Source organism: Polypterus senegalus, chromosome 15, assembly GCF_016835505.1.
Source record: "Polypterus senegalus isolate Bchr_013 chromosome 15, ASM1683550v1, whole genome shotgun sequence".
Classification (NCBI taxonomy): domain Eukaryota; kingdom Metazoa; phylum Chordata; class Cladistia; order Polypteriformes; family Polypteridae; genus Polypterus; species Polypterus senegalus.
Window position 1 is genome coordinate 74,898,856 of NC_053168.1, and position 144,179 is coordinate 75,043,034.

General features: G+C 39.9%; 5 protein-coding genes across 6 annotated transcripts in view; 1 reads left to right on the top strand and 4 right to left on the bottom strand.

Annotated features, from left to right (window-relative positions):
* Positions 1–10,256, bottom strand: part of LOC120516029 (protein lifeguard 1-like) — a 32,870-nt gene extending 22,614 nt beyond the window's left edge. Inside the window, exons 1-2 of the mRNA XM_039737455.1 lie at positions 10,179–10,256; positions 331–614 (exon numbers count right to left, since the gene is read on the bottom strand). Of these exons, the coding sequence (XP_039593389.1) occupies positions 331–604 (274 nt within the window). The 5' untranslated portion in view covers positions 605–614; positions 10,179–10,256. The remainder of the gene's footprint in view (positions 1–330; positions 615–10,178) is intronic.
* Positions 10,257–25,079: 14,823 nt separating this feature from the next.
* pex1 (peroxisomal biogenesis factor 1) lies at positions 25,080–83,442 on the bottom strand. Of its 2 annotated transcripts, XM_039736864.1 has the most exons (24): positions 83,295–83,442; positions 78,960–79,106; positions 78,042–78,125; positions 75,507–75,621; positions 69,324–70,048; positions 68,983–69,102; positions 64,691–64,808; positions 62,954–63,060; positions 61,077–61,162; positions 54,115–54,247; positions 53,197–53,293; positions 52,101–52,271; positions 50,543–50,697; positions 48,085–48,271; positions 42,394–42,560; positions 40,752–40,886; positions 40,583–40,647; positions 40,283–40,425; positions 39,613–39,716; positions 36,014–36,190; positions 35,172–35,402; positions 29,391–29,588; positions 28,751–28,881; positions 25,080–26,864 (listed from the first exon to the last, which is right to left on the bottom strand). In XM_039736864.1, exons 1-24 carry the CDS (start codon positions 83,400–83,402, stop codon positions 26,780–26,782), a joined length of 3,789 nt encoding a protein of 1,262 aa, XP_039592798.1. In that variant the 5' UTR covers positions 83,403–83,442; the 3' UTR covers positions 25,080–26,779. The 2 variants fall into 2 exon arrangements, with proteins under 2 accessions (XP_039592798.1, XP_039592799.1); XM_039736865.1 differs by lacking the exons at positions 78,960–79,106; positions 83,295–83,442 and having other exon boundaries at positions 75,507–75,635; positions 78,042–78,126.
* A 497-nt stretch (positions 83,443–83,939) lies between these two features.
* Positions 83,940–91,653, top strand: rbm48 (RNA binding motif protein 48). The gene is made up of 5 exons (XM_039736873.1): positions 83,940–84,068; positions 84,852–85,042; positions 87,462–87,607; positions 88,191–88,759; positions 89,023–91,653. Exons 1-5 carry the CDS (start codon positions 83,958–83,960, stop codon positions 89,101–89,103), a joined length of 1,098 nt encoding a protein of 365 aa, XP_039592807.1. The 5' UTR covers positions 83,940–83,957; the 3' UTR covers positions 89,104–91,653.
* LOC120515661 (EF-hand calcium-binding domain-containing protein 1-like) lies at positions 89,378–116,513 on the bottom strand. The gene is made up of 6 exons (XM_039736874.1): positions 116,410–116,513; positions 114,193–114,348; positions 101,015–101,119; positions 93,114–93,265; positions 90,158–90,262; positions 89,378–89,466 (listed from the first exon to the last, which is right to left on the bottom strand). Exons 1-6 carry the CDS (start codon positions 116,483–116,485, stop codon positions 89,416–89,418), a joined length of 645 nt encoding a protein of 214 aa, XP_039592808.1. The 5' UTR covers positions 116,486–116,513; the 3' UTR covers positions 89,378–89,415.
* Positions 116,514–124,453: 7,940 nt separating this feature from the next.
* LOC120516072 (progranulin-like) lies at positions 124,454–133,910 on the bottom strand. The gene is made up of 6 exons (XM_039737526.1): positions 133,890–133,910; positions 133,645–133,677; positions 132,089–132,223; positions 130,752–130,913; positions 125,785–125,934; positions 124,454–124,540 (listed from the first exon to the last, which is right to left on the bottom strand). The coding sequence occupies exons 3-6, from the start codon at positions 132,221–132,223 to the stop codon at positions 124,532–124,534; spliced, it is 456 nt and encodes a 151-aa protein (XP_039593460.1). The 5' UTR covers positions 133,645–133,677; positions 133,890–133,910; the 3' UTR covers positions 124,454–124,531.
* Positions 133,911–144,179: the final 10,269 nt, after the last annotated feature.

Here is a 144,179-nt window from a genome sequence, read left to right on the forward strand (position 1 = left end):
CGGTGCACCCTGCCCAGGATTGGTTCCTGCCTTGTGCCCTGTGTTGGCTGGGATTGGCTCCAGCAGACCCCCGTGACCCTGTGTTCGGATTCAGCGGGTTGGAAAATGGATGGATGGATGTTTTGATGGGAATATTAATGCACTTCAGGTTGCTATAAAAATAAGAGTTTTGTAGGGAAAATACAAGTGATTCAAAATGTAAGCCACCAATGGAGAAATTATTCCGAGGTAAGCAGGACCCTCCTCTAGTTTTAAATAATACATTGTGAGCTCTCGGAGAACAGACAGATACAGAATGTCAAGGACATGTGGAACGAGTTCACAACTCACCTTTTCTTACAACTTTTTCTGTAAAGTCGGCCGCCATTGCAGCTGCAGAGCCGTCCACGTAGGCCGGGGGCAGGTTGCTCTGGGGGGCCTCCGCTATGATGACCGTAGGAAGCTCTGCATTCTCATTGGAAAACGAGTAGGCCGTTGCCATGTTGCCTGGATACGGAGGTGGATTCTCTTGAGGACATGTTTTGGTTGCTGGCTGCATTAAGACAGGTTCTGAAGGTTTGCTATTTGGAGTTGGGTTTACCTGATTGGTTTGTGCTTTTTCCATGCCAAGTGATCTTAAAAAAATACAAAATAGATCAAATAAATTATATTGCAGATTGCTATATTTTTTATTTTAGTGTGGAAAGTAAAAGTTTTCAAATTTTGATCCTTGATTTATGAAACTGACACAACTGCTACTTTGTAACTCTGAACAGGTGAAGTGATGTTCATGGAAGTCAATGAGGTGACCTGATGGTATGTTTATAAAGCCAGACAGCCCTGATAGCATGCAATGGTACAATAGCAACGTGCAGAGTAAGACATGGAAAGAGCAATGATTAAAACATCAGTTCAGTAACTCCCGTCCCTCTGGTAATTTTGGACAGACTCATTGTTGCGGACAGTTCTTAGGGGGCCATGACCACCCAATCAAACTTCTAGGCTCATTTGGTTCATTTATTTAAATAGCACGTTTAAAACAACTAAAAGTTGACCAAAGAAGTTTACATAGAATTACGCTAATAATAAGTAAGAAAAGCCAGATAATTATTGGTAGAGAAACTTTCTTTTATTGTTTTGGAGGTGCGTTTCATAACCCAGATAACGGAGTTTAAGACAGGGCACCGTTTCTTACAGAATGAAGACTCCAAGTAAAATGCAGAAAACTCCAGCACCTCTGAGTTGTTTTTGGTTATTATGCTGGTCGTTACTGTTGTAGGGTACAAAATTTGTACATTTTGGTGTATATTTCCATTATATTTTGTTCAAAACAAGACAACAGATGAACTACATTCAAGACAAATCGAAGCGTATCTTCTTCCTAGTTATATCTCTCTTTTAAAACAGCTGTTCCAAGAAAGAAAGGAAGACATGCTGGTGGCTCAATTATTTTATAACCTGAGAAAGGATGGACATCGAATTATTTTACAGCCTGGGAAAGGGAGACCTGCCGATGCCTCAGAGAACATCAAAAAAGTTTTATTGTTTGGGAAAACTGACAGTGAATTCATTCATCAAATTGACAGCCAGCCAATCAGAATATCTAACAATCACATCTTATAAAATACCCCTGGTAGAATTTTAGAATAAATATGCCTCATCTGAAGAGCGACATAGGCGGGAGGAAGAAGAAGGGATGAAGACGTCAGGATAAGGGAATAGAGTGACATCAGAGAAGGGCATTGACAACATGCAGCCTTTCCATCTGATCGTCAGAAAAAAGCATCTCATGAACATCTACGAGTGCTAGATCACAAGCCGCCTGCGACATTCATCCTTGTCATCTTTACTTATTCGGAAGCTTTTTCTAAAGACTATATATATCCAGACTTTACTATCAGTCCTATTTTCTATTATTCTTTGTTCTACTGGTATTATTATTCCTGTAATAAATACCATGCAGCTTTTAACTTTCTATGCTTTGTCTTAATGTCTAGAGTGATTGAAGTAATAAGTTAGATTTCTTTGAGCACCTGATGCAGCTGGAGGTTTGTCATTACCGCTGTGCTGCGAGATTTATTAAGGGCTGAGGGTGAGAGCTCCACCCAAAAGTAGGGAACAGTACGTAAAGTAAGACATTCTTGGCTGATAAATGGCTTATTGTTAAGAGTGCTGAGCCTTTGTATGTTTAAATGTATTCTTGTAGACCAAAAGTAATATTTAGGTCTGAGATATCTTTAAAACATTGTATGTTTTTCATGCTGAAAATAAGTAAGTCTCTGGAAGTGCTGAGAGAGTGACAGGCTGTGTTATTTCTAAGGCATTTGTGTGGTTTAAAGTGCTAGAGGTTAACCAGCTGTGTGTGTGTGTCATTCATAGAGCACTGTTGAGATTCTGTGTGTATGCGTATAGCTATGTATGCGTGTGTTATTCTTAAGGTGCAACAGTAGATCAACCCAGAAATGAATCTGATGAGTACACTTACCTCTAGGTAAAGGGTAAGTAGAGGGGAATATCACGATAATCCAGTTACAGTATAATATTATATGGAATTGATTAATTTTGTTACTATGTCATATTTTGTTAATATAGATTTCTCTTATCATCACAGTCTTGATCCCAACCCTGATGGATAAACAAGGTTTTACTGTATATATAAAACCACGTTATACTGTACATACATAAACACATGTACAGCAACAGCCAAACATAAATAACTAATTAATACCTGCACAAGAATAAACTAAATTAACACGGTATAAAACATACAAATAGAAAGATTTAAACACTCAAACTCAAAGTTAAAAATCAACTTTTTTAGTCAAAAGTTAAAAAACTTCGTATCATGGGAGCCAACCTTATTGCGAGGGGCAAACCGTTCCACAGATTAGGATAAGCCACCACAAAGGCACGATCGCCCCTCAGCTTCGGCTGTGCACGTGGGACAATAAGCAATAACTGATCTGAAGACCTCAGCTGCCTGGCTGACGAAAATGGAGCAAGAAGATCAGCTAAGTACGGTGGAGCTGACTTACTGTATGTAAGGCTTTAAACAAAAACACAAAAATCGTAAAATTCACCCTGACACTAACAGGGAGCCAATGAGGAGAGGTCAACACCGGAGCGATGTGATCCCTGCTGGTCAAAACTCTAGCAGCTGCATTCTGCACCATTTGCAGGCAAGACGTCATGCCACGTATAACACTAATAATCCAGACGAGACATGACAAAACATGAATGACCTTTTGTAGATCATTAAATGACAAAAACAGCTTGACTTTATTAATCACCCTTTTTACCGCAGCATCGATCTGTTTGTCAAATTTAAAATCTGACTCCAAAATCACGCTGAGATTTTTGGCACATGGCTTTAAGTACCAGACCAGTGCTAGCAATGTTTCCGGGTAACAGTGAGTTCACCAAATAGAATGACTTGAGTTTTTGAGTCATTTAATTGCAAGAGGTTAAGTGCCATCCAGTGTTTTATATTGTCTAAGCAGTTAAAAAGCTTTGTCACCAATTCTATTTCACCCAGTTGCAATAGGAAATACATTTTGGTATCCTCAATGTAACAATGGTATGGGATGTTATACTTGTTTCGTACGAAGCAGAATGGTAACATATATAAAGAGAAGAGGACTGGACCTAACACAGACCCCTGGGGTACCCAACAGATTACGAAAGCGGTAGGAGACATCGAGCTACCAACATGTACAGGAAACAGCCTTCCATTGAGGTAATCTGCTAACTACTTAAGAGTAGAACCCCAAATACCAGCCCAATGTTCAAGCCTGTTAATCAGAATGTCATGATCAACCGTGTCGAACGCAGCTCTGCGCACCTCTCTCAATCAGTTGCCGATGGCAGATCATTCACCAGTCCTAGCTTGACTTTTAATAAGAGGAAGCACTGTTTTGCATAATAAAAATTATACGCACTCATTAAACTAGAAACAATAAGCAAGTTGTTTTAATTGACAGGTACCCTTCTAGTGAATTAGATTACATTTCATTCCCAGATTGAGCTACCACCAGCACTATCTAACAAATGTCACCTTAGACTAGTGTTGGATGGGTACAGAAATTGTGACTTTGTCATCAACAATCAGCCGTTGAGCCTCAGTACCGATTCCAAAATGGTTCTGCAGCAAACACTGGATAACTCCAAAACCCCTGTCATACTCTGGTCTCCCTAACGCTCACCTCCTAACCACCGTGTTGAAGTAGTAAGTGGGGTGGCCACCCTGTGAACTGCCGTTTGCATCAAAGCAGTAACAAGGGCGGGGGGATACACAGTGAAGTCCTAGTTGCGTCAAAGCTTAAAGGTGGGAGGACCCCATGAAGTCACAAGTGCATTGACACGTGTACTTACTTTTCACAAAAACAACTTACAAATTCTGCAAAAGTCGATGTTGAGGAAAGAAAGAGAGGGACAGGGGACTGAGAGGAAAGCCGACATTTACTTCTAGTACCACAAAAATCTCGAAATACTGGTACCATACCATTTTTAACATTTGTAGTTTTTCTGGACTTTTCCAGTGGTGGTACACCAGGCTACCCTACATTCGACTGGAGCTTGTGCTTACATCCAAAGTCGTTAATGTAGTAACGATCAACATAGTTGATAATTAAAGTAGACAGCATCATTTTTCAGCAATTACAGTATAGAAATTAGAAAATGGCTGAAAACTCCTGTTCCTTTCATTGCAGAGTTGACTGGAAATGACTGTGGCCCTCATTCGGATACTGTGTGCTGCTAAGAATGGAACATAACTGACAGAAAAATGGCTTACCAAGGACCAGGAGACAAAAGAGGCAAAAATCATAGTTGAGCCAAAATGAAGGTCAAAAAATACCACATCATCAAACAGAAACTGAAGGTAACGGGTCCAAACATTAATTCAAATTCAAACGTTGTGAACAACACGCTATAAGGTCTTCTGCCCTGAATAAATCTGTTAAACTCTAACGCAACAAATGTGTCTTTGTGTTTTAAGTATCCTGAATCTTGGATAACCTGGAAGTGCACAAAGATGACTTTCGTACTGCTGACCCAGTAACATCACAAATTGTGACTCCAGGTTGTCTTGTAGTGGTGGCCATTATAGCAACGGTAAGAAGAAACCTTCCAAAAAATGACAGTGCTTTACGGAAAACAAAATGACAGCACGGAGAAACATAAAGCTCGCTCAAAGTGAAACTGAAAGTAAAAACTAATTTGAACTAACCAAACTACAAAATCTTTAACAATAATTAAAAAAAAAAAACAATCAGTGAAAAAAATGAACAAACTTAGCAAGATCAGAACTTATTAAGGTTGAAAACCTCACGATGATGGTGATGGAAAGTGGTAGGATGTTACTGAAGGAAGTTCAATGCTTAAATTTGAAAAACCCAGCATCATTATAGAGGGTATGTTGCTGTTTGTATCTGTCTCTGTGGCGTTAATGGCGCTTATGCTGTACATTTACATGTGTTGTCTGCCTTGGCGATGCTCTGTTCTGGTGTTTTGCGAGTCGCTAACACAGTGTGTTGTGTTTGATTGATGTGATATTTGATTGATACGGTCGTGTGTCATGTTTACAGCCATCGTTGTAGTGTTCAAAGATTTCATGCACTTGCCACTGGTTGCATTTTTGCTTTGGTGGCCTGGACTTAGCGTTAGTCTTTGGTTAACTCAAGTCTGATGTCAGACAATGCGGCCGATTCTATTGATGGCAGTCCATTCACTAGAGTGACGCTAACCTCTTGTTACAAACCATCTCTTCAATCGAGTGCTTACCTGATTAGTGCATCCCCACTGCTGCAGCTCTTTTAAACCCTTTGAGGCCTGAATATTTTTTCACACACAAAGCAATGGTTTGAAACATAAATCAACATAAAATGTCTGTTGTTGCATACTGTGGCTGCTGTCAGTGCCTCTGGCTGCAGTACCTGCATTGGGGGCTTGATGGCCAACAGGAATGCGCAACAGGCCAGTGTCTTCGTGTATAAAGGTGGGCGGCCGTCGCAGTGCAACACAATCTGGTTTGTACGTCTTGTCATCGTAAGTGGCCGTCCTCCCAGGTGAATGTTGCTGTAGGCGCATCAGCTACATGAACGTGTTCAGCACTACAATCGGCTGATGCAGGTACCTCACTTTCATTTTCAATCTCCTGATCAGATTTGGAGTCTGACGAGTCGCAGTCCGATTTAGTGAGAGTACACAAAATGTCGTCCACAGAGTATTTTGCTTTGTGCATTCACTTTGGTCTCTCGTCAGAAGTCGATGCCACTTGAGGTTGTTTGGTCTTCACTACTCATGGATGCGCAGGGAATCAACGAAGCAAAGAGGCTTAAACTAAAGCATAACAGTGAGTTTTGTCGCAGTTTACAATTGTTTACTGTCCTCTATCCCTGTATTTTGACAAAAGTCAACATCTGCCCTGAAATAATTTAATTCTTTTGACATCAATGCTTTATTAAATAGTCCTTGTAACCAAGATCAGGATTCATTTGATTTTTAAAGTGTGTAGTATTAGGGTGTTGTACCGTGTTAGCCATTATGAATGTGGTGAGAGGTCAAGCAAAATGGCACCTTTTATTGGCTAACTAAAGAGATTACAATATGCAGGCTTTCGAGGCAACTCAGGCCCCTTCTTCAGACAAGATGTGATCAATTATATGAATATAACTACATGTAATCACATCTTGCCTGAAGAAGGGGCCTGAGTTGCCTCGAAAGCCTGCATATTGTAATCTCTTTAGTTAGCCAATAAAAGGTGCCATTTTGCTTGACTTCTCACTACATCCAAGGAATTCACTACATAATCTGAAACCTTTTAACATGATTGGTTACACCCCGTGGAAATTCACATTCACAAGTGCCCGCCAATGGAAATCCAATTTACAGCTTAGGATTTGGTTTGGATGACTAGTCTAATTATGGAGTGTCGTACACATCTATACTAATAAAAGGCAAAGCCCTCACTGACTGACTGACTCACTGACTGACTGACTCACTGACTGACTCACTGACTCATCACTAATTCTCCAACTTCCCGTGTAGGTAGAAGGCTGAAATTTGGAAGGCTCATTCCTTACAGCTTACTTACAAAAGTTAGGCAGGTTTCATTTTGAAATTCTACACGTAACGGTCATAACTGAATCCTACTTACGTACATATATACGGCCATAGCCTGCAGCTCGGTTCCCGTGTGAAGTGGAGTTGCGTCCCCTATCACCACGCCTCCTACATAATTGAGTGCCTGCCCATATAAGGCCGTCCGTCAGCAGCAATCCAATAGACACGCTGCCACTAAATATTCGCAGGGCTCCTGTGGACTGGGGAAAAAGGAAGAGACATTTTCAACACATGGACTCTCACCCAGGAGGAATCCAAGGTACTGAAAACTTATCATGACCGTTTTGAGGCGTTTGTCATGCCTAAGACGAATACGATATTCGAAAGATACAAGTTTAATGAGAAGATGCAGGGTACAAACGACTCTTTTGATCACTTTGTAACGGAGTTAAAATTGCTGGTGAAGGACTGTGCTTATGCAAACGAAGATGAGGTGGTCAGGGATAGAATAGTGTTTGGCACAAACTCAGCGAAAGTGCGAGAGAAACGTTTAAGTGCCGTGTCTGAGCTAACATTAAATAAAGCCGTGGACATCGCAAGATCGCATGAGATAGCAAACCTTCGATGCATGTACTCCGAGCGGCTCATGTGAACTGACTGTGAACGCAGTATGCAGGGAAAAAGCAAAAGCTTCAAAGAGCGCTGAACAAAAAACGCATTACACAATTGAGAAGGCAGCAAAAGAATATGAAGCGTGTGATACATACAAGCATATTCATAAGTGCAGCTACTGCGGAAACAAAGCACATGGTGGAATAAGTCAATGTCCAGCTAAAGGAAGACAGTGTAAAAAATGTGGTAAATGGAAGCACTTCGCTAAAGTTTGCAGGACTGGGAAAGGTAAACCCGTGCATGCAGTGTGTGATGTCTCAGGTAAAGAGTAAGACGAGCTGTTTATTGATGCAGTAAGAAAGGAACAACCCTCTGAATCTGAACAAGCCTTTGTAGACATATCAACAGGAAAGCAAGGTGTAAAGTTTAAGTTAAAATTACATTCATAGACACTCTGCCACTAAATATTAGAAGGCAAATCCACAACTTAATACCGGGAATGCCTGTTAAACATTTTAGATTCACGACTAGCGATTTGGGTGGTGAACACTTCGATGAATGAAACCTGTTATCTTTATAACGGTTGACAAACACGGAATATAACTTGAACACAACATGTCCTCCAAATACAAATGAAAGAAATAATGATAATCAAATCCTTGATGACAGCAACACTCATAACACTCACAAAACAATTACATTGACAATCATGTTACGTTATTTTTAAAATGTTTCCTTTTCTTTTTCATAACTTCTTTAACACACTACTTCTCCGCTGCGAAGCGCGGGTATTTTGCTAGTTTACAATAATAGTTAAAATACAACACAAAACAATATTCAATATAAACAAAATGTTAGGCAGGCTAGTTAATTCAGAAATGATCTGCTGGGCCACAGCGTGGACCTGCTCTCCTGATTTTTTCCGTTCCAGCCAACCCTCCTGTATTGTCTGCCGGCAAAAGGAAATATGGCTAACCACTAGGAGAGGCGTTAACGAGACTGGAAGATGACCGTATACTTAGGAAACTGCAGCAAGGGTCGATGGCAAAAATCAGAGAAAACGGTGCCCAAACTGAAGCGCTAAGCTGTGAACAATGTCAAAAGAAATTGAAATACAGAAGACATACTATAATCAAAATTTAGATGCAAAAAATGTTAACACAGTCAGAATTTCTATGGGTCAATGGGCACATTAAGTTCACCACTGACAGCTCACGTATTGAATTTGTTCACAGAGCAAATCCTTAATCTCGGATGCTAAACTGAATGTGGTGCAGGGTTATAAAGCGAAGCATTGGTCATGAATTGGTATTATTTTGGGCCGCCAGTGTTTATTTCGGTCATTAGGTCCTCTTCCCGTGCTGCTAGGGGTGCGATAAAATGATGGCCACGAGTGCAAATCCTTATTTGATCTGCGGTTACCAATTCTCTGAAGTAGTCAGAGTTTATCTTTGTAGTCTTTACTTGTGTGTACTTTTAGCTTTGACCCTCTTGATCTCTCGACCACAATTATTGTCTCTCATATTGAGCTTCAGTTTCGTTTTGCTTTATATATTTTTTTTTTTTTGACACATCTCCCAGTTGTTGCTCGAAAGTTTATCTGCCAGCCCGCTGACACAACAGCATTGGTGCCATGTGCCAGTCAAATCCATAGTAATGGTGCAACGTGTGCAACTGACAGCACAGCCACAAAATATCACACTTTATGAAATGGTGACGCAGCATATAAAAAAAATAATAAATAACCCGATTGGTATTCCATGAGATTTAAAACCTCCAAGAAACTACAGTAGGGCAGGAGAAAAAGTGATTTAACATAACACAGACATAGCGTGACATGTACGTATACTTAAAATTATGTTTGTTCATATATGGGAAATTTTTTAAGATGTGTAGGAATTAAAAGAGGCTTATTTTGGATTGAAGCCCACCCAGACACATTCTTTCTATTACTACTAAATTATAAATGTGTAAGCTAAAGGTAAATTCTCTTGGACGTTCCCCTTTGAGCACAGACTTCATATGACAAACACCAACCATTGACTTCATTGTTTGCTCTGCAGACAGACATCATTGTGTCTGTGTGATGAATGCCAGAGGCATGTCACATGTTTATTAATAAAACACCACACGTATAAATGGAAACCATTCAAACACAAACTGTTACAAGAAACTGAAGAACCTGTGATGAAAGGAACCTGCCACACCGTCCCTTTCTATTTGGTGTATCACAAAGGCCACTTGCAGGCCAAAGTCTACATTTTGACCAGCAGCGGTTTCCATGATGACAACATTCTGATCTCCATGAACAATTCAACAGACGATAACAAAAGCAAACAGCAAGTAACCTTCAAAAAGCTGCTGCCTTCCATGGGGATAAAACACTGGGGTGTGTACGACCAACCGCAGTCTCCCTTTGAAAGTGACAAATGTTCTATAATTTGCAGATCGTGACCCACAAGTCACCTCAAACAACTGTGACAATTATGACGCCAGGTCGAAACAGGAAATAGAAATCTGCTTACCTTGTTATGTGTTAGTAGCTGAAAGAGAGGAGTGGGAATCGATCGAGGAAGGTTTTCGACTGTAATATCTGAAGCGTGTGAGAAGGCAACGCACTATTTCAATTTAGCCACTCCTGCGCCTTGCCCCTTGTGACGTTGTTTCATTGGTGCTTTCACCAAAAGAGTGTCACACAACCTTATCTGGTTAGCTCTTTGTGAATTATGATAAGAAATCAAACCGGAAACCATTATGCAATATAAGAGAAAATGTATATTCAGTTTTAGCATAAAAAAAAAAGCTGAAAAGCGCGGCCAAGAGGTAGCCAGCCAGTACCGTAAGGCTGGGACCAGCTTGGAGAAAGACGGCCATAAGAGAGTGAGAGAGAGAGAGAGATTAGGCAAAGAAGAAGACTGGCCTAATGGGCAGAGTGTGCCAAGTAGATGCCCTCCACAGGTCAAGCAAGGGAGATATCCAGTAGCTGATGGCCTGCTACCACTGGGCAGAGGTCGCCCTTTTACTACTATGGTGTAATGATCAGGGAAGTATACTTGCTGGCAGCTTATAAGAATATTTCAGGCTGATAAGTCTCATCAGGAATTTTCTACATGAAGATCCTGTAGCCCAGGCTATTATGTAACTGGGTCAGTAGCCTCTTTAGCTTTTTGTTTACCCCAAGAAAAACGCATCAAATACACTGAATTTTTTTCATCAGGACAGTAGAAGTGTGCCCTTTTTTCTCTTTTCTTATATTGTTTTCTGCTGCTTGCACACGGGAGTGTAGAATGTCAGTGTCTCACCCATACGATCAACATGCCCGTTGTGTTATTGTCAGCTACCATAGCACAAGGCCTAGTGACTTCCACATTGTCCCTGACATGAACATTGATGGTTTCCCCATCGTGAACAGTGCTTAGAGGGCTAATAGCTGGCTTGTCCTGGCACTTGATCACAATTATTTTGTCACACAACCACTGTCACAGCATAGTGACGCGTCACACGACCAAATTCACCAGGTATATCACAGTAGTTCTGTGGTACAGTGCCATATCACGTGCCACTTTCACTTTTCAAGTTGAGCAAAGGTTCAGTTTCAATTCAATCCAAAATTGCCTTTACGGCTTTTCATTTGTCTTTGTGTTTTAGGTTCAGGCTCCGCCCCACTCATAAATACTAATGAGTTACCTTAGAGTGGCAGAAAACATAGAAATATTAAAGTTTTTATTTATTTGTTTTCAAGTAGGTTGTTATTTCACCCACTAGACTGCGGCAGAATACTTTCCTGAGAGTTATTCAGACTTAACACTATAAAACGCATCACCCCGAGCCTGACTTGGGTTTAACCTTAATTGCATAGAATTCCAAGCCCGAGTGACGCTTGGAGTTAACACCAAGAAGGTTAACAGAATTTGAAGGCTTCAAGAGTGCATAGACGTTTGTGGCTACCATAGATCACTATGGTTTGGTGGGCTAGTGCTTAGAAGAGCCACCCCTAAACCTGAAAATGATTCGGGGAGATGGGAAGTAAATTATAAAGTGGGGTTTTAAGGATCAAGTCTTGAACAGCAGGAGCAGGTGGTGTAAAAGGGGGGCATTAGTAAGATTGTTTGAAGGAAGACAATTGGGGAAGCCACACTACTTGAAAGACAGGACATAATTTTGTGTCCTCTCTTTGCCTTTGCTAATCCCTTTCCTAACCTGGGGTTTAATAAAGCCACCACTGTTACATATTAGGGGCTTAAATGACCCTAAGAAGGCACTCATGTAATAAATCAAATTGTGAACATGCTCTGTTCAAACAGTTTGAAACTGGGACACAAATGTCTCAGGATCCTTACTATCTAAAACTGTTTCCTAAATGCACTGCTGGCCCTCGAGTGAGGACTCTCCATTCCTGGTGTAAGAGAATGAAGCATGAAAAATGTCAGAGAATGATCAAACATAAATTAACCCTAACCATAAATGAAATGAGGTAGGCAATTTGGAGTGGCTGGAATGGGTGATCAAAAATTGTATTCTACAGTACTGATCTTGTACATGGGAAAAAATTGGCTCCTTAAATATGTGAATTACAAGTTCTAACACTTGTGATCAACAGCGTGTGTGTCTTGTTTCAGAAAGAATTCAACACACACGTCAAAGACCACAACATCAAGTACCTTGCTATGACTGGATTTCTAACCCCAGAGAACACAACGCATTTGGAGATTCATTCTTGTCTGCATTGTGTACCTCAATCAGTCCTGTCATACGCCAAAGTCAAGAGATGGGCTGAAAAGTTTTGTCATGTCAGGGCATCTCTTGTAGATGAGCCAACATCTGGTTGGCCTTCGACATTCACAACAGAAGAATATGTTGCCACACAGAGTGACTCATCATGGAGAGTCAAAGGTTGATGGTGTGTAAGATAACAGGCACTATAGTTACTAGTCAGGTGAGCCCATTCTTCATGAACAATTCAACATGAGCAAGGACTGTGAACAATGGGCGCTCAGAATGTTGACCCCTGAAACGAGGCATCACCACATCCAATGCTGCAATGAGAGTATGGAACTGATGGAATTAGATAGAGAAATTTAGGAGGCACTTTATAACAAGATGAAACCTGCATCCATCACACTGATCCTACTTCATCTAGGAATGCCGGAAAAAAACAATCTGTGAACAAGTAACTCAAAAACACTTGATTGTACAGAGGTACAGGATGCCATGGCTTAATTTAAGGATCACATTAAATACTTTGCCCGTTTATTACTGAAGTTTTTTTTGCCTCAATTGTTTTCTTGGGGCAGCTCCACAAAAAAACAATAAAAGCAGGTGGAAGAACAGAAAAGAAGGAAAATGAAGAAGTGTTTTGGGGTGTGCAAATGGAATGACCTTTTAAACTTTGAAGGAAAAACGTATATCTGTTTGAAAAACGACGAGACTGAAATCTCAGCTGAACTTGCCATTCCTGGTAAGCGTGCATGCTGTCACTGGGCTAACTACAGAAGTTCACATTGTCTGTCGGCTAAAACGAGGTGGTCAGGCCATAATTGTGCAGTACATGAAATCATGAAAAAAAGTTGTGAGGGAACCATATCAGTAATCGCCAGTGATTTTAGTCACATAGCTCGACACCCAAAGAGGAAATAAGATTCAGCAAGTGCAGTTTTTAATTTTGCTAAGCTCTCTAATTATAAATCGAGTCATGCAGCATGATTCTGGCTTAGGAGTATAACTTAAATGCCTGATTAAAAATTACAAATAAGTTTAAAAGTACAAATTTCTTTAGCAAGTGGTTCAATGACAAGGCAAGTATGAGTGGGGACAGAGGACATTGCTGCAGAAAGCCCTTGTGAACTGGTAAAGGGAGAATACAGTAGAGGTAGTTAAAATGTACTAAAGTGTATTGGGGTGAACAATACGGCTTTTTACAGTGTGTTAAATAACACTCATACATTTTAATTTGTGTGAGGTGTTAAAATAGGATTAACAGAATACAAATATGGGGAAGAAGCAAAAGAATTCAACAAGGCTGGGATGAGTGAGTGCTTTCCAGAAAAGAAGCAGTTTGAAGACTTATGGCATGTACTGTATGTAAAGAGAGTGGTGCATAGGCTGATGGGATATATGTACATACCGAAAAGCATCATCAAGCATCTGCTTATACAGTGCTATGGTTAACAGATTGTTTGAGATTTACACTTAAGATAAAACAGTCTGGATAGGCTTGTAGAAGATACCAGGTAAGGAATGGAGAGCCTTCAATTAGCATATCATCAATGTATTAGCTACGTAGTAATGACCAGAAAAATAACACGACCATTGATATGGTGGTTAATTGGCATTAGCATGATGAGCTATCACTTTGTTTCTGTAAATCTTACCCAACTGACCATGAAGCTGTTGTATAAATGAGAGTTTTAGAGCATCTGAGATTCGTGCTCGTCTTTGGCTTCTCCTGGCTCTTCTCCCTATGAGTGCTGCTACCTTCGAAGGCTCAACTGTTCTTCTTCACCCACCTGCAACACTCTCTGGCCACACTTCTGGCCTTGTGAACTACCTGATGGGAAGTTTGCTGTATGACATTGATTTATATTGCTCAGGTTGTATGTTTTCATCCATTTTAACTATAAATAAACAGGTTTAAACAAAACGTAATACACAGCTTTTGATATTTTGTTGTTATCTCATTGATCCTACCTTGTGTTTACTGACACTAGCAGTCGTGAGGGGTTATGGGTGTTCCTGTCTAACCCAGGGTCTGCAGGGAAAAATGGGAAACATCATAACCGAGTCCTCTTAGTGGTGGAAAACTGGGAGCAGACAATGAGCTGAGGTCACAGAAATGTGCAGCCTACTGTTGCTGAGTTTCCCAGGGTAAGAATCATTGGGTTTGTATGAAAAACAAGGTTAATAAGCTAAGGCATAGTTTAGGGCATTGCTTCTTGTTCACCAATAAAAAGAACCTAATAGGCTAGTGTAGCACCTTTAGTAACAATGCAACATGTGCAAAGTGATGATGTGTGCAGAGGCTGGAGCGAAACCTGTAGCAGAAGCTCCATGTCAAGAACGTGGACAAGGACGTACACAGCTATTGACCCCATTCACATTCAAAGAGGAGGTAAAATCTTATTTATTCATTTTTAAGAGGTCCACTGCACTAGTCGCCGGCCTTGCCATGAAAGGGTAAATCTCCTCTCTGTCTTTTCTTGGGTGAAGACTTAAAAGAATACTTTATGACAAAGTAAACGTCATTGACTATGACATGCTGAAAAATCAAATACCAACCGTGGTGCAACACCGGTGATGAGATGATGCCACAACTGGAAATCTGATCCTACACATCTGCAGGTATTCAACCTATGGGGATCAATGGTGAGGTAGCCTCAAACTGTTGGAAATCTTGAGCAGGGAGGTCATTGAATTAATAATGTCTATTCCAAGCTGCTTGGCAGACTGATAGGACAACACTGTCAGGGTGACTGAACAGCAGAGAGAAACTATGGAACAGAACAAGGAGAGGACAGCATGGTGAAAAAAAAAAGAAACGTCCCGTCCCCACCGCACTGTTTCAAGTACAGTGGAACCTCGGATCACGACTGTAATTCGTTCCAAAACTCTGGTTGCAACCCAATTTGGTCGTGACCTGAAGTAATTTCCCCCATAGGACTGTATGTAAATACAATTAATCCGTTCCGGACCGTACAAGCTGTATGTAAATATATATTTTTAAGCACAAAAAAAAGAGTTCACGCTATAGCCTTACGAACCGCTCTCTGTAAACACTTTTTTTAATGAGTTTTAAGCACAGGGAAAAAAAATGAACATTTAAAAAATCTGTAATTTATACAAAAGCTAACCATAAACAACCAAGAAAACTAACCTTGCATGAGTCGAGTTCTGGCATGAAGGAAGTGAGGAGGAACTGAGTGGAGAGGAGATTACAGTTTTGAGGTAAAGTATGTGATGATGCGGATTCGCTGCATGCTCCCATCTCGCTTCCGAGAACCCTTACACCCATCACCGTCGGTAATGTTACCGATGAGCACGACAGTTATGCACTACAATGGAGCAATCGGATGGTGCAAAAAGTGCCAAGGGTGCTTATAAATTCAAGAAAACAACAATCAAATACAAATTAAATAAAGTGCAGTGCTTTCAGAGTCCTTCAATAAATAAATGATCCCATAAAAACAGAAGTGAAGTGGAGGTTAAAATCCAATAGAAAAAAGTCTTCATTAAATACCACAAGGTTAAAACAATGCTCGAAGTAGTCTCTTTAACAACAAGCCTGGTGCATTCTTTACCTGCCTTCTCTCTCTCTCTCGCGCTCTCTCTTTCACTTGCTCGTTGCACAGGGAGAGACTGAACACGTGGGAAACTGGCTTGTTTGTCACCCGAGCGTGTGGTCGTGAACAGATGCAAAAGTTTGGCGAACTTTTTAGTCGTAACCCGATTTGTACGTGGTCTGAGACGTTCATGACCCGAGGTTCCACTGTACTATGAGCCAGGACACGAAGTATCCAACTGACCACATCCTGATAAGCCAACAGAATGTGCCTGGCCAAAGGAAAGCGCTGTCAGCTCAGTTTTGTCTACACATCTCTCTAACCGTTTTCTGGAGTGGGTAAAAAATGACTAACACAAGATGGTGACTTTGATGGATACCAGCTGTAATATTATAATTAATGGTATTTATGTATGTTTCCCTAGTACAATTTATATATAAAAAAAAATTCTTACCTGTAGTCACAGCAATAAACACTGCCATCTTGTAGCGGTGCCACATAGTTAGTGTTTAAATGTCAGTTCTGTGTGTGTCTCGTTTCATTGTCCCATTGACTGCGTGTATGTGTATCAGTTAATGTTGTCCCCGTAAAGGAGGACGGATGATGGGAGGAGTTCACAACCACTAATCTGGAAAGCACCTGTGTATCAATTAATCAATTACTGCCGTCACGGACTATTTAAGGAGAAAAGGAGACGAAAGGGGAACTAGCACGAGAGAGAGAGAAAGAGGAGAACCAATACCGCATTCACGAAACAACCTGCCTGCTGAATCATTTTCATTGCGCTTTGATCCAGTTTGTTTTTCATTCATCCGGACTGCCTTTCAACCTGCTTGCCGCTGAAGACCCGGGGTCGAATCATCATTCGCCACGCCGAGGAATCACGGTGAGGTTGTTCCAAACGCCGGGAAATACAAACACTACAATTGCCGCTAATCGGTATCCGTATTCAGGACATTTATTCACGTTCGGACTCAAGTTCACGATCATTCCGTTTGCTAGTCATTTGTCGTTTGTGTGGTGTGTGTTATATGTTACGTGGACAAGGGAGGGGATTTGTATATATATTTTCAGTTTTGCTTTGGGATTGTTGGGGTGGAGGAATATTTGGGTGTACATTTGTCTTGTGGCGTGTCTTGTCTCATTTAATACATTTATTCCTGTTTAATTTTAAATTCTGCCTACTGTGTCTTTGCATTCCAAACCGTCGATTGTGGGGAAAGTTTATCTGTGTAAGAGTACGGCTTGACAGGAAAGGTTCTCAGTTAATTATCCAGGCCACAGGTCTTGGAGGTGTAGCTGCCGGCTGGGAACAAGGGGTCGGCCGTTACATAAGTGGTGCCCTCTCTGAGGAATCTTTATTTAAATTCGATCACTGTCTGCCTTTAAACTTTCCCAAATTAACATGTCTTTAGGGCGTGCCGAGCAGGACGACACCATTGCTTCGCCTCGGTGTGATGATGGAGTAGCCGGGCGCACATCACGGTCAGAGCGTGTTCAGCGGTGCGAGAGGTGGTGGATTCTTTGCAGTCGCTGTACCTTGAAGATCACCATGGACCTGAAGAGGAAGGCCTAGAAAATGTCTCGCCTCTGTGGGAGGATCTGGCGCAACAAATGACCCGGCTGGAGGAGAAGATCCGCGAGGTTGCGAAATGCGCTGGCGTGAAGCAGCCTTGCGGGCTTGCATCAGCAGCTCCCAGGAGGAAATAAAAGAATACATCAACGAGCAAGTTCAACTCCTGGGACGGGAAATTGTGTTGTGCCTCCAGAGGCGGGATCGACGCTGGCAAGATTCTCTTCAGGGGGAAGTCCAAAGGTGTCTCCAGAAGATAAGACCGTCGCCCCGTCATTCAACGCCGTACGTATCTCGGGAGGGGAGCGCATGCCTCAATCGGCCATTTGTTCCTGGGGTGCACCTGTCTTTTCCCAAGTTAGGGGCTCCCTATAATGTCGATGATGTCCTGAACTTTGTGGAGGACGGGGAGGCGTACCTGGCCGTTAACCCTCTAACCCCGGAAGAGCTAATTGGGGTGATAGGGACATCCCTCTCGGGACGGTGCGGAGCTGGTGGCTGGCGGCCAAGAAAAATATTTTCGACTGGGGATCCTTTCGTCGATCTTTCCTCGCGGCTTTTCTTCCGAAAGACTACGAGACCGAACTGGAGGACAAGCTGCGGTCCATGGTGCAACTACCTTCACAAACCATCCGGGACTTCGCCTTTGAATACCGGGCTTTGTGTTTGAAGTGGCGGCCGGCTATGGCTGAAGAAGAGGTGGTCCGCCGCATCCTTAATGCCTGTAACCCGCGGTTAGCTGGGAGTCTCAGGGGGGTGGTGGGATCGGTGGAGGACTTGGTGAGGGTAGGCTCCCAAGTGGAACGGGACTGGGGAAACTCAAAGATGTACTGGCACAAAGTTCAGGCCAGTACACGAGAAACCCAGCCCCTAAAACCACAACGAGCCAAACCTTGCGGTCGGAAGCCGATCTCGCCATTATGCAAGCGAGCACGTCCCTTCTGATCGTCCCAGTGAGGCTGCGGGGGTGGCAGATGGATGCGGTGGTGGATACCGGGAGCCATCATACTCTAATCCGCTCAAGCATGTGGGAGAAGATTAGCCGACCGACAGACAAATTAACATCTGCCCCGTCCGTCCGATTTGTATTGGCGGATGGGAGTGAACACAAGGCCCTGGGCAGAGTCCCCTTGAGGTACAGTGTACTCGCCACCACCTGGGATATGGATACATATGTCCTGGAGGACCAGCACCTGTCAGTTCCGTTACTCCTTGGGCTGGATTCTTAGCCACCATGAGGATGACCATCCATCTCAGTCCCAGGGGGTATACGGTACCGGGGGAAGGGATATGCGAATTCATTTACAAATTCAAAGAAGATCTGGGCTCTGAATTTATCGGGTTTTACGCGGCAGAGAGGAGCGACGCAAGCACCTCGGCGGCAGCCCCAGTGGAGGGACAACCTGAAGAGGTGAGGCCGGTGCTGAAGAAGTGGGCGAGGTGTGGGCGGAGAAGTTAGGAGTTGCCCGTGGGGTGACCCACATGGTCCACACCTTGGACGAAGTCCCTATAAGGCACCGAGCTTACGGTTTCTCCACTGAAGAGGCGTCATTAAAGAACACCTCGATCGGATGCTCGCCAGGGAATAATAGAACCATCTTCCTCCTCCTGCGTCCCCTGTGGTCCTCGTGAAGAAGCGGATAATTCCTATCGTTTCTGTGTGGACTACAGGGGGGTTAACGAGAAGACGAGCCTGGACGCATATCCCATGCCCCTGGTTCATGAAATCCTGGAGTCACTGCATGGAGCTGCAGTGTTTAGCACATTAGATCTCCGCAGTGGCTATTGGCAGGTGCCGATGGGCGAGGGAGTAAGAAGAAGACGGCAGTCATCACCCCTGAAGGCCTGTTCCAGTTCAATGTCATGCCTTTTGGGCTTAAAAATGCTGGGGCCACTTTCCAGCGGCTCATGGAGCAGGTTCTGAGGGGGTTGATAGGCAAGATCTGCTTCGTGTACATCGACAATGTCATTGTTTACTCCCCTTCTATAAATCAACATCTCCGGGATTTAGACACCATCTTCCAGCGATTACATCAAGCGCACCTTACGCTGAACACGAAGAAGTGTACCTTCATTCAACCCCACATACGCTTCCTCGGGCACATTCTTTCATCGGAGGGGCGCTGTAGACCCCGAAGACCTTGGCCATCCGGGAGTACCCCGCCCACAGATTTGAAGTCGTTGCAGCGTTTTCTTGGGTTAGTGGGGTGGTACCATAAGTTTATTCCCAGGATGGCAGATATAGCGGCTCCCTTGAACCAACTTAGAAAAAAAGATGTCCCGTGGGAGTGGACCACAGAATGCCAGGGCGCGGTCGGCGACTAAAGAGCCACCTACAAGAGCCACCCGTTCTGGCCCAACCAGATCCACAGCTCACCTTCCAGGTACAAACTGATGCCAGCAACCTGGGGCTCGGCGCCGTGCTCACTCAAAGAATTAACCAGGCTGAACATGTCATCGCGTCGCCTCACGAGTTTTGCGGCGCTGAGCTGAACTACTCGACAGCTGAGAAGGAGTGCTTGGCTGTCGTGTGGGCTGTGGAGAAATGGAGACATTATCTGGAGGGGGTTGAATTCGAAGTGTACACCACCATCACGCTCTGACCTGGGTGTTCAATCACCCGAAGACCTCCTCCCGTCTGACCAGGTGGGTCCTCCGCCTCCAGAATTTTACATTCAGGGTGACCTATCGGAAGGGCTGTGGTAACATCGTGCCGGATGCACTGTCTAGGGTATCGGAGCCGTCGGGGATGGTGTGTTTGGCAGAGGCGGAAAAGATGATCCTCCCTCTGCCAAGGAGCCTTGAAGACCTGGCCCAAGCACAAGCTACCAGTCCATTCTGCCAGAACATCAGGGAAGGGCTGGAGCAACAGCGACTGACCGGGTACACTTTGTGGACCTCCAGGGGTCTTGTACAGGACTATTCCATCCACCCTTGGGGTCTGCAACATCAACTTGTGGTCCCGGAAGAGCTCGTCCCGACTTTCTGAAGCACTACCATGACAGTCCTTTAGGTGGTCACCTTGGAAGGACAAGAACCTTATTAAAGATTCTGGGGGTTGCGTGGTGGCCGTCTGTCCGGAAAGATGTGTGCCACCACGTGAAGACGTGTGCCACCTGCCAACAACTGAAAAACCCACCTGGTAAACCGGCGGGATTACTACAATCGACAATAGCAGATGGACCAGGGGAGACTTTGGGAGTCGACCTAATGGGGCCATTTCCTATCACCAGCTCAAGGAAGACCGTCCTGATGGTAGTAGTAGACTATTTTTGAAGTGGGTGGAGCTGTTTGCGTTAGCCGATGCAAGGGCTAACAAAATATGCTCCATCCTGAAGAACGAAATCTTCACCCGCTGGGGGGTGCCAAGAAACATCATCTCGGATCGGGTCCGCAGTTCACAAGCTCCATATTGGATGAACTTTATGCAGCCTGAGGAGTGAAGAAAAACCTCACCACCGCTTACCATCCCCAGGCAAACATGACGGAGCGAGTGAACCGGACCCTGAAGAACATGATCGCCTCCTATGTGGGTGAACGCCATCAGGACTGGGATAAATGGCTCCCGAGCTCCGGTTTGCCCTGAACACCGCGGTGCATGAAGCCACAGGTGAGCGCCTGCTTTGGTTGCGCTGGGCAGACAGCTTAAGGGCCCACTCGACCGACTCCTTCCCAGCACCCCTAGTCCAGAAACCACCAGTTACAATAATTTGGTTAAGGTAGAGGGTTTACGGCGGAGAATCCAAGGGAGGTTGGTGAGTTCGACATCCAGACACGCCAAGCTATATAATGCCCGGCGGAGGGAAGCGCACTTCCAGCCGGGTGATTTGGTCTGGATTAGAGCTCACCATCTCTCAGATGCCAGCAGAAAATTCTCTGCCAAGCTGGCGCCTAAATGGTTAGGTCCAGCTAAAATTATTCATCAAACAGGTCCAGTCAATTTCCAGATCCAAAGGGGTATCGGCGCTGCCTCCAAGTTAGACATCATCCATGTGGCCAACCTCAAGCCGTACTTCGGCCCTCCCTTGTCCAAGGTTGGGGAATGTAGCGGTGCCACATAGTTAGTGTTTAAATGTCAGTTCTGTGTGTGTCTCGTTTCATTGTCCCAGAATGTGAACAGATGCAAAAGTTTGGCAAACTTTTTAGTCGTAACCCGATTTGTACGTGGTCTGAGACATTCATGACCCGAGGTTCCACTGTACTATGAGCCAGGACACGAAGTATCCAACTGACCACATCCTGATAAGCCAACAGAATGTGCCTGGCCAAAGGAAAGCGCTGTCAGCTCAGTTTTGTCTACACATCTCTCTAACCGTTTTCTGGAGTGGGTAAAAAATGACTAACACAAGATGGTGACTTTGATGGATACCAGCTGTAATATTATAATTAATGGTATTTATGTATGTTTCCCTAGTACAATTTATATATAAAAAAAAATTCTTACCTGTAGTCACAGCAATAAACACTGCCATCTTGTAGCGGTGCCACATAGTTAGTGTTTAAATGTCAGTTCTGTGTGTGTCTCGTTTCATTGTCCCATTGACTGCGTGTATGTGTATCAGTTAATGTTGTCCCGTAAAGGAGGACGGATGATGGGAGGAGTTCACAACCACTAATCTGGAAAGCACCTGTGTATCAATTAATCAATTACTGCCGTCACAGACTATTTAAGGAGAAAAGGAGACGAAAGGGGAACTAGCACGAGAGAGAGAGAAAGAGGAGAACCAATACCGCATTCACGAATACAACCTGCCTGCTGAATCATTTCATTGCGCTTTGATCCAATTTGTTTTTCATTCATCCGGACTGCCTTTCAACCTGCTTGCCGCTGAAGACCCCGGGGTCGAATCATCATTCGCCACACGCCGAGGAATCACGGTAAGGTTGTTCCAAACGCCGGGAAATACAAACACTACAATTGCCGCTAATCAGTATCCGTATTCAGGACATTTATTCACGTTCGGACTCAAGTTCACGATCATTCCGTTTGCTAGTCATTTGTCGTTTGTGTGGTGTGTGTTATATGTTACGTGGACAAGGAAGGGGATTTGTATATATATATTTTCAGTTTTGCTTTGGGATTGTTGGGGTGGAGGAATATTTGGGTGTGCATTTGTCTTGTGGCGTGTCTTGTCTCATCCAATACATTTATTCCTGTTTAATTTTACATTCTGCCTACTGTGTCTTTGCATTCCAAACCGTCGATTGTGGGGAAAGTTTATCTGTGTAGGAGTACGGCTTGACAGGAAAGGTTTCTCAGTAAATTATCCAGGCCACAGGTCTTGGAGGTGTAGCTGCCGGCTGGAAACAAGGGGTCGGCCGTTACAATCTGATGGTCAAGTGCGTTCTGACTTGCTGGAAAGTATCATATTGCATGATGGCAGCAGAACTTAAAAACCCACCGTGTGGTGTAACTATGTGCTTGGTCTGACACCAACAGTGGGGTAGGTACAAAGCACTCACAGTCCATGTACAATATGCTACAATATACTGTACGAGTCAGGGTGGCCTGCCAATGTGACAAGGCTGCCACAGCCATTGAAGAACACATGCCAGAGCCTGAAGGCCTTTGGTTAAGAAATGCAGGGAGGAGTGGATGGAAATCCAGACCAATGCACTGGAATACACTGCACAATTACTTGACTGGTTTGCAACACTTCACCCTCTAGTGTGTGAACACTTGGTAAAAGCCAAGCACAATCAGGCCTGGCTTTATGATCGCAGAACTACACTACACAAATCCTAGCTGAGGAATCGAGCCATGGTGCTCATCTCCACCTCCAATTATTAGCTGGATGTTCCTGTTACATGAATGTACTACAGCTTGTGAAACCAGAAAGAGTTACCTTACTGTAATTGCTAGTTTCTCTTTATTTCCTACCTTTGGCAAACTGAATTTGGGGAACAGTATCCTTACCAACAATGCCAGGTAATACAGCAGGTATTGGATATTGTGGATGCTAATTCCAGAAGGACCCGATTCCAGCTTAACAGTCAACCTTCCTTATCCGTATCCCTGAGGTAAAAGGAGCCAGCTGAGTTGGAAATCAATAAAATGTTAAGGCTAAGGGCCACTGAGGAAAGCAGTAGTCCGTAGTTAACTCATATCCAATTCCAAAGGATCATGGGATTGCTGCCGTGATTTCCATGGACTTAATAAAGTCTCATTTCAGTGAACTTATCAAGAGGCACGATAACATCCATTTTCTAAGTACTATTGACATGTGAAAATTGTGCTGGTACATTCCTTTGAAGAAGAAAACTACTTACAGTACATCCAAGTATCACCAGCAATACTGGAAATTTCCCTTTGGGCTCCACAAACCTTCCAACGTTGGGTAGTCAGAAGACTCAAGCTAATAACACCTCCACTGCTGCTTATCTTGACGGTGTTGATGTTTATTCCAGGACCTGAGAAGACCACCTGCACTACCTGCTGGCTTGGGCTCTCAAGGAAGCAAGCCCGAATGTTACTTAACCCACAGTGGCTACATATTTGAGTTGTATAGTGGGATAAGGTCTACAGTAGCTTAGCCATTGAGTACTCAGAAAAAGCTTTTTGCTCATCACCCTTCCATTGAGCTGTTCCTGGTGCAAAGTGCACTGGACTGTGGAACGACGTACAGTGACACCATAAGCAGCCAGATGTTCTTGTATCTCTCTCGTTTGTCTGTGACCATTCTAACTTGCCTTCGGCTGTGCCTTTCAGATTTTTTTTCTTAGCCTAGCACATCTTTTCTTCATAAGGGCTGTTCCTTGTGGCCTTCCATTTCCCACCTACATTTCTGACTATGGAGACAGAGAGTCCAAACCCTTGGGATAATTTCTTGTACTCCGTTCCTAATTCATAACAACAAATTGTCTTAGTTTGTAGGTCAGTAGACAGTTCTTTAGAGGTTCCCATGTTGCCACTCTCTAAGAGAGAACCAAGGACAAGCACAACTAGTGATTACTTCTGTTAAATAACCTTTTTTTATGACTGGTTGCAGTTTAAGGTCTAATGAGCTCATCAAAGCAATTTTGTGGTGCAATGATTAAAAGTCTTCAAATTAATGCAATTAAAAGGGTGCCCACATTTTTGCACACCCCATTTTTGAAATTTTATTTCATACAACTCAATAATGCTACACTGAGAATTCTCTAATAAAACAATGGCATATTGCGGTGATCTTCTCTTATGAAGACAGAGCAAATTATCATGCAGCCTCAGAGGGGTGCCCAGACTTTTACATAGCACTGTATCTGCCACTTGCTTTTCACTTTTGACATTTTGCTGCACCTTTTACAAAGTTTATTTTCTTCACGATTCTTTTACTTTTTGGTCCAAGCATTTTCTTACCTGCTTTTAGAGTTAGGGGTCATGAGGAGCAGACGCCTATCCTTGAAGTACTGAGTGCATGATGGGAAGCAACCCTGGGAGGATGCCAGTCTCTTTCAGGACACACACACTCACTCACACACACACACACACACACACAATCATTCCCAGCAGGTCAATTTTCAGCCATCAAAATTTTAATCTAAAAAAAGCAAAAGTCTCAGATGCAGGTATAAGTCAGGAATTCACTTTAAAAATAGTATTTTAATTACTTTTATTATTGAATAAATTAAGGGCAGATTTCTTTATAGTAAGCATACTCATATTAACAGTATGAAAAATGTAAATACTACATTAATTACAAAGCAAAATATTTGGCTTTAACTGTAGATTTTCAACTTCACATTATACAGTAAACAAATATTCTGTAAACAATTATATTGGATACGAAACAAATAACATATTCAGCAAAAGGAAAATACTGGATGACTAGCTTGTTTTCTCACAATATTAGGATGGTACACACACAAGAGTCAATACCAGAGTGGCATAATTGGTGGTTCCTCGTCTAAGGTTTTCATTAAAAGAGATAATCACAACATTTTCCATAGTGACTCCTAATAAGAATTCAACTACAAACTGTCCTCTTTATCATCCCCAATAAAGAAATATCTGTGTATGCATGATAAGAGATCTAAATGTAACACAGCTAAATGAAGAAAACAGCAGCTTCACCAGTAGCATAAATAACCCCAAGACGGTGTTCTCCTACCTGCTCTCTCCTCCTACCTCTCCAGCTGCTGGACACCAAGCTTGGCGGAGATCTTTCTAACCAGCCACCGAAACTCTTCCTGAACACTAGCTTGCTGCGGCTCATTCTGTTCTCGAGTTACAGTGCATAAGGTAGAGACCAATAGATGGGGAAAGTCAATGCCTCAGCGCCACACACTTGCCTTCATTACACACATAAAGCAAACAAGACTAATGACAAGAGAAACTGGGTAACATTTCACCATCCAGTGGGGTGATTCATTACGTGGCAAATGAAGGAGTCTGTTTTAACAAGGTATCAATTAGCAACATGCTAGTGTAAACAATGACGAATAAAATGAAAAAAAATCTAATTTAATTTTCTGTCAACATCCCATAAAGGCTTTGGGGCACAGTTATTAGATTTTGTTAACGTTATCTAATTTGTAAAACAAATGATTGAGAAGTGATTATAGTCATCCATAAAGTCATTGAAAGGCTCAGATAACGAATGACTCCAAAGGAATGAGCAGGTACGGGTTACAGCCAGGCTGACATTTCGAGATGCTGCTGTCTCAAACTTGATTATGAAGCCTGGAAATAACGTTTACCGGTGTCTTACTTATGATCGTCCATAACACATCTGCTTGGCAGGTGGTCTGAAAAAGGTAATGGGCGAAGGGCTTGGAAAATATAACCTTAGTCAATTATTTTATATAAAACAATTGCTATATAACTTACAAATGTAAATCAATATGATTTTTAGCCTAATAAAATTATATTTTTCATAATAACAAATTATATACAAGTAATTAGATATACGCTGCTATTTAGCATTATTTGTTATTAGATTTTATGAAGAATGCAATCCGTAGTTTATTTAAGTATATCTTATAATGTTACCAATATAAATACAGTATGTCAATATTTGATTTATTTTCACTTATTCAGTCAGTTATTTTGCCTGTGCATCTTTACATCATATTATTTTGATTTAAAGCCTTCACAAATGAAAAAAGTAAACGCATTACTTAGTGTTTTGAATGCGAAGTAGACATACGTTGACCTACAGCACTGAACATACTAATCTTGTTGGATAAAGAGAACACAAACCATTGTTATTATTGTTTCTGTAATAATACGGAAACAGAGTGTTCTGAAATAGAGCTTCTCCGAGTCTCCTGCTTTTACAGTCAGCAAAGAGCAGGCCTACGCTAAAGTAACCCGCTGACTGGGCTTTAAAAATGATCCACTCTTAGACTTGCCATCCCTCGAACATCCAAAGTTCCCATACCTGAAATATTAAAAAAGAGATGGTGAGAACTAATTCAGTGATTTGATGCAAAATAAGAACTCTTCTGGTACAACAATGTTGAATATTCAATACATGCGTAGAACAATATAAAAATAAATAGTGGTACCTCGGTATACGTCCGCTTTGGAATAAGTCCAACTTGGTATACATCCTGTTTGGACATGAAAAATTGTGCTTGGTATACGACTCGCTAGAATACAGCGCGCTACCCTTGTTTACCTCTCCCGAGACAAAGCTACACACGAGCGTCAGTATGCCAGTTGCTAGCATTCAGTGAACAACCCGCGCTATCACTCTGTGTGAATTTTCACACGATTTTGTGTTTTTTCGAGTTAATTTGAATTGATTGTTGAAAAGTATGAAGGTGGCATGCGTATCCGGGACATGGCTGCTGCAGAGAATGACAGTATCTACGATTGTGAAAAACAAAGACGTTATTAAAAAGTAAAGTGAGGTTCAATTTTCATTGATTTCATCTAATTGATTTTGTATTTATGTATTTTAGTATTAAGCAGTGTTTAAATTATTTTATACAACCCCATCAATGTATAATATGCCAATAACAATAGGATTTTTTTCATGGGAACGGATTAATCATTTTCCCTTTACTTCTTATTGGAAAAATTTGTTTGGTATACGTCCAGTTTGGTATAAGTCAAAGGATCTGGAACGGATTAAGGACGTATACCGAGGTACCACTGTAGTATGTGTTGTTACTGAGGCAGATTCTTTAAAGACCAAAGTTACAGAAAAGTAAAAGCCAAGAGAGAAAAGCTAAAAGATTTTCCATTTTATTTACAGATTTAAAAAAGAAGCCATAGTGTTTTGCTGTATTTCTTTTGTATCTGTAATACTAACCCATTTGTAATTTTTGACTATACACATAAATCTATTATAATAAGTTACGCTTTATAAAAAGTTACAGTACACTAAAGAACTGCTTAACAATGAGACACCACACATCCTGGTCTTGGCAGCAAACCTCACACAAGTGATTTGCCTGTGCAGTGATCATTCTGTCTCCTTACTTAGTAATAAACTCCGTATATAAAGTAATCAGGAGCCCAAAACATAACTGCCGATTTTCACATTCACAGAATTCCCCAAATCACAAGGGTTAAGTGTATTTTTCTTTTGCTCCACATCAGTCGTACGGACTTTAAAGACAAAGCACACTGACTTGGCCACTTGAGTATGTATGCACATTTAACAGCAAATCATGCACATGTACTACCTGCATATGGAATTTATTTACTTAATATTCTTCATATTAATAATTTATAAATCTCTAGTATGCAACTGATTTCCAAGATAAAAAGTGGAAACACAAACTACAAAAACTGACTTTCCAACTGATAAACAGAGACTGGAGATTTTTTTAGTATATGAAAATTACACTTAAAAAAAAAAAAAAGCACACAAGTCAGTAACTGTACAGTTTTACATAAGGAATGTGTGTTTATAGCAAATGTTACTTTATGCAATGTCCCAAACTGATATTATGGAGAAAAAATATGTTTACACAAGTAACTGCATTTAAATTAGGCAGAGTGGTCGCTCTGAGGCTAGGGGTCTGCGCTGGCAATCGGAAGTTTGCCGGTTCAAATCCCGTAAATGCCAAAAAGGGACTCTGGTCTGTTGGGTCCTTGAGCGCTTTGATTAGTGAGAAAAGCGCTATATAAATGCAAAGAATTATTATTATTATTATTATAAATGGAAAATGGAGTTAAATTAACTCAACTTTGATTCTTTTCCTGCGAAGCTGGTTCCTTTGTTTCATTAATAAAATTGTACCATCAAGAAATTTGTGAATGAAGATCACACACACAAAAATATGTTTTGCCTGCGGTGAACACGTTACTTACAGATCTGTATATTTGTTCCACGCCTGTTGGGATATCGAGCATTTTGTATTTGTCAATGCAGCCAGAAGGTGAGACTGACAGATTAAGATGGCAGGTTTGCTCTGTGCGGACTGCATGTGAGAAATGTCCTCCTGAGAATACGAATACAAACACCATAAGGTTAAACTTCAATGACAAGAAAGGTGATAACTGAGAGAGAAAGCTAATTATTGACGTACACAAGCTGAAGGGCGTGCTTAGTTAGGAAGACCACTAAAGCAATTTACAAAGTGCGCAGTTACCGTACATTTGGCCTGGCACCGTATTTTCCACTAGTTAGGACTGATAATACGCATCATGCAGTGCACTGGTACTTTACATCTGGTAAGAGTGCCGTCAGTCAAACAAAATGGAGGATGATCCTTAAAAGTGCAGCAAAAGAATTTGTACAGTGTATAAAACCAAATATTATCCAATAGTTGTATCTAATATTAAAAAATAAAGACTTAAAGTAGTTTAAAAGTACAAATGACTGTTAACAGCACATGGTAGTTTTAAAGCCCATAGAAATAAAACTGACTGGCTTAGCTAATGTGTAAAGGCCTTCTTCCGGTAAATAAGAAAATGACTATACATTTGTAAAAGAAGACAAATATCCTACCGTATTTCTGATCCTGCAGTTGGTTTTAATATTGTTAACCTCCAAACTCAAATGCTCCATTTGCTCAGCACTGAGTTCCTGGAAACCGTCCTGAAGGGACGTCATCAAAACCGGAGCGTGGAAGGATGTCAGGTCTCTCATTGAGGCTCCAGTGAAATCATGCGTCAATGAGTTTGGTCCTGACAAGCATTGAGAGTTCTGTGGAAGACAAAAAAAACCCAAAAACAATATATAATATAGAAAAACTACTCCTGAAGAACATTTAAGAAATATCTTGCTATTTTAATTAAGATGCCATGTCATACACGGTTGAGGAACCCATTGTAATTTTTTTGTAAATGGCATCCCCGTCCTAATTTTTCTTCTTATTAAGGCTTTTTTTGTTACTCCATTCAATCTCTACATATAGGCTACAATTTTACTTTATCATACACGAAGGATATGGGAAAGTATCGTAATCGTCCAAAAATTCAACCTTGAGGTTTTGATGAATCTCGACATTTTAGAGCTCCCCGAGTCTGAAAACACCATTTTTGGAATTATGTCCGTGTGTGTGTAAAGACGATAACGTCTGTATGCTTTCAGTTAGGTCAACCAAATTTTGCATACAAGTATTAGGGAAAGTCTAGGGGAGACCGCTCCCATTTTTTTTAACTGATTATTGAAAACCTAAAGTATAATTCTGTTAAATTATTAATATTCCTTGGTTTGCTGTTAATATTTTGAGGTTTTACTATTCATATTGATGTCTTGGTAGATTCTGTCTGGTCTTTAATTTACAGTTATTGTTTATCTCATATAGATTTTAAACAAATATAACTTCAAAAATCCACCCAGTTTGTCAAAATATTACTCATTTTTTGTCCATTTAAACAAAACAGCCCATCCCCTTCCCTTTGAGGGGTGTTAGCACTCTGGATCACTGCTGCACCTTGAGAAACAGGCTTACTGTTAAGATTTTTTTAACGATTTAATGTCCATAAGGCTTCCGGTCCAAATGGAATTTCTGGGCATGTTTTAAAAACCTGTAGCAACCAATTAGCTTTAATATTTCACTGACAGAATCTGGGGTCCCTGACTGCTTTAAAGGACAACAATCATTCCTGTGCCTAAGAAAACGAAAATGGACTCTCTGCATGACTACACGCCAGAGGCACTCAGTCCAGCCCTGATGAAGTGCTCTGACCGACTACTGCGCACCTCCAGTTTTATAACCAGTCTCAAAAATATCCCTTACACCCCCCATACATACCATCCTGTCATCAGAGTTGGGTCAAGTAGCCAAAAATTGTACTCAAGTAAGAGTAGCGTTACTTCAAAATAATATTACTCAAGTAGAAGTAAAAAGTAGTTCACCAAAAAGTTACTCAAGTAAGAGTAAAAAAAGCACTTGGTGAAAAGACTATTCAAGTACTGAGTGACTGTTTGAACAGAATAAATGATTTATTTTTTAGAAATGTTGTAATAAGACAGACAAAAATATAAAATAATGTGCAAATTCTGCTCTTTCCAAATAATAAAAGAAAAAAACGAGTAAAAATAAATAACATCTTTACAAAATAATGATGCACAAATAACACAAAGTTCTCAGTTTTTCGCAACAAGCTTTTGAAGCTGATACCTACAGTAGGTAACATGTATGTTTGAACAGTGCAAACTACTTACAGTGACGAGATATCCTGTACACTGACAGTATAATACTGCATGTGCACTTTGTGGTGTAGCAGGTCCGTGGCTTGAAAAAAAAAAAAAGGCCCGTGTCAAATCCATAAAGCCGTGTCACTCTCCGTGGGCGCAATTGCACGACTGCGGGGAGTTAATGAGGTAGTTGGAGCGAGTCGCACCTGCACGTGTGGGTCAGATCATTCTCTATTGATTGATAGGCTTCCTGCGGTGTGTGATTAAGGCCCACAGAGACGGGAGTGTATATATACGGGTCAGCACAAAAAAGAAGGGGGAATCAAAGAAAAGGAGAAAAGACATGAAAGGCAGGCTTGGGAACGACGATCTGGTTATTGCAGTGAAGCTGTGACCGTTTAGCAGTGAACAGGAGCCTCGCATGACTACAAAGTCTCTCACAGGCTGCAAGACACAGGAAGTTTGTGTGTGGTCATGTGACTGCATGGCTACATCTGATTGGTGAAACAGTCATGCAGTACATACACTGGCAACTCCTCTCTTGCAAAAATATAGTTTAATGTATAAATAGAAGAAAGTAACGAGTAGAGTGTTGCCCAATGTAGCGGAGTAAGAGTAGCGTTTCTTCTTCACAAATGTACTCAAGTGAAAGTAAAAAGTATGATGCAGTAAAACTACTCTTAGAAGTACAATTTTTTAAAAAAAGTTACTCAAGTAAATGTAACAGAGTAAATGTAACTCGTTACTACCCACCTCCGCCTGTCATATCTGGATAATTAAGGTCTTATTCCAGAATCAGCAGCATAAAGAAGAAGGACGTCTCACACCTGGACAAACTTGTTAGGAAGGCAGGCTCTATTGTAGGCACAGAGCTGGACAGGTTGACATCTGTGGCAGAGTGACGGGCGCTGATCAGGCTCCTGTCAATCATGGAGAATCCACTGCATCCACTGAACAGGACCATCTCCAGGCAGAGGAGCAGCTTGAGTGACAGACTTTTGTCACTGTCCTGTTCCACTGACAGACTAAAGAGATCGTTCCTCCCTCACACTATGCGACTCTTCAATTCCAACCGGGGGAGTAAATGCTAACATTTTTCAAAGTTATTGTCTGCTTTTACATGCATTTTTATTGCTCTTTAATTTAATATTTTTTTTTTTTGCATCAGTATACTGCTGCTGGATTATCTGAATTTCCTCTTGGGATTAATAAAGTTTCTATCTATCTGTTTATGTGTATATATATATGAGAGGAGACCCAAAAATTCCCAGGATAAGTCAACAGGACGGGAGTAGGTTGTAGTTATTGACTAGGACGCTAGATATCACATGCCTATGTCTTGTTATTCAGTTCGCAGAGTGGCATTGACTTGACTGAGTGTGCATTTCTGACACTTATTCTACAATTGTGTGTGTAACTTCTGCAATGCTTTTCTCCAAGCCAAAAAAAGCATATTGGGTCACACCAAACATCAAATTAACAATAATCACATATGCTGACATTGACAGAGTTGTTAATAAAGGGTTTCCCCATGAAAAGACTGTTAATCAGCAATATTACATCTGTGGGAAAGCAGCAGTGGTGTGCACAAAACTACATTTTGCTCCAAGAGAGCACACAGGCACACATCAGTGCACCATGACAGCACCGCATTGTCAGTCAAAGAGCTTTTGACCAAAAGCAATGTGGTTGTTACTTTGTAACCCCCCTGAATTCACCACATCTCGTGTCCTGTGCCTTCTTTATCCTCTCAAAATTAAAACTGAGACTGAAGGGAAGACAATTTGCTACTGTGGAAGAAGTCCAGAAAAAATAAAACACAAGAGGCCTGAGGCACAGTAACAAACAGATTAATACAGAAAATGTTTCAGGACATGAAGAAGCGTTGGGAGAAGTGTGTTACAGGGCACCTCAAAGGGAGTATTTTGACAGTGACTAAAATGCAATTGCTATAAGATGTATAATAAAGTAGTTTTAACAATTCCAGGAATATTTGGGATCCCTCCTCATATATTATACATACATAACTGAAAGCATACGGTATTTTGGGTATTTTGTGCATGGGTGCTTTTGCTGATGTCATATTATTGCCACAGTTCTGAGGAGACACACACGTAAGAAGTTCATTGTATAGCATGAAAGCACAACATATGTACACACGATGACAACCTTAAACCTAAAGAGCAGCCATGATGAGGATCAAAGCTGGGCCCGTTGTTCTCACCACTAGTGCCAAGTGTGAACCACTGTGCTAAAAATATTCACAGTCAACAGTGAAATCAACACCATACAAGTATAATAGCCATTTTATGCCAATAAGGTCTTTTTTAATAGGGCAACAATGACAGTTCATTTACTTTCTTATCAAACACTGTAGCAGGTCAAACCTGTTTTTCAATTTATGAAGTGTCCCCGTGGAAAGTACTTATCTACACTGTGTGCACAATTATTAGGCAAGTGAGTATTTTGACCATATCATCATTTTTATGCGTATATTCCAACTCCAAGCTGTATAAACTTGAATGCTTATTGGATTTAAGCACGTCAGGTGATGTGTATTTGTGTAATGAGGGAGGGTGTGGCCTAAGGAGATCAACTCCCTATATCAAGGTGTGCAGAATTATTAGGCAGCTAGTTTTCCTCAGGCAAAATGGGCCAAAAAAGAGATTTAACTGACTCTGAAAAGTCAAAAATTGTAAAAAGTCTTTCAGAGGGATGCAGCACTTTTGGAATTGCTAAGATATTGGTGTGTGATCACAGAACCATCAAACATTTTGTTGCAAATAGTCAACAGGGTCGCAAGAAACGTGTTGAGAACAAAAGACGCAAATTAGCTGCCAAAGATTTGAGAAGAATCAAACGTGAAGCTACCAGGAACCCATTATCCTCCAGTACTTTCATATTCCAGAGCTGCAACCTACCTGGAGTGCCCAGAAGTACAAGGTGTTCAGTGCTCAAAGACATGGCCAAGGTAAGGAGGGCTGAAACCCAACCACCACTGAACAAGAAACATAAGTTGAAACGTCAAAACTGGGCCAAGAAATATCTGAAGACAGATTTTTTCAAAGGTTTTATGGACCGATGAGATGAGAGTGACTCTTGATGGACCAGATGGATGGACCTGTGGATCAGTAATGGCACAGAGCTCCACCCAACGTGGAGGTGGGGTACTGGTATGAGCTGGTATTTTTAAAGATGAGCTAGTTGGACCTTTTGCATTGAAGATGAACTCAAAATCAACTCCCAAACCTACTGCCAGTTTTTCAAGACACTTTCTTCAAACAGTGATACAGGAAAAAGACCATGATTTTTATGCAGGCCAATGCTCCATCACTTGCATCGAAGTTCTCCACTGCGTGGCCAGCCAGTAAAGGCCTTAAAGATGAAGGAATAATGACATGGCCCCCCTTCCTCATCTGACCTAAACCCTATCGAGAACTTGTGGGCACTTCTTAAACACTAGATTTACTGGGGAGAAAACAATACACCTCTCTGAAGAGTGTCTGGGAGGCTGTAGTCACTGCTCCACAAAAAGCTGATCGTCAACAGATCAAGAAACTGACAGACTCCATGAATGGAAAGGCTTATGACTGTTATTGGAAAGAAGGGTGGCTATATTGGTCATTGATTGATTGATTTATTTTTTTTGAAATGTCAGAGATGTTTATTTGTAAATTTTGAGGTGTTTGTTTATTATTCTCACTATAACAGATGAAAATAAACAAGTGAGATGGGAAAATTTTCATTTTTCCTTTAGTTGCATAATAAATCTGCACACTAATAGTTGCCTAATAATTGTGCGCACATATGTATTCCCCTGATGATGTTCACACTCACATTTCTGTTGTGAAACATTCAGGTTTCAGGTTTATTAACATTTTGGATTGACTGATAGCACTGTGTTTGTTCCATATTAAAATTAATCCTCAAAAATACAACTTGCCTAATAATTGTGCACACAGTGTACTGTAAAATTATTGATGTTTCTTATGTACTCTGTGTTCCATATTCACTAAATACAGACTTTGATAAATTATATATTTAAACATCACTGACTGATAAAAATAGCATCTTTGAATTATGCTGCATATCTTACAGCCCATCAGGATTTGGAGAAAATACAACATTTTTACATTTACTGACCAGTTCTGAGGGGGTCTTATTTCCCAGCTCTGACTCATAAGAACTGCCAAAATAAAGACGCCAGATATTCTGCTGAGGGTCTTCAGAAAGTAACTCTGTAGAGTCGGGGCACATGATGGGGTTCTCCAGGGTTCCTTCTACCTCCCCAGAAGAATCATCCGAGCCACTGCTGTGGTTCAAGAAGATCATTGAAGACAGGCTGACATCACTGTCAGAACCGGAACCCATGTCCTGTAGTGATGATAGAATACAGTACAATATTACGCCAAAAATTGTTTAAAATCTTTGCCTTACTTTTGTCTCTATCAGACAATTGCATTTTTTTTTAATTATTAAGTGAAACATGATATAAACTTCATATATCATAACGGGTTTACATAACTTCAAATGAGAAAGAATGAAAACAAGCAAGGCTTTAAGCTCTATTCCTTTGTCTATATTTTCAAAGCATTCAAAACTGAACTTTCAGAAAGTGTATGTGGATATATAGTGATATGGATGACAAAAAAGTAAGTTTTGCTGCATGTACATAAGAATCTTACGTTCTGAAGAGATAAGTATTTGAATCAATATTTTATGCATTAAAATGAAGGAAGTTAAAAGGCAGCTATGGCACAATAAAGGCCTTTTTGATAATGTGCTTCAAAGCGCCTCTGAGCCTCACTCAACAGACATGGACATGCATCATTTTAAAAGTTATTCAAGAAGTTCAGTGTTTCAGGAGCACAACCTGCATAACATTCTAGTACATGTAAGCCCTGCAAACTCTAATACCTATTCAAAAAGAAAACAACTTGTAAAATTATTATTGAAACTAAATGATTATGAATAGATTAACTTACATGGAAAGGGCCTGCAGCCAGGTTGCTGTGAATTGCTTCTAGCTGGGCATTATACAGCAAAGCCTTCAGGTCAGCCCCAGTAAAGAATTCTGTGTTGGAGGCAATGAGCTCAAAGTCCACGTCTCTAGCCAGAGGTACTGAGAGACTAAGGGCTTTGAGGATTTCTAGCCGACCTACCTAAAAAGATGACAAAGGTACATTTAACGGTAGATGAAAATGACCGACCACACTGTGACTCTGAAACACCTTGAAATGGTTCTGCCATGTTCTGCAAAACTGAAAATTTGTGTCTGACTTGATTCAGTTTTATGACAGATTAATACAAATTTACTATAAGATTTATTGATTGAGAATTAAAACTAAATTCATATAAAACTGCCTGTATGTTAGTAACACACATTTAGATATACCAGAATGATATATTTATCTAATATTAAGTTTATCTTCCACCAAGTATACATTTGCTTTTGGTCTATTTTTACAATTTTAGATCGCCTGGCAAAAAACAAAAGAATCTGGCCGAGCTCTACATAAATTTGCCTTGCATGGCCCTCTGATAATGAGCTTTAGTAATAAACAGTGTTGCAAAATCAAAACAGTCCTGGCAGGCCACATGTATTTTATTCTAATAAAGACACTTAACAGCCATGATAATTTAGGAGTTAAAAGGCACCGTGTAACGTGTATTACTTCAGAAGAACTTCCTGCAATTCTGCAGACTGAAACTGACAAGGTGCCAAGAGATCCAAAGCATCTTCAGGTTAATCTGACAGTTCTGCACACTGTATGAGTGACAAATAATATATCTGTTTCACTACATCGGAAGTTCTAGATGAGTGCAACTCACAGTTCTCACAGCTGAACATTTATATTTAGGCATCTGCTTTGAAAGAAACCTCCTTGGCTGCTGATGTGAACACACATGACTGTTACTCAGACTCTTACAATTATTCAGGAACCTTCTGGTTACAGCATACAGAATGACTTTGGGGAGCTACAAGCTACACAGGAATCCCAATGTGGGACTACATTTAATAAGATGAAAAATGAAAAATAATTGCATGAACAGAAATCTTAAAACTTTTCAATTATATTCTTATTTGCAGTAAAGAGATCAAGGACTTGCTCTATATGCTAAGCAGCCAACAACTTATTTCTATTACATGCACCAAATATTTCTAGCTAACAAAAATCAAAAAACACAAAATGTGGACTTCAATCGTGTGTGCTGTGTGACTAACAGAGGTGACTGAACACTGCAAACATGTTAAGAAGAAGCAAAGTGGCCAGTTATGAAATAACTGATGTCTTCATGAAAATGCTAAATAGTCAGAAACTGTTGTGCAACATCAAACATGACTTAGATAATGGCATCCATAGAAAGACAAATCTGAAACAGCAAACAGAAATGTCTTTTCCAAAATCCACTGCATATTTCATCTTAAGAAATGGGAAAGTATGGAATTGGAAATGATTCAGGATTGGACAAAAGGAAACAAACCTGAAATGATTAAAAAGATCACACCAAACACTTCTTTCTTCTAACCGAAATTGTGGCATCTCATAGTGATCCTTCTCTTTTTAGTATTTTAATAGTGAATTTATTGATACAAATATTGAATACATTGCTTAATGTATAATGTAAAGGAGTATTGTTTGAAAAGAAAGTTTTAATTTTCTTACGTGTAACGTCACAAAATGCAACTGCCTATTTTCAACTAATGTGATATTTTTAAAGAAGTACACACGTGGACAAAATTGTTGGTACCCTTCAGTCAATGAAAGAAAAACTCAAAATGGTCACAGAAATAACTTTAATCTGACAAAAGTAATAATAAATAAAAATTCTATGAAATTTAACCAATGAAAGTCAGACATTGATTTTCAACCATGCTTCAACAGAATTATTTAAAAAAATAAACTCATGAAACAGGCCTGGACAAAAATGATGGTACCCCTAGAAAAGACTGAAAATAATGTGACCAAAGGGACATGTTAATCCAAGGTGTGTCCACTAATTAGCATCACAGGTGTCTACAATCTTGTAATCAGTCAGTGGACCTATATATAGGGCTCCAGGTAGTCACTGTGTTGTTTGGTGACATGGTGTGTACCACACTCAACATGGACCAGAGGAAGCGAAGGAAAGAGTTGTCTCAGGAGATTAGAAAGAAAATTATAGACAAGCATGTCAAAGGTAAAGGCTATAAGACCACCATACAGTTGCACATATTATTCAGAAATTTAAGATCCATGGGACTGTAGCCAACCTCCCTGGACGTGGCCGCAGGAGGAAAATTGATGACAAATCAAAGAGACGGATAATACGAATGGTAACAAAAGAGCCCAGAAAAACTTCTAAAGAGATCCAAGGTGAACTTCAAGCTCAAGGAACATCAGTGTCAGATCGCACCATCCGTCATTGTTTGAGCCAAAGTGGACTTCATGGGAGACGACCAAGGAGGACACCATTGTTGAAAACAAATCATAAAAAAGCCAGACTGGAATTTGCCAAACTACATGTGGACAAGCCACAAAGATTCTGGGAGAATGTCCTATGGACAGATGAGCCAAAAATTGAACTTTTTGCCAAAGCACATCAGCTCTATGTTCACAGATGGAAAAATGAAGCATATCAAGAAAAGAACACTGTCCCTTCTGTGAAACATGGAGGAGGCTCTGTTATGTTCTGGGGCTGCTTTGCTGCATCTGGCACAGGGTGTCTTGAATCTGTGCAGGGTACAATGAAATCTCAAGACTATCAAGGGATTCTAGAGAGAAATGTGCTGGCCAGTGTCAGAAAGCTTGGTCTCAGTCGCAGGTCATGGGTCTTGCAACAGGACAATGACCCAAAACACACAGCTAAAAACACCCAAGAATGGCTAAGAGGAAAACATTGGACTATTCTAAAGTGGCCTTCTATGAGCCCTGACCTCAATCCTATTGAGCATCTTCGGAAAGAGCTGAAACATGCCGTCTGGAAAAGGCACCCTTCAAGCCTGAGACAACTGGAGCAGTTTGCTCATGAGGAGTGGGCCAAAATACCTGCTGAGAAGTGCAGAAGTCTCATTGACAGTTACAGGAATCGTTTGATTGCAGTGATTGCCTCAAAAGGTTGTGCAACAAAATATTAAGTTAGGGGTACCATCATTTTTGTCCAGGCCTGTTTCATGAGTTTATTTTTTTAAATAATTCTGTTGAAGCATGGTTGAAAATCAATGTCTGACTTTCATTGGTTAAATTTCATTTAATTTGTATTCATTATTACTTTTGTCAGATTAAAGTTATTTCTGTGACCATTTTGAGTTTTTCTTTCATTGACTGAAGGGTACCAACAATTTGTCCACGTGTGTATATGTTTACATGTGTTATAAATTAGCAGAATAGCGATTAAGTTCATGGTAAATTCAGATTCTGATTTTATTAAAGTTCTGTGGTGACTGATGTCATCATGACAGGATTTAAGTTTTAAGCTAATCATCCATCCATCCGTCTTCCTAACCCACTTTCTGGATTACAGGGTCACAAGGAGATGAAAACGATCCTGACAACACAAACAACAATGCTCGAGTCCAGTCCTACATGCAAGGTCAACTTACCTGATTAGGAGGAGGGCAGTACACGGACTTATCGATTCGTCCAGGTCTTAAGAGAGCTGGGTCTATTAAGTCAGGGCGACTGGTGGCTGCCAAAACATATACACCTATAAAACAATAAAGCACATCGTCGGACAACAGCAGGTAGTGTAACCAAGTGTCTAAAAAGTTAACATTATAAAACACAATGGTTGCCAGCTCAAATCTTACAACTGATTCAAGATTATACATTGAGATGTGGAAGTGGGCCAATTTTAAAATTTCTGAGTAAAACATGAAAGATAAGTAAACAGTCAGTCAGTCTGTCATTTTCCAACCTGCTAACTACGGGGTCATGGGGGTCTACTGGAGCCAATCCCAGCCAGCACAGGGTGCAAGGCAGGAACAAACCTGGGCAGGGCACACACTAGGGACAATTTAGGATCGCCAATGCACCTAACCTGCATGTCTTTGGACTGTGGGTGGAAACCCACAGGGAGAACATGCAGATTCCACACAGGGAGGACCCGGGAAGCGAACCCAGGTGTCCTTACTGTGAGGCAGCAGCGCTACCACTGCGCCAACGTGCTACCCAGATAAGTAAACATCACAATTTTATTTTATTTTTGTACCATAGTATGTTACTACCAAAGGATCCCTCTTGGTTTTGTACAGCTTTGTACACCAGACTCACCAGATAATCCTTCAACACCATCGAGTTCAGTAAGCAGTTGGTTAACTACTCTGTCTGTGACCCCTGTGTTGTCATGGCCTCGACGAGGGGCAATGGAGTCAAACTCATCAAAAAACAAGAGGCTAGGTTTGGCAGCCCGGGCCCTGAAGCATTGTGGGAAAAAAAACAATCATTTTAGGAGTATGTTACAACTTTCCTCTTTATTAAAACAGAAGTCAATAAAAAACACAAGACGAGAAGAGGAACAAGTCAAACCTTACATTATTTTATGTAAGTACAAAAAAAGATCAAGATCCTCACCGACTAAAAACATCTCGAACAGCCTGCTCACTTGCACCAATATATTTACTAAGAAGCTCAGGACCCTGAAGGTACAAAGCAAAAACGTTAATCAGTGTAAAACCAACGTTTCTCGCTAAGATGACAGTTTACAAAGCATTTTCAACATTATCAGGAGATTCACTGTTACCTTAATTTTAATGAAGTTCATACCACTTTCTTTTGCTGTGGCTCCAGCCAAAAGAGTTTTTCCTGTACCTGGTGCACCGTACAGCAGCACACCAGATCTGTGACGTATTGGCAAATTGGAGAATAAAGCAGGGTACTGCAAAAGAAAAATGTAATAAAGTAACCTGCAGCCGATACATCAAGACAATAGCATTCTGACACACTTCACTCACTCCTTAATTTATTTTATTCATGTTATTGTACTGGTGCTCTGACTAAACAGTGTGGGATAAAAGTGTGCTGACAAATGAGTGCAGAGACAAATGCATACGGAGAATGCAATTTAATTTTGTGGTTGCTTACAAAAACGATGAAAAGGTTTCCATGTACTGAAATGTCATCAGCTTTATAGTTTGTACCCCCTGCTTTTTACAATTTTGGAAATGCATTCCCTCCTGAACTAGAGGAATTCAAATTAAGATATGATCAGATTAATCAATGCCTGCAACAGATAATATTGACATAATGTAGTAAAAAGTCAAGCAAAATTAAAAAGTGTCATAATGGCTACATTCATAATGGCTAACACAGTACAACACCCTAGTACTACAGACATACAAGACTTTTTCTAAGGGACTGAGCATAATGTGGCACTGTAAATCACATAGTTCAGTTATCTTTTTATTTAGAAGGTGTTATATTTTCTTTCCAATTGTGTATAGTGTTTGTCTTTATGTTATAGGTTTTGTTATCCTACATTTTCTGTAATTGATATAAAAATAATAACTAATGAAATACAGTACACACATATATATTCTGCATAAGAAGAGCTTTGGAGTATCTGAAAAAAGCTACCAGCACTCCAATTTCAGAAAGCTTAAAAAGCATGAATCCGATTGAGACTCCAGCTTTATGAAATGACACCATTCCCAAATTTGCCGTTGTTTTTTTTTGTCTTCTGCGCATTTTGTCACTGTCTTCTTTTGTCCTGTGGGCCGATGTCATGCCTCCAGTTTTGCTACCCATATGGTAATGCGGTAGAGTAGCTTATGAAAGCCTCATACATTTTTCAGTCTAATGCCCAAAACACAAATCATAAAGTAAATTTTAACAGCCAAATTGATGGTGACTATAAAACACATATATATTTTCGATCTCTTCTGAAAAATGCTAAAGCATATTTCTGAAGAGATGCAGCACATTTTTCACCAAAGACAGGATCTGATGTGTGATTTACAGTAACTGTAGTAACAGTCAGTACAGTAACAATCCATTGTGGAGAAGATACTGTAAGTTGAGAAAAATGGAGAGATGAAGTAGTTCTGAAATAAAGCCCACTTTCTACAGAAAAAACTTGACGACCTAGTATAAAAATAAATGTATTAACTCTTTCATCCAATCTTGTACCCTTTCATGACACAGTTTTCCTCTCTCAGGTCAGGTTGTAGTTATAGTACCTCCACACATTCAGATACCTGTACGTTGATACAATTAAGCAAAATCACACAAACTGACAATGTAGCTTCAACCAAAGAAGGAAAGGCAGGGGAGAACACAAAAAGCTCAGCATGAAAAGTATCCTGGCCCAGGACTGAATCAAAAGTCAAGTAAAGCAAGGGTCCAAAACCATCCTTGGTGCCTCCCTCCAGTCTTTGCTTAATTACCTTTCCTGGTAACTGGATAGTATCTATTAACAGTTGTTTGACTTCATACAAGCCACCAATATGGTTCCAACCAATTTGTTGAGGAGTATGTAGGTTAGCATTTCTCAAAGATGTTGGCATAAATCCTTTAAGTGCTTGCTGAAAATCACTGGTTGATAAAAAGACACCTAGAGCAGAAAGATAACCAAGATAAATGAATGTCTACATTAGTTTCTGTATTTGTTTTAACTGTCTTAAATGTCCACTGTATACAACTGCAAACGTATGAATTTAGCAATGAAGTTTGCTGTTTTACTTGTCCTGCTGACTGCGCGTTTCAATGATTACACATCTCTGTTAACACAGTACACGTCGTATTAATAGGGAGATGTGCCCTATCGTTTGAACCATTGAAACACTAAATAAATATTAGCTGACGAGAATTGTACTGAATTTATATCCAAACAAATTGAATTCTTTCTAGAGACAAATACATCCCCTGAGATCTCTGCAGGAATACTCTGGGAAACTCTTAAGGCCTTCTTAAGAGGACAGATTATCTCATATCTTTCCCACAGAAATAAATCCGAAGCGAAGAAAGTAGCAGAGATAAAAAGCGAAATTACTAAAATAGATGAAGAACATGCCAGACTACCAAGCGAGACTCTACATAAGAGGAGGCAGGCTCTACATTCAGAATTAAACCTCTTGACAACTAAAGAAACCTGAACAACTAATTTACAAATCCAGACATCATTATTATGAACATGGAGAGAAAGCTAATAAGCTTTTAGCGCAACAAATTCACAAGCAAGAAGTGCGCAACGCAATCTCGGTAATTACTAACACGAATGGAGATAAAATCATCGAACACAAAAATATAATGTACACTTTTAGAGACTACTATAAATCCCTATATACTACTGAGTTTAAAGAAGACAATATACAATCTAATGCATTTCTGGATAAATTACAGATACCACAAATTGACGCTATTAGTGTGGAGGAGCTCGATAAACCTCTGTCATTATCAGAATTACTGGATGCTATAAAGTCACTCCAAGGTGGAAAAGCAGCAGGCCCTGATGGCTACCCTGCAGAGGTTTACAAGAAATTCTCCGCTCAGCTAGCTCCCTCCTATTAGCAACATTTACAGAAGCCAGAGATAACCAATCTCTTCCACAAACCTTTCGCCAAGCACTAATCACTGTCTTTCCAAAACAAAATAAGGACTTATTACAATGTGCATCATACAGACCAATTTCACTTCTGAATAACGACGTTAAAATACTCTCTAAAATCATAGCTAGAAGGATGGAGAAAGTGCTCCCTCAATAATATCACAAGACCAAACTGGATTTATTAGGGGCCGACACTTATCTTCAAATCTTGACGCCTGTTTAATGTAATATACTCACCAACTAAATCAAACACCCCAGAAATATTATTATCATTGGATGCAGAAAAAGCATTCGACATGATTGAATGGAAATACCTTTTTACTATTTTGGAGAAGTTTGGGTTTGGCCCAACATTTGTGCATGGATTAAATTACTGTATACTAACCCAGAAGCTTCAGTTTGCATCAATAACATTTGCTCAGACTACTTTAAACTAGAAGCGTGGCACAAGACAAGGATGCCCTTTGTCACCACTGCTGTTTGCAATTGCCATTGAACCACTGGCAATACATTGTCGAAATACTGATCAGATAAAGGGGATTAGCAGAGAAGGACTGGAACAGAAAATCTCATTATATGCAGATGACATGGTACTGTATATATCGGACCCAGAAAATTCTGTGCCTGCAGTCTTAGCAGCACTCACAGAATTTCAAAAGCTCTCTGGTCTCAGAATTAATCTGAATAAAAGTGTACTCTTTCCGTGAATTCGCAAGCATATAATATTAGATTAGACACCCTTCCTTTTATCATTGCAGAACAGTTTAAATACCTCGGGGTAAACATCACAAGTAAACATAAAGCTCTTTATCAACAAAATTTCGTCGTCTGTATGGAAAAAATTAAACAAGACTTGCATAGATGGTCAACCCTTCATCTCACACTAGCTGGAAGAATTAACACTGTTAAGATGAATATTCTTCCTAAGCTCCTTTTTTTATTTCAAAACATACCAATATACATTAATAAATCGTTCTTTAAGCAATTAGATTCAACAATAACCTCATTTATTTGGAATTCTAAACATCCACGCATCAAAAGAGCGACCTACAAAGACAAAAGGCAGAAGGCGGCATGGCTCTACCTAACTTCCAGTTTTATTACTGGGGCAAATATACAGTCGATAAGAACCTGGACACAAATAGAAGAACATACACAGGCATGGACCGCAATAGAAGTAAAATCCTGCAGTACTTCTTTGTATTCCTTGCTTTGTGCTCCAATAAACACACGTTATCGGCAATACACTAATAACCCAATTGTGCTCCACTCACTTAGAATCTGGAACCAATGTAGAAAGCATTTTAAGACGGAGAAGCTTCTTTCTGTGGCACCCCTGCAAAAGAACCACCTCTTTCAACCCTCACAAACATATGCAGTTTTAATATCTGGAAAAATTTGGAATTAACTTGCTTAGAGATCTTTATATAGACAACGTCTTTGCATCCTATGAACAATTACATTCCAAATTTAACATTCCAGCTACAAATTTCTTTCACTATCTTCAAATCAGGAACTTTGTTAAACAGAACCTTCCAGATTTTCCTCATCTTGCACCCTCATCCACGCTGGAAAAATTATTGCTCAATTTCAAGGAGTTAGACTCCATCTCTACAATATATAAAATCCTTTTACAATCCCTTCCTTTCAAAGATCCAAGAGGACACTGGGAAAATGACCTCTCAATTAATATATCAGAAAAGGAGTGGAAAGTAGCAATGCAGAGAATTCACTCAAGCTCCATATGCGCAAAGCATACAATTATACAACTCAAAATTATATATCGAGCACATCTGTCTCGACTAAAACTCTCCAAAATGTTTCCAGGGCATGATCCAACCTGCGAACGTTGCAACCAAGCCCCAGCCTCACTAGGTCACATGTTCTGGGCCTGCTCCAAATTAACATTATTCTGGACAAAATTTTTAATTACCTCTCAGACAGTCTTGGACTCACAATCCCTCCTAACCCATTAACAGCTGTGTTTGGGGTTCTTCCAGAGGGTCTTAAAGTGGAGAAAGACAAACAAACTGTGATTGCATTCACTACACTGTTGGCACGCAGACTTATTCTGATAAACTGGAAGAACCCAAACTCTCCTCGTTTAAGTCAGTGGGAAACTGATGTGTTATATTATTTAAAATTGGAAAAAATCAAATACTCAGTTAGAGGATCTGTGCAGACTTTTTCAAAACATGGCAGGATCTAATCAGTAATATTTTGAAATGATTTTATAAAGCACAGAGAATTTGTTGATTTAGGTATTTTTAAAAGCCTTAAATTTTACACCGTTTGGCTTGCTCTCTCTCTCAAGGGTGGGGATCGATCTGTTCTTAGCATAATTCTTTTTTTTTTGTTAAAACTTGATTGCTATGTATTGATTGTAATAAAATTAATAAATAAAAGTATTGAAAAAATGGAAACACTAAATAAATTTTATTTTGATATTAACAAATAAAGCAACTCAAGTCCTTGCCTGTATAGCCACTTTGTTTGAATCTTGCCTTGATGTTTACTTGCTACAACTGTTGTTCACATTGGCAGTCCTCCCAAATCCCGCAGCTGTGGATGTGTGCAAGTTGCACTACCTAGCGAGACCCTGAACTGTATACACTGGTTAGAAAATGGACGCTTGGAGTGATGGATATCTGTGGAAGTGCTCAGTACAATTAAAGAATGAATGCAAAGCCTCCGTTCATTTATTGGAGCCGCGTAGGACACTATTTGAGAGAGTTCTCTTTTCACCTCCTCTTCCAAAAGCATGACAATACAAGTTAAATGATCACACCTCGTTTGATGGGTAACAATATTTTGTTCTGAAAAAACACATAAATCTGTTTTTGAAATTAGTGGCAATAACCAAAGTCTAGGTGTAAGTTTGCTTATTTTTTTAAATAACCTGGGGGGGCTTCACTTGCCAACCCCTTCCCCCCCACCAGCACTACGCGCCATTGTGGAGAGGGAGGCTGAACGCACCCAAAGGAGACATGGCCACTCCTCCGAACCCCCTCTTAAACGGTGATACAATGGGAAGCAAATACATTTTTTTTTTTACCTCCTCTTTGCTCGATCAGCTGCTGGCTTGCTGCTGCTGCCGTGCTGTGTGATCTGCATTTCGTGCGGCGCTTTGAACGTTTAAAAGTCCTTTAATTTCACTGCCTTGTCTCTCTTGTCCCCCCAGACATCCTCAAACACCATTTGATCTTTTTTCGCTGTTCAGTTATTTCACCGAGTAATATTTTCCATTTGTTTGCACTAATGCGATCTTTACTCTAATTTTTTTGAGACTTTTGAATTTTCCTACTTCCATTATCTCTAACCTGTTCTGCACGTGTAACATGGGATTTGCTTCCAATGGTTGTAAGTATGACGTGACTTATCCGTCTCGCGGGACATGAAAGTGTCTCTCTGTCTCTCTTCAAAAGATCACATCTTGTCGCAGGAAAAAAGTCTTGTATCGTCGCAAGATTTTTTTTTATAATAGAGAGACAAGTAGAGTTCCTGTACTCAGACATGACCTCTGCTGTTTTTCTTTTCAACACGTATTGATGCAGTGCTGTCTCGTCAACACTATGAGCCATTTTTATATGTAGTTTTTATCACATATTATTATGCCTTCTGAAGTAATTCATCTATTTGCAGTCACTAATGACTGCAGGACCGAAATTCTCGGTACTACCAATACCGCAAAAATACTGGTACTGTTATGTTTTTTGGAACTTTAACACCAAATTTGTACTGTAATACCGGTTCTTATGACATCCCTACTAGTACATATACGATGCAAATAAATAGATAAAAAGAAATACATAACATTTACAGCTCACTTTAAATTGGGTAGACTGTCAGACCAAATAATTAAAGATTAATCTAGGAAAACTTTTAGCAGATATGTGGCAAATGAAGCCTGATGTAAGTGGAAGTAAAATTAGATATAGAAGAAGGAAAACAAATTAGATACACAAGCATGATGTTGATTTGAATCTGGAAATTATGTCTTACCTTACTAAACTGCATTAATTACTATCAATAACCACACGCTGCACAGAAGTACTAGAAAGTACAAATCAAACTTCTTAAAATGAACAAAACACGTATGAGTCCATATCCTAAATACTATTGTGAATGCAGTTTTGATCTCCTCTTACAAGATGAATATAAACAGTGCAACAAAAAAATCCATATTCATTTTATAATTGCAATGTAAAAGAAAAACAAATTTTTTAGACAAATGAAATTATAATTAAAAGGAGACATGAAAGGAGTGTTTAAAATCATATGAATAATTTTGCTCCTTTCTACTTCTCTTCCCATTACCCACACAATACACAATGCCAGCTCTTATATAGCAACCAGGCTGAAAATGACATAAATTATGCATAATCTGATGGTCTTTTTTGGACATTATAAAATAATAAATAAAAACAAATTGTAGGAAAGAGATTGTTTAACACACAACTAGCTCATTAGGCAAAGAGTCTACATTTTGGTAAATGCTTTTTGTTTTTTAGAATACGACAATTCCGAATACCTTGTGAAGTGCTCTTGTTACTGGTCATGTTGGCATGCACTGCTCTTTCAACAAGGACCACAAAATCAGCAGCCACAAAGCCTTCAGTTTCCTTCGCAATTGACTGGATATCGACCATTTGCAGACTTCCTTCATTAACATTGGTTTTGTTCTTTGTAACACAACATAATAATTCACTTCGCTGGACCTGGCAAGCAAAATTTTTATTAGACAAATAACAACAGTAAATCTAAATAAGATTGAAGATGCAAAAATTACAAATAAAAGAAAAAATATATTATTTTGAAAAAGAGCTCATATAATGAAATATTTTTTACTCAAATTACACATATACAATCATTAAAATATTAAATAAAAATATTCAATAAATGATCTGTTGTAATTGTCATCAAAACAATGTAAAAATAGGGATAATTATTGGATTTGTAAAACAGAAATGGTGGTTCAACATTCACTCAAAATACAACATCAATACAGTAGACATTTAAAGTATACAAAAAACTGCCATTGATACCCTAACATCAGCATATGACTTTCTGTAGTGCATTAAACTGGATTCATGTTAATTACCATTTTTCAATGATACTTTAAGTAGCATTAATAAGGAGGACATTTTGTTATGAACTGTGTTTGTACTGATATTTTTCTGAGTATGCGGACACAACGCTCAGTGTGATTATACAGAGACTAAAGAGCTCTTATTTGGGGCCCCAGAACCCCATACTCTCCCAACACCCTCCACAGTATCCCTCGAGGACATATGCCTTCTCTAAGTGCACAAAACACATTTGGACTGATTGGGTATACTCCCATGCCGTCTCCATAATCCTTATGAGGATAAAGAGCTTTCCACGACCAAGATGGAATCCATATTACTCCTCCTGGATCTGAGGTTTCATGACTGGGCCATTTCTAGTGGGTGTGGGACTGTACCAGGGCTGTGGATTGTCTCCAGTCTTGTCTGTGGTTTTCATGGACAGGATGTCAAGGCACAGCCGTGGAAGGAAGTGGTTCCAATTTGGTGGCCTTAGAATCGAATCACTTCTTTTTTGCAGATGACGTGGTCCTGTTGGCTTCCTCGGGCTGTGAACTCCATCACCTATTGGGACTGTCTGCAGCAGATGTTAAAGCAGCAGGTATTAGCACCTGCAAATCTGAGGCCATTGTCCGCAGTAGAAAAAAGTGGATTGTCCTCTTTGAGTGGGAGGTAAGTTATTGCCTCTAGTGGAGGAATTTAAGTTACCTTGGGTTCTTATTCACGCGTAAGGGGAAATGGGATGGTGAGATCAATAGACAGATTGGGGCTGTGAGTGTAGTTATGCGGTCCTTATACCGATGTGTAGTGGTGAAGTACCTGAGTCAGAAGGTGAAGCTCTTAGTTCACCAGTCCATCTACTTCCCTACTCTCACTCACCTAAGGTCATGAGTTTTGAGTAATGACCTAAAGAAAGAGATCGTGGGTATAAGCAGCCAAAATAAGCTTTCTCTGCAGTTTAGCTGGGCTCTCTCTTAGAGATAGACTTAGAAGTGCACACATCCTGGAGAGGCTCAGAGTAGAGCCACTGACCCTTGGCATTGAGAAGAGCCAGCTGAGGTGGTTCAGCCATCTGATACGGATGCCTCCTGGACACCTATGTGTGGCTGTTTTATGGGCACAACCAGCTAGGAAGAGACCCGGGGGAAGATCCAGAGCTCACTAACTAGGAAGAGACCCCGGGGAAGATCCAGAGGTCACAGGGAGGATATCTTTTAGATGGCCTGGGAATACCTTGGGATCCCATAGTAAGAGTTGGAAATTGTGGCTGGGGTAAAAGACGTTTGGGCCTCACTGCTAAGACTGCTGCCCTAGTGACCTGGCTTTGGATAAGTGGTGGAGAATGAATGAATGAATGAATAAGTTTGTACTTCTTTTGGAGCTCGTGCTTATACCAAGCATGCCTAGACTGTTGTGATGAAATATCAAAAATCCAAGATAACGTGTTATAGATGTTGTCACAATTGGATAAAAAGAAAGCAGATCTCGTACCAGTAAAACAAGACTAAAGGTATGCAAGTAAATGCATCTACTTATTCACATACAGTAGGTTTGTGATACTTGCATGCGCATGTCTTCATTTCACTTTGTCTGAAAACTATGAGATAAGTAAGATGCATGTGTCTGATAGTTAGGTGACTACAAAACGCTGACTATACAGTATAGAGTACTGTTTTTTAACATGGAAACTGCTGTTTGTTTGAAAATCAAAATAAGAATGACATTTATTCCAAACACCCAAGGGAAAATATCAAAGAACTACCAAACAATGGATAAATAGGACAAATTTTAATTTAAAAAAAATATATAAATTCAAAAAATAACATTTTAAAAATGCTAACATAAACAAGGTAATACTGAACAAAAACATTTTCTAATATTCTGACCACAATAATTAAGATTGTAAAGAGTAACAAAAATTACCTGATTGGGCAGATGAATACTTTTAAAACACTGGAAAAAGTGTGAGCCCTGCACCATCAGAAGAGACTGGTCTAAAGAAGGTTTACTTTGAGATGTAGCAATGAATGCAATAAGACTTCCATAAGCAACTGCTTCATTAACCAGGTCCTTCAAAACTTCAAATGAAAAAGAAACAATTTCACTTTTGTAAGAATTCTTAGTTAATTAACCAAACATTTCTCCTTCACATAAATCTTGACATTGTTTAATAAATATTTCTTTAAGTAGTTTGATAAAAAATGTTTATTCCTTCTACTGCAATTAACACTATATTCTGATAATAAATTTAAACTGTTAAATTTCAACTGCACTTCAGTTACACATGTATTAATAATAAATATATAAACAATACCCTTATAAGAAGACATTTAAATGAACCAATTGCACGGCAGAAAAAAATCAATGATATACTATCTATCCGTCCATTTTAATCATTTATTCATTAAACATATTCAGACTCAAAACTTATTTGGACAGCAGTGTAGGCAGGGCAGGAGCAAATCCTATGTGGAGCACCAATCGCACACAGCCAGTTCAGAGTTGCCAATCTATTGTGCTTTTCTTTGGAATATTAAAAAAAATGATTTAGAGTGCCTGAAGCAATCCAAAAAATACACAGGAAGAAGGTGTTCATTCCAAAAAGATACTTAAATTGGCTTGGAGTCAAGTTAAAAAAATTTGGACATGAGCGCCAGTAAGCTTTGCGCCTTAGGAACCAAGTTACCCGAACTAATCTGCAACATTTCAGTAATTATTTACTGCTCTGATGCGGATCTTTCTGATCATAACATAGGTCATTAAGATAGCAATTGATGAGAAGAATTCATAATTAATTGCAGAATTATGGTTATTTGAGGGTTCCTCTACAATGCCTCTTTCTCTTGCAAGATTTGGCTCAAAACTAATTAGCATATCAACATCTCATAACACGCTTAATTTTCGCATTTGGTATTTTTCCATAGAGCCGTTTTAGCTCTAGACCGTCCTCAAGAAACTGACACACAGACACATACACACACACATAGACCCATCATCGGTATCAGGGGACCCTAAAACATCGAGATACATCGAAAACCAGAGATCGAAATTTCTGACAAATATAAAGCTTTCACTCCTCCTCCATAGACGATAGGTTATGGTGGGGGATGGTGCATGTTCTCCCCGTGTCTGCGTGGGTTCCCTCCGGGCACTCCGGTTTCCTCCCACAATCCAAAGACATGCAGGTTAAGTGGATTGGCGATTCTAAATTGGCCCTAGTGTGTGCTTGGTGCGTGGGTGTGTTTGTGTGTGTCCTGCGGTGGGTTGGCACCCTGCCCAGGATTGGTTCCTGCCTTGTGCCCTGTGTTGGCTGGGATTGGCTCCAGCAGACCCCCGTGACCCTGTATTCGGATTCAGCGGGTTAGACAATGGATGGATGGATGGATCAGAAAATATAACATTATCTACTACTTTATTTCTGTATTCCAAAAATACAGGAAGCCTATGCCTTTTTAAGTTATCATATCAAATATAATAACACCTTGTGCTATTTGTTTGCTCATCATTGCATCAGGGCTCTGCTCAAGCTCTGGAGAAGAAGCAGATCCAGCAATATGTTCCAAGTCGTCAAGAAAAATTATGGATGGTTGCCTCCATACTGCTTCTGCAAACACATCCTCCAGTTTCTTACGTACAGTCTCTACTCTTTTTCCTAAAAAAAAAGAAAACACAAGTTTGTAAGCATAACAATTTTAAAATACATTTTCTTAGGAGAACATTACACTGTTTTTTATTTACATTTACAAAAATAGGTTTTCACGGTGAAGACTAACGTTAGTAAACCGGAATGAGAAATTCAGCTTGTCATGCATGTTACAATTGACCAACATAAAATAGTTAAAATAAAGTGAAAACATACATTAAAATAAAACAGAAACTTTAATTTATACACGGTATACCTGGAATACATTTCACTTCAAATTAGTTTTTATGTCACATTGTGTTTATTCTGCACATGATTCTGTAATGTCAAACTGCTTATATCGGAGAGAATAAGCGGAATCATTAAGAATTTGATGAGGCTTTGCTAGGACAAGGTCTGCACAGAGCAGTCCACAGATGCTTGATCAATGCTAATGACTCTTTCTGTTGATTTAAACACTTATTACAGTTTAATTTTCTTGAACATGCACATTTCCAAAAACCTTGACTAAAGGAAAAAATACTCTGAAAAAGACACACATGAACATTTGTGCAGACTGAATCAGTTCAATGTTATCACTGAAAGAGCAACAGCCTCTGTTGAAACTTCTTAACCGTAGTCATGGCACAATCAGAAAATATCAATTGATCAAATTATTTGCATGATGTTACTTGACCATGTAATTCTGCACTTATTTTTTCTAAAAATGAATGAACCAAAAATAAAGTCCAACACTCATTTGTGACTTAATGCATAATATTTAGCAAAACAAAAAAAATTCCCAATTTTTTTTTTGGCTTTTAGTTTAATGGATTTCTTAGATTTTTTTAACACAATGATTATACCTCTGTATTGCTCTTTTGAGTATAAGATTGGCTGAATTATATGTTTCTCCGTGTTTTGTTGAATAAAATAAAAAAGCTTTGTAACTTACCTTGAAGCTGTTTGCATTCAATTACTTCTACATATGCATCTAAGCTTACAGCAGCTTTCCTACAGAGTGCCTTAGCAAAGGATGTCTTTCCACTGCCCTGCAAAGGAAATGTCGAAAAACACCAATACCCTGAAGTTTAAAATGTAGCCAAAAACAAAAGACGAGGGCATGGATAGAGCTAAAAATTGACAACAGTTTACTGTCAAAATACATACGGCACGGTAGGTAAAAAGAATCCTCCTGAATCTGTAAGAGTACAGATGGCTGATAATTATGGACATTGATTTCAAAGGCTCAAATACTATTATTAATCTTTTTTTTTCTTCTAAAAAGCCTAATTATTTATAAACTTCTCTTGAAACAAATCACTGTGACATATATATTTTATCTGAACTTCAACTAGTATGATATATACTCTACTAGCTGAAATACCCAGCGTTGCCCGGGAGGTTTCTTTTTATTGTTTGAGAAAAATATAATTCAAAAAAACCCACTACTTTAAAAATAAAAATAAATTAACAAACAATGAAGACTCACTAATGTGCTTGTCTTGTGGCCTTGTATGTATGTTATCATCCAGTTGACACTTAATTTCAACAGCAACAGGCATGCGGTGGTGGAGCTCAAACATACAAAATGCTGGCAGTCACCTCCAGTTCGCCCTCTGGTGGTCGTTCCGAGTGTCAACTGAATGATAACATCCATACAAGACCGCAAGATCACCCATTTCACCCTACAGTATATTTAGTCGACCAATGAGAAACATAAGCCTACAGTATATTTAGTCGACCAATGAGAAACATAAGTACCAAGTTTCATGAAAATCTCTCCAGCTGTTCGGAATTGATGCTGGAACGTATATACATGCATATACACACACATTGACTTTTATATACTGTATACTGTATATAGATTTACCTTTGACCCAGTTAAAAGAAGACCCCCATTTCGAAGTCCCAGTGACTGAACCATGAACTCCTGAGAAAAAGGATGCCCCATCAAGCTATGAGAAATGTGCTCAAAGGTTTCTTGGCTCAAATTACCAATGCCCCTGAAAGCAAAATAACAGAAAAGGTATTGTTCAAAAGGCCAAGTGATATGGTAAAATGTGCACTGTACTTATTTATCATTTTAACTGCTGCTCAATAAGTTAACACTTCTTTGTGGAGTCCTCTTTCTGATTCTTCAAACTACTGCCTAAAATTAAAGTTGCTGGATAAAACAAACACTAACCTCTCAGAATCTCAACTAAAACGTTATTGCATTATGTGGTATAAAAATATTGTAAAACTGTCTGAAATGAGCTATAATTTGTCTAAATAAACCCCTTAGTCATCCAAAAGTCTTCCATAAGAGCAGTAGCCAAGCTGCTCAGGAGAGCATTAATAAATGAGAATACAGCTAAAAGATTAGAAAGATGACTGAAAATCATAAAGAGATTTGTAAACTATGCAGTCTTATAGCAGTGTGCTGACTTACTACATCCCACTTTGGCACTGCAGTGAAATTATAGCAGACTACAAGGCTTAGCTGTGGGTCATTAAAATGGTCCAGTTTGTCACTGGGCGCTTGCTTTCATCCATACAGGACAGTGATGACAAGGAGTACCTGGAAAAGCATTTTTATTTGTCTAGTCCACAGGTCATATATGGACATTACTTTTATTTTCATCTTACATTTTAATACCTTTTGAAAACCTTACTCATAAGATATGGAAAAAGATGATCCGCTGTGGCAACCCCTAATGGGTACAGCTGAAAGAAGAAGAGGAAGAAGAGAACGTTACTCTGGAATAGAGCAAACGACGCCTCCAAACCAATTGCCAAAAACAGAGAATGACATAAAAACGCATAAAGCACTTTTTAGTAATATCGTAAAAAGCCTGTCTCTAACATGTTTTTAGTTAAACTTGAAACAAATTCTCATGTGAATAGTACATGAATAAAACCTCACCTGAGAAAGATATACTTGCACATTCTCTCTATTATTAACCGTAGTGTTTTGTTTTAATGGTTAAACATTATTAAGCAACTAAAAAGGCAAAAATATCTATTACGAAAATGTAATTAAAATGATGCAAATTATTAAAAAGTTTTTAAATAGATTGACTAGGATTTGTTAAAGGCAGAAAACTATTATAAATGTCTGACATTTGTTCAATGTAACACACAGCTCAGCAGAATACCACTTTCTGCGGCTTTTGCTGTCTCTGGGAGCAAAAAAGCGTTTAAAGGGAGTTGTAAGGGTTAATTAAGCAAAGCACTACAATCCGAGACTGGACATTTGCTTGTTCATCCCATAAGCTTCAGTGTGTTAAAACAGTATAAATATACGTATATACACAGATGCACACACCCAATATACAGCGGGGAAAATAAGTATTGAACGCGTCAATGTTTTTCTCAGTAAATAGATTTCTAATTGGGCTATTGACATGGAACTTTCAGCAGATGTTGGTAACAACCCAAGTAATCCACAAATACAAAGAAATCAAAACAAATAAGTCCATAAATTAAGTTATGTGTAATAAAGTGGAATGACACAGGGAAAAAGAATTGAACACAAAGAAAAGAAGGTGCAAAAATGCGTGGAAAGCCCAGAAACCAGCTGAACTCTGTCAGTATTTAGAAAGCAATCCTACCCCCTATCAGTGCAAATTAATATCAACTGGTTTAGTCCTAAGCGATGACCTATAAAATGGTTTCTCATTACCAAGGTGTCGCACAAGAAACATCTCATGATGGGTAAAAGCTAAGAGCTCTCTCAAGACTTTTTCAACCTTATTATTGCAAAACATACTGATGGTACTGGTTACAGATGTATTTCTAAACCTAAATGTTCCAGTGAGCACCATTGAGGCCATAACCCAGAAGTGAAAAGAACATCATTTCACCATAAAACAGCCACGACCAGGTACTCCTCACAAGACTTCTGACAAAGGAGTCAAAAGAATAATCAGAAGAGTTGTCCAACAGTCCAGGACCACTGGCAGAGAGCTTCAGAAAGACCTGGAATAAGCAGGTACAGTTGTTTAAGTAATGCACTCAACTGCCATGACCTAAATGCGCGCTCACCGCACAAGACTCCACTGCTGAAGAAAAAGCATGTTGAAGCTCATTTAATGTTTGCTGCACAACATTTGGACAAGCCAGTGAAATACTGGGAGAATATAGTCTGGTCAGAAGAGACCAAAATTGAACTGTTTGGATGTCATTGTACACACCATGTTTGGAGGAGAAATGGCACTGCACATCACCTCCAAAACACCCAAAAATACTGGCATATTTCATATAATTGAAGGAAGGATAAATGAAGAAATATACCGGGACATTCTTGATAAGAATCTGCTGACATCTAACCGGATGCTGAAGATGAAATGATGGTGGACATTTCAGCAAGATAATAATCCCAAACACATAGCCAAGGAAACTCTCAATTGGTTTCAGAGAATAAAAGAAAATAAAGCTGCTAGAATGGCCCAGCCAATCACCTGACTTGAATCCAATTGAAAATCTATGGAAGTTAACTGAAGATCAGAATTCATAGAAGAGGCCCCCAGAACCTTCAAGATTCGAAGACAGTTTGTGTGGAAGAATGGGTCAAAATCACACCTGAAAAATACATGCGACAACTTTCTCCACACAGGAGGCGTCTTGAAGCTGTCATTACCAACAAAGGCTCTGCTATACTTTTTGCCTGTGTCATTCCACTTTATTACACATAACTGGACTTATTTGTTTTGATTTCTTTGTATGTGTGGATTACTTGAGATTGTTACTGACATTTCGTGTCAATAGCCTTAATTAGAAATATCTCCCTACTAGCCAACCCGCGGCATACCATACGCCGCATAATCAGGCCGGTTTTTTAATGAGTTTTAAGCACAGGGAGAAAATTAACATTAGAAAAATCGGTAATGTAATAAATCAGCAAGAAAAGCAAAATTGTAACAATGCACGGAACAAACCAACACACAATCGTCCGTGACTGAAAACTGGCGGACCGCTATCGCGCCTTCTCCTGCCAGACGGGGGGATGGGGGTGCACGGCGCTCAGTGTGGAATGGGAGGAGAGGAGAAGGACGTCCATTCAGCTCCCTTTGTCATGCTAGTCTGCTGATTTCTCGTTTAGTATGCACTGCCCGCTCATGTGCCCACTTCCAACTCATCACTTGAGTCGTTGTCGTCTTTGCACAGTCCAGATGCACCTGTGACTCACGTAGACTTTTCACTGCTCTGTGCGGTTTTGGCTGCTTTTCTGTATATAATCCACCAAGACACCCGACCACGGTAGTAGCGAGGTGGGAGGGGGGTGTGTACAAAGGGTAGGGACGTTACCAGTGGGAGCGTATGAGTCGCACTTAGTGGGAATTCCACGGTTTGCCGCCCGAATGGGGTTCAACGGCTTACCCACGCCTCTCTGCACCGGGTAGACACACGCTCAATCTCATGCATGCATGCATTTATTGAATGCTAAACACTTCTGGAAAGACACGGTTGTCTAAAACGGGTTGGTGTGAGAATACAACAGTAAGTGAATGAAAAGATGGAACTCTGGAGAGAGAAAAATACAACACAATAGTGAACCCGCAGCATAACAAACGCCGCTTAATTATTTATTGATGGTTGAACACTTCTGGAAAGACACAGTTGTCTAAAAAGGGAGGGTTTAAGGATACAACAGAAAGTGAATGAAAAGATGGAACTCTGGAGAGAGCAACATATAATTGTCCGTGAGTGAAGAAGACGCACGTTTGTCGCGGACGCAAATTGCTGTATGTAGCATGTAAAACAGTTTGCTATGGTGCACGCGGTCGTGCGTCGTAACCGAAAACTCGGTTTTTAAAGACTGCTTACTTCATTGTGTTTTAACCTCAGTTGTAAAGGATTGTTTTAAGGATCCCATGGGATACCCCTCGCAAATCGTTTTACACACTGCATATGGCGATTCACCTCTGCGAGAAACATGCCTCTATGAACAGTCAACGTGGCTCGGAGGTGCATGTGGCCTCTACGACAGATGAATATAAATGACGCCATTTTTTCTGTGTCGTCGCGTTCGAGTTGGTGACCGTGGCTCTGCGAATTGTCGTCGTAACCAATGGTCTTGGAGTTGGTGGGTGTGGCTCGTTCCTGCGTGCGCCATAGGTGTCTTACTTGTCGGCGGCTTAGTGAATCCACACCCCTTCCGCCGTGCTTTCCATGGGTGTCTTGCCTTAGTGAATTATATATATATAGACTAGCAAAATACCCGCGCTTCGCAGTGGCGAAGTACAGCCTTAAAATTTTTATTAAGAAGAAAATTAAACCTTTTTAAAAAAAATATACCAATAATTATTTTTTAAGGATCTCTTTGTATACCACATTGTGAGTTCGGCCCTCCGGTTGTAATATGACCAAGCTGTGCGCTGAGCTTACTCTTGAGCATGCAACGTACAGTTGGCCATGTGAACAGTAATCTTGTTTCAAATCTCACAGCTTGGATTGCTGCTGTCATAATCGGTTTGAGTTTCATGGTTTGTTTCAATTACGACAGTATTTGTAGGACTTGTGTTGAAGAGACATTCGCCATCTGTCAAGCGTTGTAAGTATACAACCGGTTTCATCGATAACTTGACATCCAGCTTTTGAGAGTTTAAACATTCATAAACATCAAAGTGTCCACTACTGAAATCGTCACCTGTGAATCTAAGATGTTTAAGAGGCATTGGCGGTTGTCGAAAGGTGTAAAATATTTGGCCATTTCGGTACACTTGAAAGCGACAACCGAACAATTCAGTGGCAGCCATCAACTCACATGCAGATCTATAGGTGAAGGGCTTAAGCATTTCACTCTTATAGTGCTCCTGTGTAGTATAATTATCTCCTGTACCGTCATCAGTCCACACCTTGAACATGTCCCAGTCATTCAAAACATAAGACACAATGTTCCTCCGGATATCAAGAGTGAGCCTGATATGGCCGTGCAATATGTAACAAAGAGAATGGAAAAGGTAGGTGCAATCTCCGGGCATGGAACCACTCGGTAAGTGACAGTTCTTTGATCGATGGTGATCACCCCGATAGACATGTTAATGGGGGTATGGTTGGAATGATAAAGGACATGGGTACCTGAACAATGTAAAGTAAGTCTAAAATACCTACAAAATAACTATAATCGTAATAAATGAACACTAAAACAGCGGAGAATCCGTGGATTTAATAAAAAGGCTGTAGTTATCAGCAGGGAGATGTGAATCCCGTGGCGAAGCAAGGAAGGGAATGTAGAAACTGGAGTGATGGACGGCTTTATATAGGCAGGCAGCCAACAACGTGGGAGGCGTTGGGATGGGGGACCCAACGCCGCCTCACATGGTGACCGAGCTGCAGGCTATGGACGTATATATGTACGTAAGTAGGATTCAGTTAGCGTTGGGAACCCGCGTACCAAATTTCTTGAAGATAAGTAACAAAGACCGTTGAAAAGTTCAATATGGCGGCCGACAGTGGCATCATACCACCAAAATAAGTGCGTACATTGGTTTTGGTTAGCGCAGGGAAGCCGCCTACCAAATTTCGTGAAGATGGGGCCATAAATAAGAAAGTTCAACATGGCGTACATTGTCGACCGTTATGCATAGAATTTCGAAATGAAACCTGCTTAACCTCTGTAAATAAGCTATAAAGAATGAGCCTGCCAAATTTCAGCCTTCTACCTACATGGGAAGTTGGAGAATTAGTGACATTGGAAAGTTCAATATGGTGGCCGACAGTGGGGTCATACCATCGAAATAAGTACATACATCGGTTTCGGTTAGCGCAGGGAAGCCGCCTACCAAATTTCGTGAAGATAGGGCCATAAATAAGAAAGTTCAACATGGCGGACGTTGCCGACCGTTATGACCGTTACGTGTAGAATTTCGAAATGAAACCTGCTTAACTTTTGCAAGTAAGCTGTAAGGAATAAGCCTGCCAAATTTCAGCCTTCTACCTACACGGGAAGTTGGAGAATTAGTGATGAGTGAGTGAGTGAGTGAGTGAGACAGTGAGGGCTTTGCCTTTTATTAGTATAGATTATTAAAAAAAATCTTACGAAGAGACTTTTTTCCTGGCGACCAGATGTGATCTTTTGAAGAGAGACAGAGAGACACTTTCACGTCCTGTGAGACAGACAAGTCACGTCATACTTACAACCTTTGGTTGCAAATCCCGTGATACACATGCAGAGCAGGTTAGAGATAATGGAAGTAGGAAAATTCGAAAGTCTCAAAAAAATGATAGTAAAGATTGCATTAGCGCAAAAAAATGGAAAATATTACTCTGTGAAATAATGGAACAGTGAAAAGAGATCGCAGAGTGTTTGAGGATGTTTGGGGGACAAGAGAGACAAGCCAGTGACACAAAAGGACAGCTGCTATACAGGCTTGTAAACGTTCAAAGCACTGCAAGAAACAAAGATCACGAGGCACTGCTGCAGCAGCAAGCCAGCAGCTGATGGAGCAAACAGGAGGTTAAAAAACAACTGTTATTTGTTTTCCATTGTATCGCCATTTAAGAGGGTTTCGGAGAAGCAGCCACATCTCTTTTGGGTGCATTCAGCCTCCCTCTTCACAACGGCGCATAGCACTGGTGGGGGAGAAAAGGGGTTGGCGAGCAAAGCGCCCCCTAGTATTTAATGAGAAAAATTTTGACGTGTTCAATACTTATTTTTCCCACTGTAGATACATGCATGTATATTTAACATACAAATACACAATATAAGTGTTACTCTCCAAAAGCTGACATTTCTGTAAAAATATCACATAAATATAAGAAAAATATTAAAAAGACACTAATAGTGAATAAATGTAATACAGAGGGATGCATTATCAAAAAAGATCTAGAGAAAACTGCTAATCTTACCCCAAGTGGTCCAAAACTGGGAAACTGAGCAGCTGGCTGAACTCATCTGATTTTTGCAATTCTGTTGTCAAAGGCTCCATGATGACCTGCATTTAGAGGCTTTACATGAAAATAGTGCAGTGCACACCAGTGTCATAATTATAGTTTCTTAGAAAACAATAAATTTGTGTTTCACTGGAGGGACATGTAGTTTTATAAATTATTAGCACATATTATATGAATGTGAGGAGCAAAAGTGGTATAATGAACTGGACTGCACAATACTTCAACTATTGCCTCACATGTTTAGTTCCCTGTTGTGCATGACAACATGCACTGGCAGTCTAGCCCCTACTGTATGTATTTACAGTTATGCTTATTATACATTATGGAATCCTTAAAGGGAGTGACTTTGCTGACATTGCCCTGGGCAATCATAAAGTGAAATTCTGTTAACTATTCAGTTCCAGTAGTTCACCAAGTAAACATGAAAGCTACTGCCTATTTACAGAGCAATTTTCACTATTTCAATCTGCAATATTTCAGCCTCAGGTGGCAAGAAGGCATATAGGTTGCCTTTCGAAAACTAAAGTTTTTTTCATACACCAATACATAACAACTTTCTTTATAAAAGTTCTTTTAAATTTCTTTATAAATGTAAAATAAAAGCACTTCACTTTTATCACATGAAATATTTGTATTTGAAGGCTACAGTATTTTCTCTAGGTACAGAACAGGTGAATTGAGTGTTCATTATCTGCACTCTTCTCCTTGTGCCTTAATGATGTCATTTTCTTTGTTGGACATTCAGGTTTGTAACTACAGATGAGAATGACATTGAGCCCACTGTAGCCAAAAGACCCTGGTCCTTAGCTATTCTGTACTTCAACAAGCAAGTTCAGTAATGACTGAATGGACTAGCAGTCCACCGGCAGCTGTAAGTGAGAAATTATTACATGCAATGTCTGGGTTTGATTTTTTCCTTAATATAACTTCCACACATAATGCGAAAAGCAGACATGCTTGCTTTCTCTTTGAGAACATCAGCTTTGTTTGAGAACAGAATTCAAATATCACCTCTAGCAGAACGTAAAAATAAGCCTTTAAGCAGACCCATGAGTAGTAGATTGATGTTGGAGGCCGACATGCCAGTTATTTAAAATGGATATTTAATAAACCACCCTGTATTTGAAAAGGAAAGAAGTACAGTACTGTTTGTCATTGCATGTACAATAAGCCATCCCACTGAGTGTACTTGGAAGTCAAGGACAAGTATGAGATGTCAAAATGAAAAATTCCTACAATGTTACAAAACAACATTTATAGTAACACAAAGCTGGATGAATACTTGAAAGTGAACAAAAAATTATGAAATGTAAGGCATATAAAGAGATTCAACATATTCAAAGTTCTGATGTGAATGCAGCTACATTCATTTCGGTGGGTGGAATCAGAAATGTTATATGAGTTATATAATCAATCAAGGTGCTCTGAAACATTGTTTTATTAGATACAAACTACTTACATTATAGAATACAATAAAATAAAGTGGTATAGTTAGAATGTTCAGAAAATGGATGTACAACTATACTGTTAACTGTCTGCTTGGTTAACACAGTTACATCCAAAAATTAGCTCTCAGGCTGTTAATCAAACTACCTCTTGCTCATTTTGCCAGTTACGAACAACAATTGCTACAGATGACCATTAAGAAGGAGAGGACCTTGACATTTTCTGTGTCTATGTAAAGGTCAATAAAGTTCACAACTTGAAGTCTTGCTACATTTTTTTTTAGTATAAAACATTTATTTGTAAAAAAACTAAATGTTTAACTCTCTCTAAGGTAAAAAAAAAAAACATTCTTAATCTCAGGCATGTATAAGATGATACTCTCTTACCTGTACATCAATTTTTTCTAACAGACTGGGTAACAAAAAGAAAACTTCGCTTTGTTCATCATCACCTGCACGTGGCTGAATCACAGATAGTGAAAATTCTGTTTGGACTGTAACGAGATAAAATAAACATTAACTACAAAAATAATTTATTTCATCAATTTTTCAGATGTTATATTGTGTGTGTATCACACACACACACACATACATATATATATATACACACATATATATATATATATAGATATAGATATATATAGATATAGATATATACATACATAGATACTGTCACACACGTGCGCATGGGTGGGAGGCAGGCAATGAGCTTAAATCAGTATAATGGTATGCCAGAGCAGGGGATGGTTCTGTTCTCTAATGCCTTCTCTTTTTCCTACTCTGCAGACCCACAGAGGGAAATCCTGTCTGACTAACCTGACCTCACTTCTGGTTTCACACTCCAACTTGTTCTTGTAAAAATCAATACATTGCATCATTTTACCTTTTTTCCCCTAAGTATATGGGGTGGTCACTCTAAACCTCCATATTTCTTTCTCTTATTATTTCCTTATGTATTGTGATGGATGGCCAGGGACCTTGCCCCAATGGGAGGCTTGGAGAAGCAAGGGACCGGGAGATGGGCAATTCCTTCCCCAGGTCGCAAGAGGGCGGCCATCATGGATGATGTGGAAACCACAGCGCTGGAAGGATTAACCCCTCTGGGGATCCGCAGCCACCTCTAGGGGGTGCCCAAAAGGACTATAGAGCCTTGGACTGCAGCACTTCTGCCACACCAGGAAGTGCTGCAAGACCAGGAAGCAGGTACACCCGGAGTGCTTCTGGGTGCCCATGCAGCTCTTCTGCAACATGAGGAAGAGCTGCAGGAAGGCCATCAGGGAGCACCTGGAGCACATCCAGCATTATAAAAGGGGGCACCACACTCGGAATCAGGTGGAAGAGGACAGAGCTTGCGAGGGAGGAGTGGAGGCGGCAGTGAAGTAAAGGAGAAAAGAGAAGTAAAAAAGATTGAGCCTTGTGAGTTCATTGTGGCTGTGTGTTGAAGAAAAGAAGAATTGAAGTGTGTTGTATATATATATATATATGAGGCAAGGAATTAAAAAAAGACTTAAGCAATCTTTTGTGCTAATATTCATATACACTCTGTGGATAAATTTGAGAACAAAGCGTGGTAAAATAAATTCTATATTTTACAGCAAACACCAGCTATGAAAAGGCATTCATGAAGCTATTTTAATTTTACATTTTTATCAAATTCAAAATCATAGAGGGTCAGTGCCTGTCCTAGCAATGTAGGAACCAACTTTAGAAGAGGTACACATCCAAACTCAATCAATGGGATGTGAGGGAAAAAGTCACACAGACAAAGTGAGAACAAGTAAACTTGACTTGACAGAGGCACTTTGTAATTAGCATTTCTAGTTGCTAAAGAATTTTTAAAAGGTTATTATAATAAATGATCCAATTAAGACAATGTATTGGATTTTCAACCCTATAAGTCAGATCTATATGTGTCTTCTATTATAAACTGAAAATTGTGTCAATATCACATTAAAACACATAATCAACTCAGTAACAGTTGGTCTTTGATTTGCAAACTTTAATAAAAGTAACCTCTTTTATGGCTCCCATATAACACAGGACAAGAAACACTATACACTTAGGCACAGAAAGTACAACAGTTACTGAAACTCTTGTACAAAATGTGACAGTACATTCACATACCTTCATTAACTCGTAGCTGGACCCCGTTAAATCTGCCTGTTAACCAGGGGAGCTCCTCGTTACTCTGAGTATGAAGCCAATCAAAGAAAGACGATTTCACATCTTGTTCATTTATTTTCTAGGAAGAAACATTTAATAACAACATTTTAATGCCTAAATAATACATTTTTCCATTTCTCCAGACATGGATTATATGACTAAATTAAATATTGTGAACAAAATAAATAATGTGAACAAATGATAAATTTTAAATTAAATAAATAAGTAATTATAACGTTAACAATGTAAAAAAAAAAAATCTATGTTCTGCACTGTCCTATCAGAATAACAAGCAGAAACATACATAAAATTCCTCAATCAAAAAAAAAAAAAATACTCCTACTTAAAACTGCTATGAAGAAGTTTTTTTTTTTTTAAAGAGTTACAGTTATGTACGTAGAAGTGCACAATTTTATAATAAATGAACTTGAATATACTTTCACACACTGTTTGGGTTTCTGTTGTCCAATGCACACAATGCAGAAAAAATGTTTAGTTCTGCTGGTAACAAAATTATTTTCAAGCAAATAAACATTTCTAGTAATTTAAAAAGTAAATTGGTGTGAAGCATTACTATTTGGTCAGGTTGGCAAAAGGTCAATAAATTTCTCAATGAAATACAGCAAAACTGTAAACAATGGAAGAGTTAATAATATACTTTATGTTATGTTCTAATATCTACAAGCTTAGATTTTTGTTCCGGGGAAATTTAGAAAAATCCAAATTTAGAAAAAAAAAAAAAAACTAACTCATTTCCAACACCTATATTAAAATAAAATAACAAAAAAAGAAATCATGATAATAATAAAAAATTAGTATTCAGCATCAGAATCTTAATACAATTACGATGGCATCCAAACATCCCATCAGGTCCCAGTGCTGATACTCTCACCTCACCATCCTGTCCAGCCACTGCCTAGCTAAGCCTAACTCTCACCTTAGCATTTGTGACACAGAGATATACACACAGTCCCTAACACAACACAGCTTTCCTTCTTACATGCATGTAGACTAAAACTGGCATCTAGAACTTAACACATTTTTAGACCATTTTCTGCTACTTCGATTTAAAGGTTTTTCTTTAAGACTATGCATATTTAGTGAATGTATTGTGTTCTATATGTAGATGTAACATAACATCTGACATGATTCAGCATGTAAAGTGATGTACTTCTCTTTTAAGTGTTGCTAGTATGAGCCCCCATTAACTGGAGATAAAAAGACAAGTGGAAATGTGTTCTGCTTATGTAAAATACAACACAATGTATGCCAAATTTTAAAATATGTTAATCAAAAATGTAATTCTAGATATTATTTTTAATTGTAAGAATAAGTCTGAAACAAATAGCAAAGTTTATACAGCCATCCATTTACCCATCTTTGAAACAAAGACCATAACAAATACTGTACACTAAGATAAACATGTAAATAGACAACAAAGAATTCATAAGTCATACAGAAACAATTAAAATGTTTGATCGAGCAAGAAATTCTTTCATTTAGATTTATATCTAAGGGAAATGACTGAATTTGTCTAATTGAAATAGGCAAAGAATCCCCTTATTTTGGTACAGTATAATTAAAGGTATGCACTCCATAAGATTTAGATTTATAAGCTATAATATATAATAGATGGGCATCAGCAGAGTGGAGAGTTCAAACAAGTTAAAACGATTGTAAGTTACAGCTGATTGATCACATCCTCGCAACATTAAGGCATTTGTTAATCATGAATTTTTATTTTACAACTAATCCCATAGTGGGATAAAACAACAAAAGTCTTTTTTTCACCTCGAAAGAGCCATAATTTATTTGCATATATCCGAACATAAAGAAAACACATTCAGTCCTTAGGTTATGTTGTCATTGACACATAAATCTGTACCTACATAGAAAAAGACCATTTTACACATGACTTTATGCCATTGTAGGCAGCTACGCCCAAATTACTTTCAGACGTTGTGACAAGTATTTTTAACGTTGCGTGATAACATGAAGAGAAAATAATTATGTTTATGGAAAAATTGATTAACAGAATAAGCTCTGTACCATATAGTCCACCGGTGGGCAAAGTCAGTCCTGGAGGGCCACAGTGGTTGAAAGTTTTTGTTCCAACCCAGTTGCTTAATTAAAAAACAATCCTTGTCAATAATTTAATTTCATGGCTTGCTAGTGCTTTAACTCTGTCGTGTCAGCTCATTCTCATATCCTAGATTTTTTTTTCCTTTCTAAGGATATCATCCAAATGATCTGAAGTCTAAAACAGACGAGTTATTCTCAGTGCTTCACTTTTTTCTCTTCAGTTTCCTTCCAAGTATTTAATTAAGCCCAATAGTGCTTGATAAACACACACAGGTGTAAATGGAAACAAGCTAAATGGAAATGCTGGTCTCTTTTGTCATTGGCTCTATTCAATAAGGGCGCGCACAAAAAGGCGAGCTTCAAAAGGGCGACCTCAATTGGGCACGGCAAATAATACCTTTGTCATTTGCATCTTATTGCTAATAAGGAGCAATTAAAAACCAAGACTATAGCTTTTTAAGACTAAAATAACCAATAAAGGTTCAAAATCGCAACGACCGAGACAACAAAAATGAAGCAGAAGTGTTACTTGAGCAATAAGAGCTTCTTATTAAGCAATTGGGTTGAAGCAAAAACCTGCAGCCACTGCGGCCCTCCAGGCCTGAATCTGTCCACCCTCAATATTGTCTGTAATAGGGCTGTCAAATTATGCAAAAATTAGAGTCTGAATGCTCTTACTCTGTTAAAAAGTAAATACTGAATTACATTCACACATAGGGTAAATGTTCTAAGTGCTACTACATGTACATTGATATTTGACGTGCCTTTGTATGCTTCATTATGATTATGAATATTTCTGCTTTTTTGCTCACAGTGTGTCTTATGACTTGTGCACTGATGCTCTTTCAAAAAATATGATTTTCTGTGCATGGAAAGTACATGGTCAAAGAGAATAGTCGAACCAGGATACTTCACATTCCTCTGATGTATATACGAAACTCACACAAAACCGCTCACAATTACTTAAATATATTAAAACACCCACATTCCTTTATTCCACACACCTCTTCAATCCCTCTGCTTAGCTATGTCCCTTATTGTTCCTTGGGTGCAAAAGATGTGAAGTCCGTGCCCATCTATATTTTACATAGGTCAAAACATGAAGAGCCTATTTGCATTTCACAAATGGAGATACTAAGTGTTGCATTGTAATGATCTTTAAGTATTCACTCCTCATTATGTTTTGTATTAGGTAAACACTTTCATTAACAGCAACTTAAAGATTCTAACAAATAAAAAAAACACCCCAAAATTTTAAAACAAACCACAAGAAATGTAGGTTATAGTTTAAAAATAATAAAATAGTTTGCGTATGGTAAATTAAGTATGTGAAGCAGCCCAATTTAATAAATGTGTAGAGTGGGGCTCTGGTGTTCAAAGACTAACCCCACAAAATTAAACTAAATGGGATTATTTTCCACTTTTACAGAAGCAGCAAAAATATACCACATGTAACCTTACTACTTATTTTTAATTTCAAATTTGTTTTAGGAATTGTTATGTCAAACCAGCAGTCTTCAAAAGATATGTTTTGGTTGAGGTAGATAAGTCTGCTTTCCTGACACTTAAAATGCTCTTAAAAATATCAATTTTAATACAATTATAACAATACAAAGAAATATTGAAACTTTGGCAGTTACCTCCCATTATGTTTAAGCTACAATTATTGCTTAACAACAAATCAGGAATCTCAGGTTCAAGAGTGAAACAGAACAGGATCAGGAGCAAAACGATACTTTTAGGAGGCTGGACAAGTGTTTAAAATCTGCTGTTAGAAAAATGTTTCCATTTTATAAATGACGATACAAGCTAACAACTAAAAAATATAAAAGCATTCATTGTGAAAGTGATATACAAAAGGCATGGAAAATGCAAAAGTAAGGCTGTATTAAGTGTCTGGAATAACGCAATGCTGAAATTGGTGCAAAGTGATAAAAAAAAGCATCACTCTTTTACAATCCATTGTCAGTGTTTTCCTTTGAGTAAGATTTTCTTCAAATAAATTAGAATTATTTACAAATGATAATGTTTGTTCCGACAGCCCTAGTCTATACATGTTATATTGGCAAATCCACATACAGCTTACACATAAGTCACGTTAAATTGATTTTTCTGGAACATTGCCCTTGTACAAGTTATAGATGGTCTCTTATAAGTATGGAAATATTTACCACATTTTGAAGTGGCTGTAGCCTAAGGGCAGACACTACTCTTGGTTTGGAATTCAAGGGACATATTCTTACAGCTGAACACAATTCGACATTCAACCTTTTCCTCAAGCTTTCTGAAATCTGGTAATACAAGAAAAATAAAGCCAGGTTAGCAATGCATTATACTATTTTATACTTGCAAAAAGTAAATTGATATTACATTAATGGATCTCTAAGCTGAATCTCTCTTAAATGTTGTCAAGAAGTACAAAGGCAATAAGGTAACATAAAAAAACTGAATTAACATCTCAGAAAAGAATGAATTTTTAAGGCAAATTAATATTTACTCAAGGTAAACTTACCCACACCTTTCCACTGTACAGTTTTTGAGTTCTGATACATTTCTGAGCAGACAATAAGTCTTCAGCTCCATGACAGATAACACGAACAACAGTTGAATTAGTTTCTTTCACCCCATCACTAGATGAAGTCTGATTCGCTTTGTTGGAAATTTGTTCTTTCTTTTCTTTTCTGTGAGAATCCTGCTTTGACTTTTCCCTGACTGACAAAAGTTTGGTGAGCCTGCCACATGTTAATTTAAACTGGCAGCAATCTCCTCTTTGTGGTTGATAGTGCCATGGAAGAACATGGACTGTATTTGAGCAGCTTATTTCTAGTTGATTCAAGTTGTTAGAAGAAAGAGGGGAAGTTCTGCAGACCCTGAATATTGAATCTGTTAGCACTGTTGGAATTGATGGAATGGAAGGAGTCAATTTATTGCTCTCCAATCGACTGGAAAACAAGTACCTAAATAAGCTTCTCAAATCTGTTACTTGTCTAGATGTAGACAGCTGATAGTGTTCAATATTTTTTGGTGTCTCTTCTGGTTGTTTCTTAAGTGTTACATCTTCCAATGCTGCTCTAGCAGTTACAGTATCAACAGCTTCCTCTTTTAATATCCTTTGTTGCTTATCAGATGTGAAAGGGAAACCTGAAGATGCTCGTTCTGCCTTCCGCAATTTAGGAGAAATGACCAATTCTGTGAGTTGTTCTAGTCGACCATAAGAACACGCAGGTGTCATTGATTCTGGAGTGAGAAAAAAAAAGGTTTATTTTTTTTTAGAACATGACAGCTACTATACTATTTAAACTGTCAATCATTAAAAAAGTGAAGCATATTATACATTCTAGACATGTATACAATAAACATTTACCAAATGCAGTACAATGTACAGGAAAATTTCTATAAAACTATTAAAATAATTTAGATTATTTACAAAAAATTGCTAAAAAAGAAATTTATATTGTGACGTGTGAGTCCCTGTTTTGAACCCCAAAACATGAGGCCGAGTCTCAGTACTTTAGCAAAACCAACTTTATTCAGCTTTAAACAGGAACAGCACAGTTATTTATTGTAGCGGGATCTACCACTCTCTTATATACAGACACAGCAATCAGGCAGGGTCGTGGCCAGGTTAGTGGCCAATTAATACTGTTCCCTGCATTTATAATGTTCCTTGCATCACCAATTGACAACAGCGCAACCGCGGTCAGCTCGAATTTGCTTTTACGGCGAACCGCTGCAGCGCTGGGAGCCTAAGGTTGTCCTGGCAACTGATAAGCTGTCTTCCACAGACATGGCAATTGTGCTTTGGGACGCTCTTCTGCGTGTCATCCTGTTGAGGAGAGTCTCAAAAGAGTTTAGAAATCTTACAATATACAACAAACGCATTCGATCCCCACATTTATTTTTCACAAACATACCATCCATTCAGGGCAGCAGAGTGGCGCAGTGGTAGCGCTGCTGCCTCACAGTAAGGAGACCTGGGTTTGCTTCCAGAGTTCTCCCTGCGTGGAGTTTGCATGTTCTCCTCGTGTCTGCGTGGGTTTCCTCCGGGTGCTCCAGTTTCCTCCCACGGTCCAAAGACATGCAAGTTAGGTGCACTGGCGATCCTAAATTGTCCCTAGTGTGTGCCCTGTGGTGGGCTGGCACCCTGCCCGGGATTTGTTCCTGCCTTGCGCCCTGTGCTGGCTGGGATTGGCTCAAGCAGACCCCCGTGACCCAGTGTTAGGATATAGCAGGTTGGACAATGACTGACTGACTGACTATCCATTCATGTATTGATTTTCAAAGCCCATTTTACTATTCAGATCTCATGTAGTTTAACTTGAGAGAATTGCTAGCAAGGTAGAAAACAACTGTGGACAGGACACCAGTTTGTTACTGGTCATATTCACATACAAAAAACAATTTTACACATGCCAATTAACCCCTACACATATCCTTATATGAAACAAAAGTAATAATTATGACAATAAAAACAACCAAATGGAGCTTTCATTTTCATGGTTTCCCTTAAGTTAGAAAGCATTTGATCAAATAATTTGAATTTCCCTATTGTATTGTATATTTAAATTTAGACTGAAGAGGAAGGTATGTTAGTAGAAAGGAAGGAATAATCAAAGCAAATAAAATTGCACTTCACACCTAACAGCTATATTGAGAAAATCTTCTCCAAGCCATGGAAAAGAAATCTCCATCAAAAGTTTCCCTATATGCTTTGCTCTGTGCTCCTGTTAACACCTATCATCATTAAAATCACTCACCATCCTTGAACTGCAATTATTCAAAGTAATGTAGGATGGATAGGGTGACATTATGTAATGAAACATCCATTGTGGTATTCTATACTACATTGCTGGAATGAAGACTCATCTTGTGCAACTGGAACGATCCTAACCCATCTCCCATAACTCAATAGGGAGGTGAGGTCTTACATTACAATAACCAGAAAAATATCTAAATTCCCTGTTAGGAACAGATCAAAAACTTGGCAAAAGCATCCCTTATCGTATTACTTTCTGGATTGGTTTGGTGAGGAAAATACACTTTTAACTACTTTATTGTTGTATCTTTATCACTGTATCAATTGAACAGTTGTATCATTAATTGAACTTTGCGTTATGTTTTATTCTCTTCATAAACTTCAGATTACATACCATTCAGAGAATACACTACTACATTTTTCAGGAGTTAAACAATGTAGTGTTAATGCTTTGTCTATTGGAACTTAGTGATAAATACTGTTATCATTACCAAGATTAAATTACATCCAATTTACATAGTCATGAGATATCACAGGCAAAGTAAACAAAGGTAACATGTTTTGTCTGAAGGTATCTATATAAACAAAAACACAGAATTTCATATTCCTTTAACAAAATGCTTCAAACTCTAAAAGGGCCTATTCTATGAGAAAGAATCTGAGATGTCAATGAGTCTTGTGTAGCAGGTTGGCTCAGTCTCGATGTGGTTCATAATCATATAGTTAGTTTTAACAAATTAAATGTGTATCTACGTTTCTCTGTCTTAAATCCATAATTTTTAAAAATCAAAAATACAATTTAATTTACAACACACAGATTTTTCTTCTCTTTTCTCAGATGCCTTCCAGCTGCTCATCCATAAATAGTTAACCATGTCTTGCTTTTCAAATTACTCATTTAACAATAACTCAATTGTTCAGTCATCCACTTAATCTTACAAATACAAGTTATAATCCGGTGAACAATATTATTGGTGGTAACAATCAGAGCAATATTATTTGACAGTTATGTGTTGGACAATTAAACATTCACATAAATATGCAATATAGTCTGTTTTTGCGTTTGTATTGATTTAAAAAATAGTCTGCTGCTGTTGTCAAACCTAGAGTAGGTTTGTCGTTTAATGTTTGTCTTTGTTAACTATATATTCATCTTGCATTATTTTTATTGTAACAATGTTGTAGTGGTAATAGAATTAAATCAAGCTAATAATAATACTCATTTAATTGACTTTTTTTTACATTGTCAAAAATTCTGCATGCAAAAACTTATTACTACATCACAAAACAAAAATTAATCTGTCCAAAAACCTTAAAAAAGGCTTCGCTTTTCCCATCCTTTTTACACTAATTTGAACGTATTCCGCGATTATATTATGATTAGAATAGGCTATCTATTATATTATATATAAGATAAGTAAGCAATTTTATTTTTATCTACCATAAACATCCTATATTTATTTTGTGGATTCAGCAGCTCTCTTTGCGATTTTTGTTTATTCCTTAATGAACTAAATGTCATTTGTTATACAACATCGTAGCTAACGAGTTGGTGTTACAATTTTTTCATAAAAAAGAAATAGAAATTTTTTTTAATACGTTCATAATCAAAAAACTAATTTAATTAACTTGTCAAAATTGAAGGTAAAGTATAAAACAAATATGGCTATGATATTTAACTTATAATAATTATTTATATAGGTAAAATATTTAACGTAAATTGCTGGAATCAACTTGGACACAGCCTGTTTCTCACATCGATAACTTTATGCGGCAGGGTATGAAGTCCTAACAACCTTTATATATTGGCTAAAGATGGAAAAACTAAAAACATTGTATATAACAAGGCACTTCAGTAAACAATATAAGCACAGTAGTGAGTCTTCGTTGTTTGTTAATTTATTTTTATTTTTAAAGTTATACATTTTTTTTTAAAATTATATTTATTGTCCAACAATTTAAAAAAAAAAAAAACACTTTATTTTCTACCCGGGAAAGCTGGGTATTTCAGCTAATGTATATTATATATATGTTGCGGCCAAAACCCAAAATCGGCCAAAGCAGGAAGTGTCCAGCCAAATTGGGAAATGGCCAATGTTGCTGTAAATTGGCCAACCAATGTCCGATCTTTTCCTTGATTTCAAAATTTGGCCAGGCAGTTTGTGAAATAGCATGGGGCAATTGGCCAAAGTTGGAAGAAAAAAGGCATGAGCAGTGTAGCCTTGGCAGCTCTTGTTCAGAAAGCAGTTACCACTTGGTTGTTTCACAATATTTAAGATTACGTATATAAGTAGGTTTCACATTTCTGTTATCATTTTAGCCCTAAAATAGTGACTTAACATCAGGGACCTATTTTATTGACCTTAAGGTTAGTGTTTGGGCAAGGGAAAGGCCGTCTCAAGTGGCATCCACTTTCTGAACAAGACCTGCCTTGAGCAGTTTCTCGTGCAGAATGGAAAACTCACATCTCAATCTGCATCTGAAATTTTTAAGCATCTTCTCACCTTGAGCGGACAGTCTTACATCAATGCATCGGATTTTGGCCAGGGAGTTCTCACCACTTTGCGAAATGGCTGGCCAAAGTAGCATATACACTGGTTATTTCTAGTAATTCGGACTTTGGCCACACCTCTCAGCCAAAATCCAAAACGGCCGGCCAATTTGGGTAATGGCTGAACTTCGGGTTTTGGCCGTAATATATATATATATATTGTGAACGGCACCCGGGCACAGACAGGCGGACATGTTGTTGTCAAACCACCACACGTTTATTATACAAATTATTTACAATAATTTGGTCACAAAGACCCCAGTTCATTGGTCACACAGACCCAGTCACGTGCACAAACCCCAAAACAGTCACTCAGTCCTGGCCACAATGCCTTCTTCTCGGGCCGCCTCCACAACTCCTCTTGCCTCGTCCTTCTTCCACCCGACTCTAGCCCCGAATGAATGGAGACGGCCCCTTTTATGGAGGACCCGGATGAGCCCCAGGTGTTCCCGGCAATCTTCTTCTGGCCACGCCCAAGTGTGGCGGAAGTGCCGGCTGTCCTCCCGGCTGCTCTCCGGCGCCGTCATAAATCTTCCCCCCAGCACTTCCTGGTGTGGCGGGAGTGCTGGGGAAACAAGTCCCAAGGCATTGGGCGCCTCCTGGCGGTGACCACGGGCCCCTACAGGGAAGGGCTTCCATGCCCTCGACCCGTGGCCCCAAAGCAACCGGAAGGCAAACCCCCGTGGTCCAGGCAGGGCTCTGACCCTCTTCCGGTCCCTCCTGGCGTCCGGCCGGGTCATGGCCCCTGGCATCCCTGACAATATATATATATATATATATATATATATATATATATATATATATATAATGTGTGTGTGTGTGTGTGTTACTAGTAATCTTACAACCCCCCGCCCCCTGCAAGATACACTACAATTGTGAAACTTTGTCACATAGTATAGCCATCTCAGGATTGATTTTTGAACCCTGCAAAAGTAGTCCACGGAGCACTTTATGGCAGTTTTTACTTTAGTTAATAAACACCCAGGTACAGCTTATTGCAGGCAATGTAAATACTGCAAGTTTCCAAAGAAAGCATTTTACAGTAATTAAGTACAGAAGAACACAGCAGTTACCAATATCCACAACGTCTGAATGCTGCATTCTAAGACAGAATTACAAGGCAACATTTCATGTGGGGGGATCAGAGGGACTACAAAGGAAAAGAGTGAAATTTTCAGCTAACTAGTAGTCCTAAAATAACATCATCACTAAGTGATAGATATGAAGTTGATTTCTACAGTGGCACAGAAGAGAAATAAGTAGTATTAATGTATCAAACCTACTCATTCATTGTGCATTTGCTAACAAGTTGTGAATTTTCCTAGATTTCTCTCTGAAAGCATTTCATAGTGTTAGAAAAAATACTTAAAAGTAATAATAGCACATACCAATTTTTATGGAAATAGCTGTATGATGGTTAACCCACACTGGGAAAATTCCATTAGGGTAAATTATTCTAATTTGGTCCAAAAGACTTTGTTCAAGAGACGCGCTGTGAAGCTCCTGAAAAACATAAGCTGAATAAAGGAAAATCCACCTTGGTAGGTCAAGCAAACATACATTGAACTTTTATAACATAGAAGCAATGTTTCAAAATACAGACAAATTTCACAACAAGGCAATGATTACTATGCAATAGGTATAAGCACACTTGATTACAGAGATCCCCATTTAGGGTTTGTTCTTCATCATGGATTTTCTCACCTGAGCAAAGTATCTGGAATCTTTAGTGTGGTGGGCCTGAGGTTAAAGAGAGGAGGAAAGCCAACAAAAACAGAGAGCAATGGCAGGCCTGATAGTGAGGACTCCATGGGATGATATTCCTGGAGAGTACATTCCTGCATATTGGTGGACAAACTAAAGACAAAACGGTACTACGTACTAGAACTGCCCAGGCCACATCTAGGGGGAGGCGAGTCCCTTGTGTATTACTTATACAGTTCCTAACAGTAGTAATGGCAGTACAAGAGAGGAGAGACCGACAGCTTCCAGATTGATAAAGAGCATCAGAGATACACTTAATGGAGGCGCTAAAATTCAATTCTACCTTCAGATGTTGAGATATAGCATGTTCATTTCTAGCAGAATACAGCTACTTTGTTCATGTGTTACAAGGAGCATTGTCATTTTTCCGCTATTCAGACTTTGACTTCAGACTTGAAGGAATAATCACAATCTGATGATTCAGTAAAATATTTTGAGACCAATTCTTCTGTTTGCTATTATCGATTAGTAAAAACTGCACTGTTAATTCATGATTGCTGTCTCATAGATTTCACATTTTTACTTTCCTCTGTCAATGGAGAGGGAAAGAAGCAGCAGACTTTTACAACATATATTAAAAATTGTTTACAGTTTTCCCCAAAACAATCAGAGTAAGGAATTTAGCAGTATTTTGTTTTACTAGTACAATCTTATATATAAACGTCTAAGCGTGGAAGTGTGTGTGGGTGTGTCTGTCTGGCCAGGAAGTGCGAGGCTACAGCCTGAAGCACAAAGAGCCGGCAAGTCAGCCCCAAGTTAACGACTCGGTAGAAGAAAGACGTACGAGGCTACAGCATGAAGCTAAAAGAAAGTGACTCAGTCGCCAAAGTGAAACTGCTGACAAAAGACAAACGAGAGAGAAACTCGCTTAGCCGCTGATAGCCAAGGGGGTGAGCACATCTGCAAAACGAAACCAACGACTCTGCATTTTAATTTCTTTTCTGACAGTTTTAATAGTTTCTAGGGGTCCAGGCTTTTTACAGCATGGGCTTACACAGGTAGTTTAGTAATAAGTGGTAAACTTAAAAAATCTTCTCTCAACAACGTTAACAACAGCATTGAACTGTTAACAATACTAAACTGAAAAAAATACAACTCACAAAACTGCACAACTTTAATACCAACTATAAATCTGATTAAATGCAATGTACATAGGGTTGAAATAGGCTACATTACAATGCTATTTTAGTACTGCTTCTCCTATTTGGCTAGTTTAAAAAAAGGTGTATGGATTACTATATAAAAGAAAGTGAGAGTTACTGGAGCGATCGTATTTAGAAAAGTGGCTAACATCCATAAATACTGAATTTTAGCAATTTCATGCTTGGCTAAACTAAAATATGTCTTGAGGGTAAGATGGGAATGTTACAAAATTAACATCCATCCATCCATTATCCAACCCGCCATATCCTAACTACAGGGTCACGGGGGTCTGCTGGAGCCAATCCCAGCCAACACAGGGCACAAGGCAGGAAACAAACCCCGGGCAGGATGCCAGTCCACCGCAGGGCACACACACACCAAGCACAATTTAGGATCGTCAATGTACCTAACCTGCATGTCTTTGGACTGTGGGAGGAAACCCATGCAGACACGGGGAGAACATGAAAACTCCATGCAGAGAGGAGAAGCAAACCCGGGTCTCCTAACTGCGAGGCAGCAGTGTTGCCCACTGTGCCACCGTGCCGCCCCTACAAAATTAACATTTAAGGCTATAAATATGTCACCCTTTACTTAGAAACAGCTTCAACAACTAACATCCGTATGCCCCCTAAACCAGTAATAAGATGTACAAAAATGAATTTCTTATAATCATTGATTTAACTGTTCATATAGACAATAGCTTGCCCCCATGACATGGTTTTGTCTGCTAGAATGTTAAATTCAGTACGCATTTCATGTCATGTCGATATAAAGAACATTCCTTTCTTCCACCCAACTAAAAACAAATCTGGGAGGAACAGTGCCAGCAACAAAAAAAGTATTGCATTACTTTACTTTATTAAATTTATACCCCAGCTTCTACTTATCATATCATCGTAAAACTAATTTTGTGTTTTAGCTTTGTCTGGAAATAAGGTTATGAGCATGAACGATATAATAAGGGACAGTCCTCCATATCACAGCACTACTAAAATCAGTTCAAATGAAATGCCTACCAATATTTCCCAGTCATCTGGAGAAACGGGTTCCACAAATACTTGCTGTACAGATGAGACTTGCTGGCAAGGTTTCAGAAAAGCCTAAAAAAAAAAACACGCAATTCAATACTTAGGTAGATTTTAACTGGCATTACCTGCACACAATAAGCAGACAAGTGGATAAAATAACAAGAAGTGTGTAATAAGTGGATGGCTTCATCACTGCTGTTATCACATGCACTTTTTTCCAATTACATCCACCATACCCATATTTAACTCTTTAAATGCTTCCTACATCATATAAGACAAATATTCAAAGCTGCACTTTCTTTGTCTCCATTTTGTTTTTGTGTATTTTACTTGAATCAACATGAAACAAATTAGAAGACTGCAAGAAAACTGAAACTAGTGCCTCTTAAAAGCTTTAGGTTTTATTGTGTGCTCACCAGCCATCAACCTTTGAAATCAAAACAGCCATTTAAATTTGTTTCCAGGGTAAATGGCATTTGCAAGGATGCACTTAACACCTTTTTATTAACATTTAAACAAATAAGGTTGATCTTGACTTGAACTGCTCCATAGGCTTCTCATTTGAGCTGACAGTATCTTTCTCATGCGCACATCCCACAGTTGTTTCTTAATCACCAGTTCTGTTGTTGGACAAATGTGTCTTTAAAAGCATTTCAAACTGTTGTTATGGCCGTCTCATTCTTACGTAGCACATATACTATTTCTGTCATCGTCCTTCATGATTATTTTCCCTAATTTATTTTGTTAGCCTATAAATCTCAGAAGTGTAGGGAAGGCTGAATAGTTTTTGAACCCACTCTATGTCACGTCCCAATTGCTCAGTCGTTCACAAGACAGAGACTCTCATCCTTCACTGTTGTGTCCAATCTTCCCACCTCCTGATTATAATCTAAACTGCTTCCTCACCTCTTCTCCATCTTCAATTCCAAGTTTTTCTGCAAACTGTCTGCTCACTTCTACAATATTTTCTCCATGAAAGGAACTTTGACGACCTCCAGTCCAACTGAGAAATGCAGAATGATGGGAACCCCAGGACAGCTCAATGGCTTGATTCTGTAGTAAGTCAAAAATGTAATTTTAATTCTTTAACCAGCAAAAAGAAAAATAAATTGCATTTGCAGCAAATGACTCAGTATGTGATTAGTGTGTTTAAGGTTAATGCTAAACTGCAACGTATAACTGAAAAAGCAAGCAGAGCAAGCATAGGGTTAATCAAATATCTATTAAACAACAAAATGCAAAAATCGGACCCAATTAATCTCAATGGAACTTTGAACAACGCTACCGATCCCCTAAAATATAAATCAGGCTTCTATGGCTTGAGAAGCAACAGATTTCTAAACACTGAGGGAATATGTCTTGACAGCTTTTAAACCTTCAACAAAATGGCTGTATATTGGCACAGTTTAGCAAACCCTGCAGTGCAGAATATGTTTAAATCTTACTTTAAAATTTGGAGAAATGAAAGAGAAAATATAAAGTAACTGAACTGCAGTATCCATGACCCCGTCATAGATAATAATGTTCATTTTGATTTAGAATAGGCTCTTGGGCGAATTACTCAACGGTGAATGATAGTAAAACTGACAGTCCCACCAACTAATTATCATGAGGATAGTTAAATGTATGATAGTTACAAATACTGACTGCTTCACTGCATCAATGAGTTTTAGCTTCTGAAACGAAGCATGGAAAGATCATCAGCTACAGTACAAACACTTATCTACTGTAGGTAGGCTTCCAAAGTTCCCCTTTTTAAATTGTATATGACGTCTCTTTGGAAAAGTCCAACCATCTCTATATATAAATAAAATTCAACGTCTGTCTGTCTGCTGTTCACAAGAAAACTACTTAACGGATTTAGATCGGGTTTCTTTCTAGAACCTGCTTGAACATTCTGGTTGATTTTGCGACTTCTCTCATTGCGCTATCTATAATAGTTCACTTGCCTTACCAATTTATTTGTGCGAATCTGAGAGACATGCAGCGGGCTGAGTAGAGGGGGACGGGGCCATTGTCACTCATGCGCTAGCCTGGGGTTGGTTTGTGGGGTTCCTTACCTCCGCTTAGCTAGCAAACAAGAGAACTACTTAACGGATTTTGATCTGTTTTTTTCTAGAATTAGCTTGGACATTCTGGTTGATTTTGTGACTTCTCTCATCATGCTAAGAATTATAGTTTGCTTGAAGGAGCGAAGACAGAGGCTGTGGGCTGAGGGGAGGGGGAAGCCAGACAGGGCCCTCTTTCACTACTACGCGGGCGGAGCCGCAGGGACGGCTAGTTGTTAATATAACGAGAACGGTTTGCGCGGCTTCGATGTAACCTGGCAGCAAAGGAGAGTGGACTGGAATGAGCAGATGTGAGCAATGACGACTTCATTGGACTAAGTTAGTGGGGCACTAGACGTTGTTGAGTTTGCATATGTACTGTGTTGCCATCACATTTAAAACAGCTGAGCGCGTACAGCAACAAATCTGCATCAAATTTTGCTTTAAGCTTGAACAGTCACCCGTGGAAACTATTTGGATGAATCAAAAGTCTTTCAGGGACGATGCAATGAGTGACAAAACATCAAACCACCCAGGTGACTCAGCCCCCCTACAGCCCAGATTTGGTGCCCTGCAACTTCTGGCTTTTCCCAAAACTAAAATCACCTTTGAAAGGGAAGAGATTTAAATAATTCTATCTTAGTGTCTGAGCTTCTCAAAATACAAACAACTGATGAAATGGGCAACTAGAGAGGAGAAAAACTCTGGAACACTGTTACAGCACTTCTTCAGAGCTTACCCTGCCAGTTTGCGGGCACCTTTGAGCAGTTCTGACCATGCCACGATACTTCTTATTCCTTCATCATATATTGGCAGAGTGGTGGCTCTGAGGCTATGGATCTGTGCTGGCAATCGGGAAGTTGCTGGTTCGAATCCCTTAAATGCCAGACGTGACTCCACTCCTTGAGCAAGGCCCCTAATTGCTCTATCCTGGGTATGATGTTGACCTGAATCCAGCTTTGCCAGCAGGTCACCCAACTTGCAGGGAAAACTCGGGAGTTGGTGGGAGGATTGGCATGCCAGACATTGTAAAAAATGTAAAAAACCTCACACTGCTCCATTCCATACAAATTAGCATGGTACTGAGGTGTCACCTGTTGCACGATTGCACTTGGGTCCTAAGTTTGGTATCCTGAGGTGGTCCGTTGTGTGGTGGGTGTGGCAGTGCATGCTCCCAACAGCTCCTCGTCCTTCATCATATAGACAGAATCTGAAATCAGCTAAACCCGAATTAAGAACAGTGCATACATGGACTAGTGAGGCTAGAATGGACTGGTGATTACTGGTTATAAATGCAATTTAACACAATCATACCAGAGCTTCTCCATAGGAAAAATTCCTCTGTATAAATGTGGATTACGACACGTCTCTGGATCTCTGACTTTCTAACAAACAGACATCAGATAGTAAAGATGGGCGAATGTCAGTCAGGACCCCTAACCCCCTGACCACAGGGTGTGTTCTGTGTCCTCTCCTTTTCTCTCTCTAAATCACCTTCAGTGGCTCATCTGCTAAAGTTTGCTGATAAAATCACTCTGACTGGCCTGATCACAGAAGGGGATGAGGTGCCATATCTGAGGGAGGTGGAGCGGCTGGCCAGTTGGAGCACACTCAAGAATCCTAATTTGAATTCCTTGAAAACAACAGAAATGACTGGGGTTTTCAGGAGAAAGTACTCACCTCCTATACCCCCTAGTTATAAAATGGAGTGAACGTGAACAGGATGGAATCATTTCAGTTTCTTGGCAGGTGGCTCGTCGTGTGGTGGGTGCAGCAACATGCCATCAGCGCAGGCTCCCAACCTTGCATTTGCCTTGCCTCTCACATCTATCAGCTGGGAAGAAGCCATAACTGCTCTCATAACTGCATATCTGCTCATAGTAAAAACAAAGGTCCAGTAGTGGATATTGTTTTTGTCTGTCAAATTAAAAAGTTTAGCCTGTCCCAATCAGTGCCAGTACAGTTTTATCAAGCTGTCATTTAAAGCAGCCTCACTTTCTCCATGACAGTCTGGTATGGCAAGACATTAGGTCACTGCACAGTTGTTACTTGGACTGCAGAACGGATTGGAGTCCACTGAGGTCCTGAATACATCACGGGTCAGGAAATGTGCTGGAAATGAAAGACTACACTCACTCAGGTAACCATCTCTTTCAGTTATTACCATTGAGGAAAGGTTACTGGTCATTAAAGGCAAGATCTACTAGACACAGAAACATAGAAACCGCTTCCTGTTGCAGGCACTACGGTGGAACACCGTCTCTGATTCATCTCTGTCTCTGGCTGATTTCTAAGCTCCTCTGTTCAATCACAATTAGGTTTATTTTATGAGTGATGTATTACTAGGTGGGAATGCAATTCTACTTTACTCTGTTGTTTTACGAATTTGAAATTGCACAATGTATTTCTCATTACTACTGCATATAATGTTGGGATATAACATTGTACTTTTTAATTGTACACAATGTATTATGTGCATAAATGTAACATCCAGAGAAATTTCTTGCAGTTATGTTACCTGGCAATAAAGCTCTAAATTCAAATAAAAACAACTTCAGACTTGTGCAAGATTACAAGAACGGCAAGAAATTAGGTGCTTAAAAAGTTAAACAAGACCCCAAGATGCACTAAAGTGAAGCAGAGGTATTAAAAACAGAAAATGAACTAGAAAATTGAGCGAACAAGAAGGCATATGAATGTAGTTATGTTTAAAACGAGAAAAAAAAAGAGAATAAAACACTTCTCCTCCTGCCTTATGCATTTTCCGCGCTGTCTGCACCTTTCTTCCAACGCTCTTTTGTGGATCAAATATGTGCTTATGTGTCAAGAGCTACTTATATTAAATAAGCCACGTTATAACAATTCTGCGGTGGCTAAAAGTTTTTGATTTGCAAAACATAAAAACAGTTCAACTCTTTATATGCTGTGATGGATATGGCAACATCCTCTCGCAGAACTCTTTAGTTTAAATGCACAGCACACTTCAGAAAACACCATGTCCACTTCTTCACCAATTCTCATTCCTTACTCACAACAACAAAGAGCTGATGGTACACTTTTTACCTTAATTAACGTATAAAAACACTATCACTCTTTTAACAACGTCACTGACACTCCTGGATTTTGCAACCTAAGGGCTTCTGTCGTCAATGAAAAAGACTCCGCTAGCAAGAGGATGATGACATGCAGTTACCTCCTGAAGTCGCAGCAGAGCTACCAGATTGGGAGACACGTGCAGAAAGCAGTTGTGGAGGTTACCAAATCTCAAAGTAACCGATTGGATTCCCGGGCTGCCCAACATTTCAGACGCAGCTCTTCCTGATGTTCTACTCGCGCAGCACGAGCGATGAAAGACCAAACTAATCGCTGAAGCGATCGATGTGTAAACTTGAGGGACAGTCACGCTCGTGTCTCTGAATTTCCTTAAATAAAAATATCTAAACTAAAAAAAGATTCTTCGTGTGTAGCGATTTTAACTTAAATGATTTTTTGTGCTGAGCGATCAAATTCACCAACATATTCAGTGATTATAACGTCTGCAGTTTGTTCTATAATCTTGTGAAAAAATCTCTTCATAATACACTGCATATGGTTCTATTACTGCATGTTTTTTTCTTTTCCTATACGCCAAAAATCTATAAATAAATGTCATTGGTTAGTAAGAAAGTTTTACATTTTATGCATGGACTGAGAAATATCTCTCTGTCCCTCTTTGAACACCAACTTCGGGTCACGCCCACTTCCTGAAAGACGGGAAAGCGGATTGGATAGACGTTAGTGAATTTTTCGTTTTATTGGACGGAGAATCGATTCTCTCTGCGCTCTTATCTCGGGGCTGAGGAAAGAGTCAGGTAAGATGGCATCCTCTCCATGGCAAAACTCTGAGGTATATAAACATCACCATCAGAAGGATGTATGCTTTACAAGACCGAAGTACAGAGAGGGGAGGAAACCCAAGGCTGTCAAGGTACTGGAGTTGATACATATGTTTTTTTAGGGAAAAATATAGACTATTTTTGTTGTAAATTAAATGTTTCACTTACTAGTCTTGATGGCAGTGGGCATCGATTACAAATACAGACCTACTTTAAAGGACCTTTGCTTCTTTGGTTAAGCCGCATTTGGTACAGTGCAATGCAGAAATCATCCTGCAGTCGGTGGAAAGTATCCACAATACCCGTTTGATTCTTGGAATTGTGTTCTGAATGTATTAGCATTGACAAAGGCAAAAAAAAGCTGTTGCATGGTATTTGTACCGGGCAGGACCCAAACTTGTGTGTTTGTCGTTTTCTTGCGAGTCTGCTGTATCTTGATATGGTGCTGGTTTTATTGAGCAGCAGAAATTTCACTGTCTCCTCTTTTTATTACTTAAACGTGTTTAGAATAAGACCTGACAAACAACTCGTCAGGTACGGTATCGGTTAGAGCCAGCGGCTGTATCTGGCTGCAAAGACCACCGTCATGTAGCCATCTGGTAATTGGCGTCCAGTTTGACTCCGTTGAGTCGTTTTGGTAGAATCACAGAATCGCTGCTGGCTTAGTGCAGGGCGAACAAGGCAAGGGGGATTGCACTTTTTTGAGACATGTTGATCAGCCTTCTAGAAGATATGAGAGGTTAGTAGTTTGCCTTATTTGTTTTTACGTTTTCCCACAACCTTTTATGAATTCCCTTTAACTCTCTTTAGGAAGTTTGGGCTCCTATTGGGGAAAAATGTCTTCAATTGTACGTTTTTTCTTTTTGACTTTTAAGGTGTACACAATCAACTTAGAGTCACGCTACCTGTTGGTGCAAGGAGTGCCAGCACTAGGAGTAATGACAGAGCTGATCCAACTCTTTGCACTTTATGGAGCTGTTGAGGAGTACCGCATATTGGATGATTATCCTGCAGAAGAGTTCACCGAAACCTACCTTATGAAGTTCCAAAAAATACAAAGTGCAAGGTAATTCTTTAGATGAAGTGGTTTGCTTACATTTCTGTCTAATCTCGCATTCAATGGCTAGAGCCTTCCGAGTTGAAAAGTACCTCCGTAATTCACTTTGTAAGCACTTAATGAGTATTTTAACATAGGCAGCTCTTAAGAGGAACATTTGAGTTTAGCAACTGAATTAAGTAGTCAATTGAGTGAAGCCACCACAAAACAGGCAGTGGTCCAACTACAGGTACACTTCAGAATATCGCACTTGGTGTGCTTTCAGAGTAATGGCCATTTTCTGTGGGATTCTACTTGATTTGCCTTGTTGAGATTTCAGTCACAACATTTTAAATTTAGATTGTTCCCTAAAATACTGATTAGTATATTAAACTTGCTTTGCTTTTTGACCACGATGCATAACTTTTTAACTATTTTTTTCCCCCCTTGCACACCTGTTTTCTAAGAGTGACTCCTGTAAATAACATTTTAAAAGTATGTGCTTTTTATTTAGTTTAATATTTTGTACCCGTTTTTCAGTCAGAAATACTGTGTAAATAAAAGAATAGTCTTGAGTCATCATCTATTTACTATGTGATAAAACACTAAGGCCTGTGTCTTCAGTCCCTCAAAGCAATCTGATTGGTCAGTTTGGTTTTGGTGAGACTGGTCAGTTTGGCTTTGGGGATGCAAAGAAAAAGAGGAAGTGTGAGCATGAGACATACGAGGATAAGTAATGACGCAATCTATGAGAGTCTCCTTTTAAAGGCATAAAGTATAAAGCCAGATAGGAAGCAAGAAAGATGCCTTGAAAATCTGGGAGTCTGGGAAGTAGGCTTTACGGGAGCCTGCTTGGGGGAAAGAGAGCGCTGGTGAAGAGAGGTTTAGACATACAAATACAGAGGAATGGTGCTGAAGGGCAAGATCTACCAAATAATTTTAAATGATTCTATTACCTGTCTTTGATAGGTGTTTATGGCTATTTACAAATAAAATTCAAGATGGTTGTCTTTTTGTTTTTTTTTTTTTTTTTACAACCAAATGTTGGACCTCGCAGTGTCTTATTTAGCTTCATTTGCAGGACGCATTCAAATAAATTTTAATTTTATACCAATCAGCATACAGATTAATGGTGTATTCCAGTGACATCCCCAATGTCTTAAGTAAAATCTAAAGGTCCAAAATTAAACATATTGGGCCTTGGGTAAATATCTGGTGCATAAAGACTGAGAAAATTACAGCAGAACATTGGCTTGAATTGGAGTCCCCAATGCTGTATTGTTCATTTGTGACTCATTATTTAGCACAAGCCACGTTATATGGTGGTGTCTATTAAATAAAAATGGAGAACAGTTATTTTACTACATTTAATTGAATGGAATATTTAGCCCTTTTAATGTTGTGTTTAGCATTTTCTCTCTCAAATAATAGAAATATGTATCCCTCTATAAAGGGTGAGTCAAAATTGTTTTTTTACCTTTTCATCAATATCGCATTGAATTTTGATTCCATGTTTGGAATTACATCATGCCAATGCAACGTATAACTGCCCGTGAGTGAATATCGTTTCTTTTTCTCTACAAGAAATATGTCTGACAATAGCATTCACACAAATGAGAATTGATTTCTCTCCTGGGATTTCACTTTCACCAAACAACACATTTTTTAATTCTCACGGATATGGTTCTTCATTGGGAAGAAACGCTGTTTTTTTTTTTTTTCTTTCCCCCCAATGGCAACATGAATTAGACAATCTACAAGTCTCCAACTTCAACTTTAAATCCAAACAATATATTAATCTCTTTTCACTGTTCCGTTATTTCACCAAGTAATTTCCATTTGTTTGTGCTAATGTGATCTTTTTACTATCTTTTTTTTTTTTTTTTGACTTTTGAATTTTCGTAATTCCAGCCAATGTTTTTGAATTCATTGACGTTCTACTTTGTCATCTACTCTTTGTTTTATTTCCGGCCGGCCCCGGGCTTGGTTAAATCTCTTGGCACAAAGACTTGTCTCGCGGAACGTGAAAGTGTCTCTGTGAGAAAATTCTCTCTCTCTCTCTCTCTCTCCCTCCAAACACCGACCCGAAACTCCCCCCCACACCCCAACAGGGCAAATGATTAAATAATGAGCTACAGTTGCCTGGACCTTCCATCCTGCTGTAAAGTGTCATTGTGGACTGTGCCATTTAGCTGCTTCTCCACTACTACAATATTTCTGTGAAGGAACTTTTAATGTTGTCTGTCTTTCTTGCAGATGATATGTCAAACATCTGTATTTTAAGATATCTGAGTACTATTTTAATATTGAGTTTGAAAGATTCTAACGGTCATTTGTTTGTGCTCGACCAAAATGTGTCCGCAACGTTACAGTGCCAATCAAACCTAAAGGGTAGTTAGTAATATGTTTTTTTTTTTTTTTTGTTTTGTTTCTCTATCCCCCTTCTTAGAGCTGCAAAACGCAAGTTGGATGAAAAAAGTTTCTTTGGTGGTTTGCTTCATGTCTGTTATGCACCAGAATTTGAAACATTGGAAGACACAAGAGAAAAGTTACAAGACAGAAGGCAGTTTATTGCAAGAGTAACCCATAACAAAAGTATTTTATATATTTAGCTTGTTTTAAGTATATAATTTAAAACGTTTTCTAAATGTTAGTTAGATATTTTAGGAGATCTTTCTTGCCTCAGTCACCTAGAGTAGTACATGTTCCTACCTCGGGAGCTCTGCCAGGTTAAGCGACTTGCTGAGAGCTGCATAGTGACTGGGTGGTGAAGACTAAACATGTCCCCTCATTGACTGGTGTGGCTATGCCAGTTCCTTAGCTGTTGGGGCCATCTTGACAAGTTCCTTCATAGTCTCAAACGTGTAAGCATTAGTACAGATGTTGCCTTAATGGATATTAAAACAAAATGAATGGAAACCGTGTAGATGTCACTCTATTCTGTCCCCATGTAAGGCATTATTTAGGATGTTATTACTTCCTCTGAAAAAATTAACTGTAAAAATGAATGGTGTCTTTTTCTTAATGATGTACCTAAAAATTTTCAGAGGAACTTGTGAAAACATTTAAGTTATCATTAATTAAGTTTGTGAAACCGCTGCATAAAAGCAAAGATGTAAATAGACTTTCCATGAAAAGTAAAGGTACATCAAGTGTTTTTTTTTCTTTCCTCCCACAGATAAAAATCTGCCTAAATTGGAAAAGTCTAAAGAAGCCGACAGCAGTGCTATAAGAAGCACCTTACGGAAAGAACTTGCAGCCACAGCAAAGGAATATGTTGCCAGTGAGACTGAACATTCCTCCTATTATGGTTACCCAATGCTACCACCACCTCCCCAAGAACATCTGTCCGTTTTGTCACATGTGTCTGGTTACAGGGAGCAAACTATCCGCACTCCGTCACCGTTTCAGTTGAATTCCTCTTACCCAAGTGAGATGCCTGAACCTTGGAAATTAAATGAAAAGGAGGAAACTTCAGTAAGGCCAGAGAAAACGACTCCTCCAGGTGCAAAGCCTAAGCACATTTCTGACCTTCATTGTGGCACAAGATTTATTCCAAGGACCACGTGCTTGCTGGACAGAAAACGTAAAAATGAACAAGTGGGAACTAATTTATTAGTTGGAAGCAGTGCAGATCATACAAGTGAAGTGTTAATTGGTCCAAAATTACCAAACACGCCCAAAGTAGACATGGGAGATACCTCATTAAACATAACAGCAGACTTGATTCGAAACAAAATATTAAAGGTAAGTAAAAGAATGACTTCAGCATTGTCATCAGGAAGATTCAAGTAAAATTTTACACAATTTGTGCAGCATAATTTTGTCAAGGACATCGTCAAGAAATGCAACACAGGTCGGTAGTGGAGAAGAAACTGCATAAAGCCAATTATATATTAAGTTACCAGTGGGGATGGATTTTGTGTTCAGGTGAAATGTGCACAAAAGATAAGTGGTTGGTGTTCTGGTGTCTGTATTATTACTATGTTATTACTTTTCTGTTTAATTAGGTTTCTTCAGTGTCTGAGGTGAAAGAAGAAAATCGGAACCTGCAACAAAACAATCAACCAAAACAGCGACGGAGAATCTGACCGTCTACAGCTTGTAAAGATTTAAGACGTGTGGATTGTTAATTTCCCTACCCAATCACACCCCAGACTGCTATTCAGGATTGATGAATGCACTGTATGACCACTCAGTAAACCAGTATGTATGTACAGCAAAACAGTAAGCTTCAGAAAATGAAAATGTTTTAATCTGGTTATGAAGTATTGTTCCTTCAGTTAAAACCGATTAAAAGGAAAGTCTTCCATAATTCTTTGCAATTGATACATGATAGTGTACGCGTCACTATTTACAAAATAATTTTTTTTTTTTAAATAACAGTTCTATTTCCAGGATCATTAGTTGTCAATGTCTTGCTGGAAAGCCTCTCCTTCAAATGCAAGTACAGTCTGTTGAGAAAAGAAAAACAAAAATGGTATAAAATACTTTACACCTGATCTGACTTCACAAAAAAATGAGGACATAGGCAATAATATTCACTATAACAGTAAGAAGTTGGTTCATCTCAGAGTAGGCAACAACAATATAATCTATAAATCTTGTTTTGGACCTGCTTAATGCAGGATTGTGGACAGGCTAGAGTTAAACCAGAGAGTGCTGGGTGCAATGCCACTCCAGGGCGGCCTCAGATACAGTGAGCCAATTAGAAAGTTAGCAGATGTGAATTTCTTTGAGTTGGCGCTGTGGTAATGCTACTGCTTTGCAACAAAAATGCCATTTTTCACATCACAGGTTGTTTGTGTGGAGTTTAAATGTTCTCCTTGTGGTTGTGTGGGTTTCCTCTCATAGATTACAAATCTGCAGGTTAGGTGGATTAGCATTGGTAAATTGACCCCAGTTTGTTTGTCTGTGTGTCCATCCTGGAATGGACTGGTGCCCAGGCTAGGGTTTGTCCCTGATGTGCACCCTGCGCTTGATGGGTTAGGTTCCTGCAGCCCGGTGACCGTTTGGATATTGCCAGTTTGGAAAATGGATGAGTATCTTTGGGCTTTGTGTGGAAAACCTATGCAGATGTGGGCAGAACATGCAAACTTGATGCAGATGGTGACAAGTGAGAGGTACACACGTTTTCACTTATACCTTGGTGTCTGGCAGACATGATCCAAAAGCTTCAAGCAAGAGCTCTTCATCTCTAACGGCCTTTTCAAAGTCTGAAAATGAAAGCCTGCCATCGTGATCATGGTCCTGTTAAAAAGAGAAGAGTATTTTAGAAACAAAACGTGCATAATATCTAGATGTACAAGTTGTCACACTAGTGACATGCGTATAGCGCCCATATAAACTTCATAACTAAGTTGTAGTGTTTAATTAGTGTGTATTAACAGTAATAAAAAAAAAAAAAACACAGTAAAATTATTACACTTTTTTTTGTGATAAAGCTGTGCTTTTTTTGTCCTTGCTTACATAGTAGCCGATGCCATTTGTCTACAGGATCTACTAGAGAAAGGTTTTCACTTTACACTAAGACTGTAAGCGCATCATGTGGTACTCCATGATAAAATTACTCAAAATAAATATGTGCAGCCTTCCACAGATGCTTTACAGTATTTCTAAGACTTGTTGTTATAATACATTTGTCTACAGCTGATATAGAAAGATCACACTTCAAGGATCTGCAGGCGAGAACGCTGGCAATTTTGAAAGTGAAATTAATATTTTTGTTTTACTTAATTACTTTTGTTTTTTGTTGCTGGTTTAATGTTAAAGGTGCTAACAAAACATTTTAATAGTTGGTGACATACCATGGCTGCCATCTCTAAGAAATTTGACAAACTAGAGGAGGCCATTCAGTACATCAAACCCATTTGTTTAGCTGCTTGTTAAAGGTTGTCAGGGGGTCTTCTGCTGCTATTGTTCAGTATGTTGCTGCAGGCCCCCACAAGTTGGCATTCTGGCTTCAGTCCTTCCTCGTGTGTACCACACATTACTGGAGTGATGCTTATGCCAGTGGTTGCCAATTTTAGATCTAGTGGAAGAGTTTGGTTTCCATTGGCAACTTTTACTGATTCTGAGGTGTATTTAGTTCATTTACTTTTTTCACATTCATAAATAATTGCCAAATTTTGGTGTGCTTTATGCAGAGAGAGGTTGAGAACCTGCACTGATACAGCGTGTTCCTGCACACATCCCATGAAGACCAACTACAAATCAAATTTTCGATTAACCTACTGGAACAGCATATTTTTGGGGGGGGTGGGGGGCGTCCTTGTCACTGTTCCATTGTCATGGACTCTGATCACAGGTCAGACACTCACTGTGGAGTTTGTCCTGTGGCCAAGTGCGTTTCATCCAAGAAAGCAAGTTTCCTCCCACGTTTCACAGAAAGACCTACAATTTATGGCTGTTAACCGACAAATTGGCCAGTTGTGTGGGCCTTGCCTCTTATGCTACACTCTGTGACCCAGGATTGTAATATATGAATTCAAAAAAGTAAATGAATTTTCTTTTCTAGGCAGGAGATGTATTTTACTTTGATGTCCACTCCTTTTTTTTTAATTGTCACTGTAACAGAAACTAATGAAGGAACAATCTGTAAGCTATGAATTAAAACAGAATACTATACTCAATGGAAAATACTAAAAGAGTCTGTATCATTCTTAAGGGTCTCTGTAGGATTAGTTTTTCAATGTACTGTATAACCAACAAGCTTTCCAACTGAGTTACCGCTTACTCAGTGTGGGACATTTTGTGTTAAAGGGTCTATTGCTTTTAGCAAGAAATGCCACATACTGTACAAATAAAACTGAATTTCTAGTTCAGTGTCAATTAGATGACCACAATCTGCTAAAGGTCCAGAAGGCATGGACCTGTAAGAGCTAGGTGTGAGCCTCTGATTAAATTAGAGAGCCCCCAGTCCAGTTTAACATCCATTTGCTGAACCAGCTCAATCCAATTTTATGGTTGGTTGTAGTAGAAGCCCACCATGTAAACATTCTATTTTCTTACTGGATGTGGGAGTATTTTCCCCACTGCACTGTGTGACAACTAGGTGGGGGGGGGGAGGGGGTTTCAGCACCCTAATCACAACCAGAACTACACAAGGCCTGGGTTCAAACAAGTGATTTACTGTGCACAAATACCTTTCATAGGCTTCTTCAAAAGGTTGCACAAGCACAATTATCAACAAAAGTCTTCTTTTCTGTCTCTTCCCTCTCCTCCTCCACCCGACTCTGTCTCCCCTCGAGTGAGGAGGAGTGGGTGCCATTATATCAGACCAGGGAGTACTTCTGCTGCTGCCATGTTGTATCCAGGATACACTTCTGGGTCAGGCAGAACCTCCTTAAAAAACAAACCTCCTCCCCACAGCTGCCTTTGCCACCTCCAATGAGAACCTGCAGGGCTGCCTATTATTTGAACTTCAATTCCCATGAACCCCTGCGGGAGTGTATATGGGTGACCCACCAGAGAGCTGCTGCCACCCGTGTGGGCCCCAGGGAGGGCCTCCTTCCATTATAAAGGTGTCCCATGTGGGTAAGGTACCACCCATCCTAGTAAGGATGCCAGCAAACCCCTGTCTTCTATGACAACTGAAAGTAAGTTTCTGCCTGCTTTCGTGTTTCCTGTTAGTTCAATGGTGCCGGATCACCGGTGTTTGCCAATTTAAATTGCAAATTAAGTTGTAACCTGGCCAGTGACCTTTTTGAAAATAGTAATGTATAATAATTAAAACATATATCCAGCTATCATTAAATCCCCTTAAGCCAGTTCAGTGTCATGGGGCCTGGTGCCTATCCATCATTGCTACTTCCTTCTAGAAGGAATGAACCAGTCCTGGTTTGAGGGCCCAGTCCATAGAAGAGCTGATGCTGATGCACATACTTTGGACAATTTAGAGTCAAGAATTAGCACACACATGTTTAGGATGTGGATGGAAAGCCAAAATACTACCATGTGCAGTCAGTAGGCTGGGATATGAACCCAATCTACCTACCAGCACTGTGAGACACCAACACAAACCCTTCTGCCACCATACTGCTGATACCATCAACATCTTTTATGTATACCATCAACGGTATACTGCAATTTGAAAACATACCATTTTTTTCAGGGTTATTTCAACTAAATCTTTAATTCCTTCATCGGGATCTTCTTCTGTTGGCTGTTTCGTGAGGCTGTTTTTCAACATATGAAACATTTCTTCCCTTGAAATATATCCATCTCCATTCAAGTCATACACATCAAAACAGTCTGGACAAAAACATTAAGCACAAAAAGAATGAAAGCATATTTATAAAGTGGATGTAATAAAAAAAAACCTTTGGAAGCCTAGAGATGTGCATTTTAACAAATGCATTTTGACTATATTACTTTTAAAAGAAATTATTTAAACTGATTATGAATAGCAGCAAAATACTGTGCTGCAAAGACTATATCCACAGGGCTTCTTCCTAAACACCAGCCCCCCGTTCCTCCAGTCCATGCATTTCAAACAATCACCAGAGTTTCCGGGGGAGAGCAAAAGGTGCTGAACAAAAGATGTGAGGCTGAGAGAAAATAAAATTCTAAAATTGCTGGAATTGAATAGCTCAATCCAGGTGAAGCTTAATAATTTGCACATTGTAATGAGCACTGCGACGGTGGAAACAGACTCGCACACACACGTAGACCACCGCAGCCACTGGCCTTCATACATTTAAGAAGTGTTTCTGTCTGTTGCAGTATTTTTCTGTTATTTTGATTTTTGTACATCACTTTATGTCATAACAGCAAACAGAGTTTAGATGAGCAGTGAGGTCCACGGATATACAAAGTGTTAAAACACTGCAGATATTTTGTCATGGCTTGTTTGCATTTCCAGTTGCACAGTAATGTTAAATTTCTTTAGCGTTTGGACGCACAGTCAGAAGGTGGATGCTGTACAGCCTTCTCTGTGCTTTACTAGTCTCGTCAGGCAGATTTGTTGATTCAGGTGTTTGAAGTACTGAAATCTGCATCACCTGTGGCTCTCCGTTATCAACTCTCATAACGCTCCTTTTGATGGAGTGTGACACTTCTTCTTTCGGCTGCTCCCATTAGGGGTTGCCACAGTGGATCATCTTTTTCGCTACCTTTCTGTCCTCTGCATCTTGTTCTGTTACACCCATCACCTGCATGTCCTCTCTCACCACATCCATAAACCTTCTCTTAGGCCTTCCTCTTTTCCTCTTCCCTGACAGCTCTATCCTTAGCATCCTTCTCCCAATATACCCAGCATCTCTCCTCTGCACATGTCCAAACCAACGCAATCTTGCCTCTCTGACTTTGTCTCCCAACTGTCCAACTTGAGCTGACCCTCTAATGTACTCATTTCTAATCCTATCCATCCTCGTCACGCCCAGTGCAAATCTTAGCATCTTTAACTCTCTGCCACCTCCAGCTCTGTCTCCTGCTTTCTGGTCAGTGCCCTCGTCTCCAACCCATATAACATATCTGGTCTCACTACCGTCCTGTAGACCTTCCCTTTCTCTCTTGCTGATACCCGTCTGTCACAAATTACTCCTGACACTTTTCTCCACCCATTCCACCCTACCTGCACTCTTTCTCTTCCACAACCCCCATTACTCTGTACTGTTGATCCCAAGTATTTAAACTCATCCACCTTCACCAACTCTACTCCCTGCATCCTCACCATTCCACTGACCTCCCTCTCATTTACACACATGTATTCTGTCTTGTTCCTACTGACCTTCATTCCTCTCCTCTCTGCACACACAACACCTGCGACAACATATCATTCACGTTTACCACTCGTCCATTGATGCCATCGAATGCCAGTGTAGAATCTGATGCTACAGAAAGTCTTTTCCCTTGAGTCAGATTATGTTTATTTTTAAAATGAGTAATGTGCTCTCTGTACAAACGACACACATGTATACTGTATGTCTAATAGTTTTTTTTAGGAGACTTTGACTGTGGATGATAAACAGAAGCTTGCTCTCTGTTGGACCAGGTTAACGAGACCATCTCTGCTGCCTTCATGAGGCTTTGGATTGGTTTAGAAACGCGAAACTCAGTGGGCAGCCTAATTGTTCTCTCCCAGTTTTAGATACAATTCACTCAAGGTAGTCTCTAGATGTATATATTATACAGTGGTGTGAAAAACTATTTGCCCCAATCCTGATTTCTTCTTCTTTTGCATGTTTGTCACACAAAATGTTTCTGATCATCAAACACATTCAACCATTAGTCAAATATAACACAAGTAAACACAAAATGCAGTTTTTAAATGATGGTTTTTATTATTTAGGGAGAGAAAAATCCAAACCTACATGGCCCTGTGTGAAAAAGTAATTGCCCCCTTGTTCAAAAAGAACCTAACTGTGGTGTATCACACCTGAGTTCAATTTCCGTAGCCACCCCAGACCTGATTACTGCCACACCTGTTTCAATCAAGAAATCACTTCAATAGGAGCTGCCTGACACAGAGAAGTAGACCAAAAGCACCTCAAAAGCTAGACATCATGCCAAGATCCAAAGAAATTCAGGAACAAATGAGAACAGAAGTCATTGAGATCTATCAGTCTGATAAAGGTTATAAAGCCATTTCTAAAGCTTTGGGACTCCAGCGAACCACAGTGAGAGCCATTATCCACAAATGGCAAAAACATGGAACAGTGGTGAACCTTCCCAGGAGTGGCCGGCCGACCAAAATTACCCCAAGAGCGCAGAGACGACTCATCCGAGAGGTCACAAAGACCCCAGGACAACGTCTAAAGAACTGCAGGCCTCACTTGCCTCAATTAAGGTCAGTGTTCACGACTCCACCATAACAAAGAGACTGGGCAAAAACGGTCTGCATGGCAGATTTCCAAGACGCAAACCACTGTTAAGCAAAAAGAATATTAGGGCTCGTCTCAATTTTGCTAAGAAACATCTCAATGATTGCCAAGACTTTTGGGAAAATACCTTGTGGACTGATGAGACAAAAGTTGAACTTTTTGGAAGGCAAATGTCCCGTTACATCTGGCGTAAAAGGAACACAGCATTTCAGAAAAAGAACATCATACCAACAGTAAAATATGGTGGTGGTAGTGTGATGGTCTGGGGTTGTTTTGCTGCTTCAGGACCTGGAAGGCTTGCTGTGATAGATGGAACCATGAATTCTACTGTCTACCAAAAATCCTGAAGGAGAATGTCCGGCCATCTGTTCGTCAACTCAAGCTGAAGCTATCTTTGGTGCTGCAACAGGACAATGACCCAAAACACACCAGCAAATCCACCTCTGAATGGCTGAAGAAAAACAAAATGAAGACTTTGGAGTGGCCTAGTCAAAGTCCTGACCTGAATCCAATTGAGATGCTATGGCATGACCTTCAAAAGGCGGTTCATGCTAGAAAACCCTCAAATAAAGCTGAATTACAACAATTCTGCAAAGATGAGTGGGCCAAAATTCCTCCAGAGCGCTGTAAAAGACTCACTGCAAGTTATCGCAAACGCTTGATTGCAGTTATTGCTGCTAAGGGTGGCCCAACCAGTTATTAGGTTCAGGGGCAATTACTTTTCACACAGGGCCATGTAGGTTTGGATTTTTTCTCCCTAAATAATAAAAACCATCATTTAAAAACTGCATTTTGTGTTTACTTGTGTTATATCTGACTAATGGTTAAATGTGTTTGATGATCAGAAACATTTTGTGTGACAAACATGCAAAAGAATAAGAAATCAGGAAGGGGGCAAATAGTTTTTCACACCACTGTATGGACATGTGGCTTCAGCAAGACTAATAAATCACTAACCTCTGAGAAGGCCAGTATTACCTCTAGTGAAGTGAGCAAATGTATTTATAGTGATATATCACTGCTTTGTTGCCTTCTCCAAAGCAAAGCATGCACTTAAGTTTAAAATTATAAAATTAGGTAGACCAAATATTATTTGACTGACTGGTTACTTAAGCATGTCCATAATATATACCACTTTTTAAACATTCTTCCTTATATTTCCTTACTTATTCTCCTCTCCATTACACAAAACAAAAAATATACAGCAGGCCATTTGTAGAACTGACAATTAACTGAAAATGAATGTTTTTGAGATGTGAGAGAAAGAACATGAAGACAAAGCTATAATGTGCACATTCCACACACAGTGCTTGAATCAGGAACGCAAGTGGAAAGAAATGCGAGGCAATTGAAAGACTGCAACAGTTTTAATAAAACACTGAGCAGATCCTCGAAGTTGACTCATTCTTCTGAAGTAGAATATTCAAGTCTGCTCTGTTAGAGGATTTGAACAGACACATCTGCCCGCTACTTACAAAATGCATTACTTGCACTGATAGAAGGGTTATGTATTTGATAAGCAGGATAGATGGATAATTGATAATTCAGTGATGTAAATCATCCATCCATTCTCTTCCGCTTATCCGAGGTCGGGTCGCGGGGGCAGCAGCTTAAGCAGAGAGGCCCAGACTTCCCTCTCCCCGGCCACTTCTTCCAGCTCTTCGGGAGAATCCCAAAGGCGTTCCCAGGCCAGCCGGGAGACATAGTCCCTCCAGCGTGTCCTGGGTCTTCCCCGGGGCCTCCTCCCGGTTGGACGTGCCCGGAACACCTCACCAGGGAGCCGTCCAGGAGGCATCCTGATCAGATGCCGAGCCACCTCATCTGACTCCTCTCGATGCGGAGGAGCAGCGGCTCTACTCTGAGCCCCTCCCGGATGACTGAGCTTCTCACCCTATCTTTAAGGGAAAGCCCAGACACCCTGCGGAGGAAACTCATTTCAGCCGCTTGTATTGCGATCTCGTTCTTTGGTCACTACCCATAGCTCATGACCATAGGTGAGGGTAGGAAGGTAGATCGACTGGTAAATTGAGAGCTTTGCCTTACGGCTCAGCTCCTTTTTCACCACGACAGACCGATGCAGAGCCCGCATCACTGCGGATGCCGCACCGATCCGCCTGTCGATCTCACGCTCCATTCTTCCCTCACTCGTGAACAAGACCCCGAGATACTTGAACTCTTCCACTTGGGGCAGGATCTCTCCCCCAACCCTGAGAGGGCACTCCACCCTTTTCCGGCTGAGGACCATGCTCTCGGATTTGGAGGTGCTGATTCTCATCCCAGCCGCTTCACACTCAGCTGCGAACCGATCCAGAGAGCTGAAGATCACGGCCTGATGAAGCAAACAGGACAACATCATCTGCAAAAGCAGTGACCCAATCCTGAGTCCACCAAACCGACCCCTTCAACACCCTGGCTGCGCCTAGAAATTCTGTCCATAAAAGTTATGAACAGAATGGTGACAAAGGGCAGCCCTGGCGGAGTCCAACTCTCACTGGAAGCGGGCTCGACTTACTGCCGCAATGCGGACCAAGCTCTGACACGGTTGTACAGAGACCGAACAGCTCTTATCAGGGGGTCCGGTACCCCATACTCCCGGAGCACCCCCCACAGGATTCCCCGAGGGACACGGTCGAATGCCTTTTCCAAGTCCACAAAACACATGTAGACCGGTCGGGCAAACTCCCATGCACCCTCCAGGACTCTGCTAAGGGTGAAGAGCTGGTCCACTGTTCCGACCAGGACGAAAACCACACTGTTCCTCCTGAATCCGAGGTTGACTATCCGACGGACCCTCCTCTCCAGAACCCCGAATAGACTTTTCCAGGGAGGCTGAGGAGTGTGATCCCTCTATAGTTGGAACACACCCTCCGGTCCCCTTTTAAAGAGGGGACCACCACCCCGGTCTGCCAATCCAGAGGCACTGTCCCGATGTCCATGCGATGTTGCAGAGGCGTGTCAACCAAGACAGTCCTACAACATCCAGAGCCTTAAGGAACTCGGTATCTCATCCACCCCGGGCCCTGCCACCAAGGAGTTTTTGACCACCTCGGTGACTTCAGTCCCAGAGATGGGAGAGCCCACCTCAGAGTCCCCAGGCTCTGCTTCCTCATTGGAAGGCATGTTAGTGGGATTGAGGAGGTCTTGAAGTACTCCTCCCACCGACCCTAGCGTCAGTGAGGTCAGCAGCGCACCATCCCCACTATACGGTGTTGACACTGCACTGCTTCCCCTCCTGAGACGCCGGACGGTGGACCAGAATCTCCTCGAAGCCGTCCAAAGTCGTTCTCCATGGCCTCCAAACTCCTCCCATGCCCGAGTTTTGCCTCAGCAACAACGAAGCGCGTTCCGCTTGGCCTGCCGGTACCTATCAGCTGCCTCCAGAGACCCACAGGACAAAAAAGTCCTATAGGACTCCTTCTTCAGCTTGACGGCATCCCTCACCGGTGTCCACCAACGGGTTCGGGGATTGCCGCCACGACAGGCACCGACCACCTTGCGGCCACAGCTCCGGTCAGCCGCCTCAACAATAGAGGCACGGAACATGGCCCATTGGACTCAATGTCCCCACCTCCCTCGGGGCGTGGTTGAAGTTCTGCGGAGGTGGGAGTTGAAGCTACTTCTGACAGGGACTCTGCCAGCCGTTCCCAGCAGACCCTCACAACACGTTTGGGCCTACCAGGTCTGACCGGCATCTTCCCCCACCATCGAAGCCAACTCACCACCAGGTGGTGATCAGTTGACAGCTCCGCCCCTCTCTTCACCCGAGTGTCCAAGACATATGGCCGCAAGTCCGGCGACACACCACAAAGTCGATCATCGACCTGAGGCCTAGGGTGTCCTGGTGCCAAGTGCACATATGAACACCCTTATGCTTGAACATGGTGTTCGTTATGGACAATCCGTGACGAGCACAGAAGTCCAATAACAAAACACGCTCGGGTTCAGATCGGGGGGGCCATTCCTCCCAATCACGCCCTTCCAGGTCTCACTGTCATTGCCCACGTGAGCATTGAAGTCTCCCAGCAAAACGAGGGAATCCCAGAAGGTATGCCCTCTAGCAACCCTCCAGAGACTCCAAAAGGGTGGATACTCCAAACTGCTGTTGGCATACGCACAAACAACAGTCAGGACCCTTCCCCCCACCCGAAGGCGGAGGGAGGCCACCCTCTCCTCCACCGGGGTAAACCCCAATGCACAGGCTCCGAGTCGGGGGGCAATAAGTATGCCCACACCTGCTCGGCGCCTCTCACCGGGGGCAACTCCAGAGTGGTAGAGAGTCCAGCCCCTCTCAAGGAGATTGGTTCCAGAGTCCAAGCTGTGCGTCGAGGTGAGTCCGACTATTTCTAGCCGGAACCTCTCGACCTCGTGCACTAGCTCAGGCTCCTTCCCCTTCAGAGAGGTGACATTTCACGTCCCAAGAGCCAGTTTCTGTAGCCAAGGATCGGACCGCCAAGGTCCCCGCCTTCGGCCACCACCCAACTCACATTGCACCCAACCTCCTTGGCCCCTCCCATAGGTGGTGAGCCCATGGGGAGGAGGATCCACGTTACCTCTTTGGGCTGTGCCCGCCGAGCCCCATGGGTGCAGGCCCGGCCACCAGGCGCGCCATCGAGCCCCACCTCCAGGCCTGGCTCCAGAGGGGGCCCGGTGACCAGCGTCGGGCAAGGGAAAACGTTGTCCCAGTTTTATTTTCATTGGAGGTTTATTGAACCGCTCTTTGTCTCATCCCTCACCCAGGACCAGTTTGCCTTGGGTGGCCCTACCAGAGGCATAAAGCCCCGGACAACATAGCTCCTAGGATCATTGGGACACGCAAACCCCTCCACCACGATAAGGTGACAGTTCAAGGAGGAGTGTGATGTAAATCAGACAAAAATAAAAATGGTCTAAGTAGAAGAACATGTTTAGACTGGCAGGCAGTGCATGTTACATGTACAGCGAAATGCTTACTTGCATGTGCAAATCAACACACAACACATGGCCACCTTCATCTTTGAAACACTTGCCTTCTTTACATGAAAAGTCTCTGAACACAGTTTTAATTCTGCAAACTAAAACATGTTCTAATATCGAAGAAATAAGGTACTCGACAACTGAGTGACTTCTGTCATGTTTGTCCATCATAGTTGTGTAATTCAGTCTTTGTATAACTTCAGTAAGCATGAATGAATTAACTTACATTTTATTCTTTCATCCAGCGTCCCACGTAGAAATACAGAGAGGCCTTCTATCCACTCTTTAATGCTAATAAAGCCGTCATTGTCCTTGTCAAAAGCACGAAATGCTAAATGAAGACAAAATATAATAAGCCAACAATCAAAACACATTTCATGAGTCACATTAACAATTACTGTCCAACACTACACAATTATGTAAAATCTGTAACAAAAACATTTATTTTTCAATTACATTTTAAATTAAATATGTGTTTTGTCAGAGTCAATCAGAGGTAAGTTAAAAGGCAAAAAACAGAAACAATCGGGAGATGAATGACAGAACTCTTACACCAACAAACAAAAAGTGATCAAAATCAATTAGGTGATTTCTCCAAAGCCCAACATGTAAATCAAGAATCACTACCACGACACTGGCCAAAGTCCTACCTCCATAACATGACTTGTTTTCAGCTACTGTCTCCAAATGTTTTATGAATAAAACAAAAACTTGGACAGCAGGAATACTGTGGAACCATCTTATATACTGACTAATTGAAGACGTCACACGGTGCAACTTCCTTTTGTCACATGGTAACAACGAAGCACCACTGCAAACAACAGTATGACTGTGGCCAGGACAAATGTCCCAAAATAGCGGCAATAGCGCGAAAAACAAAATAGGATACAAAAAAAAATTTATAAACATTTTTCATAAAACCAATGGCCAGTCATAAAACCCAGAAAAATGTTCCCAAACCTCTAAATTATAGCATTATAAAGTTCTGTGTGATTAGATAGATAGCTGTTGAGGTAAATACATAAATAGGCAGATAAATAATATTATATATATATATATATATTACTGTATAGGGTGGTCCAGGTCTAATTATGCAATGTTCATTACGCTATAACTTATTACGTTTATTACATAGAAAATCCCAGACCATTGAGAAGTGTGCAAACTGACGACATGAACAACAACAACAACAACATTTATTTATATAGCACATTTTCATACAAACAGTAGCTCAAAGTGCTTTACATAATAAAGAATAGAAAAATAAAAGACACAATAAGAAAACAAAATAAATCAACATTAATTAACATCGAATAAGAGTAAGGTTCAATGGCCAGGGGGGACAGAAAAAACAAAAAAAACTTTAAATTTAAACCTTTGTTTTATTGCTTACCTTTTCATCATTGTTGGTCATTCATTGTATTTCAACTCATTAAATTTGAATAAAAACTGGAAAATCTGAGATGTTCTAAAACTTTTGATCAGTAGTATACAGTGTATATATATATATATATAGTAAAAAGGCATTATATAGGCGCTCGACCCGACACAGACTCATACCAGAAGCATGTATAAAAATAAAGAAACTTTTTATTTTCTTCACCCAGGGGGGCGGCCATCTAGCGTCCAGGGGGAGGTATTGCACCGTCCATGGCTGCTCCGCCTGGGCATATAACGAAGGGGCATCCCGGGCGGTCATGGACCCCAGCCATATGCCACTATATATATATATATATATATATATATATATATATATATACATACACACACACACACACACACACACATACACATACTGTACACACACAATTTTTTCTTGTAGACAAAGTGAAAGCATTTAATAACAGTTCTCAAAACAATATATAAACTTCAGTTCACATCAAATGGTTTCATAAAAAAGTGAATATTCAAAATGCTACTAATAAATGTCCTCTATTATGCAAAACAGTGGCCCCAAACAAGTCTTTTTTTTCCAGATTTTGCTATTTTAGCCCTGGCTTTCATATTGCCACTTGACCAGTCAGACCTACAGCTTCATTTCACAGTGGAAAGTGACACTTGCTTACTTTGCCCACTGTCCTGTGAGGTGCCCGTCACCCAAGCTGTTCAGTCTCAGACACTTGTCTTCTCATTTTGTTTGGGCTTTGGCTCTGCCAGACCTGTTCCTGTCAAGAGTTTCTTCCAGTTTCCAAGTTCCTTTTGATGGTGTAGGAAACTGCACTCACTGACATCTTTCTCTGAAGGAGAGACTTAAACTTTTACGTAGGGCTGTTGTTTGATTAAAACATTGAAATCGCAATTTCTCGAAATTGAGGATGTATTAATCGCAATTTATCATATTTCCTTCAAACATATTAATGTTTCTTTAAAGCAGAAATACCTCTGTTATTCATTTTTAATAAAAAATATTTTTAAGCACTTATGCAAATTTAATTATTTTAAATAGTTTATTGAAACCTTTTGTGTAACATAAACAACTGAATAAGCAGTGACACATGAATCAGTCTGCAGCAAAAAGTAAGTTTTTTGTTTATTATTTTGAACCACATCACAATGCAAATTAGTCTAGCACTTTGATTGGTTCTGTCAATAATTGTGCCTTTAAAATAATATGAAGATGAAAAATAAGTCACTATTTATTTTCTGACTACAGTATTTATTTGCAGCCATTTTCTTAAGCATTCCAGTTTATTTGCACTAGTTGTTTAAGTGAAAGTTTAAGAAAACAAATGTTCACAAGGGAAGCATTACTTAAAAATTAACTTAGTTAAAATAATTATTACAACAAAAGCAACTAAATATGTTATATAATTACTTATTATAAAATAAATGTGTTTCAAACTGTGCTTTTTCTTTATTTTTTTCTTCTAACAGGGATTTGAAACCCTTACTTTTAATGACAAATTAATGTATTTCCTTTAACAAAGAGAAAAAAAAAACATTTTAACATTCATTACTACTCCATTCCAGATGAAGAAAGATGATAACATAAAGCAGGACAAACTGAAAAAAAAAATTAAATATCACACAGGACTGCACGATAGTGTTATTTATTTGGATGTTTAAAATTGCACATTGTCATTGAATATATCTATACTAATAAAAGGCAAAGCCCTCACTGACTGACTGACTGACTGACTCACTCATCACTAATTCTCCATCTTCCCGTGTAGGTAGAAGGCTGAAATTTGGCAGGCTCATTCCTTACAGCTTACTTATAAAAGCTGGTTTCATTTCGAAATTCTACGCGTAATGGTCATAACTGGAACCTATTTTTCTCCATATACTGTAATGGACGTTAGCTTGACGGACGTGGGGGGGCGGAGCTGCGTGTGACATCATCACGCCTCCCACGTAATCACGTGAACTGACTGTGACCACAGTATGTAGAAAAGAAGGAAGAGCTCCCAAAGATTGCTTTTCTCCTGGACAACTATATGTTGCATTCTCAAGAGTGAGCTTGCGCAGCTTCGTCATATTACATCCGGAGTGCAGTCAAAAACTTTTAAGTGCCGGGTCTTAGCTAACATTAAATAAAGCCGTGGACATCGCAACATCACACAAGAGAGCAGCTCACGTAACTGCCTGAACGCAGTACGAGTGATCACTTCCATACATCAAAACTGTTCAAAAAACGCATTACACAATTGACAAGATGATGGCTTTATATGTCGTTCGTTTATAAAACAGCGGAGAAGCTGTGTAAAGGCTGTTTCACAAAAAAAACAGCAGAGCGTCTTATATGAGCAGGCAGTCAGCTAAAGAAGGGAATCAATAAATATCTATATAATCGTAATAAACGAGCAAAAAATTCTGTACAAGCCGCGGATTAAATAAAGGAAATGGGTACCTGAGCAGTAAAATAAGTCTCGAATAGCTACACAATAACTATAAGAATCGTAATAAACGAACAATAAAACAGTACAGAACCGCAAAGCAAGGAGAAACGATGGCCTTATACAACATTCGTTTATAAAGCAACGGAGAAGCTGTGTGAAGGCAGCTACACAAAATAAACAGCAGAGCGCCACACTCTGAATGTATTCCTGGCATCACCGTTATACCCTCTGATCTCCCATTTCAAACTGAAATGCCTCAAATTTCCAGTAAGGCTCTGCTTCGCGATGACAATTAAAAAGTCTCAGGGACACACCCTACAAAAGGTTGCCATTGATTTGAGGCAACATTGCTTTCCTCCTGGACAAAACTATACGTTGCATTCTCAAAAGTCATTATATATATATATTGTGAAACCTGGCCCCGGCACAGACAGACGGACAACATTTTTGCACCTAACACACTGTTTATTTACACTATATACAAATATTCAAAGTCACATGCACTCACAATCCCCAGTGCCTCTTGCACAGATTTCCCCAAAGTCCAGGGCCCACAGTCTTTGTGCCTTCCTGGCCGCCTCCCGTCCTCTCTCTCCAGTTCAGTCCATACTGCCTCCCGACTTCCACCCACCCTTTTATGGGAACCCGGATGGGCTCCAGCTGCTTCCCGGCACTTAGTCCTGGCCACACCCCTGTGTGTCGGAAGTGCCGGCTGCGCACCCGGAAGCCGTCCGTGTATCCTCTTTCGTCTTCCCGGGATCAATAGGCACTGGGGCCTGGCGGTGGCCACGGGTCCCTACAGGGCTGGGCTTCCAAGCCCCCTACCCGAGGCCTCCCGCATAACCAGGACGGACGCCCTCTCGGTCTGGAGGAGGCACACGCCCTCCTCCGGTCTTCCAAGGCGTCCCGGCCGGGCTCCATCCCCGGCCAAAGACCACACGGGGTAAACCGGCATCGGGGCGCCACCTGGCGGTGACCACGGGTCCCTACAGGGCTGGGCTTCCAAGCCCTGTACCCGTGGTCCCCAGTACAACCAGGACGGACGCCCCCTCGCGGTCTGGAGGAGGCACAAGCCCTCCTCTCCTCCTCCTGGGCGTCCGGCCGGGGACCACTATATATATATATATATATATATATATATATATATATATATATATATATACAGTAATCCTCCTTGATCGCGGGGTTGCGTTCCAGACCCCGCGATAGGTGAAAATCCGCGAAGTAGAAACCATATGTTTGTATGGTTATTTTTATATATTTGAAGCCCTTATAAACTCTCCCACTCTGTTAACATTATTAGAGCCCTCTAGACATGAAAAAACACCCTTTAGTCAAACGTTTAAACTGTGCTCCATGACAAGACAGAGTTGACAGTTCTTTCTCACAATTAAAAGAATGCAAACATACCTTATCTTCAAAGGAGCGCCATCAGGAGCAGAGAATGTCAGAGAGAGTGCTTGCTAAGAAAAGCAAACAATCAAAAAATCAATACGTGCTTTTAAGTATACAGAAGCACCGCGATAAAGCGGCATTTTGTAGAGGAGCGTCCGTGTCCTCTGTGCAAACAGCCCCCAGTGTTGCCAACTCGTCAGTAAGAAAAGTAGCTATTGGCTGTCATAGAAGTCGCTAGAAGTCGCTAGATGACGTCATCACGTAATTTGCATAATGCACGCTGCACATGAAAGTTATTTGCAAATTCAGAAACCGAAAGTAAGAGACAATTCTGTCATATGGCTTTCATAAAGTTACGTGACACTTATTTGAAGCTTGAAATAAATGGCAGTTTGTTTTGTGTGATACTATTGTAATGCTTTGTGTTTTGTGTATGTTTCTGAGTTGACATGTGTTTTTTTATATCACAAAGTTTGGCATAAAAATCAGTCTTGCAATACAGGCAGTATGCCCGTGTATTATCTCAATAAAGGCTTCAACCATCCTTTGAATTCAGGATTTGATTCCCACTCCTTTCTGAATTTCTGAGAGTATAGTTTTGACTGAGACATGATGAACTAGCGAGCTATATGTTTATGCTAAAGTCACAGAGAAGCACACACACAGTGGATGAGGTAAGTAATGAGGCTGTTTGAGTCAAATGCAGCGATTTATTCTTGTGCAGCAATTTATTTTAGACAAAGAACATTTTTTAATATGCATCGGAACAGGATATTTTTAATTTACATCCCGCTTACAAGCCAGGGCGGGATCACTTAACGCGGATTCGCGCATGGGCAATTCATTTGCAGTCGAGACTCGTAGGAGTGAGCATCTCCTGCTGTAACTGCAGCTGGGGGACTCCTGCGAGGAGGACGGGCCTGTCTGTGAGTGCTTTGGGGACGGGGGAGGGGCCGGCAGCGGCAGCTGCTGTGGCAAGTTGAGAAGAGTCAGTACAGACACATCAGAGTCTCCAAAAGTCTCCAGTAACACAAGAAAAAGTCGCCAGATTTGTCGCTAGTCGCTTTTTTAAAAAATTGTCGCTAGAGGGATTTGAAAAGTCGCTAAATATAGCGACAAAGTCGCTAAGTTGGCAACACTGACAGCCCCTCTGCTCACACCCCCTCCGTCAGGCAGAGAGAGTGAGAAAGATAGAGAGAAGCAAACAATCTCAAGCACCGCGCGGGAAGCATATCTTATATCATTGAGGAGTTTTAGTTAATATGTAATACATGCTCTGATTGGGTAGCTTCTAAGCCATCCGCCAATAGCTTCCCTTGTATGAAATCAACTGGGCAAACAAACTGAGGAAGCATGTACCATAAATTAAAAGACCCATTGTCTGCAGAAAGTGGCGAACCAGCGAAAAATCCGTGATATATATTTAGATATGCTTACATTTAAAATCCGCGATAGAGTGAAGCCGCGAAAGTCGAAGCGTGATATAGCGAGGGATTACCTACATACTGTCAAATAAACGAACCAGACACCGTGGAGCAACATGAGACGCTTTGCCTCTAGCGCGGACGTCTGAGGTTCGATTCCCGAGAGGGGGTGCAGTGAGTGTGTACTGCCTGATGAGCCCAGAATTAGGGTGAAACACGTGCCGCGTACTGTTTGCATTATTTGACAGTAAAACTATTTCAATATATTCAATATATATATATCAGCGCTTCCCGATTCATTTTACCCTCGCACCCCCTTGGTTTGAGAAGAAGTATGAAAAAATATGAGGTTAACGCAGAAAAACAGATCACCAGTTGAAGCTTTATGAATAATGGATACTTTATTCGCCGTCAATAGTTCTTTTGGTAAAGCCATACTCAGTGTAATCCTCCTTCCATGTTATAATTTTTCTGCGACTAGCCATGATTAAATGAACGGTAAAAAAGTAAGAGCGAAGCGACGGTGACTTATTCAGGCAGGCAGGCGACAGCTCAATAGCTTCAATTTGGATATAAGTAGGTTCTATTTAGTCGCCAGAAATATCTTTGGTAGGAATGGAAGTTGAATTTAGTCTTTAAATTTCTATGGTGAAGAAAAATTTGTGCAATGATGACTAAATTTAACTTACATTCCTACTAAACATATTTCTGTTGACCAAATAAAAATTACTTATATTTAAAATTTAAATAGAACTTGAACAGATACGATAGTTCATAATACCCATGCAGCACTAAGTGCACGTAAGAGCAGGAGTCATCCGTTTTAACAAGCAGCATATTGCACTGATATGAAATAGCCTGCCCATTTAATTATTTAGTAATGGATAGATAAATTAAGATTTTGTACAAATAATGTTTTTAATTTTTCTTCCTCGATGGATTCTGGCACCCCCAGCAACAGCTCCTCACACCTCAAAGGAGATATATATATACAGTGGTGTGAAAAACTATTTGCCCCCTTCCTGATTTCTTATTCTTTTGCATGTTTGTCACACAAAATGTTTCTGATCATCAAACACATTTAACAATTAATCAAATATAACACAAGTAAACACAAAATGCAGTTTTTAAATGATGGTTTTTATTATTTAGGGAGAAAAAAAATCCAAACCTACATGGCCCTGTGTGAAAAAGTAATTGCCCCTGAACCTAATAACTGGTTGGGCCACCCTTAGCAGCAATAACTGCAATCAAGCGTTTGCGATAACTTGCAATGAGTCTTTTACAGCACTCTGGAGGAATTTTGGCCCACTCATCTTTGCAGAATTGTTGTAATTCAGCTTTATTTGAGGGTTTTCTAGCATGAACCGCCTTTTTAAGGTCATGCCATAGCATCTCAATTGGATTCAGGTCAGGACTTTGACTAGGCCACTCCAAAGTCTTCATTTTGTTTTTCTTCAGCCATTCAGAGGTGGATTTGCTGGTGTGTTTTGGGTCATTGTCCTGTTGCAGCACCCAAGATCGCTTCAGCTTGAGTTGCGAACAGATGGCGGATATTCTCCTTCAGGATTTTTGGTAGACAGTAGAATTCATGGTTCCATCTATCACAGCAAGCCTTCCAGGTCCTGAAGCAGCAAAACAACCCCAGACCATCACACTACCACCACCATATTTTACTGTTGGTATGATGTTCTTTTTCTGAAATGCTGTGTTCCTTTTACGCCAGATGTAACGGGACATTTGCCTTCCAAAAGTTCAACTTTTGTCTCATCAGTCCACAAGGTATTTTCCCAAAAGTCTTGGCAATCATTGAGATTTTTCTTAGCAGAATTGAGACGAGCCCTAATGTTCTTTTTGCTTAACAGTGGTTTGCATCTTGGAAATCTGCCATGCAGGCCGTTTTGCCCAGTCTCTTTCTTATGGTGGAGTCGTGAACACTGACCTTAATTGAGGCAAGTGAGGCCTGCAGTTCTTTAGATGTTGTCCTGGGGTCTTTTGTGACCTCTCGGATGAGTCGTGTCTGCACTCTTGGGGTAATTTTGGTCGGCCGGCCACTCCTGGGAAGGTTCACCACTGTTCCATGTTTTTGCCATTTGTGGATAATGGCTCTCACTGTGGTTTGCTGGAGTCCCAAAGCTTTAGAAATGGCTTTATAACCTTTACCAGACTGATAGATCTCAATTACTTCTGTTCTCATTTGTTCCTGAATTTCTTTGGATCTTGGCATGATGTCTAGCTTTTGAGGTGCTTTTGGTCTACTTCTCTGTGTCAGGCAGCTCCTATTTAAGTGATTTCTTGATTGAAACAGGTGTGGGAGTAATCAGGCCTGGGGGTGGCTACGAAAATTGAACTCAGGTGTGATACACCACAGTTAGGTTATTTTTTAACAAAGGGGCAATTACTTTTTCACACAGGGCCATGTAGGTTTGGATTTTTTTTCTCCCTAAATAATAAAAACCATCATTTAAAAACTTTTGTGTTTACTTGTGTTATATTTGACTAATGGTTAAATGTGTTTGATGATCAGAAACATTTTGTGTGACAAACATGCAAAAGAATAAGAAATCAGGAAGCGGGCAAATAGTTTTTCACACCACTGTATATATTTTAAGAAGTGGGAGGAACATAGGGTGACATACAAGAGTGGAGAAAGATGCACACAGGTAGATTACATCCTATGCAGGACGGTCAGTCTGAAGGAGATTGGAGACTGCAAAGTGTTGGCAGAGGAAAGTGTAGTTAGACAGCATAGGATGGCGGTCACTCTTATCCTGTACCACTCTTACATACTTCTCACGACTTCCTCATACAATACCACAACTGGTTAAATGTGTTTGATGATCAGAAACATTTTGTGTGACAAACATGCAAAAGAATAAGAAATCAGCAAGGGGGCAAATAGTTTTTCACACCACTGTATAAACATATATATGCCAGCAACACTCATGACAATGACAAAACAATTACATTGTCAATCATGTTACGTTATTATTTAAATGTTTCCTTTTCTTTTTTATTACTTCTTTAACACACTACTTTTCCGCTGCGAAGCGCGGGAATTTTGCTAGTCATTTATAAATTAGAAAAAAAATCTATCTTAACCTTCAGCCCAAATGTACAGAAATATTAACATGATCACTTTGCACTGACAATTGTCTAGTTTTATTGGTTACAGTATAATACAGGTTACAGTGGGTAACGTACAATTAATAAAACAACAGCATCATCATGCCATGTCTTTTTAGAGGGAAGTCTGAGTGTGGTATAAGGAATCAAACAATTCCAATTTGTGTCATCTGCTCTTTAGCTGCTCGGGCATGCGTAGCACGTGTACTGTGCTGTTTCAGGTCACATATCCCTCAAGGACAGGGCTGACCCACTGACTTTCTGTCTCCCACTCAGACCTCTTTTATGGAGGACTAGGCTGACCCGCCTTTTAAGGCGACCGACTTTTAAGTTGATCACTTCTTAAGGCAATTCAACATGTAGATATTTGTTGATATTTTATACAAACTCATTAATTTGGTTATATTGCATTTGAGCGGTATTACTTTAATACTCGTAGTTTCTGTTATTTTTGTGATGAAATTTAAACTTTTTTTCTATATTGAGGTCGCCCTTTTGAACCCCCCTGATATTTACTACGCGGTGAGGTATTTCTACTCCATCAACATTAATTATTTCCAGAGACATAATTTTGTCTATTTTTCCAGCGCATCGTGCACAAAATCAAGGGAACGATGGGAGCACCAGAACTCTGCTCACATCATGTCGCTTCGTACCGCAAGCTGCAAGTAGTAAGTCTATGATAAGCGGAATACCACTACGCTTTCCACTCACGGGATGGAAAGACAATCCCGACCGCTTTTATATAGTAAGAAAGAAGAAGATATCGCACAGTCTGGGTTAGAAAATCATCTTTTAACTGGAAAAATGAAACTACAAATCCCATTGTGCATTGCAAAATGGACGGGGTGTGTGTGAAACTTCGCGCCTGCATAGCACTCACGGGTTGGAAGGACAATCCTGAGCGCTTTTATATAGAAGGATTAGCAGACGTCACCATAGTAATGTTCACAGTTTGTGTGCTGTTTTTTTTGGATGTTCTGCCATGCTGCACAATGTGACTTTTTTTATTGTCAATGCTTGAGAACAGCAATGATAATCCTGACCTTCAGTCTCATGGAGTGCACAGAGCTTGTCTGCCAGCAACGTCAACACGCCACAGAGATTAAACACAATCACTCCGCTTGTATAACTAATTTGATTTCAACTGTTCTTATGTTGTCCCTTGCATTTTAAAGAGCTAGTGTACAGTATATATGAAACAATGTGTATGAAAATACAGGATGGATTGCATCCCTTGATTCAATACAGAATGTAGTATTTTTATGTTCCAGTATGGAATGATCTTGTGTTGGAAGTAATGGATAGCAACTCTAATGCTGATTGTGGATGAAGATTATCAAGAAACAACACAGGAAATGATCAAGTGATCACCGGTGACCTGCTACAACTAGTAATAGACTTGGATTCATTTGGTAGTGCTTCATTTACAACATATGAAGAGTGGCCAAATTAAATGAACGCATTTAGGGGTAGAGTTAAAAAACTGAATTGCTGAAACATTTAACGTGTTAATCGCACGTGTTAACAGAAGTTAGTCAACAACTCTACTTTTAAGAGATATAATGGTCTGTTTGTGTTCCATCGTCAATTGCCTTTTTCTCATCATTATGATAGTAATATACTACTTCCTGCAGTGCAGTATCGTCCAAATAATGCTTCAGAGGGTATAAAAACACAGTATGCTGAAACACAGATTTAATACAGACAGGGGGTTTGTAAGTTGGGACACCTGAAGCAACTGTTTGCATAAACCTTCAAGGTTTAATTAGCTTCCATTGCTGCAAGAAAGCTATAAGTTGTTAACTCATTACTTTACCCAGAAAAAGTCCCTCTTTGTATAAAATTATATTATGTTTCAGTTTTTGGTAACCGAAACTTCTTTTAACCCCTTGCAGTTTACCTCTTACCTTTGTATAATTTCAGGTTAGTGACTGGACTTGAATGGCTTAAACTTCAATACAAACTGGAAAAATGGAAATGTTTTAAAATGTTTGACCAACAGTGTACAGTATATGAGTGGGCCTTCGATGGACTGGTGCCTTGGTCATAGTCTCCACAATCCTGAACTACATTACGCTGGTTTGTTCATTTATGTTATCTGAGGTAATCTGGCCTTTGTACCTACCATACAAAGGTGTATCAACCACGGCCCACTGATGGAAAATACAGAGGTAGGCCTCAGACACTTATTAAGCACCATGTCTCTCAACTGACCACGGACAACTCAGAAATGCCCACAGAACAGCCAGAAGCTTTTGCTGGCTTAACTGCTTCATGTGTGCCTCACCAAGACAGATTTCTAAAAAATAAAATCACTTTGTATTTTATATTATGTTGTCTCTTTTCTAACAATTTACAATACTGAACTGACAAAACAGTGTAGATACACAGAAAATTGTAACAAATTTGTGGTCTATAAAAATGTGTTTTCCTGCTGTAAATCACTAATCAATCTGTTTTAGGAACCTGCTTCATTGTTCAGTGGATCGTGAGGATCTGGAGTTTATACCAAAAGCATTCAGTAAAAGGCAGAACCCGTCTCTGAATGGGGTTATAGTACAAAATGCCACTTTCATACGTTATAGCTATTCTTATAATGTAGTTTATTTAAAATAGTCTACTGTGTACTTACAGTTAACTGGGATGTGGAAGTGAACCACCTTACCCAGAAAACCCTCAACATAAACACAGCGGCAGGTTAGGATTTTAATCTGGGGCACTACTGTAGAGCCGAGAGGCTGCAGTGCTAATCACTTCTCTATTGCACTTATATGGTTCTCCTTAACCATTTTATTGTAAACACTTGACTATACCAAGTTTAATTTTATCCTTGATCTCACTTTCTTGTGAGCAAAACTGTAATGACTGTAAAGTAATTCTTGATTTCCACAGCTGCGTAGACCCCATCCAAAAAAGTACACAGCTAGCTGAATTTTTTTTATTCATTCAAGGAATTTAACAGACATAAAAAGGTAAATTTAAAAAGGGAAAAATATATACCCATGTACATCGCCCAGTTACTCCCAGAGACAACAAAATAATTGGGCCGTTGTAGTGCCAAGACACAGCAGTTCACACTAGTGAGAGATGAGTAAAAGCTCTGAAAGATCCTAAAGAAGTAGAGTTTGAGGAATAGGAATGATGTTTATAGTCAGAAGGGAAGAGAGAAACTGGCTTTTCTGCAACCAGTAAGACAAAACTGGGGGGCAATTCCAGAACAATTGGAAGAAAGGGCCAGAAAAACTAAGGGAACACACATCACAAAGTGGATCACAGGAAAGACCCATGAGAAACTGTTTACGGTGATAAGTGTTACAAGTAGAAATTGGCATGTCTTTCCACCTATTGAGAGGGCAGGTATATCATTTTATTCTATGGGCTACGGGTTTCTCAGTGCAATGCCAAAAAACAATAGTAAAATACAACCTGTGCCCTAAAGAAATCCTTAATGTTTTTGGCTTTAACAAAATTGACAGTACATCTTGCATTGGAAAGGAGTCATGCAGGAGGGGAGAAGGAGAACACAGCCAGAGCCAGGCAGGGCCAAGTCCAGGAAGGGGCACTCCAGCGCTCTGCCTGCTGTACACAGCTAGCTGACTTCCCCTCAGAGTATTTACCTCTGTCCATGATCATGTCATCGGTCATTCCAAACGTGTTGTGTAGAATATTCCTAAACTTACTACGATCCAAACCAGCTCCCATACGCCGTTCACTCTGCTCACCGACCAAGTCATTATAAAGTCTGATTAGGCACTTCACTTCTTTTTTGTTAACTGGTGGTACAAAAAAAGAATATAAAAAGTAAATTAAACATTCAGATTATATAAATGTCTATTCTAATTACATCTGCTACTAAAGTATATTTGGTAACTAGAGCGTGACTGCCAACGAAATATGATATCATATGAGATATAAAGAATACCAATTATGTGAAAATGGGCACAGCCATGTGCCAGTTAAGCAAAATAGAAACATGAGACTGAAAAATAAGATAGAAAATAATAAAATCTTTACCCGTCCATTTTCTAAACACATTTAATTCAGGGAAGGAAGAGTAAGAACAAACACATGACATAATTTAAGTCAGAAGTACGATGTTACAGAGGACATAAACAGACATCTTAAAACACGTGATAGAAGCAACCTCATGAACCTGTAAAAGACTTACCACTTTTTACCTATTAACAGAAAAAATTTAACATTGCAATTGGAATGAAAATTATAAGTTAAGATGATTGCATTAGAAGGCAGTTTCTTTTTATTTGATATTACATTAGACTAGATTATTCCAAATTGGCGTGACACTGCTGATACAGATATAAGCTCAAAAGACACAGGACTTAATTTTGTGTACATGTAATGTAAAGTTTGAAAACATGGCAATGCTAGTTTAATAGTATATAGTCCTGTATATTATATGTTACCTTTAATTGAGCAATTGTTTAATAGCTTCACAAGATGCTTCACAAAGTAGACATGTAAAGCTCATCCATCAATCCATCATCAAACATGTTTAATCCAGCTCTGGGTAACAGGATCTTGAGCTGGCATCTGGTACAAGGCAGGTGCCAACCCTGGACAGGCCAGTGGACAGCACACTCCCACTCCCACACTGTACACATCCTCAATCCTTAATACAAGGTCAGTGTAAAAGAGCTAATCAATATAACAGTTACATGTCTCTGGGACACAGGAGGCAAACCAGTGAACCATGATAGTCAAGAGAGGACATATTGTGCAGAAGGTACCCAGGCCAGGATTCAAACCCAAGGCTGGTAAGCTGTTGAGGCAAAGCATCACTAACTACTGTGCCCAATCATAACATTTTAATTTAACAAAACAAAATGCAGCACAAGGTCATTCTAGGATATTTAATTACAAAGAAGTAAACCATGAGGTCTGTGATGGACTGGCACCACATTTGGAAACTGGTTCCTGTATTGCACTTAATGCAACTAGGCAGGTGATGGTCCCCTGAACTGAATTAAGCAGAGCTGAAAATTGATTGATGACTTGTTGGTTACACTGTAAGTATGTTACACAAGTAAACACGCTGCACACTTACTCAATTTTAACACTTATGAAGTATTTTGGAATATTTTGTCATCCTGCCCTGGAAGCTGGTTCTCTAGCTTGAAGAAAAAATGTGTGGGTTGGTGCAGGATTAGCACTTCAGTGTCTGCTCCTAACCATAACCTGTTTTAATTTGTTTACTGGGACGAACAAAGTTTCAGTTGGAGTTTCACAGAGAACTTTACCTTTCTGAAATCTGATTTTCTGGATTAATTTAAAACTTTTAAATTGTCATCCTACAAATATAACTTGTGTAGTTGTATAATAAAAATTATGTTGTCTACAATCAACTAAAATGAAGCTATTTTTAACCTTGTGCAATAGCATCTGTCTAAGTTTGCTATTTACTGCATAAAATGAATTATATACAACGACATGCAGTTTTCCGTCAGCTTAACGTAATGCCGTTTTATTCTGTTTTCATACAATGGTTATGAATATCTTACAGCGACAACAGTTCCAGCTGTATAAAGTAACCACTTGAATCGTAATTAAGTCATGCAAAGTTTTCGTTTCCCACTTAAAAGGATTCATTGCGAATACTAAACCATTTAATAATCACTGGTAAAATACGATTATTTTCTCCGCTTGATAAAATACAGTTGTAGTAAATCAGTTAACAAAAGGGGTATTGGACAGCCACCCAGAATATTCAGTGGCGGCGCCTGTTTAGAAGGTTGCAAGAAAATTAAAGAATGATTACTTCTAAAGTTGACTCTGTTTTTAAATGTCTAATTAACACACAAATGTAAATTACTTACAATGCTTCGCCACCTTGGCAAGGGATTCTGACAACATTTGTAAATTTTTTCGGCTCATCGCCGAACCCTCCGCCATGGCTCTGGACGAACGGCACGTGTTGATGAAGCCGTTGCTGTGGTAACGCCAATCAAAGCGCTTCTCTTTTAAAGCCCCTCCTCAATCCCTACCCCAGGTCTACGGGAGTCATTCGTCGTGCGGCAACACTTTGTGATTGACGTGGAAGTTTGGGAAATTATGGGGCTGCATTCTATTACTACTTTTAGAATTAAGTATAAAGTTTATAGAATGCAAAAATGAAATCAAAGCAGGACGCAGAATAGAAGGGAAGCAGGGCGAGGGAGAATACGCGCATTACAGCAGGTGAGTCGGGTCTTGAGTGACGAAACGCTATGTCCTTTATATTTATATTTACGCTAAACTTTTCTTGAGTCACTCCGCGCTCTTTTCTTTAGTTGCATTTGAGACTGAAATATTCTGTAAATTCATTATTTTTCTTCGTTGTCACAGCTGAGAAAGTCAATAACCTCCCGGTAGCTACAGGTGGAGTGGAAGAAAGTTATGGATTACATGTAAACCCTTAATGTGTACTTTTCAGAAATCACTGTACACTGGGAAATTTCCTAAAGACCGGATGCTGGGTTATGGGGAAGCTGGAGCCTGCCTCAGCAAGCATAGGGCACAAGGCAGGCACAATCCATGAACAGGATGCAAGTCCATTACAGAGTGAACACAAAGACAGACACACAGACGCACACACACACACACACACACACGCGCGCGCGGGCCTATTTAGCCTGCCTTTAGGCACTGCCATTAGTGGGAGGAAACCACACAGACATGGGGAGAACCGGCAGACCCCATGCAGGGAAGACCTGGGAAGTGAACCCCAGCATCTTTGTTGCGATATATAAAAAGGTTATGTACCATTTACTAGTAAGCTAATATGTATTGTAGGTAAATTAATGGAAACAATTGTTAAAATACTGAGAATTGCATGTCAAGTACAGGTGTATTAATAAACAGTCATTGCAGGTTTAGATGTAGAGACTGTGTCTCACTTAAATGCTTGAATTCTAGGAGGCAAAAAAATGTTTGATCAGAGAAGAGTATACAGTATTATTTATCTTGAATTAAAAAAAGGTACCCAATGAAGGCCAGTGACCAAACTAACCGAAGATGGTGTTCAAATAGGGGTGGAAGATGGTCTCATTCAAAAAAAGTAAATGTTCATGGTGAGAGGAGCTTTTCTGAACTAAGCAGCAGGATTTGATTGGTACTAAAATGTTGACTTTGTTATTGATTCTAGCTTTTGGACCTCGATATCAAAATGATTACAAAGGAAATAAAGGATAACTATGAACCCCCAACCCCCTTGTTACTCCAGTCTACCTTGTGTGCTGTGTTATCGCACCATGCCATGCACAGCAACCCTCTTAATATCATGAAGACATGAAGCGTGCTATTATCAAAGCAATAACAGGAGAGTAGGAAGTGTCCCCCGGTGAAGTTTTGACCACATCAAAATAATTTTTTCCATGTGAAATCACGATTATGTGGAAGCCGCAGTTGAAGTCTTTTGTTTTATTTCATAAGGTGTACATAATGGACATTTCTTCACATGTACAATACCGTGTCTCAATGGAATTGAGGGTTGGGGGAGTCTGAGAGATTGTGAGGACAGCTGAAGTACAGGGTGGGTCATTTATATGGATACACCTTAATAAAATTCCTGTTTGTGCAAATTAGTATATGTGAGGGGGGGAACTTTTCAAGATGGGTGGTGACCATGGTGGCCATTTAGAAATCGGCCATTTTGGATCCAACTTTTGTTTTTTCAAAAGGAAGAGGGTCATGTGACACATCAAACTGATTGGGAATTTCACAAGAAAAACAATGGTGTGATTGGTTTTAACGTAACTTTATTCTTTCATGAGTTATTTACAAGTTTCTGACCACTTATAAAATGTGTTCAATGTGCTGCCCATTGTGTTGGATTGTCAATGCAACCCTCTTCTCCCACTCTTCACACACTGATAGCAACACCGCAGGAGAAATGCTAGCACAGGCTTCCAGTATCCATAGTTTCAGGTACTGCACATCTCGTATCTTCACAGCATAGACAATTGCCTTCAGATGACCCCAAAGATAAAAGTCTAAGCGGGTCAGATCGGGAGACCTTGGGGGCCATTCAACTGGCCCACGACGACCAATCCACTTTCCAGGAAACTGTTCACCTAGGAATGCTCGGACCTGACACCCATAATGTGGTGGTGCACCATCTTGCTGGAAAAACTCAGGGAACGTGCCACCTTCAGTGCATAAAGAGGGAAACACATCATCATTTAGCAATTTCGCATATCCAGTGGCCTTGAGGTTTCCATTGATGAAGAATGGCCCCACTATCTTTGTGCCCCATATACCACACCACCAATTTTTTTGTTCCAACAGTCTTAGAGGGATCTATCCAATGTGGGTTAGTGTCAGACCAATAGCGGTGGTTTTGTTTGTTAACTTCACCATTCACATAAAAGTTTGCCTCATCACTGAACAAAATCTTCTGCGTAAATTGAGGGTCCTGTTCCAATTTTTGTTTTACCCTTTCTGCAAATTCAGTGCGCCGATCTGGGTCATCCTCATTGACATGCTGCAGTAGCTGGAGTTTGTAAGGGTGCCATTTGTGAGTAGCTAATATCCGCCGAAGGGATGTTCGACTAATGCCACTTTCCAGTGACATGCGGCGAGTGCTACGCTGTGGGCTCTTGCTGAATGAAGCTAGGACAGCCACTGATGTTTCTTCATTAGTGACAGTTTTCATGCTTCCACATTTTGGCAAATCCAACACTGAACCAGTTTCACGAAACTTAGCAAGCAGTTTGCTAACTGTAGCATGGGAGATGGGTGGTCTCATAGGGTGTCTTGCATTGAAATCTGCTGCAATGACCCGGTTACTGCGTTCACCAGACATCAACACAATTTCTATCCGCTCCTCACGTGTTAACCTCTGCGACATGTCAATGGCTGTAAACATAGAGAAACTTGTAAATAACTCATGAAAGAATAAAGTTACATTAAAACCAAGCACACCATTGTTTTTCTTGTGAAATTCCCAATAAGTTTGATGTGTTAATTGACCCTCTTCCTATTGAAAAAACAAAAGTTGGATCCAAAATGGCCGACTTCTAAATGGCCACCATGGTCACCACCCATCTTGAAAAGTTTCCCCCCTCACATATACTAATGTGCCACAAACAGGAAGTTAATATTACCAACCATTCCCATTTTATTAAGGTGTATCCATATAAATGGCCCACCCTGTAGATTTCCAGTACGGAAAATCCCAAAATAGTGGCACCATTCCAATTTAAAATGTAGGCTTTTCAGTTCTTTTCCAGTACTGGTATACTACGTCTCTACTAAGCAGTTGTTTTATCATGTTATCAGATGACCTGTGACATGCACCTAACCTGAATACCAACTAACCTTTTAGGCTTTTTTGTTGATTAAAGATAGGAAGAAATTGCAAAAACAGCTATATAACTGTTAGCTGTAACCTTTTACCTGTCTCACTATCCATATTATACCTCACGTATTCAGCCTTAGTGACTGGGTACCATGCTTTGCTGACTGGGACTGTTTTTACTTCACGTTTACAACTAATAGAGGACTTCCCAAAAGCATACTTTTGAGCCTTAAGGGACTACAGCTAAAAAAAGGACTGAACAGTCTTATGATTCGGGCTTCAAGTTTTTATTTACAGATTATATTTGTATAATAACTAAGAGCAGCAAATTTAAGCAATACAAAGGATTATACAAACTGGGTGGGTCCAGTCAATCTTCATTAATTCCCTGATAGCCTAGTCACCTAGTTAAATATCCTTAAATGAAAAATGAAAAGAAGGATTTCTTGCTGGAGACATAGCTTTTTGGAAAGTGTCCAACAACTACTGTAAAGAAATTGCAAGCTTTGTTTAAATGTCCATATTCAGCTAAAAGGCTCTTTGTAAATGTCCCTTTTTGCAGCTGAGATGAGCTCTGTATAAATGCTGCAGGAAAGCAACTGAAAGTTCCAATTTTGCAACAGGCACAAGAACCAACTAGACTAAAAGAAGTACTTTTGAAAAAAGTAATAAAAGCCACACCAACATCCCTGATCCCGCCTGCAACCACAGTTATCTACTCACCCAAATTAGTGCACACAGCTTTCTGGCTTTCTTTCTGCTAAAAGAATGGATAACATTTTTACAGTTTCTCAAAACATAGGAATATTACTAAATCATTATTAAGGTCAACTCCCATGGAAATCAAAAGCTGTTTGAAGCTGCAAAGTGACTAGCTATATAAAAGATTGTAAGATCCTGCTTCACGGTCTAACTACAGTTATGTGATATACTATGAATCCTGCTTGCTTTACAGTTTTCCAATGGAAACACTGCACGTCTGTTCGTTATGACAAAATTTTCAGACTTTGGCTTCATACCTGAAAAATTCATTTGAAAATTTTAAAGCATCTCCAACACAGCAAGGTTAAAAGCAGTGTCCCCCAGGGTTCAGTGCTGGGGTTGCTGTACTTTTTAATTTATATAAATGATTTTGATAAAAATGCACATAACAATCTGGTTAAGTTTGCAGATAATACTGATTTGAGTCAGTTGAATGATTGAAGATGGCCTAGGACAGGTTTCAAACTAGGGCAAATTTATATCAGACGAAATTTAATACAAATAATCTTGTATTATATATTGGGGATCTGAAACTGGAAAGTACATTTTATGTGAAACACTTCAGTGAATTCATCACTGTCTACATCAGGACAATGTTCAAGAAGCAAATAGTAAGGCTAACATGATGTTAAGTTATATAGCTTGATGTGTCAAGTACAAATCAAGGCAGTTATTCTTAAGCTTTGAAAACCATTTGTGAAGTCATGTCTGGGATACTCTATGTACTTCTGTTCTCAATATTAGAAAACATAAAACAAACAAAACAACATAGTGAAGCTTCAAGGAAGAGCAGCTATCAAGTGTCTCAGAATTAGTCCTAGGAATTGCACTAAATGTCACACCAGGATAAAAATCTGTTCTTCCTCAGAGTAGGACATAACAAGTAAATTTACAAAGTCCCAGTTCCAGTGAAAAATAGGAATTAAGTCTGAGAATGAATGATGTCACAAATTCACTGCACTACTTGCAGTAATTTGACACTTACGATGATGTTTTGTAGTGTTCTGACAGCAACGCTGAGGCTTCACCACAAATAAAATATTTATTATCAAAGAAGGAGGAGGAAAACCTAATAAGCTACATTGCATGTAATGGCTGCCACTTTGCACCATCCTGGATAATATTGTTAATGAACACTGAGGTGGAAAGACCAAGACACACACCAAATGAGAGTAAAGCCCGATAACAGTCACATTTATTTCACAATGAATGCTCCAGGGATTGTTCCTGCCTTGTGCACTATGCTTGCTGGAATAGGCTCCAGCTTCCCCACGTCCCTGCTCAGGATAATGCAGGTTTAGAAAACGGGTGGATGATCCACAGCTGTAACTTCAGATGAATCACCTTCCTACTGTTAATAGAAATTAGAAAATGCCTCGTAAAGTAACAGTTTTACTGAAACTATCCACAGCTATTCTTTCTGTTTCTTCAGTCAACATTCACTCTTCCAGTGTTCCCAGTTGTCTTCTACTGTGCTGTGCTCTTTCTCTCTCCGTGATCACTCCTTAACTTCTGTGAGGCTCTATTTATCTGAAGTTCTGGGAGTCTCCGCCTGCCTTCTTGAACCTTCCTGAGCTTAGAAAATGTAAAGGGAATGTTCCAGGGGTAGGTGGAATGCAAAGTTCAGTGTACCCATGTAATAATTCAGTGTAAATCACCCATCCAGCTCCTTCTTTCTTCAGGGTAATATGCTGGCTACTCCAGTACAGTTTGCACCCATGACCACCTGTGTGTTAATACTGTGATATCACTTGTGATTCACATACAGACAGAGTCAAAATTATGTTAACACTAAGGTAGATTCAAATTGTTCTTTTATGGTGTGGAGGAGAGATGGGGTAGGGGTTATTCTGATGGAACTGTATGTCAAGGGTGTTTTGGAAGTGAAAACAGTGTCAGACAGAGTAATGGATATGAAGCTGGAAATTGGAGGAGTGATAATGAATGTTGTTAGTGCATATGCCCTGCAAGTTGGGTGTGCAATGGATGAGAAAGAAGATTTGCAGAGTGAGTTGGATGAAGTGATAGACATCGTACCCAGGGACAGAAAGTGGTGATTAGAGTGGATTTCAATGGACATTTTGGAGAAGGGAACAGAGGAGATAAGTAGGAGATGGATAGATATGGTGTCAAGGAGATGAATGAAGAAGGTCAGATGATAGTGGATTTTGCAAAAAGAATGGGCATGGCTGTGGTGAATACATATTTTAAGAAGAGGGAGGAACACAGGGTGATGTACAAGAGTGGAGGAAGATGCACAAAGGTAGATTATATCCTATGCAGAAAAGTCAATCTGAAGGAGGTTAAAGACTGCAAAGTGGTGGCAGTGGAGGAGGAGAGTGTGTTGAGCAGATGGAAAGAGTACTTTGAGAGGCTGATGAAAGAAATGAATGACAGAGGGAGAAGGTTGAATGATGTGGAGATAGTGAATCAGGAAGTGCAACAGATTAGCAAGGAGGAAGTAAGGACAGCTATAAAGAGGATGAAGAATGGAAAGGATGTTGGTCCAGCTCACATACCTGTGGAAGCATTGAGGTGTTTAGGAGAGATGGCAGTGGAGTTTTTAACCAGATTGTTTAATGGAATCTTGGAAAGTGAGAGGATGCCTGAGGAGTGGAGATGTTTACTGGTACCGATTTTTAAGAATAAGGGGGATGTGCAGAGGTGTAGTAATCACAGGGGGATAAAATTGATGAGCCACAGCATGAAGTTATGGGAAAGAGTAGTGGAAGCTAGGTTAAGAAGGGAGGTGATGATTAGTGAGCAAAAGTATAGTTCCATGCCAAGAAAGAGCACAACAGGTATCAGCAAGAGTGAAAGGGAAGGTCTACAGGACGGTAGTGAGACCAGCTTTGTTATATGGGTTGGAGACAGAGCTGGAGGTGGCAGTTAAAGTTGCTAAGATTTGCATTGGGTGTGATGAGGATGGACAGGATTAGAAATGAAGACATCAGAGGGTTGGGTCAAGTTGGACGTTTGGGAGACAAAGTCAGAGAGGCGAGATTGCATTGGTTTCGACATGTGCAGAGTAAATTGGTAAAAGGATGTTAAAGACAGCACTGCCAGGCAAGAAGAAAAGAGGAAGGCGTATGAGAAGATTTATGGATGTTGTGAGAGAGGACATGCAGAGGTGATGGGTGTGACAGAGCAAGATGCAGAAGACAGGGAGATATGGAAAAAGATGATCTGCTGTGGCAACTCCTAACTGAAACACCCAAAAGAAGAAGAAGAAGGTGCTAGACTGTGACGATTAAGTGTTCCCTTCATTTTTCGAGCAGTGTATTTATCAATGCAATAGCTTGTTAACTAAATCAAAGTTAACTTTTAATTATCTCTTCTAATGCACTTCTGCCAGTTTTGGAGTTTATACTATTTAAAGACCTCACTGCTAATGTGTAGGATTGTTCTCACAGATGCTTTGAATTGAACAGCAATCATAAAATATCAGTTTATGTGTTTATTTTTATCTTTGCTTTCCAAAATTCCACACTGATGCATTCTTGAATAATTCCCCCAAATTGCATGTTGTTCAGAATAGTACTCAACTGAATGCTCATTGTGGAAGTTCTTTAATATTACACTATTTCCTTATTTCAGTACAGTTTTAAATGAGTAACATGAAGACAATGAGGATCACATTGTGATACCTTGTTTTTTTAACTATTATATGCCCTCCTTTAAATTATTTCATTTTCTACATATCTTGGAAGAACTTTTGTTTTATATATCAGTATGCCACATTTTGTGCATAACACTAAAAACAATGCCATTGTTTAAATGATGAATTTTATTCAAAATGTTCAGAAAACACTGAAAGAAAATGCTGTAAATGAATTACTGGATAGAAATTTAAAATAAAAAGCAGGAACCAAAATCTCCAGAAAACAGGATGTACATCATTACTGACCCTGCAAATGAAATATGAACAAACTGTCAGATAATCACAAACAAGAAGACAGCATATTTAATATTTTCATTTTCTGTATTTCAGCTCCCTTGGAACATAGAATATAATCTTAATTTGAATTTCATGCCTTATCATATGATTTTGAGATGAGAAAAGAGAACCAAAATATATCAACTAATTATTTAAAGTTATATGTAACTGAAAGCAGAAACATACAAAACATGAAGTGGAACTAAAATCTCCCCTGGAGAAAAGCAAGTCCCTCTGGGTACAGTTGTAGCACATTCCAGGTGTTCTAGAGGGATGAATGAGCTGAATTAGGTCAGTGTCCAAACCTGTGGCCTTAGCATGTGAGCTAAATGGGAAGGTGTGATTCTGTACCATTTACCTATGCTTGTATTAACAGCAGATTTTCATGGACCAAAATAATTCAATTTTAGCAAATGCCCAATGGCTACCAAAAACAGTCTCCCAAAAATACATTTTTTTTTATTTTTATCCCATGAAAATAATTTTTATTGTACTAACAACTGAATCAAGCTTTGTTTCCCATCATCAAAATGTTTTTTCTTTGCACAAAGTAATTAAAATGTTCTTCTTTCAGATCATGAACTCAGATTTAGTCAAGAAAATGTTGAATGAAACTAATCTTCAGAAAAATAAAGGATAGCAAAGTTAAGGTAGTAGCTGAGAAATTAACAGTTGAACAACAATAATATATTTTTAGCAGGGGAAATTAATTCATGATATTTTGTTTTATTAATGGAGCTACACTGCGCTGAAACGGACTGTATAAATAGTTTACTGTTTTGTGTTCAGTCAGAATTAGTTCCTTATTAACTCCCATAAAATGTACATATATAATGTATTATATTGAACAGAAGTAGCTTTGCTTTATAAAAAAAATAAATTCCAAAGATCAAAGTTAGTACATGAGCTCTGAAACTCTGGCCTATTGTAAACATGAGCCAGTTCATATTTTTATAAAAAAAATTTCCAGAACTCATTAAATATGGTTGCTTAATTTGTTTACAGCTAAGTGATTCTTGGGTTATCAGGCACGCAGACTTGGATCAGAGCAGCTCTTGTATCATTCACATAGTTAGATTGTGGTGACAAACTTTTGCAATATTAAGCTAAGGGGAAGGTTATTTATTGTATATGAATGAATGCCTGGTGAGCTTTAATAATGTTATACTGTCCAAATGTTCATACTTCTCCTTTTATAGTTAAATTAGAACTTACTTCCAGAAGAGGTTGATTCAAAGCCTTTTGCGGCACAGCAGGTTCTCTCTTGGCCCACAGGATGCCATACCCACCTTTAACACACTGGTTAAACGAAACACACCTGGTGCCATATGGGCAGCAAGTGTAGCCATCAGAGCAGCAAACACCCTGTCAGAAATGAGAAGGCACATGTACCGTATTGCCAGTTAGTATGTTAGGTAAGTTAAATTAAATCTATAAAATATTGAAAAGCACAATTATAGAAATATGTTATAATACTTTTTTTTGAAGTACAGTATTTCATAAAAACATGTAGTAATTTGCGATGTGAAACGTGCACAAAGAAGCTGCTGTGCTTTCATTTTAGCAGCCTCTTGTAAACTATATTAGTCAAATTATATTTTAATATAACATTAATACATTTAATAGGCTTATTAATGTATCTCTGTGGTGGGTTGCGCCATGCCCGGGATTGGTTCTTGTCTTGCGCTCTGTGTTGGTTGGGATTGGCTCCAGCAGACCCCTGTGACCCTGTGTTCAGATTCAGCGGGTTGGAAAATGGATGGATGGATGTATCTTTTAATTACTCCTCAGCAAAATGCCGTGGAGAGAGTATTCTTCAAAAGCAGTCTATTACAGCCTGGATGGATGGATTAATGTATCTACATCTCTGATTGCATGCATAATTTTTTCAAGATGATTTATTTACAGTATGTTAGGCTAACTGCTTTCTTATTATTTAAGAGAATTCATAACATTCTTGTGCAATGAGTAGAAAACCAACATCTACCAAAGGATGACACACATTACCAGCACGGATCCTAATTGGGCATACCCAACTTGTTTTCCAGTTTTCCCTGGCATCCCCTTGTTTGAAATGTGCACGGTCATATGTTACAAATGTAGCACAATATGGTGATGTATTTATAATATGGAGATGTAAAGGATATAGTAGCTTTTTTTCCACTGATTTTTCTAAAACACCTATGCAGTTTAGAGTCAATGGGAAGAAGGTGCCCATCCCAGAAGCAAAGGGAAGAACCAGTCCTAGATGGTGCACCAAGCCATTTCAGGACGCAATCATACATACTTGCATTCAGTCATACCAGGTCAGTTTAGGGTCACCAAGTCAAGTAAAATCAAGATGGGGAGCATCTCCACGCACTACTCGACGAAACAACTCGGGATCCCGGTTTGCAACCCCCCAGGCAGACACGCGGTCCAGTCCCACCCTCCACAAATGACCCTCTATCTGTTGCAGCCAGGTGTTACGTGGGCAACCCCCCCTTTGCCTGGTCCAGCCACTTGGGTCTCCAACAATTAGGATCTTACGAGTGGGATCACCCTCGGGGAAACACACCACATGGCTGTAGTGACTTAACTGATGCTCCCTCACAATGCAGGTAATGTGCCTCATTCGGGGCTCCATGAGAAACCACTCATTCATCACAAAGTCAAACCAACAATACCCAAGGATTCTCCGAAGAGACACAGTGCCAAAGGAGTCCAGTCTTCGTCTCAGGTCACTGGATAGCATCCATGTCTCGCAACCATATAGCAAGACAGGAAGCACCAGGACTCTAAAGACTTGGACCTTCGCCCTTTTACATAGATATCGGGAGCACCACACACCCCTTTCCAGGGACCTCATGACCCCTCATGCTCTCCCAATCAGTCTACTGACTTCATAGGAAGAGTCACCAGAGACATGAATGTCGCTGGCAAGGTAAGTAAACCTCTCAACAAGGTCGACACTCTCTCCGCAAACAGACACACTGCTGATGGCTGTGCCCAAGAGGTCATTAAAGGGCAGGATCTTAGTTTTTATCCAGGACACTCGCAAGCCCAGACACTCAGACTTCTCACTCGGTCTCTCGAGCGCCCCGATCAGAGCCTCCATTGACTCTGCAAAGATCACAGCATCATCAGCAAAGTCAAGATCCACGAATTTTTCTTCACCAACAGATGCCCCACAGCCGCTGGACCCCACGACCTTGCCCAACACCCAGTACATACAAGCATTGAACAGAGTAGGAGCAAGAACACACCCCTGAAGAACCTCAGAATCAACTGGGAAAAATGCAGAGGTCCTGCCTCCACTCTGCACAGCACTAACAGTACCAGTGTACAGGCTGGCCATGATATCCAGCACCCTCAAGGGGATCCTGTGAACCCTCAGAATGCCCTAAAGGGCAGCTCGATAAACTGAGTCGAATGCTTTGCGAAAATCGACAAAGGCTGCAAAGAAACTCTGCCGATATCCGCATTTGCGCTCCACGAGAACCCTCAGCGCCAGGATGCAGTCGATGGTAGACTTCTTAGGCGAAAATCCAGACTGTTCCGGTCGCTGGTAGGTGAGCAAGTGATCACGGATCCCATTGAGGACGACCCTAGCAAGGACCTTACCCAGAGCAGCAAGAGCAGTATTATCTCCCTGTAGTTGCTGCAATCCAGGCGATCACCCTTCCCTTTCCAGATAGGGATGACAAGTCCCATTTTCCAGTCAATTGGGATGATGCCAGTCTCCCAAATAGAAGCAAAGATTGCTTGCAATGCCAGGAGGACAGCCTTACCACCAGCCTGGAGAAGTTCATCCCAGATGCCACAGATCCCTGCAGCCTTTCCTTCCCTCAGCTAGTTCACCACCTGGGCAATCTCATTGAGATTGGGTGGTTCACTGCTAATTGGAGGATCAGCCTCAAGGACCATGGACCCAGAGATATCCAACATCCTAGTCGGAGGATCAGCTTTGAACAGCTGCTCAAAGTAGCCAGCCCAGCAGGTCATAACTGCAGTGTCATCCGTAAGGACTGTTCCATCAGACACCCTGACTGCGACTGTCCGAGGAACAGATTTGGATGTGCGTAATGCCTCGATTCCTCCGCAAGCAGGACGTGGGTCGCTAGAACACAGATGATTTGTCACTTGCTCACAGATTCCTCTAACAAATGCCTCCTTATTTGCCCTCAGAGCCCTCGCAGCCATCCTTCTCAGTTCCCGGTACAGACCAGAGTTGCCATTGAGCCATGCGCTGTGTCTCATCTCGATGATATCCAGGATGCCCTGCGAGATTAAACACTTCTTTCTGGGATCACCGGTGTTTTGTTGGTGTTACCGGCGTGTGCTACTGGCGTTAGGGTCACCAGCTAGTTCAAAATGAATATGTATGTAAAATGGAGAACACCTACACAAACAGGAAGAGGTCATGTAGACTCAACAAAGACGGTGACCATGTCAGGTATCAAACCTGAGTCCATAGTGATCTGAGACAGAAGTACAGTGGAACCTTGGGTCACGAATGTCTCGGACCACATGCAAATCGGGTTATGACCAAAAAGTTCGCCAAACTTTTGCATCTATTCACGACCACACACTTGGGTGACGAACAAGCCAGTTTTCCTTCTGGTTCGTACGCGACGATGATGTTCGCACGTATTCAGTCTCTCCCTGTGCATTCCCTGTACAGTGAGCAAGAGAGAGAGCGCGAGAGAGAGACAGCGTGAGAAGGCAGTTAAAGAAGGCAGTAAGGCCGAGAAGGCAGTTAAAGAATGCACCTGGCTTGTTTTTAAAGAGACTGCTTTGAGCAATGTTTTAATCTCGTTGGATTTAATGAAGACTTTTTTCTTTTGGATTTTAACCTCCACTTCACTTTTATTTTTATGGGATCATTTATTTATTGAAGGATTCTGAAAGCACTGCACTTTATTTAATTTGGACTTTGTTTTTGATTGTTATTTTGTTGATTTTAATAAAAGCACTTGGTACTTTTTGCACCATCCGATTGCTCCATTGTAGTGCCTCACTGTCATGCGCATCGTAAACATTACTGACGGTGACGGGTTTAAGTGCTCCCGGAAGTGACATGGGAGCATGCAGCGAACCCACATCTTCACAGGCTTTACCTCAAAACTGTAGTTCCTTCTCACTTAGTACTCGACTCAGGCAAGGTTAGTTTTCTTGGTTGTTTATGGTTAGTTTTTGTATAAATTACGGATTTTTCAAATTTTCATTTTTTTCCCTGTGCTTAAAACTCATTAAAAAAAAGTGTTTACAGGGAGGGGTTCGTAAGGCAATAGCGTGAACTCTTGCAATGTTAGTTTTCTCTGTTCAAGGTTTTCTCAGTGTTATTCAATGTTTTTACATTTAGTTTACTATTACACTGTGTATGCTATGGTATAATTAACTCTTTTTGTACTTATAAATCTTTAAAAATTATATATTTACATACAAATCGTACGGTCCGGATTAACTGTATTTACATAAAATCCTATGGGGAAAGTTACTTCAGGTCACGACCAAATCGGGTTGCGACCAGAGTTTTGGAACAAATTACGGTTGTGACCCGAGGTTCCACTGTACTAGTCCTTGAGTTCTTACGCCACTCTTGTCAATCTTTACTTCTTTTACCAATGATTTGAAATAGATGAGTTTTATTCTGAATAATTACATTATTTTTATAATAAAAAGTATATATACATATTATATAAATATATAAGCACAATTATTTCTGTCTGAAAGCTTAATCCAGCAACATATTGTCAGGGTCATCGAATTCCCATTTATAACTGGAACCAAAAGTCTTTGATATCCTAGAGATCCTGAAGCCCCAGCTCCAAAACATCAGTCCAAGGCAGAAGGTCTATGAATTCCTTTACCATTGAGACAAGCTCAATAACGGAGCTACAAGAATGCCCATGTCACAGGCTATGATAGTTGTATCCAAAGGCAAAAAAGTATAATTGTTAATTTTCTTTAACTAGCATTGCACATGAGTTTGAAGTGAGGATACAAATGTGTCATAAATGCACAAGCTGAACAAAGTAGTATTTCAGTTTTTCCATAACGGATCTGTATAAATAATGCAAAACTTAGTTTCTGGATGTGTAGATGATTTTCTTTCCTTGATTAAATACTATTAATATGTTTATGCAATGTTTGGAAGGAGTAATGACACCAGATTTTTTTGAATTAATAGGAAAGCCTACCTGAGAATAAGGACAGCAGCCCCAATCACCAGTGGCATGCCTACAACATGTCTGTAAGCCAGGGCAAACATACAAACTGTCGCATCGGACTTGTGGACTTTCCTCTTTGTCATTTGATCTTTCGAAAGATGTCATTTCCTGACCTTGCACTGGAGGCATTTCCTAGAAGGAAAAAAATAATCAATGGGAAGAATAGAAGCATATTCCTAGGTGCAGATATACATAAGTGTTAATTAATATCTAAGAGTACTCAACAGGCAATGTTTTTGGCTCATAATATAAAACAGAAATGTGTTGTGGGTTGGTGTCTATAAAGAGCATAGGGAGAACACGCCAGGAGTATTGGAGAAATATTAAGATTTCTGTAAGACTTGGTGAAAACTGTGCTTATAATTTGGAGTGGCTACTGAAGTGCTCCTGTGACCACCTCTTTAAGTTTGTAGTAAAAACACTGCTAGAATGAGCATTCTTGTGTATGTTCACATAGTATCATCTCAGGACTTTCAGAGTTTACATTGATATTCATCATCTTGTTAGTTTTGTGCGATTTAAATAATTTTCAAACAATACCTTGGGATCACTTATATTGTTATATATGTTTCCTTTGATGTGGAATACACAAAGTTCTGTTTACAGTATATACTTGTATGTTGTGTGTGTGCGTGTGAACATATTTGTATAATATGCCTTAAATACAGTGTGCCATTATGGTCTTTATAATAAAACTGTCTTTATAGTAAAAATAATGCAAGAGAAAAAACTGAAAAGAGCTGAAGAGCTTATTTCAGGGACTAAAAGCATGGATCTGTCAGAAGAAAATGTAAGAACAGAATTGCTTCAATTGAGGGAAAAGACAGGTAAATACTAATTACAATTCTGAGATACATATAATTAAGTGACTCTGTTCCATTAGAAGTCCACAACTAGTGCACTCTAGTAAAGATTTTACCTATATGCAGATCATTTATAACTCTAAACCTGGTAGTAGTAACAAAATACTAAGTGCCTTAGGTTTATTGTTGGTGAGCTGAGAGGGATCTAGGTGATTGTTTTTGTCATTATGTTTATTTGGTTGTGAGCTGCTAGTTAAGGACCTGGTTACTCTACTTAAAAAAAACATGAAAATTACTCCACAATTGTAAGCTTTGATCAGTGGTTGCTTAATGCAGACTTGCATCCACTCTGGTCGTGCATTGTAGCCTCAAACTGACTGCTGTGTCATTCTACTTTTCAATATAACCAGTTGGTGCTGTCATGTAAACTCACCCTGGTAGTTTTAATTGTATTTTGACCTATCAAGTGACATTTTGACTCATGCAATACATTTCTGTATTTACCTTTGCACGGCAGCATTCATAACCATTCAGTGTCTCACAGCAGCTTGAACCTTCTGGACAGATCATGTCATTCTGGCAAAGCTGAGAAGCAGAGACTAGTCCTGTGACTAAAAGAAGTAATCCAACTTGCAGCATCTGAGGAAAAAAGAAAACATAAAAAGTGAGTAATTTTAGCATAGCATTTAGAACAGCGCTTCACAGCTACCAGGCCTACCTTTTGTGTGGACTTTGCATGGCAGAATCCTTTCTGTGGTGTCACAATATAACTTCCTTCATGTAATTGCTGTGTATTTGAGCATATGATTTGAGTGCACTCTGTTTGATGAATGGTGTCTCATCTGGAGTGAGATTCAGTCTAGTGACAAACACTTTTTATCCCGTGTGGAGTTGAATCAATGTTTCATTATTTATATCAGATTCTTGATAGAGAGATCAAATATTACAAGGATGAATTTTCAAAAGTCATACAATATGTTTATATCTATGAACACATCCATTTACAGATGAAGCCTTCTTACCTAAAACATGCACTTTTGCTGGCTTCATGGGGTCTGTTGTGGAATCTGTACAACTTTATTTCCACTAAGGTGAATTAAACCTGCGTCCATTATAATGCTTCAGTACTGAGTGCTTATGAAAATCAGCATTTGTTAGCAATTTTTTTGTTTTAAAGTTAGATATATATAATATGCATGCTTGTATTTTCATTACAGATGTTATGCTAAATAATATGAAATGCTCATTTTATTGCACTTTGTGACCAGTTGTTGCCCACATTTAAAAATTAATCAGAATTAAATGACATTTGGTTTAATTACCCAGATGGTACAAAGCCACATTAAACATCCCTTATCCCCCTATTGTAGTGTTAATAGACACACTGTTTTCAAAATAAGTATTGTAATACCCCAGGTACAAAAATCTGTCCTTTTGTATCTGTCATGATGAATTTTAACATTCATCCATTCCTTTTTCTAAGCTGGTGTAATCCTCAATGGGATGCCATCACTGGACACACTCACTCATAGTGGACCAAGTGAGAGAAATCAGCTAAGATAGCTGCCAATCTTTGGTATGTAGAAAGAAGTCAAATTGCACAGAGAAAAATCCACATGAACACAAAGTTCCTGAAGTTCTTGAAGCTGTGTGGCAACAATGTTAGGCACTTTGCTACTCTTGGTTTCATGAGTGAAATTTAAAATTTCACCTCAACTACCTGCATACTGCAGTAATAAAAAGAGACGACAACTGCCATCCTTAAACTGCAGCCATTGTTGTGTACAGATGTTCATGCTAAGCCAATGTACTGTTCAGTCGATTCATAATGTAATTCACTTTCTTACTGAAAGCACTGTGAGAGGACTTGAATTCCATTTCAGTGTCCTTTTACTTTAATGGCACTGTTTTATCAAATGGTGGCTGTTTATTCTGGTTTTGTTGTACTCATTTTTTTAGTTTTTTGCATTTGTCAAATGTGTTACTTAAAATGCTGTACAGTAATGTACAGTAAGGAGTCACTTGATTCAGTGTACTCTTAAAAAATACTTTTCACTCACCTTCCTGTAAAGTCACAGATGTTCTCTTTACTCCTGAAAGGAAAATAAAACAAATTATTTACAGCTAAGAGAAAACACGTGCATGCTTACAATTTGAAGAATTTAATATTAAGCAGCTTGGTTAATAAACTCTAATTTGGTAAAACGAGAGATGTTTGAAAATAGTACAGAAAGGCATTTTTTCAAACCCTTATCAAGTCACTCAGTCAGCACTGTTCAAAGTGGAAAAGGCGACTCCAACTTACACGTGCAGAAGAGTCTCCGGCTTGTCCCAATGTTTGTCTCTATGACAGCCTGCTTATATATGCTGGCTGTCTTCTGTACTTCCTCAATTTTATTTATTTTGTAGCCCTGCATTTGCACTATTCCTATAATTAAGTACACAATTTCAGGAAATCAATTCTCTTAATCAGTTTCCCTGTTTGGTATTAAAGTTTCATAAAAGTGTGTAATGTATTACTGAACGTAAACATCCCACAGAGCAAACAAATAGTAAACGCTTCTCTTTTGACCTTTGCTTTACAATATAACAATGAGTAAATATAAGCATTGGTGTTCCTTGAATGAGGTTTGAGTTTCTAGACTACAAACACATATTTACAGATTCTTTCTGCGTTTCTGTGAGTTTTCTCCAAAGTGTGGTTTTCTGCCACATGCCAAAGACACGGAGATTAGATAAAATACATGAACAGGTGTATTTTTTGTATTCCCTAAGTATTATTCAGTTGCTCTAGCAGAAGCACAGAATACAGTATAAAACAGTGAAATAAAAACAAGCACAAACAATGACATATGAATGCAAGATGCAGAGCTGTAATATTTCTAATATTTAGTAAAACAAAGAATTGTCTTTCTTCAGCTCTTGTGCCTAGTTTATCTTACTATAGTAAACAAAAGCATGATGGTAGGATATATTACATTTTCTGTTGGCAATGGGTGAAAAAGGGCCACAGTAGCAGCTCTTAGCACACCCTAGGAGAATGAACTTGTGACTAACAGAGCTTCAGGACAACACAGCATGGAGATGATGGGCGCCATTTGTCATAAGTGAAGTAAGGGTCAGTCCTGTAACAGTTGTAACAACTGGACTTCATGATCAGTTTATTTAAGCACCAGGCAGACCGCATTGTTTTAACAGTACACCGGCCACTATGGACAGCAGCTTGACAAACACATTACCACATGTTCAGAAAGCTGATCTGGTTTTGCACAGCACAGTGTGAAAACTGTGGAAAGAACAAACCTTGGTTAGAATGCATTTACATATCCACTTGCACATTATCAGTTTAGGATTGGCCATTTGCAGGATGAAGGAGGTAATGGAACAACCTAAGGAAACTCCAAACAGACGGATGCCAGGCTGAGAATCAAACACAGGACCTGGTCACTTTATTACTGACATTCTCATGAAACCGCACTGTTAACAGCTGCTCGTCTCTCATTCATTTGGAAGAAAAACAGCACTACCTATCTAAACAACACAAGATTATCCATTTTATTTCTTTTCCCCATGTCCTCATTTCTGTTGTTGGAAAACTGACAGTACAGTTGTGGGGGATACCCTGATCTAGAAGCTCCACAGAGCTTGATACCACCTGGACAAAGCCGGCACCACAGTCAGGGTCATTTTGTTTTTTTTTTCCAGTGCCTTTAATACCATTCTGTCTTATTAACTGGAGGGAAAAATCTCAAAGCTTTGCATGTTAATTCCCTCATGATCTCCTAGATCATGGACTACCTGACCAACAGACAGAAGTTTGTGAGGCTCAGGGACTGTGTGTCAGAAATGGTGGTGTGTACTACTGGAGTGCTTCAGGAGCTGTCCCAGCTCCCCTCCTGTTTACCCTCAACACAAAGGACTTCCAGTATAATACCAGCACTTGCCACCTACAGGAATCCTCAGATGACACCCTTATCATAGGCTGCATTAAATATGGAGATGAGTCAGAGTACAGGAGGCTTGTGGAGGACTGTGTCTTATGGTGCAAGGAGAACCACCTGCAACTCAGCATCAACAAGACAAAAGAGCTGGTGGTGGACTTCTGGCATGCCAGAGATCTTCTGAGAACAGTCACCATTGAGGGAGAGGACATGGAAGTGGGGCAGAGCTGCAAGTATCCGGGGGTTCACACAGACAACAAACTGGACTGGTCTGATAACACAGTGGCACTGAACGAGAAGGGCCAGAGCAGACTGTACTGTCTGAGGAGATTTAGGTCTTTTGATGTATGCAGCAAGCTGCTGGAAATGTTCTATCAGTAGCCAGTGCATTGTACTACACTTTTCCCTGCAGAAGTAACTTGAGCTCAAAAGATGCACAATACCTGAACAAATTTATCAGGACCAGAGGGCTAACAGTGGGTGGCAAAATTGAATGCCATCATAAAAAATCCCCTCCATCCCCTGTAGGAGGTACTTTCTTGGGGGACTTTTAGCCACAGGATCATTCCACCATGGTGTGCTAACTACACACTTCTGGGGGTCCTTTCTGCCTGACAGATAATTCAGTGCTTCCTCCTGACAATCCAAACTATATGATGATCGTCTTTAAGCTCATTTTGCAATTTCTGCATAATAAAAATGTATTATTTAGTATATTTATTAATTGTATCTTTGCCCCATTGAGTCTGTATCTTTGTTTTATGTTTCTGCTGCTTTATACATCTAAATTTCCCTTTGTGATTAATAAGCTTATCTCATCTAATCTAATCAACTCAACTCCAGTTCTTCAAGAAAAGAGAGACAATATGAAATAGCCCTAGAACAGCCATTTGGAATAAGCATATACATTTCTAACTTTGATATTTATTTTTCATTAATTTTTGAAAAAAATATTTACAGAGAATTGTTTAGAACCTTTAAGTTAACTATTGTACATGTTTCACCATCACTTTCCAGCTGTATGCCAAGTACCCTTATTGTAACAAGGGGTCTTGTCAGTGCTCCACTGTTGGCTGAACACTGAAATCTCGCTCAGGTACTAGGAGATATACAATACGTTAGCTCTGGGGAATGGTTTTAGTTAGAGTATGCATGTCATATCTTTAAGCAAACAAATCATATCATTCATAGACAAATGTACATGGAGACCACCTTGTCTTTCTGACCAGCATGACAAGGAAAGGCACTTTTCATGAGATAATTCAGTACACTGCAATAGACCAGGGGCCTCATGCATAAACGGTGCGTACGCACAGAAAAGTTGCGTAAGAACGTTTCCACGCTCAAATCGCGATGTATAAAACCTACACTTGGCATAAAGCCACGCACTTTTCCACCGTACCTCATACCCTGTCGTACGCAAGTTCTTTGTGAACTTGAGCTTTCGAATTTTTCCGACACGCCATGTCATTCGATCAGTTTCCTTTTGTTGATTATACCACTGTTTAAATCAACAAATAGTATGTTTTTCCTTTGCCTCCACTTGGTATTCGCTGAAATTCTTATATTTTCCCCCATGCTTTTCCCATTGTCTTTTCACAGAAGGCTGAGCTTAAGAGCGATTTATATTGATTTGCATATTCATAGAGGCGTAATTCAGGGAAGAGTTGGGGGCGGGACAAAAGGCGTGTGCACAAGCCTTACTTTTCACGTTGACCGGAATTTATGGAGCGGAAGAACATGGAAGTTGGCGAACGCACAGATCCCTGCATCTAGATTTTTCTGTGCGCAAGCACATTTTGGCTTTTGTGCTTACGTCATGTTATAGTACAAATTCTACGCACGGCGTTACGCATGAGGCCCCAGCACTGCAGCTCTAATAACTTAATTGGTTTCATGCTATCAGCAGTCAGTCATTTTCTGTAACTGTTATGCTCTTCAGGATTTCTCAGACCAGCGCTAGCACCAGTGGCCCGAGTTGGGCTCCTGTTTATCTGTTTCTCTGAAAGTCTGTGCCCTTTAAGTCAAATCCTCTTAAGGCTTGTCAAAGGACCTGCTTCACTTCTCTGCTAGTCTTATGACATTTAATTTTACTTTATCCTACTGTTACAAACCAAGTGATTTTCACTTTCAAAAGTATTTTTATTGATAAAAAGAATGTTTTGATAATGATATATGAAATGTACATATGTAGTTTAATTGTGCCAAAATAAAGGTTTTTAAAGCAACCGCGTGTCTATCAGTAGTGCTGCCCATGTGCAAACATGGAGAGCAGGATGTTTCAATAACACTTAAAAGGTTAAGGTCTGGGCTTGATCTTGGCGAGATCCAGTTTGCTATCTTCTCTCAAGACAATGGTGGTCACCTCTGTACGAAATCTTCAGTTTCAAAGTGCAGCTCAAACGGCGTTAACAAGTTTGCCATAGGTACCACAGTGATGGGCCACATAAAGAACAGCAATGAGACAGCATACAGGTTAGAGGTGGAGCAGCTTTCAGATTGGTGCAAGTTCTACAACCTGCCTTTAGATTTGCACACACGTGTTTAAAAATACCAAAGACCAGGAGAAAGGAAATTATTTGTAAATAAATAAAAAATAACTACGTTCACATTTTTTGTTATTCAACATTGAATCACAGTGGATCTGATTTGGACATTTTTGACATCATTCAAAAGAAAAACTCTTTAAGGTGAAAACACACTCTGCGAAAAGGTCTAAATGAATTACGAATGTACAGGTAAAACACAAAATAACTGACTGATAACCATTAACACCTAAATCATCACTGGTGTGGCTAATTGGTTTCAGAAGTCGCAGTTCATTGGAGATCACTTGTGATTGGCATATAAATGCACCTTATCTGGATGGTCCAAAAGGTCCAAATTGTGGTGAGTCAGTATCATGGCTTGACCTACACATGAAGACAAAAGAACACTCCAAGCAATTTGGCAAGAAAGGAGGACTGAAAAGCACACGTCAAGATATGGAGATAATAAAATACCCCGAGTCACTGAATATCCCTTGGATTACAGTTAAATCAAACATTAAAAAATAACGATGAGGACAGAACAGCTATAAATCTGCCTACAACAGGCACAAAAACAGAGTGATCATACATGACAACAACTAGTTTGTGAGGTCTCCAATACACCTATGAGAATTCTGAAGGAGTTACAAGCTACAGCAGCCGAATCTGGGGAGACTGTGCTGAAAACAATTGTTGTCCAAATGCAGGGAGTGGCAAAGACAAACAAAACTGGCAAACTCTAGTCGAGGTATCATGTCCAAAGACACATGGGAGACTCTGAAGTCAACTGAAAGAAGGTTCTATAGTTAAGAGTTTTGGCTATCAGAGTAAACACCATGTTTGAACGCTGCACATTGTCAAAAGCAAACAATTTCCAGTGTGAAGTACGGAGGTGACAGCATCATGCTGTGAGGATGCTTCTCTGCAGCAGGTCTTGGAAGGCTTGGAAGGGTACAAAGTAAAATCCAGAGAAATCCTGAAGAAAAACCTTAAACAATCTGCAAAAAAACTGTGCTTTATGAGAAAATCTCTTTTCCATCAAGATAACGACCACAAGTGCAAAACCAAAGCTACACATGAATGGCTGAAAAACAATGTTAATATCCTGCAGTGGCCAAGTCAGAGTCCATATCTCAATCCAACTGAGAATTTGTGGCTGGACTTGAAAAAGGCTGTTCACTCATGACTCCCATGCCTCCTGACAGGGTCTGAGCCACTTTGTAAATAAGAATGGGAAAAAATGGGAGCATTTGGACATACAAAGCTGATAGAGGCCTACACATAGACTCGAGGCTGGAATAACTGCCAAAGGTGCAGCGACTATCAATTATTTGTGTGTTTTATATTTGTAATTCATTTGAATTCTTTGCAGATATTTGCTTTATACTTTGACATTATAAAGTCTTTTTTTGTTGATTAAAATTTAAAAAAAATCCACTGATTCAATGTTGTATATTAATAATGTGAATAATTCCAAGGGGGCAAACAATTTTGAACTGTACTTACTGTACCTAGCCAGCGTGCACAGACTTGTTCAGAAAATGGATGGATAGCAACGAAACAGAACTAACTGTAGTGAAATGTGTTTGAGCAGGCTTTAAAAATAGAAAGTCTCTGGCTGGATTGTTAAGCATTAAGTGCAGGAATGAAAGTGACAGATGACGATGATGAGCAGGGGGTCCTTTGGGTCCGAGAATGGCCAAGAAACTTAACTCCTGTGATGAAGTGAAATGTGTAAAGCTTTAAGAGGAGCCATTCAGTTCTGTACAAGTTAAAACTGTCAAGATGATTATTCAATCAGTGGCCACACTGGTGTTTTAGGTCTCAGAAAAAGGAACCTGATTAGATCAAAATTAATAGAATAAAGGTACAGGAATGTTAGCTCTGTGGCAACGAACGGGAAAACCAAATGAAAAAGTTCACAATGTAGCGGGGCTACATAGTAGTAATAGTGTTTGTGTTCGTACCACATGCGTCTTGTTTCCATCGTCCCGTTTACTGTTTGTGTATGTCAGTGAATGCCATCCCCGTAAAGGGGGACGGATGATGGAAGGAGATCACAGCCCCAAACCTAGAAAACACTGGTTTTCAATTAATCAATTACATTCGTCACAGGACTATAAAAACAATCAAGAGAAGAGGAAGGGAGAGGAGAGAACATTTTTCAATATACAAACACGAACCACCTGTACCTACTGTATTTCACATCACGCATTTCCATCCAGTTTGTTTTTCATTCCGCCGGACTCATTCCAACACCCTCATCATCGAGAGACCCCGGGGTCGGATCATTTTCCACCACCTCCGAGGATACACGGTGAGGCTGTTCCAGTTTTTCCGAGAATTACAAACACTTCATATATTGGTTAACCAGTCATCTGCATTCAGGACAATTGTTACTCGGACTCAAGTTCACGACCGTTCATTACCGTATTTCATTCATTTTTTTTTGGTATTTGTGTTGTTTGTTATATGTTACAAGGGCAAGGGAGGGGTAACAACAACAACAACAACATTTATTTATATAGCACATTTTCATACAAAAAAATGTAGCTCAAAGTGCTTTACATAATGAAGAATAGAAGAATAAAAGACACAGTAAGAAAATAAAATAAGTCAACATTAATTAACATAGAATAAGAGTAAGGTCCGATGGCCAGGGTGGAGAAAAAAAAAACAAAGAAAAACTCCAGACGGCTGCAGAAAAAAATAAAATCTGTAGGGATTCCAGACAGTAGTTATATTCATCTAGGGATTTGTCACGGTGTTGCTTTGGTGGAGGGATATTTATAATTTATTTAGCTTTTCTGTTTCATTTAATACATTTTATCAGTTTAAGTTTACATATCTGTTTTGCTTTTGTGCTTATTTCCACCGTCGATTGTGGGGAAAGGTTTAATTTGTTAAAGGTATGGCTTGATTAAGATTTAACCTCAGCAATTAATCCAGGCCACAGGTCTTGGAGGTGTAGCTGCCGGCCGGGTAAGGGGCGGCCATTACAACCTTATCAGGGAACTGCAAACAAAAAATAGAATAAAGAGGAAATAAAAACAGGGAACTTGTCAGAGTTGATTAGTGATGAAGAAACAAATTGGTGACAGTAAATTATTTTGCAAACCATTGAGCAATGATTCCCAAACTCGGTCCTGGGAGCCACTGTGGCCGCAGGTTTTTGTTCCAACCAACTTGTTTTACATTGGACTCGTAACCTAATTGAGTCGGTCATTATTTTCCATTTTCTGTGTTTTGGAGTCAATGCTGAAATTAAAAACTAATTTGGTAGGTTTTTCTTAAAATGTAATTACCATATGAAAAATATGTAGTCGGTAAAAGTATTTTCATTCTGCTTTTCCAGGTGTTCTGTTATTTAATTGATTATTTACTAAGGGTCTGACACTGAAGTCGTTGCTGCTTTCATCATCCCGAGTGTCTGCTATGTTGGTTGTTAATTGTCACTATTAGGGTGAAATGAAGGGAGCAAACTACACAGGGAAAGGGGAAAATAATAGGAAAACAACAAAAGAGAGTTAAGCATTTATAGTTTTAGAAAAAAATTTAAATATTTCTAATGTCTTATAAATATAAAAAACATACTGTTGTATTTTTCTGAGTGCAGAATAAGTGAAGAGTAAAAAAGGACCAGCTAAATTTAAATGAGATCAGTTGTTATCAAATTATTATCACAGACTGTGCATCTGGTTGGAACAAAGACCTGCAGCCACAGTGGGACCCCAGGACCGAGTCTGGGAACCACTGCCATACACAGCTTTGTATATGCATTTGAAACCTCGTAAGTTATAGAAAAATGTTTCCACCATCTCCAGAGCCATTTGTTTCCAAAGAAAGAAATCAAATGGAATATTAAAAAGGGGACAGGTCCAAAAAATGATTACAACTCTTTCTTTGGGATATATGGTGAATATATGTTAAGGGTTTTTGATTAACAATATGTGGTAGGCTGGCGCCCTGTCCGCGGTTTGTTTCCTGCCTTGTGCCCTATGTTGGCTGGGATTGGCTCCAGCAGACCTCCATCACCCTGTAGTTAGGATATAGGAGGTTGGATAATGGATGGATGATTAACAATATGATAAATACAAAGTACTTTTAATGAATGGTAAAACTTCTGCTTTGTTCAGTCCAATAGAGAAGTTGTCCTGTTTCAAAAAACAACTAATGCTGCAGTAACTAAAAATCACATTAATTAGGTTAAAGCAAGTACAATTTTACAGCTCTTTTACACACATCATGACCATGTTATCAATTCACTTAATTTAAATATTAACTCTGGAGAGCTTATCACACATTTTAAAAATGTATTATATACACTGTCACACATGTGCGATTAGGAGGCAATCAAAGAGGTGAGTAAAATATCGCAAGATAAGGGGTTGTCACGTGGTGCTTACCTTAACTCTCTTTCATCAACAGAAAACAAGAAGAGAAATAATCCAGCAACTTCTGGGTTCCAAAATGGCCACAATGACGTCACTTCCGGCACCCACAAACCACCTCACTTCCGGCTCATCAGAATGACACTGTTTCCGGTTCCTGCTGCAATGCCAACCATTTCCTGTCACATGTTTTGTTCTGCTATATAACCACCATTTTGTATCAGTAAATTCATTCATTGTACTTTCAAGACTTTGAATCACTGCATTTTTCTCATATTGTCTGGACAACAATATACGGGGACGGTCCCCAAAACTTTATTTTTGTATTTGTGACGTTTATTCTACCACAATTGGCGTAGCCGGCAGGATTTTTGTTCAATATGTCTGAGGAACAAGACCTGAACACCATTCTCTCCACTATAATGGGAGATTTACAAACTTTGAAAATTCAAATGGGGGAGACGAGGACCCAATTAGCCGAATCGGAGGCTCGTGCTGCAGCTAGAATACGGACGGAGGTCGCTCGGTCACCACCCATTGCTCTGACAAAACTAACTGAATCAGATGACATTGAGACTTATTTTTTGATCTTCGAGTGTACCGCTAAGCGGAACGCATGGCCGAGGTCAGAGTGGGCGTACCAACTGGCTCCCTACCTGAAGGGAACGGCGTCGAGGGCTTATTATGATTTAACTGAGGAGCAGGCTGCTGATTATGACGCTCTCAAACTGGAAGTATTGAAACGCTACAGCGTATCCCCGGAGCAGCAGGCAAGAGAATGGAGGGAGTGGCAGTTTGACCCAGAGAGGCCACTGAGAATCCAGGGCTTTGAAGCCTGCGGAAAGGTCTGTCGTTGGCTATGGCCCGGCATAAATAATTCATGTAAGATGGCTGAGGTTCTTGCGTGTGAGACCTTTGTGCATGCCCTTCCTGAGCATTTTGCCCAGCAAGTCCGGAAGCATAACTTCAATGACATGGATACTCTAATCCAAATCGCGGAGCGTCATTGGCCGGCTTGCTAATCAGGGCGATCAGAACGGTTCTCTCACCGAACCCAACAGGCACGTGGGGCAGCTCCTGAGCACGCAAACAAGCTCCCGAACCTGCCATCTGTAGACGGGATGGACCAGCAATTCTTCCCCGCTGTTACAAGTGTGTGGAGGTTGGACATCTATCCCCTAACTGTTCCTACGAGCCCATGGATTGCTCGTTGGTGAGGGGAGAAAGGTATTGTGCCACAGTGAATAACCCTTTGTCTCTTCCTTATACAGGTGCAGTTATTATAAATGGCAGAAAGGTAAGGGCAATGTTTGATTCCGGGAGCAACATTTCTATTGTTGCTGCCCGTTTTGTTTTACCGCAACAGTGGACTAAGATAAAAACTAGTCTTAAATGTATTCACAGGGATATCCGGTATTATAAGACAGCCAGATGTGTAGGGACAGTAAATGGTATCTTGACAAGCATGGCCATGGCTGTATTACCGGATCCCCCATTTCCAGTCATACTTGGTAGAGATTGGAATGAAATTACCAGCGGTAAAAACTTAACTGTACCAAAGAAATATTTAGGCTTAGTCATGGAAAATATTGATCCGACTGCCTCCACGCCATGTCCCACAGTAGCACGGGCTGATACTAGCACCCAATGCGAAGAAATCGATGTCCCATCGTCCTCTGCGGGAGCTAATACAGTTAACGTGGAGGCAGAAGCCCCTCCCCTTGGGGTCGCGCAA

Bases quoted from the DNA above. Each gene is read 5' to 3' on its own strand.
- rbm48 (XM_039736873.1), top strand. From the start codon at position 83,958: ATGGCATCCTCTCCATGGCAAAACTCTGAGGTATATAAACATCACCAT. The intron at 87,608-88,190 runs GTATTTTATATA...TTCCTCCCACAG, and splicing joins AAGAGTAACCCATAACAAAA to ATAAAAATCTGCCTAAATTG. The intron at 88,760-89,022 runs GTAAGTAAAAGA...CTGTTTAATTAG, and splicing joins TTCGAAACAAAATATTAAAG to GTTTCTTCAGTGTCTGAGGT.
- LOC120516072 (XM_039737526.1), bottom strand. From the start codon at position 132,223: ATGCTGCAAGTTGGATTACTTCTTTTAGTCACAGGACTAGTCTCTGCT. The intron at 130,914-132,088 runs GTAAATACAGAA...TTTTCCTTCTAG, and splicing joins ATGAATGCTGCCGTGCAAAG to GAAATGCCTCCAGTGCAAGG. The intron at 125,935-130,751 runs GTAGGCTTTCCT...CATTTCTGACAG, and splicing joins GCTGCTGTCCTTATTCTCAG to GGTGTTTGCTGCTCTGATGG.
- LOC120515661 (XM_039736874.1), bottom strand. From the start codon at position 116,485: ATGGCGGAGGGTTCGGCGATGAGCCGAAAAAATTTACAAATGTTGTCA. The intron at 114,349-116,409 runs GTAAGTAATTTA...TTGTACCACCAG, and splicing joins TGCCAAGGTGGCGAAGCATT to TTAACAAAAAAGAAGTGAAG. The intron at 89,467-90,157 runs GTATAAGTGAAA...TTTTCTCAACAG, and splicing joins CATGTCTGCCAGACACCAAG to ACTGTACTTGCATTTGAAGG.
- pex1 (XM_039736864.1), bottom strand. From the start codon at position 83,402: ATGTTGGGCAGCCCGGGAATCCAATCGGTTACTTTGAGATTTGGTAAC. The intron at 61,163-62,953 runs GTAAGAGAGTAT...CTCTAAATGCAG, and splicing joins TAGAAAAAATTGATGTACAG to GTCATCATGGAGCCTTTGAC. The intron at 42,561-48,084 runs GTATTCGGAATT...TTTCTGCTCTAG, and splicing joins TAACAAGAGCACTTCACAAG to GTGTCTTTTTATCAACCAGT.